This window comes from Pelophylax lessonae (assembly GCF_965119305.1).
Source record: "Pelophylax lessonae genome assembly, chromosome: 4".
Taxonomy (NCBI): domain Eukaryota; kingdom Metazoa; phylum Chordata; class Amphibia; order Anura; family Ranidae; genus Pelophylax; species Pelophylax lessonae.
In genome coordinates, this window is record NC_138771.1 from 333,755,890 (window position 1) to 333,879,971 (window position 124,082).

General features: G+C 44.5%; 1 protein-coding gene across 1 annotated transcript; it reads left to right on the top strand.

Moving 5' to 3' along the window:
• Positions 1-16,981: 16,981 nt before the first annotated feature.
• CREBRF (CREB3 regulatory factor) lies at positions 16,982-93,644 on the top strand. Its single transcript, XM_082254613.1, has 9 exons — positions 16,982-17,108; positions 48,689-48,859; positions 60,613-60,738; positions 64,253-65,381; positions 68,344-68,538; positions 70,246-70,435; positions 89,547-89,620; positions 90,174-90,296; positions 91,735-93,644. Exons 2-9 carry the CDS (start codon positions 48,752-48,754, stop codon positions 91,848-91,850), a joined length of 2,061 nt encoding a protein of 686 aa, XP_082110739.1. The 5' UTR covers positions 16,982-17,108; positions 48,689-48,751; the 3' UTR covers positions 91,851-93,644.
• Positions 93,645-124,082: the final 30,438 nt, after the last annotated feature.

Here is a 124,082-nt window from a genome sequence, read left to right on the forward strand (position 1 = left end):
TTGTCATGCAGCAGCTTGTAGCCGTGTCACACATCCTATTAGGCATGCGCAGAATTGGTAGTGAATTTTGATAACATCGTAAGGGGTCAGGCAAAAGTCCTAGTGTGCATGCGCAGTGGGATCTCTTATAACAAACAAATATCCGTCCGATCTCCAGGCCCACACTGCGCTGACCCGACACTGCGCCGACCTGACACTGCACCGAGCCGACAATCCGATCTCCATCCCAAACACTGCGCCGACCCAACAATGAGACAGTGAGCGTGCGCGTGTGGGTAGGGAATAGGATTGTCCCATTGTCGGCTCAGCGCAGTGTGTGCCATGGAGATCGGATGTATGTTTGTTATAAGAGATGCCCCTGCCTGATTCGTTGGTGCGCCTGCTCATGCCTCACCCCTTACGATGTTATCAAAATTCCCTACCTATTCCGCGCATGCGCAGTAGGACGTGTGACGCTGCTACAGCTGGTGCATGACGACCCCACACCAGAAATGACGTAGATAGGGAAATCTGATAGGGTAGGGTTTTCTGATAGAACACCAGCAACAAGGTATCATGGGATATGTAGTCCTTAGAAACTGAGAGTAAACAGAAGAGAAGATGCAAAGCATGCAGGGAATCTAGGAAGTTATGGTCAGCAAACAGGCAGAACTCCCGAAATGAAAGGAGATTTTTCAAGTAAGCTTATCCTGAACAGTCAAATATAACTATTGTTTGTATTGTTATTGCAATGCTGATGTTATAGAACAGGGATCCTCAACCTACGGCCGTCCAGCAGAACTACACATCCCATGAGGCATTGCAAAACTCTGATACTCACAGACATCACTAGGCATGATGGAAAGTGTCGTTCCTGAACAACTGGAGGGCCATAGTTGAAGACCCCTGTTATAGAATGAAAGTGTAAGCTCTGACATAGATCTTCTGAAATAAGCATATTGAAATATCTTAGTCTAGCCCAGTGGTTCTCAACTCCAGGCCTCAGGACCCACTAACAGGCCAGGTTTGCAAGATAACTGAAATACATCACAGGTGATATATTTTGCTTTTCAGTGATTGCAGTATTCTAGTCTGCATCTCCCTAAGGTGATACTTAAAATCTGGCCTGTTAGTGGGTCCTGAGGACCAGAGTTGAGAACCACTGGTCTAGCCCCAGCCTGGGCAATTAATTGTACATACTCTCATAACTAAGCATCCCACTTAAAAATATCTGTCCAGACCGAATATGGTGGCGACCATTATTGACCTCTACTGAAAATGGGCTGGAAAAATGCCTGGCTATCATGCATATTTATTAGCTATAGTAGTTTCTAAGTCCCTGATTCAGAGATAGCATCCCAGATTAGGATCTCTGCCTTCACTGTCATTTTAGTGATTTAGTGTACCCTTTCCAAATTAGTGACTGGGAAAGTGTTGAAGTCACCAAGTCAGCATGACTGCTAGGCAACTTCCTAGCTTTTACAGAAAATTGTCAATGGTAGCTACCAGATTCCCTCAGGACGGGTTAACCAACTAAATGGTCATGCAAAGTGCTTGTGGCAATGGCATCAGTTTAAAGTATAATTCCCCTGCACCAGCGATCAGCAGATGCCATGCGGGTCTCCTGCACACTGTCAGTGTATCTTTGTTCCCGTACGGGTAAGCTCATACTGCCTGACAGGTAGACTCAATGAACTACCTCAGCCTCATTGTAATTCATTGAGAACTACAAGCTGACAGTCACTAAGGATGTTGGGGCTTGTAGTTTAGATATTCCTCAATTCAGAACAGAGAGAAGGAGCAAATAGTGAAGTACTGTAGGTTGAAATTTTATTGCGCAGGAAAAAAAAACATACTTACAAAATGGGATAAAAACAAGAGTGTAAAATACAAGGATACTTCCGCGAACTCAGAACCAGGAATTGGGAGTGGGAGGGTGAAACGCGTTTACGTAATTGCCATTTCCGAGTTTTAACAATGCCACTTCCAAACGCCGTGGAACGCATGCTGGTTACGGTGTTCGTGGGAGTAACCTTGCATTGTACACGCTTGTTTTTATCCTCTGTTTCGTAAGTATGTTTTTACTGCACAATAAAACTTCAACCTACGGCACTTCACTATTGGCTCCTTCCTTCTCTCTGTTCTGAACTTGAGGAATATCTGTATTATCTGAGAGGTATATTGGGGAGTTCTTGACTTAATCCTTGTGACCCATTGGTTTATTAACTACTTTAAGACCGGAAGGATTTGCCCCCTACCTGACCAGGCCCTATTTTGAGATTTCGGCACTGCGTTACTTTAACGGACAATTGCGCGGTCGTGCGACACTGTACCCAAACAAAATTGATGTCCTTTTTTTTCCCCACAAATAGAGCTTTACTTTGGCAGTATTTGATCACCTGTGCGATTTTTATTTTTTTCGCTATAAACAAAAAAACAGCGACAATTTTGAAAAAAAAAACAATATTTTTCACATTCTGCTATATGACATAATCAAAAAAAAAATTAAAAATCAAAATTTTTTTAACATTTTAGGCCAATTTGTTTTCTGCTACATATTTTTGGTAAAAAAATTGCAATAAGTGTATTTTGATTGGTTTGCGCAAAAGTTATTGCGTCTGCTAACTACGGGAAAGATTTGTCATTTTTATTGTTTTCTTTTTTTTTTTTTTACTAGTAATGGCAGCGATCTGCGATTTTTTGCGGGACTGGGACATTGCGGTGGACAGATCAGACCCCTAACTGACATTTTTGACACTTTTGGGGGTACCAGTGACATTACTACAGTAATCAGTGCTAAAAATATGCACTGTTACTGTAATAATGCCATTGGCAGGGAAGGGGTTAACCCTGTGGGGGTGATCAAGGGGTTAAATGTGAGCCTAGGGAGTGATTATAACTGTGGGGGGGCGTGGCTTCTGAAATGACCATAGAGAAATGTGATCCTATATAGCAGGATCACATGGGCTCTATGATCATTCCAGGGAGAAGAACGGTCAGCTGTGTTTACAACAGCTGACCGTTGTTCTCTCTCAGTGGGGAACGATCGTGGGTGTCAGACGGCAATTGGAGCCGCCTGACCCGTGCATCGGCTTCCCCACTGCCGAGTGGGGGCGCTCGCCCCCTAGCTTCTTGCACGCGACCGACGTAGGTCTACGTCGGTTTGAGCAGGAGAGCCACCCGGCCGCAGTAAAAAGGCGGTCGGTGGTCGGGAAGCGGTTAAAGCCAAGCCTGTTTGAGTCCCAGACTAAAAGCTGGGGAGTACATTGGCTTTAGTAAGTAGGGACACAGAGGGGGGTGTGTGTCACATCACGGAGTGAATTTCTGTGGAGTACTTCAGCACTTTTAAGAAGATTGGAGCACAAGAGCAATTTTGGTTATTGATGTTATTTGATATCGGACTTTTGAATTTTATTTATTTACATGATGCAAGCGCTGTATTTCCATTGAGCCAACTCTGTATGGCTATACACACTGAAAGGTAGAGCTAATTTCTGTTTGAAAAAAATATTTTATTGGCAGAATTACCAGGTGAACATTACGGAAGAAAACCTAAAATAAAAAAAGTAGCCACCACCTCTAAGAATTGTTAAAGAGGTTTTAAACCCAAAATTTTATTTTTATTTTTTTCAAAGAGAAACACATAATGAGCTAGTATGCATCGCATACTAGCTCATTATGAAATACTTACCTTAGAACGAGCCCCCGCCGTGCCGTCCGCTTACCTCTATGACGGGCGACATGTTCAGTCGCCCGTCTTCCGGGATCGCGACATCCGGCCATCTGATTGGCTGGAGCCGCAGTGACGTCACTCCCGCGCACGCGCGCGGGAGCCGACGGTCACGGCACGGGGCTCTGAAGGATGTCACTAGCTGCATGAAAGGTAAATATCTCCTAAACGGTGCATGTTTAGGAGATATTTAGGTACCTATAGGTAAAAGTTGCAGAGGAGGGTTTACTTCCTCTTTAAGCTGCAATATATACAGCGGGTAAAATAAGCACTGAACATGTCACCATTTTTCTAGGTAAATACAGTGGGTATAGAAAAGAATCCAAAATAAATACTTCTATGTGCCCTGCGCTACTCTATTTAACACCAGTATATAAAAACAAAAAACTAAAAAAAAGCAGTTACTACCTACAACGTGTTATCACAACACTGTCACATGCAGTATATTATATCCAATGGTGAAGTGCTTCCTATAAACCTTATCAAGGGTCCTTTCACATGAGCTTTCCGTCCAGCGGACTCCGTTTCGCTCAGCGGGGATTGGTCCCCAAAAAGTGTCATTTAGTATCAGATTTGTCTGCCACAATGTCGCAGTCCTGCTAGAAATCGCTGATCGCCATTACTAGTAAAAAAAATAATAAAAAGCCCATAAATGTATCCCATAGTTTGTAGACGCTATAACTTTTGCGCAAACCAATCAAGATTTTTTTTAAATTATGAAAAAATGTGATTTTTTAAAAATGTTTTTATAGTTTGGTATGTTTTAAAGCAGAAAGTAAAAAATATTGTTTTTTTTTTTTTTTTTGTATATAGCGCAAAAAATAAAAGCTACAGAGGTGATCAAATACTACCAAAAGAAAGCTCTATTTGTGGGTAAAAAAGGACATCAATTTTATATGGGTACATCATTGCAGTGCCGTATCGCAAACAAATAGCCTGGTCAGGAAGGGGGCAAACCTTCCGGAGCTGAAGTGGTTAAAGCGAGTCAAACGCCCATACTAACGCTAAGCATTAGAAATGTAGTCAAGTGTGAACAAGCCCCTAGTCAGAGCCCAGGCTTAAACCCCATTGAAAATCTGTGGAATGACTTGAAGATTGCAGTCCACAAATGGTCACCATCAAATTTAACTGAACTTGAGCAGTTCTGCAAAGAAGAGTGGGCAAATATTGCAAAGACTAGATGTGCAAAGTTAGTAGAGACATATCCCAACAGACTAAAGGCTGGAATTAAAGCAAAAGGTGGTTAAACTGCCATTGGTGTTATATTTTTCACTTGGATGTTATAAATTGCACTAGTAATACAGCTGGATAAAACAAAAACTGTGTCTGTCTTCATTTCAGGCTGCAAAGCAACAAAATGTGATTTATTTTAAGGGGGTGATTCTTTTCTATACTTACTGTGTATTTCTAAAGGTGCTGTTGACATGAAGGCACCTGGTCGAGGCCAGTTTATGGTGGAATTATGTTTTTTCCACTTCCGGATTATGGCCCCAACAGTGCTCACTGGAACATGCAGAAGTTTAGAAATCCTTCTGTAACCAATGCCATCAGTATATTTTGCAACAATAAGGTAGTAAAGGTCTTGAGAGAGTTCTTTGCTTTTACCCATCATGAGATGTTTCTTGTGTGCCGTCTTGGTAATCAGACACCTTTTTAAAATAGGCCATCATTTGAGACTGAACCAGCTGATATTAATTTGCACTGACATGAAGCAGTATTGCTTTGTAATTACGGATAGATTTCAGCTGGTGTCTTGGCTTTCCATGCCTTTTTGCACCTCCTTTTCTTCATGTGTTCACTACATTTTCCCTGTGTCATTCCATTTTATTACAGATAACTTAAAGTGGTTGTTAAGCCACTTATATAAAATTATAATAGAAAAAATATGCAGATTGGTACCTAAATCTGAACGTTTCCCGGCGCTCAGCTGACTCCTCAGATCTTTCCTCTGTCCGACTGACAGCTCCAGTGGGTGGGGCCGAGCACTGCCGCTGACGTCAGTCGGGGAGAAGGGGAAGAGAGGAGAGAGAGCTGATCGGTCACGTGATCGCCAGGAGCCGCTCGGATTTAGGTACAGATAGCATATTTTTTTTCATAACACAGACACATGAGCAGTTATTGTTTTATTAGAAAAGGGATTAGACAATTTTAAAATAAATATGAGAGCAGCAGGAGGGGAGGGGGCAGGCACTGATGAGCAGACAGGCAGGGAGGGGAACACAGAGGAGGACGGGAGAGCTGCTGATGACAGAGGCACGTACACTGACCACAGTGTCAGGACTCAGCAGCCATAATACCCTGTGGTCAGTGTACAGGGAAGAGGATAGAAACTGGCAGGATCTGACAGGTTTTTTAGGTGATATAGGGGGGGCCAAATGACACAGCACAAGCACTGTGCTGTATAACATGCTTTAAGGGAACAGGATATTTTTTCTTTTTTTTTGGGTAACAAAGGCTTTAATTTCTGAACTTATTTATTTTGTATGTGTGGATTGCATGGGTTGTTACAGGTGTGGTGACAATTTCATGTCAATAGCAACATTAGAAATATATTTACCTAGAAAAATGGTTACTTGTTCAATACTTATTTTACCTGCTGTACAGTATATTTACTGTATATCTTAATATACATACACTATATTACCAAAAGCATTGGGGCGCCTGCATTTAAATGCACATGAACATTATTAGCATCCCAGTCTTAGTCTGTAGGGTTCAGTATTGAAATTGGCCAACCCTTTGCAGCTATAACGGCTTCAACACTTCTGGGAAGGCTGTCCACAAGGTTTAGGAGTGTGGCTATAGGAATGTTTAACCATTCTTCCAGAAGCGCAGTTGTGAGCTCAGGCTAATGTTAGACGAAAAGGCCTGGCTCACAGTCTGCGCTCTAATTAATCCCAAAGGTGTTCTGTTGGGTTGAGGTCAGGACTCTGTGCAGGCCAGTCTACTTCCTCCACCCCAAAACTCGCTCATCCATGTCTTTATGGACCTTTGTTTGTGCACTGGTCCAAATCATTTGGTGGAGGGAGGATTATGGTGTGGGGTTGTTTTTCAGGGATTGTGCTTGGACCCTTGATTCCATTGAAGGGAACTTTTAAGGCATCAGCATTCCAAGACATTTTGAACAATTTCATGCTCAAAACTTTGTGGGAACAGTTTGAGGATGGCCCCTTTCTGTTTAAACATGACTGTGCACCAGTGCACAAAGCCAGGTCCATAAAGACATGGATGAACGAGTTTGGTGTAGAGAAACTTGACTGGCCTGCACAGAGTCCTGACCTCAACCTGATAGCTTTCTGAATATTTGCTATTTGCACTACTGTGGGCAAGACAGAAAATGTGAGTCCATTTGGCCATTTAAACTGTAGTTACATGAAACAATATAATTCTCCAAAACTATTCCATACACATCCATTTATTAATGGTCCTGTAATCAATTTTTCATTAAATCGCTTCTTACTGTATTTTCCTGTCTCCCTGCAATGTCCTCTGTGAGCTCTCCATCCTCTCCTTCTCCCTTCTATTTTTGTTTGTTTGGGGTGAGCAGGACATGTTCAGCACGCTGATGTGTACTACTCTATGCACACTACAAATCCCATGGGCCCTTTTGTGACCGAGCAAGAGATGGATGGCTACATTCCTGCCTACAGTGGGACCATGGAGAACAAATGTAGTCACTTTCTAACAGGAAGTCAGATTACTGCAGAAAAAAGAAGGAAATTGGAGGAGGCTGAGAACATAGTATGTATTATTTATTTATTTTTTTTTTTTTTAATTAACCACTTGCCGACCGCCGCACGACTATATATTGCGGCAGTCAGCCCCTACAGGCAAAACGACTTAGGGCTACGTCGCTCGCCCACGAGCCTCTAGGGGGCGAGCGCGCGCCGCCGGAGGCGCGCTCCCGCCCCCGCTCGTTCACTAACATCCGATGTCCGCCAGTCACTCGCGATCTTCTGCTGGAGAGGGAGAAAGGCAGGCGGCTAATGTAAACAAAGCCGCCTGTCATTCTCCCTGGTGTAACTGCAGAGATCATACGATCCTGCTATGTAGGATCGTATGTCTCTGTGATTACATCACAAGCCACACCCCCCCATAGTTAGAATCACGCCCCTAGGGATACATTTAACCCACTGATCACCAATAAAGTTAACCCCTTCCATGCCAGTGTCATTTTTACAGTAACAGTGCATATTTATAGCACTGATTACTGTAGTGATGTCACTGGTACCCCCAAAAGTGTCAAAAATGTCAGTCAAGGGTCCGATCTTTCCGCCGCAATGTCGCAGTCCCGCAAAAAAAAAAAACGCAGATCGCCGCCATTACTAGTAAAAAAAAAAAACATAAAATGACATAAATCTTTCCCGTAGTTAGTAAACACAATAACTTATGCGCAAACCAATCAAAATATGCTTATTGCGATTTTTTTTTACCAAACATATGTAGCAGAAAACAAATTGGCCTAAAATGTTAAAACATTTTGATTATTACATTTTTCTTTTTGGGAATTTCATATAAAAAAAATTTGAAAAATATTGTTATTTTTTCAAAATGGTCGCTCTTTTTTTGTTTATAGCGCAAAAAGTAAAAATTGCACAGGTGATCAAATACCACCAAAAGAAAGCTCTATTTGTGGGAAAAAAAGGACGTCAATTTCATTTGCGCACGGCCGCGCAATTGTCTGTTAAAGTCATGCAGTGCTGAATCGCAAAATAGGCCCTAGTCTTTGAGCAGCCAAATCCTCCGGGGCTTAAGTGGTTAAAAACTGAACTTCACTCAAAAGGGGAAGCTCCACTTGTTTGCATCCTCTCCCCTTCCACTGCCACATCTGGCACTTTTTGGGAGGGATCTGTGCAGCCCCCTCCTCCTTTCCCCTGCAGCCTTCTGGGACACGACACAGATCCCAGAAGACTGGGGGACCATTCACAAAGTGCAGCATGGTTTGTGCATGCACAGTGGGAAACCGGCTGTGAAGCTGGAAAGCTTTACTACCAGTTTCCTTTACCTAAGATGCCGACACCTGCACCAGAAGCTGATTGAAGAATTGGATTGGGGGAGGACCTTGCAGGATCGCTGAATAGGTAAGTGTCCTTCTATTAAAAGTCAGCAGCTACAGTATGTAGCACTGCCCACTACAGGGCTGCTGGATATTACACTTTAGGGATTCACCTGGGTTACCCGTAGCAACTATTTGCAGAAACGTAACACTTTAAGTTCTTGACTCAGTCAAAGATCAGTCCAGGGGATGTTTTTTTTGTGGTTTTATTGAAATTGGGATGGGAGAAGGGATGAGTGGGATACTCCAACTGTTAACTATTCACAATGCTGAGGACTTCTAATCTGAGAATGCGGCAAGGCCACTACTTCATCCTGCCACTTGAATGAAGATAGGATAAGTGTTCCTAAAGCATTCCTCTTCAGTGTTCTCCCCTAGTACCCCCTTTCTCTCTGGGCTAGTTGACACCCATCCACTGACTGTACTACCAGGAGTGGTTCCCTTCCTGGGCAGACCCCTGGGCAAGATCCTCATTACTCACGATACTGTTTTTCCAGAGTCTCGCAGTGCCCCAACTCCTCAGTCAGCTTGCCTGGACCTCTGGGTTCAGCCTCACACCACCAGGCCAACTGCCTGTGACCACCATCAACTGCTGCACAAGAGGAGGCAGCCACCACCCTTCTTCTGTGACTCTGCTTCCCGCCAAAGACCTCTACCTTATGTGCCCGTGGCTTTTTTTACCCTGTCCCATAATGCACCACTCTCTGTGCCAACCCCATGGACAGTACCAAAAGCCTGTGTGTAATTGGTCAGGTTTCCTCCAGCATCCAACGTGCCTCCCCATTGGATCATCTGGGGACACTCCCTGAGACCAGATGAATTACACACTGGGCACACTGAGTAGACCTAACTACAAATCCTGCTCCCTAAAAAAGCAGAGTGCATAAACATTTTGCAATGCTGCTCTTCTGGTAAGCAGAGAGAGCAGAAACTACACTCTCTTACCTAGCACCTGACTAGGATATTGCTACATCCACCCCCCACCAAAGGAGCCATGTCCCTACTGGCTTTTGGGCAGCTGCCCCCTACAAAAATTCCTTACCAAAAATCCTAACTGAGTATCCCACTAACTTGGAGAAGGGGGAAAAGGTAAAAGAATGAATTTACAATCAATAAATTACGTGAAAAATATATATATCTCTGTACAACATATCATACACATTAGGTGCATTAACGTAATGCACTTCCCACCAAACAAAACTCTGTTAGGTGGGTAAACATGGCATCCTAACTAGCTACAATGTTACTTTTCTATACAACCTGCAAAGGAAACAAAATTAGGCACTTCTGTACATTATACATTTGAACAATCTATCTTAAAAAGTGAGAAGGCCCTCTCCACAGAGGCGACCTTCTCACCCAACATCCTTGACTATAGGGTCCGGTAGATGACCCTTCCTATAGTCTTGACCCGGCCTTCAGTTTCACTCCTCCAAGGTGATGACTAAACCCTGTCGACTAACTAACTACCGCAGCCACTTCCCACGAGGTCACGGAGACATGTGGAGTCCATCAGACTAGTGCAACTAGGCAACATGTCTTCTCCTAACAGGATTTTTATTTGCTGGAGCCTGAGCAACCTGTTCTGACCTGCGGGGATCAACAGTCTCTCTTCAGGGGCACCTTGCACTAGGGCACCCCCCACCAAAGAGACTTTGGGCCACTACCCATTTCTCCAAGGTAGCGACCCAACAAAGTTCAGTTTCTGGCCCGTTTGCCCAGTAGGATCTCCACAAGGCATCTTTATGAAAAGAGTCTCTTTGCAAAGATTCCTCTTCTTCAGCCCGATGGCCCAAATGACTTCATAGAGTGTACTTTCAACTTGATGTGATACATGATCCTGGCCCGATGGCCCAAATGATCTCCTTATTAGCACAGTTGTAGTCTTTCTAGAGTCCTCCCTTAACAAAGGTCTTTTTTTCTTGGAAGGTTGGAGGGTCAGCCCTCTTTAGTGGAACCACTTAGTAGTGGTGATTGTAGATTTTCCAACCCCTCTGGCAAGGATATAAGGGGAAGGGATATTAGGAAGAGGGCTTGGGCCCTAGCAACAAGATGAACTGGAACTTCCTTGTCCGCTTTACATTGGGGCTTTCCAGCCCTTCTTTTTTTCAGCAAATAAGCACACTCAGGCTAGCCAGCCTCACTAAATTCAGCATATTGTGTCTTTAGCAGTAATAGTCAGGGTGGGGAACTTGCACAACATTCCCCTCTGGATCTCTCACACGGATTGATCAGATCTATCTGGGCGGCGGACCTCTACTCGGTCTATATAGATAGCCCGCCCAAAGTTCCAATTTGCCTTTACAGACTGGAAGGTCTTCCACAACTCTGGCCTTGACTGGTTGCGGTGGGGTTTCGGGACATAGAGAAAGCCCCACACAGCCTCGTCACACCAGGCTCTCTCTTGGCCTTAATCTCTAACATAATCTCCCTTGAAGCAGAGGGGTAATCGTACCCGTATAGCCGTTGCATCCGGGAGAACCTGGGGAGGGTTTGTCTGTCGCCTCTCCCAGGCAGGAAATACAGGGTCTCCTTCTTGATGATGAGTGTTGCATAGGCCTCATTTTGGTCCCGAGCCGGGCATAGTTTCGAGGCGGGATAGATCTGGGACCCGATTAGAGTAGGTCTCACAGAACCCCAGATTATTGGCGCACTGTCCACACACCACAGAATCCTTAGTCTTCTCATCAGGAACACAGTGCCAGTCTTCCATCGGGCACTAATCGCACGCCCGTATCCCACAGGGTCGATGTCGGCTTTCTGGTCTGGTCAGGATCTTCGCCAACACGCGGGATAGCCTCCGCGCTCTGGCTTACTCTGGCACTCGCCATCTTGCTGCTCCACAAACGTGTCTCCCTTTCAGCTCCACCCCAAAGCAGAAGTTATTTATAGGCTCCCTTCCTCTTTCTGGATTGGCTGTGCGTGAGCAGCGTCTCCGCCGACGACCTGAGATTAGCTGATTCTCTTGCGGTGGCTCCTCCTGCTAGGCAGATTTCTCCAGTGCGCGCTTTCCCGCGCGGTACAGTAACCTTTTCAGTGCTGCTCCATCTCAGCTCAGCTAGCATGAAAGTCACTGTAAAATGGATCATGCTCTTCAATCCGCACGAATCCGCCATCCTGTCTGTACCAGGGCCCCAGCTGCACCTCCATCTCTCCAGCCCAGTTGACCCTCTTTGCTATTTAGTAGAATTGTCCCGCTGTCAAACATTGCACGGCTGACATTTCTCTTCAAATCACTTGTACAGGCAATAACCACCATACTGTCTTGGAAAAATGTCCCGCTGTCAGTTGCACGGTCAACAATTTTCTCCACAGCATCCTCCTGGCCACTATCTTGGAAAAGTGTCCCCCTGTCATTAGTTGCACGGTCAACATTTTTCTGTATAGTACTGACCCACACATGGCCCCCGGCACACCGATCCAAGTGCCCTGGGCCCTCATGTTCTCCGTCCACACTTTCACCATCCACTGTTAAGCAGACGCAGACGATTTCTGTTTTTTACAGAATCATACTTACTTAGGTGGATGCAGCATCGGTCTGATGCTGCATCTGTCCCCCGGCGCCTCTGCACTGAGAACCGAGCGATTGAACACGCCGATTGCTCGGTACTCACAGTTCCCCGTGCAGAGAGCTGCTGACTGTCAGACACAGCTCTCTGATCTGTCCCCTCCTCGTTCACTGGAGAACTGGACTGTGGAGGGGGCAGAGTGGCCGGCTCAGGCTCTCAGTGACTCGCTGAGAGGCAGAGCCAAGTATCAGTCCAGGGATCTGGCGGGTCCCGACTCCGTGGTCGTGATGACATGGTGCCTGGACTGACTTCTATGACGTCTCCGTCAGCAGAGAGCGGACTTCAGAACAAACTGCACTCCTGTGATCCATAGGAGATGTACAGCCAAACGAGCTTTGGCTGTACATCTCCTTTAAATTTTTTGGGGAGCCTAAAACTCCTCTTTAGCCGTTTCAGCCCCACTTCATGACCAGGCCATTTTTTCCGATATGGCACAGCGTTACTTTAACTGACAATTACATGGTTGTGCAACACTCTACCCAAATAAAATTGATGCCCTTTTTTCCCACAAATTTCCTTTTGGTGGTATTTGATTAGCACTGCGGTTTCTATTTTGTGCGCTCTAAACAAAAAAAGATAGACAATTTTAAAAAAAACAAAAAAAAAACAATATTTTTTACTCTCTGCTATAAAACATATCCAATAAAAATTCTAAAAAAAAAATGTAATTTCTTATTACATTAATACATACGCCAATATGTATTCTGCTACGTTGTTGTTAAAAAAAATTCCAATAAGTGTATATTGATTGGTTTGCACAAAAGTTATAGTGTCTACAAACTATGGGATAGATTTATGGAATTTAATTTTTTTGTACTAGTAATGGCGGCGATCAATGATTTTTAGTGGGACTGCGACATTGCAGCGGACAAATCTGACACTAAGTGACACCAATACAGTGATCAGTGTTAAAAAATACAAACTGTCACTGTACTAATGACACTGGCAAAAAAGGGGTAACATCAGGGGGCGATCAAAGGATAAATGTGTTCCCAGGGAGTGCTTGCTAACTGTGTGGGGGTGCTTTGACTGGAGGAAGACAGAGATCTGTGTTCCTGTTTAGAAGAAACACAAGATCTCCATTTTCCCTTCTGACAGAACGGCGGTCTATCTTGTTTACATAGGCAGACTTCCGTTCTGCCTCTCTCGGAAACTATCGCTGGGTGCCAGCAAACATCTAGTCTGCCTGACCCACTGATTGACACCCGCTCCCAATCACAGCACGAGCAGGCCACCGGAGACGCGCATGCGTGCCCCAGACCCAAAGAAAAAAAAAGGTCTACAGGCACGTGATTTTGCGCTAAAGGGCCACCCTGCCGCAGTATATATGCATGGGGCAGTCCGGAAGCAGGTAAAGAGTAACTCCAATTTTGTTAAAAAAATGAAAAAATATTCCCCTCTGGGTGATCTATGTACATTGCAGGGAATTTACCAAACTTTGTAGATTCCTACCTTTTGTTATTCTGAAGAAATAGCTGATTGTCTGTATCCATGTGCAAAGTGACTCTGTATGAGAGTGATTTTATAATTATCAGTTATTTTGAGGAGACAGCAAATTTATACTGTTATACAAGCTGTACACTCACTACTTTACATTGTAGCAAATGGTCATTTCTTCAGAGTTGTCACATGAAAAGATATAATAAAATATTTACAAAAATTTGAGGGGTGTACTCACTTTTGTGAGAAACTGTATATACACTGAGCAAAATTATAAACGCAAAATGTTTGTTTTTGTCCCAATTTTTCATGAGCTGAACTCAAAGATCTAAAACTTTTCTATGTATACAAAAGGCCTATTTCTCTCAAATATTGTTCACAAATCTGTGTTAGTGAGCCCTTCTCCTTTGCTGAGATAATCCATCCACCTCACAGGTGTGGCATATGAAGATGCTGATTAGATAGCATGATTATTGCACAGGTGTGCCTAAGGCTGGCCACAATAAAAGGGAACTCTAAAATGTGCAGTTTTATCACACAGCACATTGCCACAAGTTTTAAAGGAGTGTGCAATTGGCATGCTGACTGCAGGAATGTCCACCAGAGCTGTTGCCGGTGAATTGAATGTTCATTTCTCTACCATAAGTCGTCTCCAAAGGCGTTTCAGAGAATTTGGCAGTAAATCCAACCGGCCTCACAACCGCAGACCACGTGTAACCACACCAGCCCAGGACCTCCACATCCAGCATCTTCACCTCCAACATCGTCAGAGACCAGTTACCTGGACAGCTGTGGCAACAATCGGTTTGTATAACCAAAGAATCTCTGCACAAACTGTCAGAAACCGTCTCAGGGAAGCTCATCTTCATGCTCGTCATCCTCATCGGGGTCTCGACCTGACTGCAGTTCGTTGTCATAACCAACATGAGTGGGCAAATGCTCACATTCTATGGCGTCTGGCACTTTGGAGAGGTGTTCTCCCCTAATGGATGAATCCCGGGTTTTCACTGTACAGGGCAGATGGCAGACAGCGTGTATGGCGTTGTGTGAATGAACGGTTTGCTGATGTCAACGTTGTGGATTGAGTGGCCCATGGTGGCGGTGGGGTTATGGTTTGGGCAGGCGTATGGTATGGACAACGAACACAGGTGCATTTTATTGATGGCATTTTGAATGCACAGAGTGCACACCGTGACGAGATCCTGAGACCCATTGTTGTGCCATTCACCCACGACCATCACCTCATGTTGCAGCATGATAATGCAGGGCCCCATGTTACAAGGATATGTGCACAATTCCTGGAAGCTGAAAACATCCCAGTTCTTGCATGGCCAGCATACTCACCGCACATGTCACCCATTCAGCATGTTTGGGATGCTCTGGATTGGCGTATATGACAGAGTGTTCAAGGACCTGCCAATATCCAGCAACTTCCAGGCCAATATCCAGCAATATGCAGGCGGCTGAGTGAGTGGCGTACCCCTACGTCACTTTGCCCAACAACGGCTGCCTGCCGCAGTATATCTGCGGTGGGCGGTCGTTATGTGGTTAAATGTAGGAAAATAGCGGCCGATACCGATATGCATTGGCCAAAATATCGGTATCGGCAACGAAAAACTGATATCGGTCAATTATTAATTACTATTCATAGGCATGCACATGGGGTGTGCCAAGTATGCCTTGACCCACCCTATGTGGCACATATACCCCTGTTTAGACCACTGATATTTCACCAAATAAAAAAAAAAATTTCAGCTAAAAAAAAATAAGCTTATAAAAAATAATAAAAATAAAAACTACTGACACCATCCACTGCTTTACTGACATTGTCAGTATAAATACACATGTGCTCACACACATACAGTTTGTCTCTGAGTTTTGGGGTGCACGTCCTAATGCCATAGTCTATGCACAAGGCCGCTGATAGGGGTAGACCACCAGTCCTTCTGTAGAGGGCCTGGGCACACGAGGGCCCCAACAACATGGGGAATCAGTGCAGTCAGGCAATTACAAAGGATGCGCTATGCGGCTCTCTGCAGCAGCTGAAAAAGTTTCTCCCTCTCCTACCAGCTTTCAGCTGCTGCAGGGAGAGACACAGACACAGGGCATCTTTCCTGTAATTGCCTCTCTGACACCAATCCCCGTCCCTGTTCTGCCTGCTTCTGATCCCCTCCCCCCCTGTATGCCCCCTTTAACTTTGCCCCCCTTCCCCACAGCGCTGCAGGCTTCCCTGTCCTGTAGAAAAATAACAAATTGTAAAAAAAAAATAATAATTATAATTAAACATTGTAATGAATTATGTTAGAAATTGTAAATTAAAATTGTAAAACATTTTTTAAAAAAATTATGATTTTTTTTAATGTAAAAAACAATTAAAAAGGGCTAATCCACACAGGTTCTCTGTTATGTTTGTGTCCGCTAATAATGATTTTAGTGTATTTTTTGTGAAAATATTGTTTTGATATATTCGGGGGCCCGTGATTTCCAACAGCAGCCCTGTCTGTGCACATCTGCTTTTATTCACAAAAATAACACAAATTAATGTCTCTGCATTTTTCCAAACCAGCAGCGAGGATTGTGATTGGTGGAGGTGACGTTCCTATGATGACAGGAGGGTTGCTGGCTGCAGGTATTGGGCAGCACGTGTTGTCAGCCCTATTCTTATTATTGTCAGCTGACACTAGGATGATCGCAGTGTTCCTGGGCTGATCGCAGCGATCGGGATAGTGATTGGAGGATGTCTATGAACGCTGAATCCGATCATCAGTCCAGCAGCTTTTCTAGAGATATCTCCTTCTCTCTGGAATCCCCCCCTCTATATGGAAATGAATGAGCTGTGAGCCCTCCCACTAAGGGAATCCCCTTCTCATATTAGACAGATCAGGTGTGTTATGCACTCCGCTAATTACCCCCATCACCCCAATAATGAGCAGCACTCCTATCTCTAGTGCCTGCCATGGTGACCCCAGGAAGGATGGAGATGGATCTGCTCCTGGGTAGTAGTCAGTCTATGGAGGAGTAGATGTGTCCGAACAGTATGAGCCATCCCCGGGCTCTCTGCTGCCCCTCTCCTCCTGATCGGGACTCGCCCCCCCTCCTCCTTTTTCCACCCTTGACAGGTGAGCGCCTATTGGCTGGGCTCGGGTACCAGGCGGATCGGATTGGTGCAGTGGCAGGTCACATGGGTGGGGAGTCACGCGCTTTCCGGGAACCCGTCAGGAAGGAAATAAACAAAACAAAGCAGAAAGCATGGAGACTGTCCGGGGGGGTGATCGGTGGCGGCGGAGCGGCTGACCCCACACATCGAGCGCCTACTTCTAACTACTAGTGACAGGTGAGGGGGACGGGGCACGCCTGCCAGGGACATGCTGATCTATTCCAAAGGGGGGTGGGGGGCAGAGCAGAGGATTGCTCATCATATGGCATCTGGCACTGCCACGATTGCCAGCGCTGTGTGTGTGTGCGCTGGGGGAGAAGACTGCTGTCAGGTGTAGGGGGCGTGGTGCACCATTGACAGAAAGCTGCCAGTGACTGTGTGGGTGTGTGGGTGGCATGGCCTCTGCACCCTCCATGCACCCTCCATGCACTCATTGATACTGCTCCAGGTTCAGCCATTTACACGACTAAATATTGCTGGATCAATGGGAAATAATACGATTAGGGTATTTATTATTGGTTTATTATAAAGATGGTAGTGTGCTAGAGTGATACAATCTACAAGGAGCCTGATCATTTAGGAAGAGCTGAGTATAGGGGGCCCCCTGCTGAGTATGGAAAGATTGGGGTACCACTAGATTATAGAAGTGATGGGGTGTCACTAGCTGAATATTGAAGTGATGGGGGAACCTCAGCTGAATATAGAAAGGGATGGGATACCCCAAGCTGAGGTTAGAACTGATAGGGTACTCCCAAGTTTACTACAGAAGCGATGGGGGTCATTTCAGTATATTATAGAAGTGATAGGGTACCCCAAGTTTACTACAGAAGCGATGGGGGTCATTTCAGTATATTATAGAAGTGATAGGGTACCCCAAGTTTACTACAGAAGCGATGGGGGTCATTTCAGTATATTATAGAAGTGATAGGGTACCCCACGTTTACTACAGAAGCGATGGGGGTCATTTCAGTATATTATAGAAGTGATAGGGTACCCCACGTTTACTACAGAAGCGATGGGGGTCATTTCAGTATATTATAGAAGTGATAGGGTACCCCCAGTTTACTATAGAAGAGATGTGCGTATTTTCAGTATATTATAGAAGTGATAGGGTACCCCAAGTTTGCTATAGAAGAGATGGGTGTATTCTCAGTATATTATAGAAGTGATAGGGTACCCCCAGTTTACTATTTAAGAGATGGGGTATTTTCAGTATATTATAGAAGTGATAGGGTACCTCCAGTTTACTATTTAAGAGATGGGGTACCTCCAAGTGATGGGGTACCCCCAGCTGACTATAAAAGTGATGGGGTACCTTCAGTATATTATAGAAGTGATAGGGTGCCCCCAGTTTACTATAGAAGAGATGGGGTTATTTTCAGTATAATATAGAAGTGATAGGGTACCCCCAGCTGACTACAGAAGTGGTGGGGTACCTTCAGTATATTATAGAATGGGTGAGATGCCCCCAGCTAAATATAGAGGGGATTGGATTGGGGGCCCCGAGCAGAGTATAGAAAGGATGGGGTTCTTCCAACTGAGTAAAGATGGGAATGAGTGCCTCAATCAGACTATAGGGGGACGGGGTGCTTCTGGTAGACTTTGGGGGGATAGGGTGTTGCAAGCAAATAATAGGAATAATGGGGTGCCTCCAGCAGAGGGTTGGGGCACCTGCAGCAGATAATAGGGGGTGGGGTGCCTTCAGCAGACCAAATGAAGGAATTAAATGCCTACAGCAGACTGTAAAGGTGGGATAGGGTGCCTGCAGCAGACTATATGGGGGATAGGGTACCTCCAGTAGACTATATGGGGGATAAGGTGCCTGCAGCAGACTGTATGGGGGATAGGGCACCTCCAGTAGACTATAAAGGTGGGATAGGGTGCCTGCAGCAGACTATATGGGGGATAGGGTACCTCCAGTAGACTATAAAGGGAGGATAGGGTACCTCCAGTAGACGATAAAGGGAGGATAGGGTACCCCAAGAAGACTATAAGTGTGGGATGGGGTTCCCCCAGTAGATAATGGAAGGGGTGGGGTGGAGAAGCTGTGACCTCTGTATGGCAGAGTGTTACTGCTGTGATCTCTTCTAGGACAGGGACTTCCCTGCGTGGTGAAGCTGCAGCCCAGTATATTGATATGACAGCAGTGTTGTACTACAAGTCCCATGCAGGCCAGTATATTTTATATGACAGCAGTGTTGCACTACAAGTCCCATGTACTGGGCGCTGGTGGGTGTGTAGAGGATGCTCCTAGAGGTGTCTGGGCCTGTTGTTTACATGCAGCGATGGCAGAGAAGGGGGTGTGTTGCTGAATAGAGGACTCTGCATGTCCAGGGGGTGTGAGCACATGAGGGGAGGAGCCTCGTGTTTTACATAACCATTCTAATGCCCCCACCGTCAGTCAGCTCCTATCGTCGGCCCTGTGCTTCTTCTACAATGCTGGGGGGGGGGGGAGGAGGAGGAAGCTGGGCCCCCGCTCTCCCGCCCGCCCCTCACATTGAATGGAGCTAGGGATTGTTTATGTGTTAAGTCACAGCACCTTTGCAGGGAGGAGGTAGGCGGGAGCTTAGCTCTGAGCGACAGCACCCGCGACGAATGGTAACCGGAGCTCCAGCCGTTGTAGCCAATGAGCGGCGTCCTTGTGGCTCTGTCACGAGGTTAGGCTGCCTCGGAGCAGGAGCTGAGGCCATGTTGGCTGTATTAGAGTAGGAAAGGGGTGTGAGTGGAGGGGGCAGTTCTAGCACGGCTGGCTTTACCTATGGCTGCAAGTGTGTTGTGTCTGCACTCTTTAATGTAAGCAGAGTTTCTCATTTCCCCAACTAGAGACACTTATATGTCTGTTACTGGTTATGGATTTTAATGATCACATCCTTCATGACTACAGAGGATATGAAAACAACTAGTAAACGGTAACTAATGTGGATGATCTGTTTTCCCTCTGCTAAAAAAGAAACTTTATAGAGAAAGCCAAAACTTTCCTGTTTTTGTTTTGGATGAAGTGGGGAAGCGCTAACCCACCCATCAGGTTTTTATTTATGGGGAGATTCACCCTCTCTTGTTGTCATGGTGACCATTGCCTTCAGGAGATGAGCAGGAATCAGACAGGAGGGGAGATCTACCTATGGGAGACACCTGTTCAGAGTAAGAACTGTCTAAAGCAGGCATGTCCAACCTGCGGCCCAGGGGCCGCATGTGGCCCAAAACCGCAGGCAATGCGCCCACTGCCCCATGACAATTTTTTTTGCTGGGGAGGAAGGAAGTCGAGTCGGGGGCACGGCCACAGAGGCAGCCTCGGAGGGGATCATCCACTAGTTGTGTGAAATTAGTGCTGGGGGAGGGCTTTAGCACGGGAAGGGCGAAGCTGCGTTTTAGTATTTATATACTGTAACTATAGTATATATTTTATATGCGGCCCGAGAAAATTTCGCTACACTCAATGTGGCCCAGAGAAGCCAAAAGGTTGGACACCCATGGTCTAAAGCTAACCATACAAGGCGCTAATTTTGTCCGATTCCTGTGAATCTTCCAAAATTCAGGCCATGCCGACCCCCACCCAGCTCAAAAAACGTATTGACAAATCAAAGGAGCCTGTCGGGAAGAAAGTCAGCTGAAGAGTGACTGCAATCTGTCAGAAGCCCTCGCTGTTCTAGTGTTATGACAGCTGCAGGAGAAGCCAATAGCCAGCAGGGGGGGCCGCACCATCCCTGCTGGAATTTTTTTATTTCAGCCCTGCAAAATCTTTACACGTAAAGATTTAAGCTTAAGGCCCTATGCAAACTGAGCATAAAAACACTGCTTTTAGGGGCAGCTGGCATTTTTGTTTTTTTCTTCCTCTAAAACAGTGGTCCTCAACCCTGGCCTACAGGGCCCACTAACAGGCCAGATTTGCAAGATAACTGAAATACATCCCAGGTGATATCATTTGCTGCTCAGTGATTGCAGTACTCTAGTCTGCATCTCCCCAAGGTAATACTTAAAATCTGGCCTGTTAGTGGGCCCTGAGGACCGGAGTTGAGGACCACTGCTCTAAACGACCCTCCATGCAAACCTAGGCATTTAGAGGCAGAAAAAAAATAAACCCATTGCCAGCGCATCTATAAGCAGCAGAGTTTTTGCCAAAAAAAACACTTGACAAGTGTAAACGCGCGTTAATTGATTTCAATGGCCAAAGTAAATTCCTATTCTGGCCAATAAAATGAATTAACGCTCAAGCACTTAAAGCGCCTGGACACATCAAGTATTCTTTCCGCCAAAGCACTGCTGCCAGGAGGAAAGGCGTTTGGGAGGGCTGGGCAAATGCCCTGGGTGCATGGGACCGGGTGTGTTCACACTAGCACTTTTGGTGCGCACTCGGGTTCGATTGAAGTCAGAATTCGGTTCTTTTTGATGATGTGAACACTGTCTTTGAACTCGGGGTGTGCACCCGCGAACCGTACCCGAGCCCACTTAGGGTGTTTTCACACTAGCACTTTTGGTGCGCTCCCGGGTTCGATTGACGTCAGAATTCGGTTCTTTTTGATGATGTTAACACGGTCTTTGAACTCGGGTGCGCACCTGCGAACTGTACCCAAGTCCACTTAAAAAGGGTGGTCTGGGGTACGGTTCATGTGAACTCCAGTATGGTTCGCTTCTGATAACGCAATTGTACCAAAGCAAGCAATTCTATCTATTTTGGCACCTTCTTGTTTACAGCGGTTGCCAAGCAACCTGAGTACGCGTCGGCTGCAGTTTGATAAAACAAATGTACCGCGGTTCGGATACAAAAATCAAATGTGAACACAGTCCATGCGGGGAGGGGGGAGCAATCGAACACGGGTTCGGACCAGGCAAGCGCACCAAGTGTGAAAACACCTTTAGAGGAGCTTCAGCCTTGCTTAGAGAGATATCCTTTCCTTTTGTGTAGCATCTTTTGGACAAGGAGTGGAATCTCCTCAATGGGGTTAGAACAACAAAAAACCTGACAGATGTCCTAACTCCCTGCTGCCCAACCTGTGTCCTTGGACCCCAGCAGTTTGTAGTGAGAACATTGATTATGGTGATAGCATTGAGCACTACTAGTCTCATGTAACACATTCCCAGTTTTGTATTGTCTTCTGCAGAATATCCCCAGTTAAAAGTAGCATGCCCACGCTCTCTGACCCTCATTTCCTCTTTTATGTCTGCAGTTCATGACAGTCCTCAGAAGCATTATATTACTGCTCATTTTTGTCTATGGGTGAGAAGAGCGGAGATATACTTGCCTAATCCGCTGATCCTCAGAGTGCAAGACTGGTCCCTGCCTCCCCCCCCCCCCCCTCATGCTAGTAGTCTTGTGCAGTGGACAGTTCTTCCTGATATCATCACGCCCATAGATCGGCTCTGGATGTGAGGACAGCAAGAGCAGCCCACCTTTGGACGTGGGGGAGCACTGTTTTCCAGATGATCGAAGGATCGGGTAAGTATAGTCTTTCTATGTGTTTCTGGACAAAGCAAGCAGTTAACCAATGCAGTGCAAGCACAGCCCGACTGCATGGGACATTTTTCCCAGAGTTCTGCTTTAAAAAACAAAGCATACTTTGGGATGTATAGATAGATAAAATTTCAGCCCAAACGGTTCCTTTTAAAATGATAGTAACCCCCTCTCCTTTTTTTGGGCTAACTAGAGAAGCTGATAAATTGTGTTCTGCTTTTTCTAATGTTTCTGCATTTCTGATCTCTCATTAAAACAGGTCTCCCTATCACTGGCCTTCCATTGTAAGGGTGGCTCCTTAGAGCAGTGTTTCTCAACTCCGGTCCTCAGGGCCCACTAACAGGCCAGGTTTTCAAGAAAACCGAAATACATCACAGGTGATATAATTTGCTGCTCAGTGATTGCAGTATTCTAGTCTGCATCTCCCCAAGGTAATACTTAAAATCTGGCCTGTTAGTGTGCCCCGAGGACCGAAGTTGAGAAACACTGCCCTAGAGTGTAGGGTCCCTTGGAGCCCTGTTGTAGCCACCTTTGGATGCACACTCATAGTATCCCTGCCACCACTGCCTGTGCTGGACACAAACCAGTATCATGGCATCATTGTACCGGTGGATTGGTTGAGGGTGAACATGTATTGTTACCAGTGTGATATCGGACACGGATCTCCTCAGTAGCTGGTTTACCAGGCTACTAAACCAGCTGCTTACTTTAGGCTGCGTTTCCACTAGTGCGATTTTCATGTGACTACACTCTCTCAAGTCAAAAGAAAGTTGCCTTAAAGTAGTGCAGGAACCTTTTCCATGTAGTTGCAACTTTAAGTGGCATAGATTGGAAAGGGTGCCATTGAAATCAATGGGCTGCGACTTGTCCTGCAACTTTGTCGAAAATCACATGACAAGTTGCACTAGTGGGAACGGGGCCTTACTCTCAATCAAACCTTCGGCGTTGTTTGCAATTTCAAGCCCTGAAGAGGGCTTGAATAGGCAAACACACTGGTTCCCCATTTTTAAACTTTCTGACCTTATACTGGAATGAAATTGTATCTGGACTGTTAACATGTGGTGCTTCAATCTTAGATCTGCTGTTCTGTATTGCAAACGAAGGAAGCGATTGGAATTCTCTGGGCAGTAGTAACTGCCAACCTGGTAACCAGGCAACTACTACTACTACTACTGGATAGTAATAGGAGAACCCTAGGGTCCAGAGCTATCTATCCACTTTCCCAGGTTTTTAGTGTAGAAGCTGCAAGCCTGGTAACCAGGTAACTTGTACTCCCACCAATGTAATACTACTGGATAGTAATACTAATAGAACACTAGGGTCCAGCCCTATCTATCCACTTTCACAGGTTTTTAGTGTAGAAGCTGCCAGCCTGGTAACCAGGTAACTTGTACCCATACCAAGGTAATACTACTGGATAGTAATACTAATAGGAAAACACTAGGGTCCAGTGCTATCTATCCACTTTCCCAGGTTTTTAGTGTAGAAGCTGCCAGCCTGGTAACCAGGCAACTTGTAATCAACTTGTACCGATACCAAGGTAATACTACTGGATAGTAAACTAATTAGGGGATTGGAGGACCTTAATTATGAAGAGCGTCTGCAATCGCTTGATTTATTCTCCCTGGAGAAGAGACGCCTGAGGGGGGACATGATAGCAATTTTTAAATATCTCAATGGGGATCTCAGCTTAGAAAAAAAGCTGTTCAGTCGAAGGGATTGCATGAGGACTCGGGGGCATACAATGCGATTAGAGGAGAAGCGTTTTAACCTCAGGCAACTTGGGGGGTTCTTTACTGTTAGGGCTACAAGATTGTGGAATTCTCTACCACAAGAGGTGGTTTCTGCGGGAAGTATGGTGGCTTTCAAAAGACTCTTAGACGTACATCTCAAGGATCAGAACATACAGGGGTATGTGAGATGATTACAGCCACACACACCTACACAGGTTGAACTGGATGGACTGTTGTCTTTATTCAACCTCACCTACTATGTAACTATGTCCAGTGCTATCTATCCACTTTTCCAGGTTTTTAGTGTAGAAGCTGCCAGCCTGGTAACCAGGTAACTTGTACCCATACCAAGGTAATACTACTGGATAGTAATAGGAAAACACTAGGGCCCAGTGCTATCTATCCACTTTCCCAGGTTTTTATTGCGGTCTGTGTCACCAATGGGGACAGGAAGTGAGGGAAATCGCCCAAGTAAGGACACAAAAAAGAAATACAAACCTGAAAGGATTCTAACTCTCCCTGCTAGGGAAACTTTACTAACAAGATTAGATGGCAGCACTCCAGAATCGGATTTTTAAATGCGGTTTAGTGAAAAGGGAATAGTAGACCAAATCCATCAGGACTGATGTTTCGAGCAAGTCCTCTTTTTCTAGACAAAGTGAGAAGGGACTGGTGTTTTTCCGAAATGTTTGTCCTGATGTATTTTTGTCCACTATTTTCTTTTCAGTAAATGTCCTTGAGCACCAAATTCCTAGTGTTCCGGTTTCTCCTAGTCTGCTCACTACAGTACCACCACCTGCTATTTGCATGCTGTACTGTGCTGTAAATGTTCAGCATAGACCTTATATGTTCTGATACAGTCACAGACTCTAGTAATAGGAAAAGAAATGCGTAGCTATAGCTATCTTTTTAAAAACAAATGTGTGTGTAAAAGAAAACCCTGGTTACTATAGAAACTTTCACCCTTGCGATGTCTTGTGCCTCAAGCAGTTTCTTTCCTTGTAGTGGTGATCACACATAGCTCTCTCACTCTACAATACAAAGAGGTTTATTTACTAAAACTGGAGAGTGTACAATCTGGTGCAACTGTGCATGGTAGCCAATCCGCATCTAACTTCAACTTGTTCGATTTAAAGTGTTACTAAACCCACAACAGTAAAATGAATCTGTATATGCATTAAACAATGCTTGTTATACTCCCTGTGGAACCTAAGGGGTTATTCCTCTACATTGTTTAAAGAGGCTGTTTGATCCTGTCTTCTCTGCCCCCCCCCCTCTTCTACCACTGTCCCCAATCCATCTCCTGATAAGACAGAGCCTTGGAGTCACTCTGCATATACTCAATTTGGTGTGTATTACTAGAGTTTTTTTATCTTTTCTTGGAAGGGTGAATGTGATTAGCACAGGGCCAATCAGCAGTGCCCAAATAAAGGGTCAGGGGTCATACAGCCTCATAGGACAGTCAGAGTAGAATGAAAACTCCTCCTACAAGCTTTAACCAGACATTGATAGAAGCCGCAAGACTGCTATATACTGCTGATGAAAAAAGGTATTTAGCAGTTTATATTTACTAAAATAATTGCATTTCCACTGTCTGTGTACTGTGGGAGATCAGATATAGTGAATGCAGGCTCCTGGGTTTAGTAACACTTTGAACTCAAAAAAATAACTGGAAGATGATTGGTTTCTATGCAGTGCTGCACTAGATTTTGCTCTCTCCAGTTTTAGTAAATCAATCCCTATGTATGGTACCAGAGCTACTTATTAGCAGAAAGGACAAAAAAGAAAAAGAGGGGCGCACCGACCTAGTGCATTACCATAAAAACATTTATTAAAATATTAAAAAGTGTACAAAGTACTCACAAGACTGGTGTGATACATCCCACATCAAGAATAGCATATACAGTCTCCAAGGTAGCCAGGTCCCAATTGTAACAAATGAGCATGCAAATAGTCGCATGGGGCTGCTGTGGCTAAGCTGACGCGTTTCAGGGGCGAACCCCCTTCCTCAGAGCCAGAAAAAGTGCTGCTAGATCGCAAGCCAGACGGCCGAAGACTAAATGGGAGCTGGCCACACCTCTTCCTGCTCCGCCCCAGACCCAAGGGTGGGGCAAAGGGGAGGGGGAAAAAGAAGAAAGGGGAAGGGGAAGGAAAAAAATAAATAAATGAAAAATTGGGACCGGAAGGAAGGGAAGGGAAAAAGTGGGGATGCTGGGACAGGGAAGGAACATGAAAGAGGGGGGGGGCAAGGACACTTGCCCCACCCTTGGGTCTGGGGCGGAGCAGGAAGAGGTGTGACCAGCTCCCATTTAGTCTTCGGCCGTCTGGCTTGCGATCTAGCAGCACTTTTTCTGGCTCTGAGGAAAGGGGTTCGCCCCTGAAACGCGTCAGACTAGCCACAGCAGCCCCATGCGACTATTTGCATGCTCATTCGTCACAATTGGGACCTGGCTACTTTGGAGACTGTATATGCTATTCTTGATGTGTGATGTATCACACCAGTCTTGTGAGTACTTTGTACACTTTTTAATATTTTAATAAATGTTTTTATGGTAATGCACTAGGTCGGTGCGCCCCTCTTTTTCTTTTTTTGTCCTTTCTACCAGTGGTTCTGGATACCCTTGATCCTGAAGGGGGCAGCAAGACCAAACAGCTCTCTTTACATCCGAGTTTGTAGTGCACCTCTTTCTACTCCATCAGACAGCACTTGAGCGCAGGAGGTTTTGTTTTTACTTGAATATCTACTTATTAGCAGGCCTGGGCATTCTCACCTAGTGGTGAAGGGGTATGTAGTATAACTCTTCTTAGGTCTTTTTTTCCCTTCAGATAATGGGTACAAGAACTTGACCACGTCCCCCTAAAATCCTCCTCCCCCACACAAATGCACCCTCCAAACTGCATCAAAAAGTGAGTGTGGCCAAATTTCACTAACGGAGGGAGGGTCTCAAAGGGGCATTTAATACCAGGAGTGCACTAAGCATGCGGGGGCAGAGTTCGTATGCACTAAGCACGGAGCGCAGAGTTCGTATGCACTAAGCACGGAGCGCAGAGTTCGTATGCACTAAGCACGGAGCGCAGAGTTCAGCCTTCTACCACAGCTGCTTACTTCTGCACTCCTCATCCACATCTCACTTTCACCCCTCTTCAGCTCTGACCTTTGCATGCAACCCCCGCCCCCCCCCCCCCCCCCCTCCACTCACCCATCTTTTCCTCACGCCCCTAAAGGCTCCACCATCTTTTACATGTCATACGTTTGATGCTGTATTAAGCTGAAGCACTCAGTCTCTTGTACCTCCTCGCACACTGTAGCGGCCTCTTTCACTTTAAGGGAGATCATCTAGTGGGGATGTTGACATCTGCACTGCACCCCAGGAACCTGCATCTCTTGTCCCCATTCTGCTCTCAGCTGTTGGGAGACAAGCTGTCATTTGTAAACACAGAAGCCGAACTTCTGTGTTTACAAGTGATAGTGGTGAGTAGGGAGCAGAGGGCCTGAGCCAAAGGTGGTGGAACTGAGTTCCACCAAGTTCTAGCTGGAAAAAAAAGCCCTGCCTCTTCTTATGTAAATAGTGACTTTTTATTTGAATAGCTTCAAGGGGTTGTAAAGGTTCGATTTTATTTTTTTTTTAAATAAAAATAACAAACATGTCATACTTGCCTGCTCTGTGTAAAGGTTTTACACAGAGCAGCCCCAATCCTCTTCTAGGGTGCCTCGCTGGTGCTCCTGGCTTCTCCTGTTCATTGGGTGCCCCGACGGAGAGCCGCTTTCCATGGGGGCACCCGAGCGGGCACGCTCCCGAGTACTGCTGCGGCGTCCATTGACACAACCTGCAAGACTCCTCCCCACCCCCCGCTCCTGTGTCACTGGATTTGACTGACAGCAGCGGGAGCCAATGGCTCCCACTGCTATCAATCTATCTAATGAGGACAGAGAAAGCGGCTGGAACTGATAGGCTCAGGTAAGAAAAAAGTGGGGGCTCTGGGGGCAGCTGCAACACAGAAGGTTTTTCCTAAGGTAAAAAACCATGAGACTTTACAATCCCTGTAAGTCAGTGGCGTTCGGTACCACAAAGCAAAGAGTTAACTCTGTCAGCTAGCTACCTGCTGCTTCTGTCCGTTTTTATTATCTTGCTTTAGGTGTAGTTTTACTTTATTAATGCAAAGTACAATGTAAATGTATTTAAAAGCATAGTTTACCTTAGCCAAAAAACTGCCTATGCAGATAAGTGTGGGCCATCCATCCCAGGATGTTTCAAAGAGAGGTTCAGCTGTTACTGTTTACCTCCGCCATCACAGGAGCGAGCTCTTTCTCTAATTCAAACCCACTCGCATGCTCTTTCCCACCCCTGACCGAGTAGGTGGGAGTTCAGTATTTGAGAGCTCACTGCTGTGATGGTGAAGGTGAACTGTAACAGCTGGGCCTATCTTGGCAACATCCCTAGTAGTATCCAGGGAGTTTTCCAGTCATGAGGTAGGTAAATGGCCCACACCTCTAGCAAGGGCATTAGTTTGCTTTAGAGTTGCATAGTTAAGATTGATCTACAGATGCCCCTTTTGTGCCTAGGCAGTTTTTTGGTAAAGGTGAACCAACCCTTTAAGTATTTCTCAAAGCAGTTAAAGTGGACCGTCAGGCTACGTTTACACTTGTGCATTGCGGGAACCCCCACAAAATCATGCTTTTTCCAGCAATGCACAAAAACATGCTGCCCTTTTGCAGACGCGCAGTTTTGCCATTTATTCCTTAACCACTTAAGCCCCGGAAGATTTTACCCCCTTTCTGACCAGGGGGTATTTTGCGATTCGGCACTGCGTGACTTTAACGGACAATTGCGCGGTCCTGCGATGCTGTACCTAAACAAATTTGACTTCCTTTTTTTCCCACAAACAGAGCTTTCTTTTGGTGGTATTTGATCACCTGTGCGATTTTTGATCATGCGCTATAATCAAAAAAAGAGAGACAATTTTGCAAAAATATCAATATTTTTCACATTTTTTTTTTTTATATGAAATTCCCCCCAAAAAAAATGTAACAGCACAGATCAACGGTCCTACATAGCAGGACCGTTAGATCAGTGCTTTTACACAGGGAAGAATGACAGGCGGCTTTGTTTACACTAACCGCCTGCCTTTCTCCCTTCACAGCGGACGATCGCGAGTGACCGGCGGACCCGATGTCCGCCAGTCACACGCACGGAGGTGTCTGTGAACGAGCCGAGGCGGGTGCGCGCCTCCGGCGGCGCACGCTCCCGCCCGCTATTGGCTCCCAGGCTAGTGACGTACCGGTACGTCACTTTGCCTGGCCGGGGCTGACCGCCGCAGTATATGTACTTGCGGCGATCGGCAACCGGTTAATAGCACCCCCACGCGACTTCTAATGCATGTTTTCCATGTATGTTCAAATGCATGGTGTGCTGTGATTTGGCAAAAGGGTCGTCTTTTGCATGTTCCTCACACATTGGGCAGTCCATTGAAATTAATGGGCTTCCCCACACACAACACGCAGAACCGCATGAGCATTCCGATGGTATGATTGGGGCCTCGCTCTCCTTTTGTTGTACTTCTAAATAATATTACCCCCCCCCCCCCCTTCTTGCAGATTTCTTTTAGAAATAATATATTTTTTTAGATCCAGCCATCGCTTTCACCTTTCTTGCCTAGGCGAGAATGATGTAGCCCCCCAGCTGCCCACAGTCTCCTGGGATATCTGTCGCTCATCCCTGAAGGCTTTGGGGCAATCTACAATAGATATCCATGTGCAGCGGCACATCATCGGGAGACAAGCTGCAAGGATTCTTGAAAAGACATCTTGTAAACAAATAGGATGGTAATTGTGGTTCTCAGATGTAGTGTAGATTCCCTTAAAAGAAGGAGGTATTGTAGTCCACATTATAGGTAGCGTGAGCATGCCAAAGTTGTAAAGATAATTCTTATTTACCTAAAGTGATTGTGAAGTCAGAAGTTGTTTTTTTTAACTTAATGCGTTCTATGCATTAGGATAAAATATACCTTTTGTGTGCAGCAGCCTCCCTAATACTTACCTGTGCCCCCTCTCTATCCAGTGACGTTCACGAGTGCCTCAGCCGTTCGTGACTCTCTCTTGCTGCTGTCAGTCACACACAGCAGCGGCATCATTGGCTCCCACTGCTGTCAATCAAACTCATTTAATCAGGAGTGTCGGCTGAATGGCAACACCATATCTGAATGGACACAGAGGGCTGTGACTTGGCTTGGGTGCCCCCATAGCAAGCTGCTTGCTGTGGGGGCACTCAACAGAAGGGAGGGGCTAGGAGCAGCAAAGAGGGACCCGAGAAGAGGGTGATCTGAGCTGCTCTGTGCAAATCCACCGCAACAGAGCATGTAAGTACATGTTTTTTATTTTAATAGGGGAAAAAAACGGACTTTACAATTACTTTACATGAAGGCAAGAGAGGTCACCTTGAGAAAAGGGTCGTATCTGGCTCTGTAATGTCAGTCCCTTGCCTTGAACTTTTTTATTCTATGTAAAAGAACATTATCTTTACCATGTTGGCCTGCTGGCTTCCCATGTAATGAGAAGAGTTGTCCCTGGAAATTTCTTATGATAAGCTGCCAGAGACATACAAAGCTGAATATATTAAGCCATCCACATCATTATTTTACACTTTATTAAACATGTAGCAGAGGCAAGGCAGCTATAAAACATACCCGGAGCACTGAAAAATGGTATTGTTTCAGCATTTTACAGTAGTGTGCTGGTCTTGTGGCAACATTTCAGCTGAATAAGAAAAGCAAACGTATCCTTTCAGGTTAGCTGCACAGTCAGGGTCCTTCATTTAAGAAGAAGCTGTGGCCTGTAGCTGAACCATGCGAATCCAGAGTTGTCACTTACTGTATACATGCTGCGGGTCAGTGGCCCAGAAAATACTGAAGCCAGGGGATTTCCATTAGAACCAAGAAAATGGCACTTTCAAATGGAATGTGACAATGCAACCTATCCAGTTTCTTGGCTTAAACCCCAAATTGTGTACATAATTTTATGTTTTAAACATTAGGAAATGCTATTTATTCAAGCTTGTATAGGCTTGTATTGCACAAACCTGACTACTATGAGCTGGAATGTGACTGCTTGTCATGTCTATAGGCGTTGCTGGTGCTAACTAACCAGCAATTGAAAATGGACAGATTTTGCATCTTGGTTTGTTAATGACTGCATAGACATGTGGGGTTGATTTACTAAAGTTGGAGCATGCAAAATCTTGTGCAGCTGTGCATGGTAGCCAATCAGCTTCTAACTTCAGCTTGTTAAAGTGTTACTAAACTCACAACAGTAAAATCAGTCTGTATATGCAGTAAAGCATGCTTGTTATACTTACTGTGGAACCTAAGGGGTTAATCGTCTGCATTGTGTAAAAAGACTATTTTATCCTCTTCTCTGATCCTTCTATTCTTCCACTGTCCTCTATCCACCTGCTGATAGTACAGGGTTGTGGGGGCACTCTGCCCAGTATGGTATGTATTGCTAGAGAGTTTTTTCTTTTTTTTTTGGGAGGGGGTGCATGTGATCATCTGGGGGCCAATCAGCACTGTCCAGACAGAGGGTCAGGAGTCATGCAGCTTCATAGGACAGTTAGAGGAGAATGGAAAAAATTCTCCTACAAGCGTTAACAAGACACTGATAAAAGGTTAATAAACCTAAACTTCTAAGCTTTGACCTTGAAGCTAATTGGTTTTTATGTACAGCTGTACCAGATTTTGCACTCTCCAGTTTTAGTAAATCAACCTCATGGGGTCACGCCCTGGACATTTAAAGGGTATCTATGGTGAAAATGTAAAATCCTATACTTTTCCTGACAGAGAAATCTCAGAAAGTCTGAGGATAAATGAAAGCAGTAGTGAGATGTAAAACTATATATATATATATATATATGTGTGTGTATGTATATAAGGTTGGCCGCGCTTATAAACAAACAGTAATAATAAACCAAAGATTATAAAAAAAACACTAATGTGACAAAAACACAGTTCTCATGAAGTCCCATTACATGAATTCCTTGATCCTAGACACCTGCGTTTCACACAGCGGAAGCGACGTGTTGCATATCTGTATCCCAACGCGTTTCATCAGCAAACGTATGCGGTCACGTGAAAAATAAACCTTGAAGCTTTAATAGAGACAAGCTGTCTGTTCCTCCAGGATTTGACCCCCTATTTGAGATCAAGCGCCTCATATGATGAATCCGGTACCCATATGGATTTAGCTTCATGCCGTTTTTAGACTACCTGTAGTGGGAGTCAAATGCATCTGTTGAGTGGCTTGTGCATGTGAGTGTCGGTGGAGGAAAGAAATCCTACTTTCAATTTTTTCTGAGTGAAGTGTATTGGAGAAGATTGTCTAGTATTACTTTCACTATCTAGGATCAAGGAATTAATGTAATGAGACTTTATGAGCACTGTGTTTTTGTCACATAGTGTTTTTTTAAATTCTTTAGTTTAATATCACTGGTTGTTTATAAGCGCGGTCAACCTTATATACATATATATCCTATTTCATTTTTGGCAAAATTATTTGCTTCATGATGGGGTGCTTGTAATTCTCAAATATATACAGTATCTCACAAAAGTGAGTACACCCCTCACGTTTTTGTAAATATTTTATTAAGACTTTTCATGTGACAACCCTGAAGAAATTACACTTTGCTACAATTTAAATTAGTGAGTGTAAAGCTTGTTTTTTGTGTGGCCACCCTTATTTTCCAGCACTGCCTTAACCCTCTTGGGCATGGAGTTCACCAGAGCTTCATAGGTTGTCACAGGAGTCCACTTCCACTCCTCCTTGACGACATCACCAAGCTGGTGGATGTTAGAGACCTTGCTCTCCTCCACCTTCTGTTTGAGGATGCCCCACAGATGCTCAATAGGGTTTAGGTCTGGAGACATGCTTGGCCAGTCCATTACCTTTACCCTCAACTTCTTTAGCAAGGCATGGGTCATCTTGGAGGTGTGTTTGGGGTCATTATCATGTTTGAATACTGCTCTGTGGCCCAGCCTCCGAAGGGGATCATGCTCTGCTTCAGTATGTCACAATACATGTTGGCATTCATGGTTCCCTCAATAAACTGTAGCTCCCCAGTGCTGATGGCACTCATGCAACCCCAGACCATGACACTCCCACCACCTTGCTTGGCTGTAGGCAAGACACACTTGTCTTTGTACTCCTCACCTGGTTGCCGCCACACGCTTGACACCATCTGAGTCAAATAAGTTTATCTTGGTCTCAGCAGACCACAGGACATGGTTCCGGTAATCCATGTCCTTAGTCTGCTTGTCTTCAGCAAACTGTTTGCGGGCTTTCTTGGTCCTCATCTTTAGAAGAGGCTTCCTTTTGGGACGACAGCAATGCAGACCTATTTGATGCAGTGTGCGATGTATAGTCTGATCACTGACAGGCTGACCCCTCACCCCTTCAACCTCTGCAGCAATGCTGGCAGCACTCATATGTCTATTTCCCAAAGACAACCTCTGGATATGACGCTGAGCAAGTGCACTCAACTTCTTTGGTCAACCAGGGCGAGGCCTGCTCTAAATGGAACCTGTCCTGGTAATCCGCTGTATGGTCTTGGCCACCGTGCGGCAGCTCAGTTTCAGGGTCTTGGCAATCTTCTTATAGCCTAGGTTAGGGCTGCACGATATTGGGGAAAAAAGTATATTGCGATATTTCGTTTTTAACGATATATATCGCGATATTTCTCCAGACAGTCTCCGGAGGAGGGATCAGTTAGCAGAGCTCAGCTTTCTGCCAGGGGATCCACCACACTCCTAGAACTTGTTCCGCCCGAGCCTTGTGTCGGAGCCAGAGTGTAGAGGAAGCGGGCTATCGGTAGCAGCCTTTGTCCCGCAGTGCTCCTCCGCCATGCTCCGGACGTCTCCCCCCTTCTCCTGCTGCAAACACTGTTCTGCCGCCATGCAATCCGCCCCATACTCCAGCCCTCCCTCTTAGTCAACAGCCGACCATTACTCCGCCCTGCTCCGCCCATTGTCTCTCCATTGAAAAACATTACAGCCTGATCCCGCCCCCGATGCAGCCAGGAGAGACAATGGGCGGAGCAGGGCGGAGTAATGGTCGGCTGGATACTAGAGGCAGAGCTGGGAGGGAAGTGTGGGACGGACGCAGTCACTGTAAGTCCTCCTCCTCCCCCCGAGTCCCGACTTCTCCCTGCTCTGCCTAATGCCTGAATATCGTGGCTTTGGCGATATGAATATCGCCCGTGCCTGCAGAACGATAGTCGATATCACATCAACTATCGTTCAGCCATAGCCTAGGTCATCTTTATGTAGAGCAACAATTCTTTTTTCCAGATCCCCAGAGAGTTCTTTGTCATGAGGTGCCATGTTGAACTTCCAATGACCAGTATGAGAGAGTGAGAGCAATAACACCAAATTTAACACACCTGCTCCCCATTCACACCTGAGACTTTACCTTGTAACACTAACACTTCACATGATACCGGGGAGGGAAAATGGCTTATTGGGCCCACTAAGGGACATTGTCACTTAGGGGTGTACTCACTTTTGTTGCCAGCGGTTTAGGCATTAATGGCTGTGTGTTGAGTTATTTTGAGGGGACAACAAATTCACACTGTTATACAAGCTGTACACTCACTACTTTACATTGTAGCAAAGTGTCATTTCTTCAGTGTTGTCACATGAAAAGATAACAAAAAAATTTGAAAACTGTCGGGTATACTCACTTTTGTGAGATACTGTATATTATAATTTTTCATTTTTTACATTAATGTTTTAAATCCTGTGTGTAGGTGCAGGGGTGTGTATGCTCTAGGGCTGCATGATATTGGGGGGAAAAAAATCACATTGCGATATTTTTTCCCCAACGATATATATTGCGATACCCGCCTCTTCCTGGTGTACATGGTACAGTCGCCTCCCCTCCGTATTTGGTACCTTCTTGGCAGCCTCGGCCCATGTGCGATCCCTCCGCCTCTTCTTTCTGTTTGTCCCTCATGATTGGGCTGTGAAGTCGGTTCTCCCGGAGGGAGGGGGAATCTCTCTGGATGGGGGCAGTCGGAAACGCTGGAAGTGGGGTTAACGTTGGGAGTTGTAGTCCTCTCCACCAGGCAGCTCCTTCGCACCGGAAGCACACTCCCAGTCCCCACAATACACTTCCGCCCCACAGCACAGCGAACCAATCACGTCGTGAGTAGCGGCACAGCGAACCAATCAGGTGTGCAGGCACGCAGGATTGATTCCCTGTGCCGCTGCTCACGGCGCGCTGCTCACTGCTCAGTCAGGAGAGCTGCAGGACGGACTTAACATGCGGGACGGTCTGGCTGTATTCTTCTACCTTCCTTCACTGTGAGTCCCCAATATCGGCTGATCCGGCGATGTGACTATCGCCCATGCCCACATCATAAAGTGCTTGTATGCAGCATTATAGCATAAACCTACAGTGGTCTTGCCCTAAAACGCCTTTCAGTGTAACACTTTGACAGAGCTTGTATTTAAATCTAACTTACAAGAATTCTGTATTAGGATGTCTGTATACACTTTGGAAATGTATAAAAAAAAGTTTGCTACAGTTTATATGGAAATGTTCAGAATTTCAAGTATGTGTAATGGGAAGAGGCCGGAAGATGTGCTAAATATGTGCTTGCTTTAAACGCTACAGGTCAGGATGACTTGGCAAAGTAAAAGATGAGAAAAAAACTACCAGTAATTAAGTTCCTGGAAACTGCTAAATTCCAGCATATAACACATAGAAATAAAAATTTGACCAGAACTTTATGTTGAGTTGTTTTTTTTTTTTTTTTTAGATTATAAGAAACCTGATGAAATCATAAAATATATTTATAACCTTCACCTACTATCTTTCTGTGGAAAAACGGCAAACATTCCAATGATCTGATGCGCGTTCTTTATATGCTCGACCCCTGCATTATACCAGCAATGTATTCCTTTCCAGAGCATGAAAATTTGGGCTGCTCCTGCCCTCTGTCAAGATCTCTTGTGCCCTCCCTCCTTCAGCCATGCTGCGAGGATGACAGTGACAGCAGCTGGAGGGAGACCCAAGTGCAGGGTGGACAGAGACACCCAGGCTGTTGAGTGGCTTAAACATGGCGGTTCGAAAGGGACTGTCACTTGGCTCAAATCCGAACCATGGTCCTCCATTTAGCGATGCCTGATTTATAGGAGCAAACACACAGAGATACAGAATGATATACTATTTTTATTTTAAAAAGGCGGGAGGAACAGATTTTGGTGTGACGCACTCCTAATATGTGACTATGGAGTCTAATCTCTAAGTGGCCGGTGAAAAGTTTAGCATTTGTATTAAAGGCCGACGATTTGCTAGCTACTGTACAATCTTTTATCTTCTCTGTTACCCTGAGGCATCCAATTTAAATTCTAGTTTGTGCCTGTGGGTGGCTGGCTGGCTGGTACAGGGCCTGTGGGTGGCTGGCTGGCTCGCTGGTACAGTGCCTGTGGCTGGCTGGTACTGGGCCTGTGGGTGTGAGTGGCTGGCTGGCACCGGGCTGCTGTGGGTGGGTGTATGGCTGTGATACACTCCCACGAGACTAGTCCCGACTCCAGACGAGGCTGTCCATGGCTGTGGTGGGTGGCTGGCTGTCTGGCACCCTGTGGTGGCTGGCTGGCACCCCGTGCTGGGTGGGTGGCTGGCACAGGGCCTGTGGGTGGCTGGCTGGTACAGGGCCTGTGGGTGGTTGGCTGGCACAGGGCTTGTGGGTGTGGGTGGCTGGCTGGCACCAGGCTGCTGTGGGTGGGTGTATGGCTGTGATACACTCCCACAAGACTAGTCCCAAGTCCCGACTCCAGACGAGGTTGTCCAAGGCGAGGGAGGCGACCTAAGAAGGCGGCCAGTTCCTTGGCTGGTACCGATTTATATCGGGTAAAGCTTTGCCCATAATCGGTAGATCCCTAATTTACTTTTTGAAGTCTACTGCCTGGGCTAAGTGCACCACAATGCATAAAGTCAACCCAATGAGTCCCAACCTCAAAGCACAATAATTAGAAAGCCAGAACTGATCTACACACTGACTCTTGATTAAAGCGGGCCTTCACTGTATCTGAGCACCACAAACCAAAAACACTATATCATTCATTTTTAATATTCAAAGCACACTCCCCATTCATCCATGTCTCCATGCTTTATTTTGATGAGAAATCACTTTGCAAAACACCTCCTAGCATATCTGGTCATGGCCATCTTGAGTAAGGGCAAATGATTCATGTGGCATTTACTTCCTGCCCTTAGCTCAAGTATGCATGCCAGAGATTGTGCTTAGCTGAGAAAGTTCCTCCTCCTCCCCTCCCCTCCTGGGATGTATAATTTGCCTAGGCAGGAAACTAGGAGGTAACTGAAGAATTGTAAAAAGCAGCATGAGGATTAAAAATGTTGATTTGGAGAGAGAAGTTCCACTTTAAGGCGTCAGTACTGAAGCTAGAGGATCAGCATAACAGTCATGTTACTAGTATCTTCAGAATAGGTCAGCAGCGTCAGCCTACATAAATCTCTCAGTACAGCTTTGGTAATATGCTTTCCAGAACAGCGGTTTTCAGACTATTATGAGCTGTCTGAGCTGCTACCTCACTGACCACAAACTTCTCGTCCCCTTAGGGCTAATTTACACTTGCGTTGATTAGTAACGCACATTAGAAAGCTTACCGCTTTACCATGCATTGTTAATTTGATTTTGATGCATTTTTGATGCAACAATGAAGCTTGGAAATTATCCTGTGTGTGCGTATTTTCTGTTTGTTTTAAGGCTGGGTTTACACTGGATTCGGATGCAGCCTTCAGCAGGGTTCGGGTGCGTCCCTGTTCTCTGTTGTCAGGGACAAATCGGGCCTGAATTTTTGCCTGAATTCGGATTTGAAACTGAGCCAAAGACGCACAGGACCCTTGTGCAATCTGTTCCACAGCCGCCCGGGAAATGTGTGAACTGGCTTCATTGAGAGGCGGTCACAGTCTCCTGTCATACAAATTGGATGCGGGGAAAACCCGCGTCCAATTTGCATAAGTGTGAACCCAGCCTAAAGGGGCACAGTAGAACACAGGCTCAGTAGTATCCCCAGCTCATTCAGCAAATCCCCTATTTAGTAGCACCCCCAGCTCTGCTGATCCCCCCCCCCACCCCACGCCAAATCTGACACATTCCACGCAAAACTCCAAAAATGGACTGAACAAAATTATTGGCACCCTCAATTTGATAGCACACCCCATGGAAAAAATAACTAAAATCAATTGCTTCCTGTAACCATCAGGGAGTTTCTTACACCTCTCTACTAGAAATTTGGACCACTCTTCTTTGGCCAACTGCTCCAGGGCTCTCAGATTGGAAGGTTTCCTTTTCCCAACTGCTGTTTTGAGATCTCTTCACAGATGTTCTGTAGTTTTAGATCTGGACTCATTGCTGGCCAGTTCAGTGCTCTCCAGTGCTTTGTCAAACGATTTATGGGTGTTTTTTGACGTGTGTTTTGGGTCATTGCCCTGCTGTAAGACCCTTGACCTCTGATGGAGAACCAACTTTCTGACGCTTGGCTCTACATTGCACCCCAGAATTCTTTGGTAGTCTTCAGAATGCCATGCACATGGTCAAGACATCCAGTACCTGAAGCAGCAAAGCAACCTCAAAACATCCTTGAACCTCCACCATTTTTGTCTGTAGGGATTGTATTCTTTTCTTTAAAGGCCTCCTTTCTTTTTCTGAAAACCGTAGAATGAGCGTTACCAAAACTTCTTTTTGTTTGTGATTTTGTTTCGTCTGTCCACAGCACATTCATCCAAAAGGATTTTGGCTTCCTTAGGTACGTTATGGCAATCTTTGTTTTGGCCTTTTTATGTTTCTGTGTCAGTAGTGGGGTCCTCCTAGGTCTCCTACCATAGCGCTCCATTTCATTCAGATGGCGACGTAGTGTGAGCTTACACAGTTGTACCCTGTGCCTGAAGGTTAGCTTGAATTTGTCTGGAAGTTGATCAAGGTTCTTTATCCATCATTTGAACAATCCTTTGTTGAAATCTTCGACAATTTTTCTCTTTCGTCCATGTCCAGGGAGATTGGCTACAGTGCCATGGGCTGTAAACTTCTTGACAATGTAGCGCACAGTGGACACAGGAACATTTTAGGATCTCTGGAGATGGTCTTGTAACCTTGAGATTGTCCATGCTTTTTCACAATTTTTCTTTTTTTCCTCAAATCCTCAGACAATTCTTTTCTGCTCTTTCTTTTCTCCAAGCAAGCTCTGTGAGACACACAACAGAAAAGTTGTGTACGTTTTTCACCATTTTAACGTTTGCCGGTCTGATTTCTATATTGCCAGCACCTGTTCATTTATACATTTGTAATTGCAATACTTTTCTGGGCAACATGGGGCAGTATCTGACAGAAATGCAGGGGTGCCAATATTTTGGCCATAATTCTATGTGTATTTGGATGCAATTACCGATAAAGGCACATGCGCCATTACAAACCTATTCAGTACGTTGCCAAGCCATGTCATATTGAGCTTTGTAATGCCATTGTGATGTGAATGAGTCCTTAAAGCGGAGTTCCACCCTGGGAAAGTTTTTTTTTTTTTTTTTTTTTGTTTTTTTTTTTTTTTTTTTAATAAAAATACCCCCGGGACAGTCAGGGCTAGTACATTCCACAATGGATAGCCTCTGATCTGTCCCGGGTTGCACTTGCCTTTTAGAAGAAATATTTACTTTGAAAATGTATTGTCCAGGGCTGCCATCTCAGGTGTGGGCAGCTTGAAGCCAGCGCGATCCTCTTCTGCGTCCTCTTCTGTCTTCTTCGGTCCCACGATGCACTGCACCGACCCCGCCGTCACTTCCGGTGCCGCAGCGTCATCCCTGCACAGCTTCTGGGCATGCCCAGAAGCTGTTTAGCAAGGTATGACGGCGCCTGCACCGGAACTGACGTCGGGGCCGGTGCAGGCGCATTGATTCCTGGGAGCGATGACATTCAGCTCTCAGGAATCATTGCAAGCCAGGAAGTGACGAATCGCCGTGGCCGCAGAGGGGAGGAAGAGGAAGTAAGGTGAGTATATTTTCTTCTAAACAAGGTAAGTAAAAAAAAAAAAAAAGAAAATTGCGATTATCCATTTGTTTTTTCAGGTGACCCGGAGCAAGAAGATGGAGGTAAGTATAATTTTAGGGTGGAACTCCACTTTAAAGTTTAAACATTCTTCATATCATTCAACTTAACCGGTTAGCGCTTCTATGTACATTCCTTGCAGTAAGGGAGGGTAGGAACCAAATATACCCACGGCAATATCATATGTGATTACTAACAATGCTCAGAAAGCAGACATTAATAGTAGTAGTTTGATTATAATAAATAAAACAGTGTGAATATAGAGGGAGCATGCTGTGAGACTCCCTCGGGCTCCACTACAGGAAGTAGCATTGTGCAAACATAGTACACAACCACTTCCTCAGTTTACGCAAGCTGTTATCTAATGCCAAGTTGTATGGAAGTGCTTACTTTTCCCTTTATGTCTGTGATATTATTGTGTGTACCCATCCATCCTTCTAGTAATCAAGCTTGTATTAGGGATTCCACAATGTCTGGATGACCCAGAGAGTCAGAGGCCCTCTAAAATAAATAAAAAATGCTGTGCCAGCTTTGATCGTACCAGCATGATGGAGAATGTGGGCACAGTTCATTCATAAAAATGCCTAGCTCTAGGTTTGCATTTAGCAGCAGTCTCATTTCAAGTAGATAAAATTAGTTCCTTTAAAGCCATGTCTTCCTTGTAACTAGACTGCCTGTCTATCCTTACATTTCCCCATGTAAAGTCAAAAGGCTGTAAGAATTTGAGTTTGCACATTTTTCTTTCCACAACTTTTGTGTCTTACTGGTAGTGACAAGTTTAATAATGCCATTAAAGATTTTTGAATGTATGCTTCGCGAGGAGCATTTGACAATCTGTGATAAACAAGGCGAGTTATGCCATCTCCATCTGTTTACATTCATGTTTTAGGGGAAACCTTAATAATGATATTTTGTGTGCTGTCAGAGCTGGCAATGGAAAATATAGGTAATTTTTACAGGAATGAAGTCTAGCGTGACTACGGAGACCCAGAAGCACCAATTGGGTCTGAATTGGAACTCTAGACTGAAAAGCAGGGTATTGTTTCAGAACAAAGTGCCTGAAATGTTTCTTTTAAAGCTGAACTCCAGGCAGGTATAGAACCCATGAAAGACAAAAACAGAGAAAATTCCCAGCTCAACCCACCAACCAGTCTGCTTACCAACCAAATTAACTTGTCCAACATTATGCGTTAAAAACAGATTTAGTTAGCGCACATTTACAAACGCATGCGTAAGCTGCAAGGCCCCTTCACGGCACCCTGTATTACTTGCAGTCGTCCTAACAACAATGTGCTTCCATTGTGGAGACTCTCATAAATTAGTAGGGTTACGACTGCAAGTAATATAGGGTGCTGTGAAGGGGTCTTGTGTGCAAATGTGTGCTAACTAAACCCCTGTTTTTAACGCATACTGTTTGGCAGGTTAATTAGGTTGGTAAGTAGATGTACAGTAGGTTGGTGAGTTGAGCTGGGAATTTTCTCTGTTTTTGTCTTTCATGCGTTTGCCCTTCCATGTGCTCCTTGTTGTAGATTAGGGCAGGGGCCATTTCTTTGTTACAGGTATAGGACCAAGCATAAAGTGATACTTGCCTCCCCCTGCTCTCCCTATGTTTTTCCCCCACTTATCTGTAGTGCTCTTCAAAGCACATACTCAGTGTTGTCTCCCTATGATTGGCTGTTCTGGTGCCACACAGTCCTTTTCAGCTGGCTGCCTCTTCCCCAGCTGCTCTGTGTGCTGATACCGCAGTCTCCTGGGAGATGTGATGTGAGTATCCCAGGAAGCTGCAGGACAAGGTACATGTCATTGTTGCTTAGGCCAGAATGGGGATGGAGGTACCAAACCTTTCCTGCAATTCTGCCTGTGGAAGGGGATAGTATTAGTAAAACAAACTCCCTTTAGGGAGTTTAGTTCCGCTTTAACCACTTCCCGCAGGCCGTTTGCATATATGCGGCCTTTCGACGGATGGGCTTTAACGGCGAGTGGCCACATATTTGTGGCCCTTTGTAAACAAGCTACTGTGCTTAGAATGCGTGGCTACTGGAAAGCTCCTGATTCATACTTGCGATTGGGAGCTTTCCAAACATGTGATAGCCAATCACAGCACTGAAGTGTGCAAGGAAGGAGCAGAACAAGAAGCATGCTGATAGGAAGGAAAAGAGTGAAAGATGAACTCCTCGCTGTGCTGCTTCTCTTTTCACTGTCTATTTACAGGTAGGGTGGGTCCGGAATGGCCAGGCCTCAGAGGAAGTGGGTTGAAAGATGCTGATCATCAGACTGAGGACTTCTAATAGCAAAAAAGTACTGTGGGGGGGGGGGGGGGGATCTATGGGATAAAGGTGAATATTTAAAAAAAAAAAAAAAAAAAAAATGCTGGCTTTGTACATTTTATCATTTTCATGAATTATTCATTTTATCTTGATGTTTGTCTGGAGTTCTGCTTTAACAACTGTTACTTTTTTTTACATTTTTATCTATATCTCTTGTAGTAGGTTAAGAACATAGTATATCCCCTTGACACATTTAGAAGTAATGCATTTTAAGTATGCTACCTAATTCACTTAAAGCGGAGTTCCAGCCTCGGACATGATTTTTTAATAAAAATACCCCAGGGACAGTCAGGGCTAGTACATTCCACAATGGATAACCTCTGAACTGTCCCAGGTCGCACTTACCTTTTAGAAGAAATACTTGCCTTGAACATTTCTTCTCCAGCGCTGCCATCTCCGGTGTGGGCAGCTGAAGCCAGCGCGTCCTCTTCTGCGTCCTCTTCGGTCCCACAATGCACTGCACCGGCCCCGCTGTCATTTCCGGGGCAGGCGCGTCATCCCTGCACAGCTTCTGGGCATGCCCAGAAGCTGTTTAGCAGGGAATGACGCGCCTGCACTGGAAGTGATGAGCAGGGGCCGGCGCAGGCGATTTGATTGATGATGTTCAGCTCCCAGGAATCAATGCAAGGAGGAAGTGACGGCGCGGGCCGCGGCCCCAGAGGGTGGAAGAGGAAGAATGGTGAGTATATTTTCATCAATAACAAGGTAAGTAAACAAAAATCGTGATTATCCATTTCTTTTTCAGGTGACCAAAAGCAAGCGGATGGCCCAAAGTCGATTTTGAGGCCGGAACTCCGCTTTAAGGTGAATACTACAAGCAGTATATAAATTGCATTTTGCATGTTTCAAACCGAGTTGGAGGTGAATGGGCTCAGAAGTGATGTGAGCACCTTTATGTATTATTGGGAAAGCCTCTTTCTCATTTTTTTTTCGACATTGCTGTTCCATATTTCCCATATTGTACTACATGTACAGAATTCTGTGTCTAGTGGTGTTTTATATACCATGAGGTGTGATCTGTGTTAATGCTAAACAGCTGGAGGCATAAAAGCAATTATTTACATAGAGTGATTATATAGATCTGGTACAGAAATAGACTTATAGTAGAGCACATTCACCGAATGCCTCTTGCAGTGATGATTTTGCCTCTTACAAGGAAAAGTTGATGAGTTTACCCTTCAGAAGTGGTGTGGTGTTTTAGAACCGGAGTCTCCAAACTTTCTAAACAAAGGGCTGGTTTACTGTCCTTCAGAATTTAGGTGGGCCAGAGTGGACAGTAGAAGTATAAAGTGCCCCAGTGTCATTGGGAGTAAAAAATGACATGGTGGCCGTAGTCGGTAAGATTAGAGCCCCATGATTGGTATTAGTGTCTAATGGTTTATATCAGTGGGATGAATTATGCCCCATTGCTGGTGTCAGTAGGAGGGAAAATGCCCCATTATTGGTGTCAGTGAGAGGAATTGTTTCCCACTGTTGGTGTCAGTGGAAGGAATGGTTCCCCTCTTGTTGGAGTTAGTGGGAGGAAAAATGCCACATTAATAGTGTCAGTGAGAGGAGTGGTTCCCCACTGTTGATATCAGTGGAAAGAATGGTGGCTCCTTGTTGGTGTCAGTGGGAGAAACATTGTCCCAAGGGCGGGATAAAGGCAAACAGAGGGCCGCAGTTAAGGCTCCATGTACACGGGACGCTGGAAATGGCCGTTTAGGAGCAGTTGGGCGTTTTTTTTTTTTTTTTTAGAAGCCCCTGAACCCATCTACATTTTATCTTATCTGTCCATGTACACCAGGTCGTTTGCGGGCAGTTGCGTTCAGGGACTTTTTTTAGAACGCAATTATTTGCGTTCGAACGTGTGTTTCCCGGTGTTTCAAACGCAAATACGCGACCGAACGCGTCCGAACCCAACGGAACGCGGTGACCCGCGTTTGGCGTTCGCGTTTTTCCATTTTAAAGGGGAATAATTTTTTTGACCTCTAGGAACGGTTCTAAACGCAAACGCCCGCTAAACGCGGGTACAAACGCGACCGAACTGACGTTTCAAACGTCCTAAAAATTCCAGCATTCAAAGGGACTTTTAACAACGTCCCGTGTACATGGACCCTAAGAGACCACTGCTCTATTACCTTGCTGGATTGTGTGTGTGGGAGGAACAGACCCCAAAGGAGTAAGCTGGAGCTGAGGATGGCAGAGGTCTTAGGAGCAGCATCATAATTTGTTCCCGGGGAACAGAGCTCCTAACACTACTTGCGATAACACTGTAGAGCGTACAGGACCGCACTGGATTTCGGGCAGAATCAACAGATCTTTTTTGCACTTATGGAACAGATAAAAGACTTTTTAGTGTTTATATTAAGTAGACCAAAAGGAGAGAAAATGGTTTGTTAGGAGTTACATCCACAGTAAAGTGGTTCTAAAGGCAGATGTTTGATCCAGCTCTGTGCATTGACTCCTGCTGCTGTCAATCACAGCCATTGAGGAGGGAGTGGGGAGCGGGGCCGAGCTACACTGTGTGTCTCAGTGGACACACAGAGCGTGGCTCGGGAGGGAGCCTGCATGAGTGCCCCCCATAGAAAGCAGCTTGCTGTGAGGGCACTCAGCAGGAGGGAAAAGCCAGAGGTGGATCAGGGCTGCACAGAGCAGGTAAATATAACATATTTAGAAAAAAAAAAATTCCTTTATGATTGCTTTAAGCACAATATTATATCTGATGAACAAGCTGTTTTACTGCGGCAGGCACCCCCGTAGGTCTACGTCGGTTGCAAGCATTGCTCGTGGGCGTGCAGGAGCGCGGAGCCCGCTATGGCCAGCCACCTTTTTTTAAAGTAATTAATGTGAAGTTGTTATACAGGATGTATATAGCAACAATAGTTTTCACAGATCTTTTAGAAAGTGAAGGTAGACAGCACAATTACAATATATTTCAAGACCAAAAGATCAGTAGTGCCCTGCTCGTCAGAGCTTTAAGACGTTTTTAAAGCATTACCATTGATGAGATTTTTTTTTTTCATTTACGCAGCCCTTTAATCACAGTACATTGACACCGGTCCTTGCTCTGAAGGAGCTTTCATACTATAGTCGCTATACCACACGGATGCATACATATAGCTATTATCATCAGTTAGGCCCCTTTCACACTTGTGCGACTTTGCAGTCCCAAGTCGCAGGCTAAGTCATACCCCATGATTTCCAATGAGTACCATTCGTATCTGTGTGACTTCAAAGTAGTCCCTGCACTACTTTGGTCCTACTTGAAGATTACATAGCCATTGCTTCAAGTCATGCGACTTTCAGATCATACAAGTGTTAAAGGTGCCTTTCCTGCCAACATGTCTTTGTTGGGCTGACTTATAAGAACTTGGTCACATGTTCAGGATACCGCTGTTTAAAAATGGCAATACTACTGTTTCCTGTAATAAAATGATGGCACTTTTTCCTGTACAGGAATTTTTGCTCACAAATACTAGTTCTTTTATTTGAAAAAACAAGAAATGCAGAAAAATCTTAGTAGGCAAAATGGTTTGTTGTTTCTGTGTGTAGAAAACAGTTTACCTTTTGCTCCCTGCTGTGTAGTAATGTCCAGCTTCCACCATGGCTGATCATATGGATGGAACTTGCTTCCCCGAAGTGCTCAGTTAATTGGTTTTCTTCACAGAGAAAAAAAACCAACAGCTGCCTTGAAAACTCATTTGCTTTATTATACTAATTCTGGGGCCTGAGATGTCTGCTTTCATCTCTTGTTCTCCTGCATATATTTCTTGAAATGCGTAAGCAAGTACTAGAAAATCGTGAGTGACCTTTCAGCACTCAGCAAATATAAACATGGGGTCCTTGCCAGGTTTGGTGAACTGACATCTAAAGGTGTGACTCTTACCAACTAAGACGTCAGAGGTGGACTGTGTGTGCGAGTATGATCCAGCTGTCAGAAACTTGTTTGTTTTACGAAAACAATACTTGGATTGCAGAATATGGAAAGAGGAAGAGGCCATACCCATCGATACCCTCTTGCATGGGCAAGAGATACTATTAAACAAGGGCAGTCTCTCTTTTTCTCAAAGTGGTTGATCAGGAATGCTAGGAGCAGTTTGCTGGGTCAGATAAATATGGGGATCATCACCCTCTTCAGGCTGAGTTCAGTCTGATTCTTACAGGTACATATGTGGCTGAATGGTGGTCTATTTTTTTTTAAAACAAGGAAGAATTTATTTTTTCGAAAGAGACATTTTGGAAGCGAGATATGTTCGCAGAATTTTATGATGTGAATGCAAGATCTTGTACAGCATTGGATATGAAGTTCTAATCCTAGGGTTCCAGTACTAATCTTACATTTTTCCCAAGACTTCGTTATTCCATGATTTCTAGAAGTGATTGGATAAGGTATCTGGAATCTGCTTCTCCATGTCAGAAGATGCTTCTCCATGTCAGAAGTTTACCAGTTTCCTTGGTTTGTAGCCAGGCAAATCTAAGATTGAAGCGTTGAAGAGTTTATTATCTAAGCATAAATTCTTTATCAAAGACTTTGTTCCTCAGTGAGAACGTTTTGGGGGTCAGAAAAGGTTCCTCTCATTAGGGCTTGAAGTAAGATGATGATAAATACTGGACTGTATGTAAAGTACTGTATATGCTGGATAAACAAGGCAGACGTAATACAGAGTTAAGCCCCGTACACACGTACCGATCGTCGGCCGAACGATCGACCGTCTTTTGTCCAGGGCTGTCGTGTCTGTTGAAAACTGCAAAAGACTGCACACGAATTTTGTCGGCCAACAACAGCCGACTGCAGAAGTGATGTCATGTGATGGTTAACTTTCCTTGTCTTTTTTTCTTCTCTGAGCATGCCCAGTCTTGCAAATCTGCTGATTGTCGGCCAAATTCTGTACTGACTGGCGAACAATCGGCCGTTCTGGTGTCGGCCTACAAAAATTTTAATGCCTGCACAACAGATTCTGTTCGGCCGAAAATGCGCTGTCGGCTGTCGGAAGCATCATACTAACAAGCCTACAATCGGCCGATCGGTCGTCGGCCAAATCTTTGCGGCCGACGATCAGTACGTGTGTACGAGGCATAAGTCAGCAGCTGGTTTGAGTAGCTGCGCCTTAAAACCTGCCTGGTTTAAACACCATGTACTTAATGGCCGGAATACACGAGTAGAATATTGCCCGATCATTCGACCACCGACTTATGAAAAAGTGTTCGTTGGTCAAAAACGTTGCCAACATACAAGGGCCGAATATCGCCCGACCGTTGACCGCCGACCATCGAAACAGTGTTCAGCGTGATGATGTTCTACAGATTTCAAATGAACGACCTTAATACCAATGTATAGAATATCGTTCATTCGCAAACCAGACGACAGAATTTTTCGTTTTTTTTCTAACGCCTTTTTCTGTTCACAATATCGATATCAGTCATTGATGGCTGGGCATTAATGAGTAGAATATCGGCCGATCGTTCGCTGAACGGAAATTTTCGGCCGATTTTCTTATCGTGTATTCCGGCCATTACTTCCAGTCCATTATTTACTTACGACAAGCCCTGATTAAAGGGGTGTTTTATGACCCCCTGAAACATGTTGGTTTCAGGATAAGGTCTCTGATAAATTTTATATCTGGACGATTAACTCCTAGTGTCAGATTTTCAGGCAGACCCGATCGGACCATCCATAGCGCTCTATGGAGTGGCAGATGTCGGGGGACATGTGTCTGCTGACACCCGCTTATCTCTGATCCTGTCCCCTAAAAACAGACAGATTGGGATCCGTCCCACATCCGCCTGGTGGATCGGATCAGATGACAGTCAGATGGAAACAGACAGGCGTTCTGTTTCCATCCGACTTCCTCATAGAGAACAGCTGGTTTTGTCCGTGTCTGCTCTGCATAGAGGAGTGGACATGGACCTGTCATTCACCTCCTCAGCAGGGATCAGCAGACTGATCCACTGCTGAGCAGGCAGATCCGCTTTATTGAGTCTGCTCCACCTAAAAGGGGCCTTAAAAAATGGGCACTGACCATAAAAATGTATTTCGGGGATTGTCTAATTTTGCATATTGAGAGTCCTAACTTCAAAGAATAAACAAACTCTAGAAAGGTGTTTTTTATCTGCACTGTAGTAATTGTAGTCTTTTTATTTCTTTTCTGTGAAATAGGCTCTGAATGGTGTGCCTGTGATTCCCTGATCTTCTACTCGGAAAACCGTTCCTCATCTTTGTATGTATAACTTTTTTGCTGCTGACAAGAAGGAAAAGTCAGAAAGAAGGCCACTGGGTAATACACAATTTGGTGTGAGTTTGGAAGAACTGGGCTTTGAGATGCCTCAGGTGAGTTTCACTTCTATTTTAGGGTGTAGTTAAGTTTTAAATGTATGCAGAGTGGCTTTCTCTAGTTCTGTGTGGTATCACCAGTAGCCTTGTCACTGCACTGGCCAATGGGAAATTAGCTAGGGGGAGACACGGTGCATGTAGTAACATGCATTTCTCCTCTTCTGTGATATCCAAGAGGGCACCCTGCAGCACTTCCTCCTGATGCAACAACCCTTGTTTGATGCCAATCCTGTGCTGAATTCTTGGCGTAAGCAAGAACACCGCTGCACAAATGACAGCACTGCAGGGAATGCATTGCAGGTTACCTAGTGTTGACACCTTGTGGGAGGAAGTGCTGTGGACACTGGTAGGGTCACAAGGTAGTTATATATTAAAGGAAATGCTTTGACTAACCTAACATGGTATTTCTCTCTTAAAGGCCGTACACACTTGACGAAAATCAGACGAAATATCCTCCGATTTTTCTCTTGTCTTCTCAGCGTTCATAACCATTTTTAGTTGACAGTGCATAAATGTTCACAAAATTTCTCGTCCGATTTTTTTTTTCTTTTTTTTTGGCACATTTGTTCCTAGACTTTCGGGTTGTCAGCAACTTCAGATCATGCGCGGTCTTTCGTATCCGATTTTTCACGGACGTACTGCATACACATTGAATGAAAATCGGTCGTCTGGAGATGGACGAAAAAAAAATTTTGGTGCTTGTCCCTCCGTTTTTTTTTCTTTGAAAATGTCGGCATCGGCTGCTGAAAGTTGTGTACACACTAGGCGAAAATCGTACAATTTTACCTCGGACAGGAATTTTCGGCATATTTTCTACTAGTGTGTACCCCACTTTAGAAATAATGATACTACAGGGTTATTTGTAATTCTAACTTACAGGCAGTTATTTTCCTTTAGGGCTTGTTCACACCATGTCCGATGAGCTGTATTTTTCTGAATACCACCTCACATGTATTGCGAGAAAGGGGCATATAAAAAAGCATTGTTTTCTATGTGCCGTATTCATACCATACAAGTATGATGGTGTGCAGAAGAATGCAGCTGAACAGACATGATATGAACAAGCCCTAAGTAGGTGCATTTTTCCAATGTGGAAGTCCTAGTGTATAGTAAAACACTTTTTACACTGTAGTATATGTTAGACTTTTTTTTTTTTTTTTTTTTTTTTTTTAGGGCCAAGCCTTGCAGAAAAAGAGTGTATTAGGAACCTTGGTAAACAGTCACTAATAGTTTCACCTTGTATTCTGGGAAGAAAGCTGGGGACTGACTTGAGGAGTCTGACTGGTAAACCCTGGTCTACTGTAACTGAAATGATGGAGAATTGGAAACTGCTTTTGATGTCACTGCTTTGAATCTTCTTTTTTTTAATAGCTACTCTTCTTACTCGTGGTGGAATTGTTTACACCATGACCATAACATTGAGGAAGTTATTTACTACTACTGCACAATAGATGTGTTGTCTCCATGAAGAGAGGTTGCTCTTTGAAATTTCCAAAGAATATTTCTTTTAACCACTTGCCTACTGCTTACATGGACAGTACTGCGGCAAAGTGGCTTGTTAAGGTCTGGCGACGTAGACCTACGTCACCAGACTCTCCCCTCTCTCGGCGGCGCGCTCCCGCTGTATTCAGACACACCGGGAGTCGGGCCAGGGGAGGAGAGGCGGTGATCACCGCCGCTCTTCCCTGATCGTCGGGGATCGAGTGAGGAAATCCGCCCACTTGTGTAAACAAAGCGGGTGGATCTCCTATGTGACAGACAGTGACAGATTACAGGATTCGGCATAGCTAAACCTGCTATCTGTGTCTGTCACACAACCCACTCCCCCCACACACGTCAGTAAGCATGAGGCATACATTCAACCCCTTGATCACCAACAGTGTTAACCCCTTCCCTGCCAGTGTCATTATTACAGGAACAGTGCATATTTATAGCACTGATTACTGTAGTAATGTCACTGGTCCCCCCAAAAGTGTCAAAAATGTCAGGGGTCCGATCTGTCCTCCTAAAAATCGCAGATCGCCGCCATTACTAGTAAAAAAAAAAAATAAACAATAAAAATGACAAATCTTTCCCGTAGTTAGTAAACACAATAACTTTTGCGCAAACCAATCAAAATCACTCATTTTTTTTCAAAAATTAAAAATCGCACAGGTGATCACATACCATCAATAGAAAGCTCTATTTGTGGGGAAAAAAATACACAAATTGAATTTGGGTACAGCGTTGCATGGCCGCGCAATTGTCCGTTAAAGTAACGCAGTGCCGAATCGCAAAATATAGGCTGGTCAGGAATGGGGTAAAATCTTCCGGTCTTAAAGCGGTTAAAAATACGCTCATTGAGAATTTATTTGTCAAAAACATGTAGCTAAATACATTTTGGCCTAAATATATGACAAAAATTGAATATATTGGATATTTTTTAACTGTCGAAGTAGAAAATGTCAATTTCTCTTACGTCCTCTGACAGTCGCCGCCAACTCATTCATTCTGCACGTCTGGGTATTGGCCTTCTCCACAGGAGTAAGCTAGGCAGAAGATTTTGTTAAAAATAATCACAAAACCTTTGTATAGACACACCTACAGGGGGCTGTCCTTCTGGTCAATACCCCCAGCTAGCCTCATTCCCAGATTTCTGCTGCCTGGATTAGGAGTAGGCTGTGGTTTCCCAGGCTGAGACTTTTGGTCTCAGCTTTTTTCTTCTTTTTATGTTTTCTCTCTAAAAAATAGTTTTTTCTTTCAAAAGATAGCTTTTTATTTTCTCCTGCGCTTAGTTAGTCGGACTTTAGAAGACTACAGTGATTGCAGAGCTGGGCCTCGCACTGGTTATCCTAGAACCTTACGGACTCCTAGCCTGCCATCGAGCGTTAGCAGGTTATTGGTACGCCCAGGCCTCGCAAACGACAGTGTCCCTGGAGGGATGAGCCTGTGAAGTCGCTATCTTCGCTGGGATGTCTCAACTGCGGTACGCCCGCGTGTTGCTAGCGTCCCCTTCGGCTGACGGCACCCCCCACTCGGGGTGGGAGGTTTCCTGTCGCAGAGCGGTGCTCTCGTTTTCTGGACCGGTGAGTACCATGACTACCCCTCTGTCTTTGAACATGTTTGTCGGGGTGTGTATGTGGGCCCTCTGTTTGGGGATGACAGTTCAGGTAAGGGTTCTTCCCCCTCATGGCTGTAGGTGCGGCTCCTGTGTGTTCCTTCCCGGTCCCTGCGGGGGCGCTGTCGCGGTTTGACCGCGGTGTGTGGGGGATGCGGGGGTCTCCTACGTGCCAGGGGTGCTTGCGGTGCTCTGTGGGGGCCAGTGCATGTTGTTTTGGGGCCGCAAATAGCGCTATTCCGCGCGGCCGCCATTTTGGGTGTGGGCAGGCTGTTCGGCCTCAGAGTGTGGGCAGCAGCCATTTTCTCTCATCCTTTTGGCACCAATCGGGCGCCATCTTTAGTGTGGGCTTGATGTCATTGGTGGACAGCGGCCATTTTCCCAGGGCTTTTCTCCCATAGACTTCTATTGGCAACTATTTTCTTGTGGCTCAGGGCTGGCTTTGCCTCTAGGGGCGTGAGGTCACTTCCTCCTTCTTCCCTTCAGATCCTCAGCAGCATGGGCAAGTATAACACACTGTGGGGGGCATTTCACTGTTTTCTCTGGCCTAGATTCCTACTAGCACTCATTTTTACATTCCTGTAGCAAGGGGCAAGGTCTCCATTTGCGGTGCAGGTTGTGGTGGGGTGGAGCGTCACTAAAATTGTGTATTGCTATTATGGAGTCCCAGGATAGCAAATTCCCCACAGACCTGGTGGTTGGTTCAGGTACCCCTGAATCCACTTCTATAGCCTCTCTATCTGCTGCACTTGTGACTTTAGCATCAAAAGTGGGTTTGCTGATGTCTGACCGGGTTTCTAAAAAATGGCCTATGCCCTCTCAGTCTTCTGATTCAGAGCCAGATATGGTTGCCACAGACAACGCCCCTCCTGAGGGGTCCCTGTCCTCTCAGTCGCATGTGGAGGAGGAGGATTCGTCCTCTGGGTCGGCGCGGGACCCCGCTGCGGTGGACGCGCTTATCAGCTCTGTTAAGGAGGCGTTAAATTTGGATGATGACCCCCCCCTGTCGGGTAAGAAGGTTTCCTTTGGGACCCGCAAAGCCCAGAAATCGGGTCAGGTTTTTCCTTGTCCCGGGGAATTTCATGAAACAGTGAAAGATCAATGGCGCCGTATCAAACATAATTTTGTGGTGCCCAAGAGATTTCAGTACCGTTATCACTTTGCGGATCCGGTGGACTCTCGCTGGACTGTGGCTCCTAAGGTGGACCACACTGTGTCCAGATTAAATAAAGCCACTTTAATGCCCATGGATGATTCTCCGGTGTTTAAAGACCCAGCGGACAGGCGGGTAGAGACACTTTCCCCCCACATTTATCTGGTTGCAGGTTCCTTGCTGAAGCCCGTGTTCGCTTCGGTAATGGTCTCTCAGGCGGTTGTAGAATGGGCCAAGACACTTAGGCGCACTCTAATTTCTGACTCCGCCTCTCCTCTCCTCCTTGTACACAGCAACTCAGTCCACCTCGTCCTGAAGGGACGCCTTCACCCGTCTCAGGTGTGGGGGACATCTGCGTTGTTTTCCCTAGCCCTGGCTGTCCAACATTCAGGACAGGTGGGTTCAAGCACTCATTCGTTCAGGGTACAAGATCGAATTTCGGTCTCCCCCCGCAGACAGGTTCTTTCCCTCAAATCTTCATTTCTCCCGATCGGTTCCGGGATCTCCAACGGGCGGTTCAGTATCTCCTCGCTCAAGGAGTGGTCCACGGTAGGACAGGTTTCGGGGTTTATACTCCAATCTGTTCACAGTGCCCAGAAAGGAGGGCAAGGTGCGTCCGATTCTGAACTTGAAGTTCCTAAACCGCTTTGTGCGGGTTCAGATGTTTCGGATGGAGTCCCTCCGGTCGGTGGTGGCATCCCTGAGTCCAGGGGATTTCTTGGCTTCCATCGACCTCAAGGATGCGTATCTACACATCCTTATCTACGAGGGTCATCGGAGGTACCGCCGCTTCTCAATCGCGGAGGAGCATTATCAGTTTGTGGCGTTGCCTTTCGTCCTCGCTTCGTCTCCAAGGGTTTTTACCAAAGTGTTGGCTCCTGTTCCAGCCCTGTTACGGGTGCGGGGGATTGCCATCCTCGGTTACCTGGACGATCTCCTATTAAGGTCGAGTTCCAGTGACACTCTGTTGCGTGATCTGTCGATCACGGTTCGGACGCTCCAGGCATCCTTGTCCCCTTCTGTTCGTCTCCCTTACCTGGGGATGATTCTGGACTCTGCACAGGCAAAAGTCTTTCTTCCGGAGGACAAGCTCCGGATCCTGCAGGACGAGGTCCGGTCCCTCAAGGACAACGAGTGCTCCTTGCTTCGGACCTGCATGCGGTCCCTGGGCTTGATGGTGTCGGCTTTCGAGGCGATCCCATTTGCACAGTTTCACACGCAATCTCTTCAAGCGGAGATTCTGGTCCAGTGGGACAGACATCCTCAGTCCTTGGAAAGGCGGATTTCTTTGAGCCCCCAGGTGAGATCGGATCTCATGTGGTGGCTCCAGTCTCCGACTCTGACAGAAGGCAAGTCCTTCCGACCGTTGCTGTGGACTGTGGTCACCACGGATGCCAGTCTGTCGGGCTGGGGTGGAGTCCTGGGCAAGTTTTGTGCCCAGGGCACTTGGTCGGAGGGGGAATCCTCCCTGCCGATCAATGTCTTGGAACTGCGGGCAATCAGGCTCTGTTTGCTCCGTTGGTCGGATCGACTTCGGGGCTGCCCAGTGTGTGTACAGACGGACAACGCAACTGCGGTGGCTTACATCAATCACCAAGGGGGCACCAGGAGTGCCCAGGCGGCCAAGGAAGTGGCCGAGATTCTGTCCTGGGCTATTTCGGCAGTTCACCTTCCAGGTGTGAAGAATTGGCAGGCAGACTATCTGAGTCGCCAGGTCCTAGACCAGGGGGAATGGTCCCTTCACCCGGAGGTGTTTCAGATGCTGTGTGCGCGGTGGGGATCCCCGGATGTGGATCTGTTCGCGTCTCGTCTCATCTCAACAACAAGGTGGAAAGGTTCGTGGCACGAACGCGCGACCCTCTGACGGACGCCTCGGACGCGTTAGTGGTGCCTTGGGATCCGTATCGACTGATTTATGCCTTTCCCCCAATTCAGTTGTTGTCCAGATTCCTCCGCAGGTTGGTCTCGGAACCGAGGTTGGTGATTCTGGTGACCCCAGACTGGCCACGTCAGTCTTGGTATGGGGACATCATGCAAATGGTCGTCGAGCTTCCCTGGCGGCTTCTGCTAAGAGACGATCTTCTGTCTCAAGGGCCGATCTTCCATCCTGCTTTACAGTCGCTGGCTTTGACGGCGTGGCTGTTGAAAGCCAAGTCTTGAGAGACAGAGGTCTCTCGTCGGCGGTCATTCCTACCTTGCTCAAGGCCAGGAAGGCCTCCTCGGGTAAGATTTATTATCGTACCTGGAAGGCTTATTTCGCCTGGTGTGAGTTGCAGGGGTTCCATCCCTGCTCCTTTTCGGTGGCAAGGGTGTTGGCTTTCCTGCAAACAGGGGTGGATCAGCGTCTTGCGCTGACCACGATTAAAGGCCAGTTTTCTGCACTGGCCATTCTGTTTCAGGTGCGGATCAAGGAATTTGAAGCCAGGGGGCGCTGAAACAGAATGGCCAGTGCAGACAAGAAGTCTGCTCTGATTCAATCCAGAAAATTGGATTGTCTGGATTCAGCTCTTGCCAGAGTGTTTCTTCCTCTGGATAAACTCCAGAAGTTGCATGCTGCGATTCATCTACTGCTGTCCAGCAGATGGTCCTCCCTCCGGACTTACATGCAGGTGCTGGACCTGATGGTATCTACCTTCGCGGAGGTCTCTTCAAAAGGAGACCCTGGTGAAATTGGACAATTGTCCGAGGTCTCTGGACAATCCGAATCGGCTGAGCCGGGAAACCAGGGTTGACTTCGCTCTCCGTCTCTGCAGCAGGGCAAATACTCTCTCCCTTTTGTATTGGACAGTGATCACCACAGATGCCAGTCTGTCCGGGTGGGGAAGTGTCCACGGACTGAGATCTGTTTAGGGTTGTTGGACGCTGAAAGAGTCCAGACTACGGATCAATGTCTTGGAAATTCGGGCAATCATGCTGTGCCTGGATCACTGGATAAATCGACTTCGGGGGCTCTTGGTATGGATCCAGGCAGGCAATGCCACGGCAGTGGCCTATGTCAATCACCAGTGTGGAACAAAGAGTGTGTTGGCAGCCCTGGAAGTAGCCAGCATCCTCTGGTGGGCAGAACGCCGTGTGTTGACCCCCCCCCCTCCCCGTACACATTCCAGAAATGGAAAACAAGTCATTCGGTCTGGCTACAGGATCGAGTTTCGCTCTTGTGCCCCAGCAAGGTTTTATCTTTCCAACTTGCCCCTGTCCCCAGACCATTTACAGGGTTTTTTTGGGGTGGTACAAGACCTGTTTCTTCAGGGGGTGATTGTCCCGGTTCCGACTTCAGAACGTTTTCAGGGTTTTAATACTCAAACCTGTTCACAGTCCCCAGGAATGAAGGCAAAGTGCTTTCAATCCTGGACCTCAAGGCACCAGACTGCTTTGTGCGGGTTCAGAAGTTCAGAATGGAGTCCATTAGAATGGTGGTGGCATCCCTTTGTCAGGGGGATTTCCTCGTCTCTATTGATATCAAGGATGCCTACCTTCACATTCCAATATGTACCAGTCACCAGCGTTTTCTCCACTTTGCTGTGGGAGAGGAGCATTATCAGTTTGTGGTGTTACTCTTTTGGTCTCTGCTCCTCGGGTCTTCACAAAAGTGTTAGCCCGGTGCTAGCCTTGCTACGCCAATGGTACTGGGCTACTTGGACGATCCTCTGCGAGCAGAATCTCCCTCTGCTCTGGTGGACAATCTGAAGGTCACAATCCGAGCTCTGCGGGAGTTCAGCTGGATTCTGAACTTTCAGAGGTCTGCTCTGGTTTCAACCAGGAAGCTGGACTATCTGGGCCTGACTCTGGACTGGCCTTAGCCAGAGTGCTTCTTCCTCTGGACAAACTCCAGAGATTGCAGGCTGCAATTTGTCTCTTGCTGTCCATCAGACTGTGTCTGGATCATTGGACAGATTGTCTTCAGGATTGCAAGAAAACAACAAGAGAAGGGCGCACCGACCTTGTGCATTACCACTTAAATGTTTATTAAAATCAAAGAAGGGTAGCGTACAATATACTCACAAACGTAACATATGAACAAGCATATAGGAAATGGGCACCGCTCGCATCCAGGACACTTCCCTACAGCTGGATAGCGTGATGGCGTCCTCAAAACCTGATGTGGCTTACGTGTTTCGAGGGAGGACCCTCTTCCTCAGAGCCAAAATCGCCACTTGTCTTCAGGATTGTCCAGTGCGCATTCAATCAGACAATGCCACGGCCGTGGCTTATGTCAATCAGCAAGGGGGCACAATAAGTGTCCTGGCGGCTCTGGAGGTAGCAGGCATTGTAAGGTAGGCAGAACGGTTCGTTCCAGCCCTCTCCACCGTACATATACCCGGGGTGGAATATTGGCAGGCGGATTATCTCAGTCGGCAGGTATTGGACTACTAGGAGTGGTCCCTTCATCTGGAGCTGTTTTCATTGGCTGTGTCTCCCGTGCGGCACTCCCGTGGTGGATCTGTTGGCGTCTTGGCTCAACAGGTGCAGAGTTTTGTGGCTCGGTCAAGGGATCCTCTGGTGGATGCCACAGACGCGCTGGTGGTCTGTGGGGTCCGTATCGGCTGATTTACGCCTTCCCTCCTCTCAGGCTTCTGCCCAGACTTCTGCGCAGGATCGAGTCAGAAGAGATTCCGGTCATCTTAGTGGCTCTGGACTGGCCTCGCCGGGCTTGGTATGTCGATCTGGTGCGGCTGGTCACCGATGTTCTTGGAAGCTTCCTCTCAGGGGAGGATCTTCTGTCCCAAAGACCAATCTTCCATCCTGCTTTACAGTCGCTGCCTTTGACGGCTTGACTGATGACACCAGGTGCTGAAGGAGATGGGTGTTTATCTGAGTCGGTAAATCCTACCGTGTTGAAAGCTAGAAAATCTACTTCTAGGGAGATCTACCATCGTACATGAAAGAAGTACATTGCATAGTGTGAGTCTCTTGGGGTTCCCCCTTGCTCTTTCTCGGTTGCTCGGATCTTAACCTTCCTTCAACGGGGAATTTGGGATCTTAATTTGGTGCTTTCAGCTCTGCAGAAGCCTCCTTTTCAGAATATTCGGGAGATTCCCCTGTTTACGTTGTCTCAGAAGGTGGCCTTTTTAGTGGCTATCACTTCTGCACGCAGGGTGTCAGAACTGGCGGCATTATTCTGTCGATCACCTTACCTGGTGATTCACAGGGATGAGGTGGTTCTTTCCTTCCAAAGGTTGTCTCTGCTTTTCATTTGAATGAAGACATTGTGTTGCCTTCCCTGTGCCCCAGGCTTAAACATCTGAAGGAAATTGCTTTGCATGCCTTGGATGTGGTCCGGGCAATAGGGGTGTACCTGGCAGCTAAGAAGTCTTTCAGGAAGTCAGACTCTATTACTGCTCACTGTTGGATCTCGAAAAGGGTTGTCCGCTTCCTCTCTGACCATTTCCAGATGGATCAGACAGACGGTGGTTCAGGCCTATTCCATCAGGGGTCAGGTTCCTCCTTTCCCTTTCAAGGCGCACTCTACTAGGGCGCTTAGTGCCTCCTGGGCCTTCCGTCATCAGGTGTCAGTGACGCAGGTGTGCAGGGCGGCTACCTGGTTGTCGGTGCATACTTTTACAAAGTTTTATAAAGTGGATGTGTTGGCATCTGCGGATGCTTCCCTTAGCCACAAGGTTTTGCAGGCTGCTGTTTAAGAGGACCTGATCCTCTTTGAGGGTGTATTGTTTTTTTTTTTAAGATGGGCTCCGGTTGTTTGGATGAGCCCCTGTTGCCTGGCTGGCTAATATTTAGCCTTGGGAATTTTTTGGTTGTTCTCACCCTTCATGTTTAACACTGCTTTGAGACGTCCTAATGGTTATGAATACCAGGAGCTGTGTCCGTCAATGAACGAAAGAGAAAATGGGATTTTTGACTTACCGCAAAATACATTTCTCTGATGTTCATTGACAGGACACAGCACCAACATCTCTGCAGAGTTATTATTCTCCTGACACTGCTTGTTACAAAGCTGAGTGGCTATAGCAAAGAGAGGGAGTATAACCCCTGAGACTGCCCATACTCCTGTAAGGAGTGTCCTACTCCTATAGGGGGAAGTAAAACGCAATGGTTATGAATACCAATAGCTGTGACCGTCAATGAACATCAGAGAAATGGATTTTACGGTAAGTCAAAAAAAACATTTTTTTGTACTTGCCATAAAATCCATTTCTCTGAGTTCATTGACAGACACAGCACCCAACCCTCTATGGAGTTTTAATACTTCTGACACTGCTTGTTACTAAACTGAAGGCCTATAGCAGAGAAGGGGATGTATACCACCTAGGACTGCCCATCTGCGTAGCCAAGTTTTTTTTCTGCCTAGTGTCCTGTAAGGGGCAGTATAACCCTGTGGTTCTGAATAATGGAGAGCTGTGTCCGTCACTGAACTCAGAGAAATTGATTGGAAATTGTTTAATTTTCCATCCCTCTCTGCTGACCAATTGGCGACAAGACAATGTGGTACTACCATGCTGATAAACTAGAACTGCATGAAACCGCTTCAAAGACAGTAATGTGGAGATCACCTAACATACACTGAATAGTAAATGTGCATCTCCAATAAACCGTGAGTTGTTTATTTCCAGACCAGTAGACCCTTTCTTGGCTGCCCGATCACTGTGAACAGTAATAGGTTAAAGGTTCTACTGTTGCTTGTGAGGTAGGTATAGTTTGAGAACCCTTCTCTGTTCTCGCTTGAAGGGGTGTGATGTCCAATACTCCCCCCTTTTAACATGGTCATAAACAGCCTTGTTTGAGTCCATTTAGTTGAGAAATAATGTAACTTATGTACTTTGCTAAATAAAACAAGTAACTTGGTGACTTATTTAAAATTCATAAAACTATAGCAGACTGTGCTGAAACTGGTTGAAATACCTTTTTATAAAGGGCTTTCCTGCACAAACTTGGAGAACAATGTAAAGAGGAGGTGCACTGTGCACCAACAATTATAGGTTGGTTTATGTGTAAGATTAGCACAGCAAGGTGTTCAATAATGTTGATGTTTAAAACAAACAACTAATGCCTCGTACACACACATCGATAGTTGGCCGTGAATTTTCGGCCAACGTCCGATCGGCCGATTTTCGGCTTGTTAGTATGATGCTTTCGACAACCGACTCCGACTTTTCGGCCGAACAAAATCTGGTGTGCAGGCTATAAAATTTTTGTTGGCCGTCAACAGAACGGCCGATTTTCCGTCAGTCAGTACAGATTTCGGCAGACAAAAATCTGATGAGCAAGACTGGGCATGCTCAGAGAAGAAAAAACACGGAAAGTAAACCAGCACATGACATCACTTCTGAAGTTGTTTTTTGTTGGCTGAGAAAATTAGTGTGCAGTCTAGAGCACATTTCAACCAACACGACAGCACTGGACAAAAGTCGACCAATCGTTCGGCCGATAATCGTTGCGTGTGTACGAGGCTTAAGCAATTTATTTCATATAAACTTTATGCATTATGATACATGACACCGCTAGTTTATGTTGTCTAATTTTACTTTCTGACTTTTTACACAGCCAAATGTCAGCGGAATGGAGCCTCCATTTGGGGATACTTTTTGCAGCCCAGCCTTTGCTGAGCAGACATTAATGAGCACAGACCTCCTAGCAAGCAGCTCAGATCCAGACTTCATGTATGAAATGGTAAGTCATCACAGTAGAGAGAACTTGAGACTTCTTTAAATCTTTGTAGACTTTGCACTCATGATTTTGTATGTTTTTTTACCAGGGTTAAATCATTCATAGAGCCATGTATATTTGCCAGTGAAACTAGGTGGAACCCAGGGTAGCTGTTCCCCACCCATTTTGTCTACAGCAGGGGTGTCCAACCCACGGGCCATGAATGCAGCTCAACAAAAAATCCTAAACTTTCCTAAAAATATTGTTTGCAGATGAATAACAATTTGGCAGTCTCCCTTTACTAGACTTTTATAAAATATTTTCTTCAGGCGCATGTGCTCGCTAAGTGTAAATGCATTTTTACAAAAAATTTCCCCCCAAAAAAATCAACATTTGTAAGTTTGCAATTTTTTGCTTGGCCGCATTATCTTCCCAAAAATATACATCCCACTCTTCACTATCACGCCTCATTCATGTCATTATCATTATCATGCCTATATTTGTGAGCAACTATTTTCAAGGATGAAGCACACGAAGGGTAAACATAGAACCAAAATATCTGATGAGCACATTGATAATTCATTAAGAATTGTTACTACATCCATCCAACCAGATATTGATCTGTTAGTTTATCATAAACAGTATCCAATATCTCTAGTTTTTTTATGTTGCCCTCTCTTACATTTTTGATTAAAACAATTAAGTTTTACTACTCAGCTATATTATCTGTATCAGTGATCATTACCTTGTGATCTGCTTGACTTTTTGTGCCCATCAGCTATCCTTATTGTTAGTGTATGTAGCACTGCCCCCTGGAGGTCTGCTGGATATAACACTTTCTGGATCTCCCTGGGGTACCCGTAGCAACAACTTGCAGACACTTAACGATTTAGGTACTTGGCTCAGTCAATGATCAGTCCAGGGGATGTTGTTTTGTGATTTTTTTATTTAGAGCTTGGATAGGAGAAGGGATGAGTGGGATACTCCAACTGATAACTATTCACAGTATTGAGGACAACTGACTTTAGGATACGGCAAGGTCGCTACTTCTCTCGGCCACTGAAGTGAAGATACTTTAGGTGTTCCTGCTTGTAATTCTCTTCAGGGTTCTAAACTCAGCACCCCATTTCTCTCTCACTGTGTGTGATGACACCCGTCCACTGACTCAATCCTCTGGAGTCGTCCCCTTCCTAGGCAGACCCCCGGGCAAGTTCCTCTGTACTCACGGACACCGGTTTTTCCAGAGTCACTGTTGCCTCCAACTCCACCAGTCAGCATTCCTGGACCTCTGGATTCAGCCCCACACTCTGGTTCACCAGGCCGACTGCCTGTGACCACCATACACACCTACAGAAGGAGAGACAGCTGTCACCCTCCTTCTGGGACCTGGCTTCCCGCCCAAAGACCCCTTGCCACATGTGCTCTTAGCTTTTATACCCTATCCCATAATGCGCCTCTTCTGTTCCAAACCCATGGGATAGATATTAAAGCCTCTGTGTCACTGGCTGGATTTCCTCCACTGTCCAACGTGCCTCACTATTGGACACAGTGGGGACACTCCCTCAGCCCAGATGAATCACACACAGGACACATGGAACAGGCCTAACTGTAAATCCTGCTCTATGATAAGCAGAAAGCACATAACTTTGACCTGTTGCTCTGCTGATAAGCAGCCATAGCCAAAACTATACTGCCTGTCTAGCACCTGACTAGGATGGTGCTATATGTATATTATGTGTAGTCCAAGACAATTTTTCTTCTTCAAATGTGGCCCAGGAAGGTCAATAGGTTTGACACCCCTGGTCTACTATAAAAAATATATATAACGACCCTTTTTTTTCTGTGTTCCAGATACTTCTGATGACTAAAATACACTGTAAGTGGTCATTAGAAGCCTTTCCATGCTCAGAAATATCCATAGAACCCGAGGCCTGTTTCCCTTGGGTGTGTGTGCCTCTCCATGTAAAAGGGCCTTTTGCATCAGCTTTAAATGTGAGACAAGGGCATGGAAAGCTTTCATAATTATGTTTAATAACGCATCACTGCAATAACCTCCTCAATGCTGTAGCCAGAAGGACTTGTTTGAATGTTTGTGAACACCTCTCTAGGTCAGTCTCCCATCTCCGTTTCCACTAACACACTAACCAAGTGCTGGCCCCGTCTATCACAGATTCCAATGGGCAAAAAGAAATCTGGTTAGCCACAGGTCCAGTAAAATCACCTTTTTTTCAGCAAGTCCATAAAAATAATTCCAAAAACACAAATGGAGGGGAAAAGCATCACCAGCTAATGCATTTCACGCTCACTTAGCGCTTAGTCATAGCTCACTCAGCGCTAAGGGAGCGTGAATCATATTAGCTGGTGATGCTGTTTCCCCTCTATTTGTGTTTTTGGAGTTGTTTTTATGGGCTTGCTGAAATAAAGGTGATTTTACTGGATGTGCAGCCAACCAGATTTCTTTTTGCCATTTTGGAAATGCTTGACAGATGAGTCTGACCCCTTCCAAGCACCTAGCAAACCCCAGGTTTTAAAGAGTTACTTTTCACTTTGACGGGATGGAGGAGGAATGTGGCACAGCTGAATGTCATTTTGTTTTTCTGCTGTTCAGTATAAAAGACAAAGTCTACTATTTTCGATTACAGTCTCAACATATGCATGTCACTTTAAGTACTGCTGTTCGTTCTTTCATATTTATTATTATAATTCTCTCACTATACTTTCGAATCGGAGACATGAAAGTTGTGGTTCTCATACACTGAAACTGCACTGTTTGTCCATCCCTCTTCTCCCTTTGTCCATTCACAGAACATTTTGTATACGGTGGACCACTCTTGTTCTGTGAATGCGCAAGGGGAGGGAGGCATGGACAAATGACAGTGAAGCTTACACTTCCTGAGACTTAAGGGATAAGTTCATCTTTTTAAACAAAATATTAAATGCACATCTTTTTTGCAGGTAACAGATATATATATATATATATATATATATATATATATATATATATATAATATAGTTTTGTTTTTTTTTTACTATCCTGTTAAGCATTGCACCCACCTAGTACGAATAGGCAATTACACAATGACAGGAGGCCTCAATGAACTACCAGAGTGATCAACAGCAACCTGGTAGTTCATTGGGAACTTCAAGCTGACAGCTACAAAGGATGTGACGGTACTTGTAGTTTCCCATTCCCAGAACTCGCGTGTTTTTTTTTTTTTTTGAATTGTGACAGCAAGATCAGGGAGAAGATCCCGGCTTGCTGCCGCTACAGGCAGCAGACACATGTTCCACCCTAAAAATGAGTGGAACATGTAACCTGTTCCCAAAGGTGAACTTATCCTTTTATTATCCTTTAACTAGTCTTTACGCTGCAGATGAAAAAAAAAAAAAAAAAAGAACTTGCCTGGAATTCAATAAAGGTACAACCTTTTACTTTTTATTTCTGATTTGTCATTAGGCACATTTCTGAATTAAAGTGTAAATGTATAAAAAAAAAAGTTATATTGATGCACTTTAATATATTGTTTCTTCTGAACAGGACAGAGAACTTGGATACCAACAAAGCCCAGCAGAGAATTTTCTGTTGTTAGAGGAGTGCAGAGACTTTGAAATATTTGACTCATTTACTGGTATCCTTGGAAACAGTCCACCCATAACATCTCACTGGGAGCAGTGGGACACATATTGTGAGGATCTGACCAAGTACACAAAGCTAACTAGTTGTGATATATGGGGAACGAAAGAGGTGGATTATCTTGGTCTTGATGACTTTTCAAGTCCCTATCAGGATGAAGAGGTTATCAGTAAAACCCCCACTCTTGCTCAGCTAAACAGTGAGGACTCTCAGTCAGTTGTAGACTCTCTTTGCTACACGGAAAGCTTCTTTGGAGGTAAAGCCACATTTTTTCCAGGAAAGAAGGTGGCACCAGGAAGGGTGGCTGCTCCGGTTTGTTCATCTAAGACTGCCCCTGTCGTCGAAGTGCCATCCCCTGACTGCTCCCAAAAAGCTGCCAAGACAGCAGCAAGTACCCAGATGGTAGCAAAGACTAATATTTCTTGTGATGAGAAAATTAATATCCATGTAGAGTGCAAGGACTATGTAAAAAAGGCTAAGGTAAAGATCAGCTCAGCACTTCCAAGCCGACCAACAAGCACTGTGGTTGCCATAGATGCAGCCAAGGAAAATACTTGTTTTTGTGGTGCTGTAGCCAAAAAGCAGGAAAAAACAATTGAAGAGCCCTCCATAGGCCGAAGAAGCTGTGCCATTTTGCCTTTCAGAGAGACTCAAAAGCTTTTCTGTCCTCCGCAGAATGTGGCCACAATTGGGGTTGTGGAAGCTAGTGTTACTGTTTCAGCTTCTGTGTCCGATCCCTCACAAAAGAAAGAGGAGCACAACTATTCACTTTTCATCTCAGAGGGGCTTACTGAATCAGCCATCAAGACTGATAGCCAGCAGGACAACGAGGAGGATGAGGAAATTGATTTGGATGAAGAAGAGCACGATGAAGGATTTGGTAGTGAACATGAGCTTTCTGAGAATGAAGAGGAAGAGGAGGAGGAGGAGGAAGAAGAAGAAGAGGAGGAGGAGGAGGAGGAAGAGGAGGAGGAAGAAGAAGAGGACAATGAAGATGACAAAGATGATATCAGTGATACCTTCTCAGAGCCAGGTATGTTTTCTCTATCAACTGTCAGGCAAATATCGCCACACATCCCGCATAATTAAAGTGAACCTGTGCTGAGAGAAATAAAGAAGCTACCACTGTACCCTTGAGACCCCCCCCCCCTTTCTGAAAACATTTGTTTCCTGGCTGCCATACTGATAAAATGCTTCAGTGCGTTTCTAAATTACTCACTCAGAATGAGTTTGCGAACAAGAAGTTCCAGTTTCACTGTCTGAATGATTGCACTAGGCCTCTGGGATTGGCGGTATGTATGTTAGATAGTATCGGCATGACAGCCAGATGACCAGCAGTAGCAGCCGCTATTTTACTCAGCACTGGAAAACTTTGAAGGGCTTCTATCTAGTAATATTTTGCAGTATTTTATTTATGTTCTTTTAGATGAAGGTGTATAAAAAAGACTGATATAAATTGTGAAGGGACACTTACAGCTCTTTCTTGGATTAACTTAAAAGGCTGTGCTTAAAACACTATTAATACTCACCTACCTTTATCTTTTCATTTGGCTGTCCGGTTGCCTCTTCCTGGCCACTCTGGTCATATTCTGATAGCGCCACTTTATACTTATTGAAATGATTAAAATATAGTACAAGTCCTTACATTGATTCCTAACCTCATATAATTGTCCATGCTACTTGTTTTGTCTTGTTTTATGGTGGGTTACACAAAGTCTGACCTTAAAGAGGAAGTAAACCCTCCTCTGACACTTTTACCTATAGGTAAGCCTATGATAAGGCTTACCTATAGGTACTGTAAATATCTCCAAAACATGCACCGTTTAGGAGATATTTACCTTTCATGCAGCCAGTGACGTCACTGGCGCATGCTCTCTGAAGGAACGGCCGCTGGTGCCGTTTCTTCAGAGTCCCGTGCCGTGACCATCGGCTCCCGCGGCTCCGGCCAATCAGATGGCCGGATGCCGCGATCCCGGAAGACGGGCAACCGTCATAGAAGTAAGCAGACTACACGGCGGGGGGCTCGTACTAAGGCAAGTATTGCATAATGAGCTAGTATGCAATGCATACTAGCTCATTATGTGTTTCTCTTTCAGGTCAAAAAAAAAAAAAGTGTGTATGTGTTTACAACCTCTTTAAGTTTCAAGTTGTCATCTGTACCATGTAAAATTGAAAGTGGTATTAAACCCAAAAGCAAACCTTTTATTATGTTACAGCTTACCTTACTGATCCTTAGATATTGTGGCTGCATTCGTTTTCTTTTTAAGGTTTTCTTTCTTTTTTTCTTCACCTGGTGATCTACCCAGTAAGTCTGTTGTTTTTCAACAGAAACAAGCTGTCCTAAAAAATAAAAAATGAAAATCTGTCAGTTAACCGTATTGAGACCATTTACCACTGACAAGGATTCTTACAATGATCAACTTTTATTTATTTTAGCAAAACCTTTATCCCAAAAGGAAAAAAAATGTTTTCTGTAACTGCAGTGTGGGCTGGAGTTTGGCTTGTTAGTGTATCTAAATCTGCTAGTCCATTTAACACTTTTATTTATGTAAAACCTGTATCCCAAAATGGGGGGAAAAAAAACGGTTTGCTGTAACTGATTTTAAAGTGTGAGCTGAAGTTGGCTTCAATTGGATAGTGTATTTAAATCTGGTGCCCCTGTGCTCCTTTATCCTAAAGTGGGGGCACTCTAATACAGGAGGTGTGTTACTGGCAGATCACTAGGGGAAAACGGAGGGAAAAAGCCTAAAAAAAAACAAAAAAAAACGGATACAGCCACCTAATCTAATGATTGGTAAGCTGCAATATTACATTTTATTGGTTTTAATACTGCTTTCCTGTAGACGGCACAGAAAATAAAAAAATCCATACTGTATTTGCGAATATTAACATATGTTTTTTTTTCTTCTATAACCTATTTTAAATTTAGTTTTGTAATTAATGTACTTCTGTTACACTGCTCAGCTAGGCAAGTGATTTTCCTCTGGGTGCTAAAGTAATTAAATATAAAAGCGCCTGCTCTCCAGTGACTATAGACCATAAAGCTGCCCTTCTTATAGGAAAAATGATATACACATGAAACCAAAAAAGGATACGGCGCTAATGCAACCGTAATAACATATATTATAAGGTGTTATGTAAATCAACTAAAAAGTCCATAAACAAGTGTGATAAATAACACCCCATGTGGTGTATTCTTCTATATTCTGGTGAATAATCCACCAACAAGACACCAAATGCCATGGGAAGTGTGCACTCACTGTCACTCCAGTGATGTCAAAATGAATAAAGGTCAATAACACCTTGGGGATTTTTTAATAGCTCAACCAAATCTATAAAGGGGGGGGCGGGGGCAATAATCGCAAGTAAAAATCTGACATGCTGGTTGTACCCACGGCAATCGATGTATTGACTTGGGTACAATCAGCCTGCCCATAGATTAATCGATTCTTGGCCGGTCCCTGCTAAACTATCCAAAATTGGAACCATCTGTGGCCAGCTTACACCATCTATGAAAGCTTGCACCTTAAAAATATATTCAGTTAGCCAAACAAAGGCTATTGAGGGTGTTCAACTACAATGTTTATTGGAAATTGGAAGTTTCAGATCTTTGCCTGTTCAAAAGTATTCAACATTTGTGCATAGCAGAGGTTCATGAAAGCTGCACTTGGGTAAATGCAGGCACTTCTGGGTGCCTAGACTTTGTTTGCTAGCACCTTTTTTTTTTTTTTTTTTTTTTTTTTTAAAGGTGACAGGGTTTCGGTCTTTAACCCTACCCATTCTGTATTTGTCTAAAGGCCTTTCCAAACAGCCAGTTATATGAAGAATGTTGATCACTGTAACCTGTGGTTATTGTGTCTTTTAAGCTTGCACTAGAAAATCAGTTGGAGTGATTTTCACGAACAATACTTTTGCATTTTCTAATTCCTAATATTTATTAATCTGCTTCATGTTGTTTTTAAGTTCTTTTTATGAATATGAACTTAACATTTTAGGCTATGAAAATGATTCTGTTGAAGATTTGAAAGGAATAACTGCCGTGTCTTCGAGGAAAAGGGGAAAACGAAGGTACTTCTGGGAATATAGCGAGCAATTAATGCCTTCTCAACAGGAAGGGATGCTGAGACCGTCTGAATGGAACAGAGACACGCTTCCCAGTAATATGTACCAGAAGAATGGCCTGCATCACGGTACTTAAAATATTGCTACCTTTGTACCTTTCTGCTACCTTTGCCAGTTTCCCAATTTAATGGGCAGTAGTGAAAAATACTAATGTTTTATATTACTTATAATAACTGTACAGAGTCGGATATTGAAGGGGGGGATCCAGTGAAAATCCAGCTATTTCAGGTACAGGTTAGATAATTAACACTGATTGTTTACTGTGAAAGTTAAATCTATTTTAATTTTCACATCTGCTTCAAAATAAAACATTTTTTGCTTTAAGGCTCGGTTCACACTTGTGCGATGCGGGAAGGCTGCGAATTTGCAGCCTGTTCCCGCATCGCATCCGCACATCTGGCAGTTCACACTGCCATATGCGTATCGATACGCAGGGGGTGTCAATTAAATGTTAACGACACCCCCAGTTTGATCGCATATCGCAGTGCGATCTGACAGTTCGCACAGAATCGTATCGCACAAGTGTGGACCACTATGCAATCCGATCCTGATGCAGCTGAAAAAAGGGTCCTGTGTGTGTTTGGTGCGGATACAGTGCGAATTCAGCCATACCAAGTGTATGGCTGAATTTGCATCCGCATATCAGATCGCATGTAATGAAGGAGCAGTGCACTCCGAATTACATGCGATCTCCGCAGCCGCAATAATGTGAACCGGCACTAAGAGGACTCTTTTCTTTCTATCATCTTAAAGTGATATTCAAGTCCCGCTTTTTTTTTTTTTTAAATAGTAAACATACTTACTGCTTTGTGCAGTGGTTTTGCATGGAGCAGCCCAGATCTTCCTCTTCTTGGGTTCCTCGCCCACACCTCTGGCCCCTCCGTTCTGCCGAGTGCCCCCATAACAAGCAGCTTGCTTTGAAGGCACCCAAGCCAAGCCGCTGCTCTGTGTGCCCATTCAGACACATTGCCATGATCCGGCCCCACCGCCTCTTCCGCTGCTGTGTCTCAGCCAATTAGGAGGGAGAATCTCGAACATCTTAGGCTCTTGTGCAACATCGCTGGATTGAGATGGGGTTCAGGTAGGTATTAGGGGGGCTGCTGCACTCAGAAGGTCTTTTAGCTTAATGCATAGAATGTATTAAGATAAACGATAAAAAGAAACTTCTGCCTTTAGAACCACTTTAAGGCCTCACGCACACGGGCATACAAAACCACCGCTTTTACAGGTGTACAGAATATATGTAGGCCTATGTATCCATGCACATCAGCTGTTTAGATCATGATTTTAGGAGCCGCGTTTGAAGCATAAACAAAAAAAAAACGCACCAGAGCTGCATTGAGAGGAGCTTATGAACAGAATTGATGCACATAATTGAATGTAAATGTATTCCAATGGCCAAAATTATTATTCTGGCCAGGGGAACTCATTTATGCGCACCGCCATACATGCATAAATGTTCATACGTACACGACATGGAAGCCATTTTTTCTGCCAGGTTCTGTCAGGAAAAATCCAGCATATTTGGAGCTTAAATTTCAATGCCTGTGTGCATGAAGCCTTAAAGTAAAATCTAAAGAATGACATTGCTCCATTTTCCCAAGCAGACGCCTCCAGTATAATCCAGGCAGAAATTTCTGGATTTGTTCCTGGGACAGTGTGTGCCGCATTGTTATTGTGACTATAGAGTTTTGTACATTTCCACTGGAGGAATTAAGGTATTTTATTTAGCAGCATAGTATTCATTACTAATGAGTGCATTATTGTGTGTGCAGGCAAGTACACTGTGAAGAAGTCTCGCAGGACAGATGTGGAAGACCTGACTCCTAATCCAAGAAAACTTCTGCAGATTGGTGGTGAACTACGTAAACTGAATAAAGTAATCAGTGACCTAACACCGGTATCGGAGCTTCCCGTCACTGCCAGGCCACGATCTCGTAAAGAGAAAAATAAGCTGGCTTCAAGGTAATTTCGCTATTAGTAATAAATGGGAATTATCCGAAATAAAAATTTACTGTACACCTGCAGAACATAACAAAAGCTCCACGACCTGCTCGGTGGTTTGCAGGCAGAATATAACATTGGTCTCTGGAGATTTCTAAGGGCTAACAAAATTGTCCTTGGTTTGTTTACTCAATCGAAGCACATTTTGACACTGTTATCACAGATCTTGACACCTATCAACAACCAAACTCCTATTCTGCAGCTATTCAGTTAAAGTATAAATAAAGGCAAAGCTTTTTATTTAAGTTTTTGGATAGAGTTTAGAGGGATTAGAATTTTTTGTCAGTTTTATATTGCGGTTTGTACCCCTGTTCAAGAGATTCCCCCCTCTACAGTGCCTTGAAAAGGTATTCACACCCCTTGAAATTTTCCACATTTTGTCATGTTAACAACCAAAAACGTAAATGTATTTTATTGGGATTTTATGTGATTGACCAACACAAAGTGGCACATAATTGTGAAGTGGAAGGAAAATTATAAATGTTTTTTTAAATGTTTTACAAATATCTGAAAAGTGTGGCGTGCATTTGTATTCAGCCCCCTTTTCTCTGATACCCCTAACTATAATCTAGTGGAACTAATTTCCTTCATAAGTCCCCTTATTAGTAATTAGAGTCCACCTGTGTGTAACTTAATCTCAGTAGAAATACAGCTGTTCTGTGAAGCCCTAAGAGGTTTGATAGAGAACCTCAGTGAACAAACGATGCCAAGGAACACACCAGACAGGTCAAGGATAAAGTTGTGAAGAAATTTAAAACAGGGTTAGGTTTTAAAAAAATATCCCAAGCTTTGAACATCTCACAGGGCACTGTTAAATCCATCATCCGAAAATGGAAAGAGTATGGCACAACTGCAAACCTACCAAGACATGGCCGTCCACCTAAACTGACAGGCTAGGCAAGGAGAGCATTATTCAGAGTAGTAACCAAGAGGCCCATGGTAACTCTGGAGGAGCTGCAGAGATCAACAGCTCAGGTGGTAAAATCTGTCCACAGGACAAATATTAGTCTTGCACTCCACAGATCTAGCCTTCATGGAAGAGTGACAAGAAGAAAGCCATTGTTGAAAGAAAGCCATAGGAACTCCTGTTTGCAGTTTGCGAGAAGCCATCTGGGGGACACAGCAAACGTGTAAGAAGGTGCTCTGGTGAGATGAGACCCAAATTGAACTTTCTCCTTTCATTTATTGACAGACACAGCTTCTCCACTATTCAGAACCATAGGGTTATATCGCCCTCTACAGGAGTAGGACACTAGACAGAAAAAAGACTTGGCTATGCCTATGGGCAGTCCCAGGTGGTATACTCCCTCTCTCTGCTATAGGTCTTTAGTTTTTCTCTTTTGTTCATTGACGGACACAGCTCCTAATTCTTCTTAACCATTGGGTTATACTGCCCCCTACAGGAGTAGGACTCTAGGCAGGAAAAAGCTTGACTACGCCTATGGGCAATCCCAGGGGGTATACACCCACACTCAGCTATAGCCACTTTTTTATGCCTAGTCAGGAGTAAGGACCTAGTTGCTTTCTGGGATCTCTGGTTCTGGTAATTTTTTTTCCTTTTTAAATAGATTTTTCCTATCTTTGTTATTTTGTTTCTGTGAGAATCTACTATCAACTGACTGACTGGATAATCTAGATCCAGAGGGTCGCCCGCGCGTACGCCTCAGCTTCGTGCTAGGTTGGCCAAGACGTAGCCCCACTGGATGGGGGCTGGCCTGCGAGTTTAATGTCTCGCGAGGGCGCATATGACCTGGCCTCGGCCTAAGTCGCAGCGTTCCTCCTGGCCGCCAGCCATCCACATCCCGATGGAGTGGTGGTCTGCCAGAAGCGGTGCCCACACCTGTTCCTGGTATACTTAGCAGCTGTCCCCCCTCCTACCCCTGGAAGATTTTGGGTGGAAATGGGCCCCTCCCTGGGACAGTGGGACCCCTAAGTTCCCCCCCCCCCTCCCCAGCCCTCTAGATATTCAGTGGTAATGGTAAATTCAATCGGTGTGGTAAATAAACAGTGGTCACTGAGGGTCTGTAGGCCCCACCCCACCCCCCCTGCCCCCGCGTGAGGTTATGAGCTGGCTTTTGCCACATGCTCCTAAGGGGGGCTTGTTTGGAGTTGCTGTGCTGACTGGGTTTTTCCTGGTGCACAACATGGGGGGGGGGTTGAGCAGTTTCCCTGCTACCCTTGGGGGGTTGGTGACTAGGGCAGGGATGTCCTCTGGTTTCCCTGCTGCAGTTGTTAGGCTGGGAGAGCAGGTTTGGCATCCGCGGGTCTGCGCCTCACACGGCCAGATCCGGCCCCAAATTTAGACCACGGCTTTGCAGCCTACTGGTCGGAAGTTATGTGGGGCAGCCCCAGTGAGGATGGCTGAAGCTACTACCCTCCGTTTGGGCATCTGCCCTCCCTTCCGCTGCCCCTGAGTGGTTGGCTCTGCTAAGGCTCGCACCCAGGTGCCTCGGTCGGCATCCACAAAAATTTGGGCTGCGGCTTGCGGCCGAGTTAGCCTCCGTTGGGGGGGAAGCCCCAGTAAACCTGGCTGTGATAAGTGCACATAAGGCTGGTTAGATCGCAACCATGCCGCCATTATTGTGGAGGACACCTACCCCTTTTAGCGCTGCGGGACTATCAGGATACCCTACCTGTGCATCACGGCGGACGGCCCCTATTTAAGGGGGCTATTTCTTATTATGTGAGCCTCTGTGGAGGGCGACCCCCTTGTTTTTTGCGGAGTCCAGTAGGTGGTCCATTCGTGGACCCTGGGTCGGCGTCCCCCTTGCGGGATCACAGTCGGTGTCCCTCGCCTGATTGTTATGTTTTTTCCAGGTGACCTTAGTATATAGCGTCCACCGCCCTCCCTGCCTCATCTGTCCATCAGATCCTGAATCGGTTTTGGCTGCCGCGGGCGCGAGTCCCCTACTGGGTCTGCGTCCAGTGCTCAGACAGTGAGGCTGTTTCCTCTGCTCCTCTAGCCGTGCATGAAAAGGCGCTGGTGGATGCACTGATTGTGTCAGAGCGAAAGATTTTAAACATGGCGGGGATGCTGCGTCAGAGGCGCCGGTCCTTTTTGGCACCACAGATCCTCCACTGAGGCGGGGGTGTTCCCCTTTCCCGCTTTGACATCATTGTCCCATGACAGTGTGGTTGTCCAAAACGCACCAAAGTGTTTTGCTATGCAGTATCCTTATGAGGATTACCCACTTAAAAAGTGGATGGTCCCACCTGTAGTGGACTCGCCTGTTTCCAGGTTAAATAAAGTTACCTTTCTTCTGGTTGTGGATTCCTTGGCCTTTAAAGAGCCAATTGATAGTAAAGCCGAGGCTCTGGCCCGCAATATGTTTAACTTCAGCTGGTTCGACTTAGGCCAGTATTTACTATTGCGCTGGTGTTGCAAACTCTTTGGGCTAAACTTATGCCAGGACCTGGAGGGGAAACGGCTTCCCCCTGCCTTTTCGGAGCTGGTGGATAATTTGATCCAGATGCTACAGTTTCTGTAAAAAGAAAAGAGAAGGCGCCTGGCCCTTTAAATAAAAGATTGTTGAACCTGCTGCCCTTTTAATTGTAATAAAACAATAAATAGGTATATATCATAGGTAAAAAGGCGCTGGTAATCTTAATATATCACGTGTTATAAAAATTAATAAGTGATTTAAAGTGTAATATATGTGATTAAAAATTGCTACAAATATATATATGATATACTATTGGTGCAATTAGCAAAGAAAAGTGCATACCAGTGCAATTTCAATTCAGAAGTGTTTGTGCTTCTCAAAGTAAATTAATCCACAAAGGTGTCGATCAGTGAACCAATAAATAGATTATATAAAGAATTCCATACAAAAATCACATAAGGATATATAAAAAAAATCACATAAGAATATATAAAAAAGTATAAATATATAAATGTGCTCCAAGTAGTGTTTAAAAGTCCAAGCAATAGCATGCAATCAAAATTGTGCTTGGTGAATTCTTATTAATCCATTCACAGTGCTCCAGGTGCTGGGATGTGACAACCGTGGCCTCTTACCAGCTAGCAGCAGGTCACAAGGACCCCCAACGCCTGTGATCCCTTTATTGGGTGAATCAAACCTCTCCTCGATTGCTTGGATCTCTGGCTCCTATATTACTCGAGTTGGACCATGTAGTCCCCCCATACACATAAAGATATAGAAGAACAAATAGCCTCCAATAGTGAAATACTGTTTTATTCTCCAAAAAACATACACTATAAGGTGACAATTAGCCTCTTACTATTTGTTGTGCCCTCCTGGCACTGGGCAATTCGGCAGTACAAAATCGTTTTTTTTGGGTCTTAGGAAGATATTCTCCGGGGATCTGCAGCACCCTGTATCTCCTTTCCCCCTTCTTTGTATTGCGGCGGTGGATGTGTATCCCAGCCTCTGTTCCGAATGTCTCTGTGTGTTACTTCCGGGTTAGCATTGACCACAATGCATTTCGCTTAACGAGCGTCCTCAGGTTTGGAGCTTCCTTAGATGACATTATTAGTAGACATGGGTCATTCTTCTCAGCTCATAAGGGGCCTTTTTTCATCCCTCAAGGGATAAAAGTCTCTTTGGGCCTCCCCCAAACCTGGTCTGGCACGCCACGAGGGGCTCTTTCAGACCTGCGGACAAGGCTTCCTCTGAATAAAAGGGGAGCTCTCACCCGTATCTGGGGTGGGGGGACATCTTCGCTGATTTCCGTATCTGTGGACAGGTCTGGTAGGTCCACCAAGTCTTTCGGACCAGCTACAAGATCAAGTTTTGGTCTTTTCCTCTGGAAAGGTCCTTCCCTTCCAACCTGCACTTGTCCCCAGAGCGCTTACGGGGTCATTTTGGGCAGTGCGAGACTTGTTACTTCATGGGGTGCTGGTTTCGGCTTCGGAATGTTTTCAGGGGTTTTACAGTTCCCTGGAAGGAAGGCAAAGTAGGTCCAATTCTAGACCTCAAGGAATTAACTGCCTTGTGCGGGTACAGAAGTTCCGAATTGAGTCCATCCGCGTGGTATTGGCGTCCCTACTTCTGGGGGATGCTCTCGCTTCTATCGACATCAAGGATGCCTACCTTCACAATCCAATACGTGCCGGTCACCAGCGCTTCCTCCGCTTTGCTGTGGGCGAGAAGCATTATCAGTTTTGTGGCGTTTAGTCTCGCTTCGGGTCTTCAGAAAAGTGTTGGCCCCGCTCTAGCATTGTTGCATCAGCGGGGGATCGTGGTACTGGGGTACCTGGACGATCTTCTGTGAGCAGAGTCTCCGACTGCTGATGGACGCCTTGGAGATTACTCTGCGCTCTCTGAAGGAGTTTGGCTGGATTCTGAACCTTCAGAAGTCTTATCTGGTTCCGTCCACAAAACTGGACTATCTTGGTGAATTCATCCTCAGCCAGAGTGTTGCTTCCTCTGGAAAAACTCCAGAAATTGCAGGAGGCAATTCAGCTTCTGTTGTCCCTGGGCTTGCATGCAGGTGCTGGGCCTGATGGTGTGTACGTTCGAGGCGGTCCCTTTTTGCACAGTTCCACACAAGATCTCTGCAAAAAGAGATTCTGGTGAAATGGGACAATAATCCAGTCTCTAGAAGGTGGCTTTGTTCTCCGGCACTTTGACAGGGAAATACTTCTCCCCCAGTACTGGGCGGTTGTCACCACGGATGCCAGCCTGTCCGGGTGGGGAGGCCTCCTCGGCACGGTTTGTGCTTATGGAGTCTGGACTTGGGAAGAGTCCAGACTGCCGATCAATGTAGTGGAACTCCGAGCGATCAGTCTTTGTCTGGATCATTGGACAATATGTCTTCAGGGGTGTCCTGTATTAATTCAATCAGACAATGCCATGGCCTTGACCTACAGTATGTCAATCACCATGGGGGCACAAGAAGTGTCCTAGCGGATCAGGAAGTAGCCAGCATTCTAAAATGGGCGGAACTATTGTTCCAGCCCTCTCTGCTGTACACATTCCATGGAAGGTACAGGGGTTTGTGGCTTGGTCTCGGGATCCTCAGGCCGATGCCACAGACGCATTAGTGGGTCCTTGGCGTCACTATTGTCTGATTTATGTCTTTCCCCCTCTCGAACTTCTGCAAAGACGCCTGTGCAGGATCGAGGCAGCAAGGGATTCCGGTCTTCCTAGTGGCTCCAGACTGGCCTTGCCAGTCTTGGTACGCCACTCTGGTATTGCTGGTCGCCGATGCTCTTTGGAGACTTCATCTCAGGGAAAATCTTCTGTCCCAAGGGCCAATCTTCCATCCTGCTTTACAGTCGCTGGTTTTAAAGCCAGGTCCTCAAGGATAGAGGTTTGTCTGAACCAGTGATTCCTATGCTGTTAAAGGTTAGAAAATCTACCTCTTGGAAGACGTATATTGCGTGGTGTGAGTCTTTTGGGCTTCTCCCTCGCTCCTTTTTGGTGGCTCGGATCTTGACTTTTCTCCAAAGGGGTGTTGAGCAGTCCCTGGCCTGGAGTACCATCAAGGGCCAGGTTTCGGCCTTGGCGGTTTTCTTTCCTTGGTGTGTATCTTTATCCAGGGAGCTCGAAACTTGGTTCCTCCAGTGCGATCTCCATTTCTGCCATTGGTCCTCAAATTGGTGTTGTCAGTTATCCAAGAAATTTCCTTTCAAAAATATCGGGAGGTTCCACTGCTTACATTGTTCCAGAAGGTGGCCTTTTTGGTGGCTATTACTTCAGCGTGCAGGATGTCAGAGCTGGCAGCGTTGTCTTGTCATTCACCTTACCCGTTGGTCTACAGAGCTAAGGTGGTTCTTCGTCCTTGTCTGTTGTTCCTTCCAAAGGTCGTCTCTGATTTCCATTTGAATGAAGACATTGTGTTGCCTTCTCTATGTCCCAGGCCTAACCATCCTAAGGAAATTGCTCTGCATTTCCTTGATGTGGTTCAGGCAATCAGGGTGTACCTGGCAGCTACGGAGTCTTTTAGGGAGTCAGGCTCACTATTTGTACTCGCGGTTGGACCTCAAAAAGGGTTGGCCGTTTCTGCTGCGACCATTTCCAGATGGATCAGACAGACAGTGATTCAGGCCTATTCAGTTAGGGGTCAGGTTCACTCTACTCAAGTGCTTAGTGCCTCCTGGGCCTTCCATCATCAGGCATCAGTGATGCAGGTTTGCAGGCAGCCATCTGGTCGTCTGTGCACACTTTACAAAGTTTTATAAAATAGATGTGTTGGCATTTGCAGATGCTTCCTTTGGCCACAAGGTTTTGCAGTCTGCTTTTTAGAGGACCTGGCCCTCTTTGAGGGTGTATTGTTTTTTTTTTTTTTTTTTTTTGTTTTTTTTTTTGGTGAGCCCAAGTTGTTATGGTTGAGCTCCATGTTACCTGGTTGACTATGGTTAGCCTTGGGAATTTTTTTCTGCTGTTTTTCCACCCCTCATGTTTGACACTGCTTTGGGACTTCCTAATGGTTAAGAAGAATCAGGAGCTGTGTCGTCAATGAATGAAAGAGAAATCTGGATTTTTGACTTACCGTAAAATCCGTTTCTCTGATGTTCATTGATGGACACAGCACCCACCCCTCTGTGTATTTGGCTTTCTTCTGACACTGCTTGTAATAAAACTGAGTGCCTATAGCTGAGGGTGGGTGTATACCCCCTGGGACTGCCCATAGGCGTAGTCAAGTTTTTTTTTTACTGCCTAGTGCCCTACTCCTGTAGGGGGCAGTATAACCCAATGGTTAAGAAGAATCAGGAGCTGTGTCAGTCAATGAACATCAGAGAAATAGATTTTTCGGTAAGTCAAAAATCCCATTTTTTTTTTTTCTGGAGTCAGGACCTAGTTCTCTGCTGGGATCTCTGGTCCTGGCAATTTCTTCCTTTTTCTACTTTTTTTTTTTTCACTGCGAGATCTACAATCAACTGCTGGAGTGGGCGACAGGCTTCATAATCTGGGTCCAGTTGTCACCCCAGTCTGGCCAGCGAGCAGGCGCAGACCACAGCTCTGCGCCAGGTGAGGCACGACATAGCCACACTGGACGGGGGCTGGCCTGCAAGTTTGCATATGACCATGTCTCGGCCTGAGTCGCAGCATACCTCCTGGCCTACAGCCCCCCCATTTCAATTGCGAGGAAGTGCCGTCTGGTTCCTGGTATGGTGAGTAACTATCCCCCCTCTCCCCTGCAGGGTTTTACGGTGGATGCGGGCCCCTCCCTGGGACGGTCAGATATTGGGTTCCCCTTCTTTCCCTCAGAACCCCCCTGGTTGTTGGTGGGCCATTTGGTACCCCTCCCATCTGGGGAAGAGTGGTGGGTTGAGATAGTGACTGGAGCTGGTGTGCTGCAGTGTACCGGTGGGGGATGGGGGGGGGGGGGTGGGTGCGCGCCGCCGGTGGCTTGGCTTCTCAGCTGGGCTTCTAGGCTGGGGGGTGCACTGGCTGTTACTGAGGTCCTGTGCCATGTCTCCCTCTCTTTTGTTGGGTATATTCCAGGGCTCAAGGGATATGCAATATGTTCACCAGGAGCCTTGTGGAGCTGTGTGTGGAGGCCATTTTGTTATAGCTTATGACTTTTATTGGCCGGTGGCCATGTTTGTGGTTTGGCAGCCATTTTTCATTGGTCCAGTGTGCGGCGACCATGACAGGGGAGCCTCTGGGGCTCCTCCTTTCCCCTGGTGTTGACTCCTGGGTTTTTTCCTTCCCCCCTGGACGACACAAGTGGAGCAGTGCTTCCTGGTGCAGACTGGTGCTACTCTGGTGGGGTGGGGAGTCTGGTGGAGTCCCTCCCTCTCTTTGGTGCAGGTTGTGGGGTGCTATGCTTGCTGGTGACCCGATAGTGCTACCGGCGCAGTGGGGGTGGCCCAAAGCGGTGCTAGACACTTTTTGTGGGGGTCCCCCATTGTTATTTATGGAGACTTGGGAGCACTTTTCCCACCTGACCCCCTCTCAGAGGCTACAGGTCTCTAGTGGTCCCAGCCCTTCATGGGTGCACTGACGGCGGTCCTGGAGTCCTTTCTTTCCCGGGTCGAGGTGGCCTTTGGGCAGCGGGCTAGCGAAAAGCGTCCCTTCCCGTGCCTCCGTCTCTCATCAGATCCTGAATCTGACTCCGCCGCCGCAAACGTGGTCCACCCTGCGGGGTCTGTGGCCACGCTCCCAGATTATCAGGTATTGAGGATTCCTTCAAACCTGTAGCCGGGCAAGAAAAGGTGCTAGTTGACGCACTGATTACATTTGTGCGCAAAACTTTAGGCATGGAGAATGCAGCTGAGACTGCGGCGGAGGTGCCGTTCCCTTTTGGCACCCACATGCCGTCTTCAATGGCAAATGTGTTTCCTTATCCCTCCTGTTTTGACAAAATTGTCTCTAAAGATCTAAAGAGTGGGAGCGTCCGATACATAACGTCCCTTTGTGGTTCCTACACGCTTTTGCAGTGCGGTACCCTTTTGAGGAGTCTTTCCTTAAGAAGTGGACTGTTCCATCAGTGGTGGACCCCCCCCCCCCCGTCTCCAGGTTAAACAAGGCAACCATGATTCCAGTAGCGGAATCTCTAGCTTTTAAAGATCCAGCTGCTAGGAAGGCGGAGTCTGTGGCCTGCAATATGGTCACTATTGCTGGGTCGGCACTGAGGCCAGTCCTGGCCGTTGACCTGTTGTCGCAAACACTAACTGAGTGGGCTACATTTTTGCGCCGTGAGCTATGTCTTGGAACTTCGAGTGCTCAGGCTGTGCCTGGATCACTGGATGAATCTCCTTCGGGGGCCTACAGTGTGGATTCAGTCAGACAATACCACATTGGTGGCTTATGTCAATCACCGGGGTGGAACAAAGAGTGTGTTGGCAGCCCTGGAAGTAGCTGGCATTCTACGGTGGGCAGATCGCTCACCACCGTACACATTCCAGGACTGGAAAACTGTCAGGCAGACTATCTCAGTCGGGCATTGGTCCAGAAGTCTCTTCATCCTGACGTGTTTCATCAGATATGTATCCGATGGGACACCCCCGAAGTGGATCTGTTGGCATCCTGGCTCAATAGAAAGGTGCCGAGGCTTGTGGCAAGGTCACAGGGTCCTCTGGTGGAGGCCTTGGCTGCTCTGGTGGCCCCGTGAGGCCAGTATAATCTGATCTATGCCTTTAAAGCTTCTGCTGCGGCTTTTGTGCAGAATAGGGTTTCCGGATGCTGAGGGAATTCCGGTCATTCTAGTGGTACTGAATTGGCCTTGTCGGTCTTGGTACGCCGACTCTGTGCGGCTGGTTGCTGACGTTCTTGGAAGCTTCCTGTCAGGGAGGATCTACTGTCCCAAGGGCTGATCTTCCATCCTGCTTTACAGTCGCTGGCCTGACAGCCTGGCTGTTGAAAGCCAGGTGCTGGGGGATAGAGGTTTGCCTGGGTCAGTGATTCCGATGCTGCTGAAGGCTAGGTCTACCTCTGGGAAGATCTACCGTTGTACGTGGAAAGTGTGGTGAAAGTCGCCTGGAGTTCACCCTCGTTCTTTTTCGGTGGCTCGGTTTGACTTTCTTCGACGAGGTACTGAGCAAAAATTGGCCTGGAGTACCATCAAGAGCAAGGTGTTGGCCTTGGCAGTCTTCTTTCAGTGACCCCCCCGGTCTTCTTTCAGTGACCCCCTGGCCACACAATCCCTGGTGCGTACCAGGGGTTCAACATCTGACTCCACCAGTGTGTTCTCCTCTACTGCCTTGGGATCTGAACTTGATGCTTTTAGTTCCCTAGAAGCCTCTCTTTGAGGATATTTGGGAGATTCCCTTGCTTACGTTGTCCGAGAAGGTGGCTTTTTTAGTGGCTTTCTCTTCTGCTCACAGGGTGTCGGAGCTGGTGGCATTATCTTGTCTTACCCCCTATGGTGGTCCACAAAGATAAGGTGGTTCTTCGCTCATGTCAGTCATTCTTTCCTAAGGTAGTCTCTGATTTCCATATGAATGAAGACATTGTGTTACCCTCCCTGTGTCCCAAGCCTAAGTCATCCTAAGGAATTTGCTTTGCTTGCCTTGGATGTGGTTCGGGTGATTAATGTGTATTTGGCAGCCACAAAGTATTTTCGGAAGTCGGACTCCCTAATTGTGATCACGGATGGGCTAAAAAAAGGGCTGTTCGCTTCTTCTGCAACCATTTCCAGATGGATCAAACAGACAGTGACTCAAGCCTATTCTATCAGGGGTCAGATTCCTCCTTTCCCTATAACTGCACAATCTACTCGGGCACTTAGTGCTTTTTGGGTCTTTCCTCGTCCGGCGTCAGTGGCGCAGGTTTGCCACTTGGCCGTTGATGCACACTTTCACAAAATTCTACAAGGTGAATGTGTTGGCATTTGCGAATGCTTCCTTTGGCCGCAAAGTTTTGCTGGCTGTGGTTTAGAGGGTCCGTTCCCTCTTTGTATTGTTCAGGTTGGGCTCCAGTTGTTTTTTGTTGAGCTCCTGTATACCGAGTTTGCTATTGTGTTTAGCCTTGGGATTTTTTGTTGTCCAAGCCCTCATGTTTGGCACTGCTTGTGGCCGTCACTTACGGTTCTGAATATTGGAGAAGCTGTGTCTATCAATGAACAAAAGAGAAAATAGAATTTTTGACTTACTGTAAAATCCATTTAATTGACACACACAGCACCCACCTCTCTGTGGAGTATAATACTTCTAACACTGCTTGTTACTAAACTGAAGACCTATAGCAGAGAGGGGGGGTTTACCACCTGGGACTGCCCATAGCCAAGTCTTTTTTTCTGCCTAGTGTTCTACTCCTGTAGGGGGCAATATAACCCTATGGTTCTGAATAATGGAGAAGCTGTGTCCGTCAATGAACTCAGAGAAATGGATTTTACATAAAGTCAAAAATCCAATTTTGTTTGGCCAAAAAGCAAAATGCTATGTGCGACGGAAAACTAACACTGTATATCACCCTGAGCACACCATACCCACCGTGAAACATGATGGCGGCAGCATCATGTTGTGGGGATGCTTTTAATTCAGCAGCGACAGAGAAGCTAGTCAGAGTTAATAGGAAGATAAATATAGCCAAATACAGGGCAATCTTAGAAGAAAACCTGTTAGGGTCTGCAAAAGACTTGAGATTGGGGCAGAGGGTCACCTTCCAGCAGGAAAACGACCCTAAACAATACAGCTACAATGGAATGGTTTAGATCAAATCATAGTGAGAATCTGTGGCAAGACTTGAAAATTGCTGTTCAGACGTTCCCCCATCCAATCTGACAGAGCTTGAGCTATTTTGCAAAGAAGAATGGGCAGAAATTTCACTCTCTAGATGTGCAGAGCTGGTAGAGACATACCCAAAAAAACTTGCAGCTGTAATTGCAGTGAGAGGTGGTTCTACAAAGTATTGACTCAGGGGGGCTGAATACAAATGCACGCCACACTTTTCAGATATTTGTTTGCAAAAACGTTTGAAAACGATTTATCATTTTCCTTCCACTTTACAATTATGTGCCACTTTGTGTTGATCTATCACATAAAATCTTTTCTCTATCGCTCATTGACAGACGTAGTCTTCTTGATTCTCAAGAGCTGGGTTATGTTGTCTCCGCAGGAGTAGGACTAGGCAGAATGACAAAACGTTCTGGCTCCACCCTAGGGGGCAGTCCCTGAGGGTATATCCTCCCTCTCTCTGCTACAGGGAATCAGTTTTTTTCTGTCTAGTCAGGAGTAAGGACCTAAGTTCCTTGCTGGGATCTTTTGGTCCTGGCAAGACTTTTTTTCTTTAAGAAAAAGACATTTTTTAGGTAGTTTTCTCCAGTGTTTTTTTCCTGTGAGATCTTCAAGCAAAAATGCCGGACTGGGCGACACTTGTGGTCACCCCAGCCGGCCTACGAGCGCGTGCAGACCAGGCATTGCGCTTGGTCGGCCGCGACATATTCAAGTAAGTATGCGGGGCCGGGCGACGGGCTGGATGTGAGATCCAGTGGTCACCCCGGTTTCTGCCTAAAAGCGCGTGCAGACCAGTGCGCTGAGTCGGCCGCGACGGAGTCCCAGTAAAGGGACTGACTTTGCGAGTTAAAAGCTCGCTTGGACGCCAGGACCAGAGAGTCGAGGCGTCCACAAACCCCCACCTCGGTGGAGAGGGTATTATGAAGAGAGGGTGCCTGTCGGTTCGGTATGGTGAGTAAAACGTTCCCTTTTTTCCTCATTTATGAGGCAGTATATATTATGGGCCCCTCCATATATGGTCAGTATATATCTGACACTTACAAGTCCCCCTTGTAATACAGCATGTGTTTGTGGGAAGTGGACTTGGTTCAAGAGCTAACACTCTACCCAGCAGACTGTAACATTACAGCAAACATAGGAGGTATAATCCTACCTTATGTGCAGTGTATCTCTGTAGATCCATATGTCACCTCTCAGCAGAGTGCAGGTGGATGTGCTGGGAAGACGATATCGGCGGTCCGCCGCCATTTTGCCGTAGACCGTATGCATGTATGTCCTCAGGTCACGCCGGCCGCCATGTTTTTGGAGTCTTATGTCTCTTCTATGGGGGCGGCCATGTTTTGTGAGCCCAGCTTCCTCGTGGAGGGCTGGGAACGCCGGAAGGCGTACACAGGGGGCGGAGCCACGCCTTCTGCCCGGGAAAAAGCAAACAGCTCCTTCCAGTCTGTGTAAGACAGACGCTGGCTGCAGTTTGTTGGAAACTGCACTGCATCGGTTGGTGAGCCTTGGGGGTCCCTCTCTCTCTCTCTGGGATCGAGAAGCAGGTACTCTGAGGGGCGCTATTGCGCTAGGGGGAGACACACAAAAAAAAAAAAAAAAGTTTTTTTTTTTTTTGCTTATTGCTGGCAAAGTGTCCTGTATTAACATGGACCCTGCCACTCATGTATCTCCTCCGGATCCCCTCGAGGGGTCTGCGGGATCCTCCAGCACCCCATTGACAATTGAATCTTTGTCAGCCATTATGGAAACTTTTGTGTCCCGGGTGGAAGTGGCTTGTCAGGGACAGGGCGCAAGAAAGCGACCCCCGCCTAACCCCTTATTATCTGAAACCTCGGATTCAGACTCTGAGCCTATTTCTGCAATTGCAGGTACTTCATCTGGTATTGGTGTCTCGGGTCCTGTCTCTTCAGACAGTGAGGAGGATGTTTCGGCATCTGCCATAGCACGAGAGGAAGCGTTGGTAAACGCACTCATTGTATCTGTTCAAGAGACTTTAAGGTTACAGGGTATTCCATCAGAAATAGCTGAAACTGAGATCCCTTTTGGGACTAAAAAGCGCATCAAAGTGGCAAAGGTTTTTCCATTGCCCAAATGTTTTGGCAATCCAATCGATGAAGAATGGCGTCTGCCAAAACGCACTTTTAATATTTCCATACGCATTGACAGGCGTTATCCGTTTGAGGAAACCCTTATTAAGAAATGGACAGAACCACCTGTGGTGGATTCACCAATTGCTAGATTGAATAAAGCCACGGTTATTCCTTTAGAAGACGCTCCGTCTTTTAAAGATCCAGTGGATCGCAAGATAGAAGCTATGTCTCGCACCATGTTTTCCTTGATTGGATCAGCTTTCAGGCCAATAATTGCTATTGGTCTGGTTTCGCAGGCTGTAACTGAATGGACCAAGTGGTTACGCCGGGACTTAGAAGAAGTCCCTCAGGCGGTATCAGATTTGTTGGAACAAATGATACAGGGGTTACAGTTTGTATGTGATGCGGCGTTAGACGCCACTCCATTAATGGCGCGAGCATCAGTCTCAGCAGTGGTTCTCAGGCGTACACTGTGGCTAAAAGGTTGGATAGCCGACCAAGGTTCCAAAAAAACATTGGCTAATATCCCCTTTTCAGGAGAACGTCTATTTGGAGCCAACTTAGATGAGATCATTAAGGATCTCACCGGTGGAAAAAGCACCTTTTTACCGCAAAATTTTAAAGGTAGAGGAACTCGTCAAAGACGAGGGCCTTCTTTTTCTGCTCACAAGAGGTTTTTTCGTCCAGCGGGTGAAAAAACTAAGTCCTCCAAGGTTCCTACAGGAGGCGTCAGGGGTCGTTGGTCGGGCAAGCAAAAGCCCGCCCCCTCCAGACCTGAAGATAAACCATCCAAAGCCTGAAGGTGCGCCCCCACCCATAACTGGGGTGGGGGGACGTCTTCGCCGGTTCCCGGATCCATGGCTTTCCAGAATCCCGGACAAATGGGTTTGCGAAGTCATAAAGTCAGGGTACAAGATCGAGTTTCGATCTCTCCCACCGGCGCGATTCTTCCCTTCCAATATCCGACTATCTCCGGATCGTCTAGAAGATCTGCGGAGAGCAGTCACAGATCTACTACAACAAGGAGTGGTAGTCCACGTTCCTTGGACAGAACGGTTTCAAGGGTTTTATTCAAACCTGTTTACAATACCCAGGAAAGAGGGCAAAGTGCGTCCAATTCTGGACTTAAGAGCACTCAATTCTTTCGTCAACATAAGAAGATTCAGAATGGAGTCCATTCGCACGGTAGCAGCCTTCCTGCATCCAGGGGATGTCCTAGCGTCCATAGACATCAAGGACGCCTATCTTCACATTCCCATTTTCGCAGGACATCAGCGTTTTCTACGCTTTTCCGTAGAGGATAACCACTATCAGTTTGTGGCGTTACCTTTCGGTCTCGCCACGGCTCCGCGGGTCTTCACAAAAGTGTTGGCCCCAATGTTGGCACTTCTGCGCCAAAGAGGTATATCGATTCTAGGTTACCTAGACGATCTTCTGCTTCATGCAGAGTCTCCTCAGACCTTGCTACAAAACATAGAAATTACTATGATTTCTTTACAGGAATTCGGGTGGCTGGTGAACCAGCAAAAGTCTTTTCTGGTTCCCACCCAGAGGCTCGAATATCTGGGTCTAATTCTAGACACAGTCAGGACAAGAGTGTTTCTTCCGGTAGGGAAACTTCGAAAGATTCAATCAGCAGTCCAGTTGTTACTGTCCAACAGCTGGTCTTCCCTTCGGACTTGCATGAGGGTTCTGGGGTTGATGGTGGCTTCATTCGAAGCAGTCCCATTTGCCCAGTCCCATACCCGAATTCTTCAGCAAGAGATTCTTCTCAGATGGAATCGGAATCCGGAATCCCTGGACAATCAGATACGATTGAGCAAACAGACCAGAGAGTCTCTGGTTTGGTGGCTTCGGTCTCCAATGCTCAGCCAGGGAAAGTCATTTCTGCCAATATATTGGACGATAGTGACCACGGATGCCAGTCTATCCGGATGGGGAGGAATTCTTGGTCAGTTATCTGTCCAGGGACTTTGGTCCCCGGAAGAATCCAGATTACCGATAAATGCTGAGAGCGATCAGACTTTGTCTGATTCACTGGACCGAGCAGCTTCAGGGCAGCCCGGTTCGGATCCAGTCGGACAATGCCACGGCTGTGGCTTATGTCAATCATCAAGGGGGGCACCAAGAGTGTCCGAGCGGCCAAAGAAGTGGCTTGCATTCTTCGCTGGGCGGAACGATTTGTTCCAGCAATCTCTGCGGTGTTCATTCCGGGGGTGGAGAATTGGCAGGCAGATTATCTCAGCCGTCAGACCCTGGATCAGGGGGAATGGTCCCTCCATCCAGACGTTTTCCACCAGTTGTGCCTACGGTGGGGCACCCCGGATGTGGATCTGTTGGCATCACGATTCAACAGGAAAGTTCAGAGATTCGTGGCTCGCTCCCGCGATCCTATAGCAGAAACCGCAGACGCACTGATCGCCCCGTGGGGGCAATACCAGCTAATATATGCCTTCCCTCCTCTCGCGTTACTGCCAAGACTTCTTCGCAGGGTAGAGGAGGAAGGAATCCCAGTAATCCTGGTAGCTCCGGACTGGCCTCGTCGAGCTTGGTACGCCGACATGGTCAGACTGGTGGCGGACGTCCCATGGAGACTTCCTCTCAGAGAGGATCTACTGTCTCAGGGACCGATCTTCCATCCTGCTTTACGATCGCTGGCTTTAACGGCCTGGCTATTGAGACCCAGGTGCTGAAGGACAAAGGTTTGTCAGCTTCAGTTATTCCTACTCTAGTTGAAGCAAGGAAAGCGACTTCCAGAAAGATTTATCATCGCACATGGAAGTCCTACATTGCATGGTGTGAACCTTTGGGGTTCCGTCCTCGGTCTTATTCGATTAGTCGAATATTGGCTTTTCTGCAACAAGGGGTTGAGCAGAAACTGGCCTTGAGTACTATCAAGGGTCAGGTCTCAGCATTAGCCATCTTCTTTCAGAAGCCTTTGGCTACTCATTCCTTGGTGCGGAATTTCATCCAGGGGGTGCGACATCTGGCTCCGCCAGTGCACGCGCCGTTACCCCCCTGGGATCTTAATTTAGTGTTGTCGGTTCTTCAGAAACCTCCCTTTGAAGATATTAGGGAGATTCCTCTACCCACGTTGTCCCAGAAGGTGGCCTTCTTGGTGGCTATTACTTCTGCACGCAGGGTGTCAGAACTGGCCGCATTATCTTGTCGTTCACCATATCTGGTGGTTCATAGAGATAAGGTGGTTCTTCGTCCAAATCCATCCTTCCTACCAAAAGTAGTTTCAGAATTTCATCTGAATGAAGAAATTGTATTACCTTCCCTGTGTCCTAAGCCCAGTCATCCTCGGGAATTTGCTTTGCACTCCTTGGATGTGGTCCGGGCGATCAGGGTATACTTGAAAACGACAGACTCGTTTCGCAAGACGGATTCACTTTTTGTGATCCCAGATGGACCCAAAAAGGGGTTGCCTGCATCTGCCGCGACCATTTCCAGATGGATCTGACAGACGGTAGTGCAGGCTTATTCTATTAAGGGTCGGGAGCCCCCGTTCCCTGTTAAGGCGCACTCCACTCGGGCACTTAGTGCGTCATGGGCCTTTCGCCATCAGGCGTCAGTGGTCCAGGTGTGCAAGGCGGCTACCTGGTCGTCGGTGCATACCTTCTCTAAACATTATAAAGTTGATGTAATGGCATCGTCTGATGCCTCATTTGGCCGCAAGGTTTTGCAGGCCGCAATTTGAGGAGACCAGTGGTCTACCTCGAGGGTTTTTTCCGTTGGAAAATTTTTCTTTAGTCTCATTCTTTGTTTATAATGAGCCTTTAAAACTTCTAGTTTGGCACCGGTTGGGCCTACTAGATTGGATTTGATTTTGTCAATCCCACCCCTCATTTGTGGCACTGCTTCTGGATGTCCCAGCTCTTGAGAATCAAGAAGACTACGTCTGTCAATGAGCGATAGAGAAAAATGGATTTTTGTAAGAACTTACCGTAAAATCCTTTTCTCTTAAGCTCATTGACAGACGTAGTACCCGCCCCTCTATCATTGAGTTGGGTTGGGTTAAATTCTCTGTACTGCTTTAAACAGAACTGATTCCCTGTAGCAGAGAGAGGGAGGATATACCCTCAGGGACTGCCCCCTAGGGTGGAGCCAGAACGTTTTGTCATTCTGCCTAGTCCTACTCCTGCGGAGACAACATAACCCAGCTCTTGAGAATCAAGAAGACTACGTCTGTCAATGAGCTTAAGAGAAAAGGATTTTACGGTAAGTTCTTACAAAAATCCATTTATTAAAATAAATTTACGTTTTTGGCTGTAACATGACAAAATGTGGAAAATTTCAAGAGGTATGAATACTTTTTTAAAAAATAAAAATACAAACCATTTATCGGTCAGCTTTACACTGGTAAATACTGAAAGTTTGATGCACTAAAGTGGCCAATGAGGAGTATGATGCTTGTCTTTTTCTACACCAGTAATAAAATAGAGGACATCCGGAATGCTGCTTTCCCACCAGAACTGTGTAGAGTGTGTGAAACAGCCTCAGCCAGTACTTCTTCACTGATGCATTTCGCTCTTCTCACCGGGGCTTAGTCATAAGCCTCTATGACGAAGCCTTGGTGGTTGGGGCGAAACGCGTTAGCAGGGGTGGTCAGTAGAGAAGCACTGGATGAGGCCTTGCAACACACTCTTACTTGATTGCTGGCACTCCTAGAACTGAGGACCAAGGGGAAAGAGGATATATGCCTGCTTGGAGCAGCGCTGCAAAGCTCTTTAAGGTCAAAATAAAACATAGATGTTACAAATGTCGGCAGGGTCTCTTAAGTGCATTTCTACTGTGTTTTCTTGGTTATCCCTCACTTTTACACTGCCCTTTGTTGATTCTTTTCCATTAGCATGTGTTCTTCATAAGCTTGTTTATCTTTCTTTCACAGAGCTTGCCGACTAAAAAAGAAAGCCCAGTATGAAGCCAATAAAGTAAAGTTGTGGGGCCTGAATACTGAATATGGTAAGAAATTGAATGTTTTTATATAGTGAAACTAAATTCTGGAGATTCTGATATGAGCCATGACTTTGTTTAAGAACATGAAGTGTGGCTTCTTGACCTGTCTCTGTGGCTCCGACTTCTTTTTGGCATCACACACACATAAGAAATGATAGTGGAGCACATGAAGTTCCCAAGCGGCTTACTTTAATCTCTCTCAAGTGTAGGGTATATTCTATATGCTGCATATAGGAGTAAGCACCTTTCATGTATGCAATGTACTCCTCCTTTTACTAAAACTACTCTACATTTGGGAAGTTGACTTCAAGGGCCAGTGCATATCAAACCGATAAGGGAGGATTTGGTAAATATCTGCAAGTTTAATTAAACGCTTGCGTTTCATATTGTTTGTGAAAAAACTTCTCTACATATAGTTTTATGTCTGCTCAAAAAGGGTTTAGCATTTTGTGTAAATGCCCAGCTAAGCTGCAAAACTGTAATCAGAATATTTATTTTACTGAGGTTCTTTTATTGCATAAATAAAACATTTAATTTTTTACTTTACATTTGTCTGCAGATAATTTGTTGTTTGTGATCAATTCAATAAAACAAGAGATAATGACACGAATACAAATCCCATGGGAGGAATGGTCATCAAGCATGGAGCAGAAACTGGATACTCTTATCAAAGAGACTTTGGGTATGGATCTGTGTGAAGGATAAGGCTGAGTAGGCAAACTATAATTACGGTATGCTTATATAAATAGCCCACCCACTGGCTAAGTATATGTTAAATATTGGTTGGCCATCTCTATCATCTCTGCTGTTTTATATCAATCGAAAAATTTAAGTTTTCTTTTAACAATGTATCTGCCATGATAATTAGTCAATGTACCTTTAATTAAAATAATTAAGGGACCATTGGCTCTCTATTCGTTGTGTATGGCTATGTGTACAGTAGATATTGGTAGGTAGATAATTCTACATTGACCTTCATTTTTCAAGCATTAATGGGGGCTCCTTCATCCCCAATTATGCCAACGATCGGTCTGGGTATTACAGCTAAGAATTTGTTCACAGTATATGCCTGTTAATGAATCCAAAGGGGAAGGGACCTCAACATTATGCTGTCTGCATTCCTCCAACAGAGGGAAATGGAGGGTTCAACTGACAGCTGGGCATTGATGGGCTAGATATTTCCACCTGGTCATGGACAGCTCAAAAATCTCTTTCCCAATTACAGTAAATCAATGTCTCACTATGCCCATAATTTAAATGGAGTCAATATATAAAGTAGTAAATGCGAATTCACCAAACATTTACTGGCAGAAAACCAATGAATGTTTGGTAAATGTCCAATTCACTGCTTTCAAAATATGACCTAAAATGTATCTACAGCCTATTTTTTTTTTTTTGTAGTAATGAAATTGTTAAAAAGAGTAGTGCCACATTTATCTATACTATCAAACAAAAGAAAAAATTTGCTGAAATGGGACATTTGAAGCACAACATATACCATATCTAAAAACACAATTTATTTGATATCAATAGTGGATTTGGGATTTTCCACATTATTCCACAAAATATCGTAGAATATCCAAATATGGGACAAATGCTAAAACATCTTTGTGATAAAGCAAGACATTATATGAAAAAACAATTGATTCCTTATGGCCCTATGCTTTTCATTCTAATCTAAGCAGAAACAACCAAAATTAACCAACTGGGATGATAAATTATGAATATTTTGGTTGTTTCTGTTTAGATTATGTGAATCAGTGCTTTGACTACTCCTGAGGAAGTGAATCAAGTTCATGAAACGTGTCTATCCATTAGGAATCAACTGTTTTTTAATGCAATGTCTTGCTTTGTCACATTGATGTTTTAGTATTTGTCCTTTATTTGGATATTCTATGATATTTGTGGACAATCCATTTTATGACTACTGATATCAAATGGTGTTTTTAGATATATATGTTGTGCTTCAAAAGTCCTATTTTAGCCCCTTTTTTTTTTTTTTGTTTTTGACCCATTTTTGTTCTGGCATGAGACCATACCACAAAGGACCGTTTATCAGGAAGCAGATTCTGATTATGTTGGTGAAATGTTTTAAAGAAGCTTTTTATTTTGTTTTTCAGTATCCCCAGTGGCTGGTCAGACCTCCGACTTTGTTAATCAAGTTCTGGAGAAAACATCTGATGGAGATCCCACTGGTGGCCTAGTGGGGTTACGCATACCCACTTCAAAGGTGTGATGGTCTCCCAACTACGATGAGCGCTGATGTGTCATTCTTGTCTTCTCCAGTCTGCACTGTAAATTCCATTTAGGTTTTGCATGTAAATTCCATCATCTGCTAGAATTCTATTTTAAACAAGATTTGTTGGGCTAGAGAAGCAAACTTGTAACAAACTTGTCTGCAAGTGGCAAGTACCCTTTGCATGGAGCTCTGTTTTATCACAACTTCTGGTTGTTTGTAATTCTTTGTTATTAGCATACAAGCAGCAACAACCTTATCATTGCCATAGAATTCTAAATACTGAACCTAAATGTGCAAAAGAAATAGTCAAAACGTATTGTAAGTTTAATGTCTGTCTTAGTCAGACTTTTATTGTTTTTTCTTTTTTTTTCTTTTACGTTCCCATAGTTTTGAGCTAATGCCAAAATTATTCAGAATAAGCTTCAAACACAAGTGATAAGAAGACTTACTCTTTTGGATTGTTAGAATTGTGGATTCTCTTCCTAATATAGAATCCTTATGCCAGGCTTATATGTCTATGCCCGTGTGTGCCGTGCTCATGTTATAGTAGCAAAGCCGCGGTCACCAAAACTGGCTACAGTCACAATCTGGCTGACGCAGAGAAAACAGATTTTGCGATAGCAAAAAGTTTGTAAGAAGCGGGACTACAATTATAAAAAAAATTATCTTTGTGCCTTGTAATTTGCGAAGTGAGAAGATACTTCTACTGCTTAGTTGCTTTTTTGGTATGCTTTAAACCGTTACAAAATATATAAAAAAAATGTTAGTGTAGTGGGCTTAATTGCATAGTTTGATACATATTTATTGGGTTGAGCTTACATGTTTAAGATAAAAAAAAATCCTTGTGACTTCCTTTTTTTCTCCGAATGTATATAGGAATATGTTGAAAATGTAGATATGTGCCACAGAGTCTGTGAATTGTATAGACATTTAAAAAAAAAAACCCAACAAAAAGGTTTAAAAAAAAAAAAAAAAAAAACATAAAAGGCAACAAAAGAGAAAAAAAAAACGGTAAACGGTGGCTCTTGAACTAAAAGCCGCACTTTTTTTGTTTTGTGTTCTTTTTATTTTCTCTTTGGTACTTTCAGTTTGAAAAGGAAGAAAAATTGCACATTACTTTTGATTGTTTTCCTTTTTTATTTTTATTTTGTACCAAAGACAAAACACGTTGAGGTGGCGAACTGCCAGTCAAAGTAAAGATTTGCACAGCTTAAAAGATACTGTAATGAATGTAAACATTTTAAAAAGTAAAATATATATATATTTAAAAGTTTAGGTCAGCAGAATTTTGGGATTAGTAGGGGTTATAATAAACTGTGAATTTTTTTTTTTTTTTTGGTTTTTGTAGTGGTCCAATATTCTGAGTCTGTATGTAAACTCTGAGGGTTTATTCACAGTCTGCTGTCTACAGTAACATGAGTGATTCCCCTGTAGATAAATATAGACTTTATATATGTAGTTGTGTTTTTTTTTTTTTTTTTTTTTTTTTGTATTTAGCTTTATATTTTTTTTTCAGATTTTTGGAGGGTAGGTGGTGCTGCTACATTTCATTCATATAGATAAACTTCCAGAATCTGATATTTTCCCTAGCCAGAGACATGTTGTAGGCCTATATGTTGTAAAAGAAAATATATATAAATATATCTATTTTTGCTATTGTAATATGCACCCAAATATAATGAGCGAAAAAGGAGAGCTTTAGAAATTCTAATACTTTGCCAATATTTTTGTTAATGTTGTTGATCATACAGAGCATGACCTGATATAAAAGAAACAAACATAAGATGTTAAGAGGAAAAAAAAAAAAAAAAGAAAAAAAAAAAAAGGAAAAAATATATATTTTTGTACCTTTTCTGCAAGATATGCTTATTTGGTTGATAGGGACTTGGTTTTCATTTTTGTCTTTTTGGTGGATTTGGATTCATCCTGCATGTAGGTACTTTGTGGCTACAGAAAGTGTTGAGATATTCTTTCTTACATTAGAGAAGATAGTCTAAAAGCAGACCTAAAAGTTACGTCCACTTTAAACGATTTCCCAGCTTTTAGGAGGCTAGCTAGGGGGTTAAAGAAGTCAGGAGATGCATGGGAGATGTAAAAGCAGATTATGCAGCCCTTTTGGCTTTGGATCACATGACTTGAAGCCAGCATGTTGGTTGACATGACTTGAAGCAGCTCTGTATTGTGGGTTTCAGCCTCAGCAGAGTCTTTTTCACTGAAGACTACTGACATTTGTGCTACAGTGCAGGCCATTGTGGTTCAAGGACGTATGACCCCCAAATTGGGATACCTACCACAAGAGTGCATCTCACGGGTATGTGTTTGAAGACTTTGCTCCCCTAGCTTGCCTCTCCCTATTGCCTGAGTAATCTATTGAATTAGACCTAACGCTAGAATGTTCAAAAAGTTAACCCAGCAACCTAATTTAGCCATCTGTCTTGATCAGCTCTTTAGCTGTCTGTAATTCATTTATTTGTAGAAGTTCCCACAATCTGGTAAAAAGTGTTCAATATTGAACCAATAAAGAGTCATTCCAGCCACCTCTGGTGAAAATCCAGTATTTGGTTCAACTGTTTCATCACATAGCAAGGTTTCATTCTCTGTGGGTCCTCACAGGAGATTACCTGCTGCTAAAGACCCAGTAGCCTCCTGATTCATGCTGATTCGCACAGAACACATTTGTTCTGACTATTCTGTTTATTCATAAGGTGACCTAGATGGGTGAGGATGGTATCCCTTGCTTTGCCCAAACCAGTTTGTGGGTTACGTAGGCAGCAGAAAAACAGAACAGCATGGGACCTTGAGCAGCACTTCATCTTTTGTCAGGACATGAAGAGGTATATTAAATGAATGCTTCTATGTATAACTCACAATGCTTCGCCAAATGATGGCTGGAATTTATTCTTTAATCTGGTTCAGTCCTAGAATATATTTTCTTTAATACATATATTCTTGAAATATACATAGGTTTAAAAATGTTAGTTTTGATATACAGAGTTTTTTTTTTTCTTGCTGTAAAGAAAGAAATTTGCAGCACTTTTGGTAGTTGTAATGCCAAAAAAAATAGAAAAAAAAAGAAAAAAAAAAAGATTGCTCCCTTAGACGTGCCTTATGTTTTTAAAATCTGGGGGTTGAATCTGTTTTTAGGTCTCAAAGTCTTAAACAGTATACAGAATCAGAGAATTACAACGTGCTTCAGAAATGTCATTATTGTTTCTTTTAGTTTTGTTAGGCACCAGCAGTTTGTGCAGTTATGGTAAAGGAATTGTCCCTAAGAAAATAAAGTATTACTATATCACGATTGGTTTTATAGTAATCTGGTGCGTACTCACACACTGGCCTGTAACATGTCAGTCTGCTTTTCTTGGGCTGTGGAAGCAAGTTAAAACCTAAAGTTACATTTTTGTATTTACAATTAGCTCTTTCTTTCCACACACCTGTATAAACCCATGCCTGTGCGGGTATTGAGATGTTAGACTGCCATTTTTGCACTGCTTGTTATTCCATATTAGCAGCTACTTTTTTTTAACTTAAAGCTCAACTGGTAGATGTTTATCAAGTGCGCTTGGTATTAATCAGCTTGTCTCTAGCACCCTCTACAATGTGTAAAGTATGCCCAATAGATATATACATGTTTAACAAGCAATCCTTCATTTTTTCTAAAAGATAAAAAAAATACCTGGTAATGTGGCACATTTAGTTGGCATTTTTATTTGAAGATTATTTGAACAGGCAGATCTACTACATGAACCTGTCAAATGTACTCTGGTAGGTACACCTGCTCCACCCTGTGGATTATTGGACAGATTACCAGTATGTAGGCATTTGCACTCCCCCAAATACCTCAGTTCTGCTAAAATTCGGAAAATGTGAGCGTTTATCTTGGTAATCTACATATTGGTAATATTAATGCTGCCCAGATGTTTTTTTACCACCCAGGAAAAACACAGCAGTGTGTTACAAGTCTGTGAAAATGTGAGAAGGCACCTTTTAGGACTAAATTACACTGGCGATTCTGAATACACTAGAAAATCTCTAGCGGTGAGATCTGTTGCTTTTGTGTTTTTAGCTTTAAGTGCTGTGTGTAAGTGGATCTGGGTGTCAGTAATATGTATTGCTTAGCACCACAGGTCCTGAAAATGTGCATTACGCTGAATGCAGTGTGTATCCAGCAAAGCGTCCATGAGCATTAACATTTGTCTGCTCCACAGAGAATAATTGTTTCTTGGACACATTAATACAGCACCAAATCTTTAACATGGGGCGGGCAGCATTTTCCATTGGTTCTAAGAAATCCCTTGGAAGTGTTGAGCAATGGTAGAAAGAGTGCCCAACAGTCTTTTAAACCTGTCCCTAACCTTCAGGATCTGCTTTAAATGATCAGAGATGATTGAAAGAGAATTCTAGACCACATAAGATATCGTCTGTAAGCTATTTCTTATGGGTGCGTGTGTATTTTCAGCCAGCCTATTTACTGATTCAGAAGGGTCCATTGAAGCACTAAAGTTATTATTTGTAATGGATTGTTTGTATCCATACCATTTAGAACTAACGTTCTGAGACATGATTATTCTGTGTCTTCAGCAGGCCCAGAATGAAAGTGAAAGATTTTGTTTGCACCTCTAAATGGTGCATCCAGTACAAAAAAATGAACAGTAAACAGTCATTGATGTTGCCCATTCATTACTGAGATTTGACTTGTCTGGAGACACTTTCTGCCTTATTAGTTAAGACAAGAGGTAATATTCAAAGTGCAGTTATCCATAGCAACTGGTAAGGTTTCATCAATGCTTTAATCTGATTGGTTGCTATTGATTTTTGCACTCTTTAATACATTGGTGCTCAACCTGTGGCACTCCAGCTGTTGCAGAACTACAAGTCACATGATGCAATGCAAGGCAGACAGTTACAAGCATGACTCCCATAGGCAGAAGCATGATGGGGCTTGTAGTTCTGCAACAGCTGGAGGGCCACAGGTTGAGCAACCATGCTTTAATACATAATTGATTTTCATCAATTTACTAAATAGGGCTATATGAGCACAGCTGAACAGTGACTGCGTATCAGCAGAGTCTACTCAATTTGCTCACTGCATGATTGATCCTAAATCTGTTGTTGTTTTACATATGGCCCTGTATCCCATTTAGAAGAATATTTGATGTGGGTTACATGACTGTACCCCTTGTCAGTTGGCTGAGCCATGTTTTGTTAGATGCAGAAAAAAAAAAAGTATATAGACATTGGTGCTTAGGTGACTATAGACTAACATTTCCTTTTTACCCCAAGTTTCTTTTGTTAAGTGTACAAATTGTACCTAAAAGTAGACATTCTACATGAGACAGCGCTATATCATTTTTAGGAAATGTATATTGAGCTACCACTTTTTTTTTAGTGAAGATGAACATTCTTTTTCATGGACCATCTAATGTGAAGCTGGCTGTTCAATAGAAACATGGCTAGACCCGGAAACCCAGTGCTTTGCCTTTTCTCGATGCTGCCCTCTATTTCCCATTAATGTACATGGCAAACACTGACAATCCCAGCCAAAGTCCCAACAGTCTCGCAATGATATGATGTGTTCTATGTCTACGCCTTTGGCCCACACACTGAAGGGTCATCCTTCAGTAGCTGCTATGTTCATGCCCAAGTGCGTTTTTTGAAAGGTGCTCTTCATTCATCTATATTTTGCACTTTGTCCAATAGAAGACCAGACCGTTCCGTATAACATTTCTGTTTTACCTTATCGGTAATGATATTTAGTAGTTGGCATACATTTCGGAGTGCCTTATTAACAACCGTTGTTGCTTCCTAGTCTGCTTCCTTCCTGCCTTTTCGAGGAACTTATACTGACTTTTACTTCTCAGTTGATAAGCTTTGTTCAATTCAGTGGTGTCCTCTTCTACAGGTATTTCCACAACTTAGTCAAAGAAAGAATAATTGCTCACTGGAATTTGCCAGCTGAGAGTCGGGCTTGGCTAATAAGAGTACAAAGCGCAGTGATATTTAAATTGCAGAAATTTATAGCAGCCAACCAAATTCACTATAGTCAGATCACAAAGGAGTTCTGATTGCCAGCTCTAGGCTACTGCACTTTGTTCCTTGTTAAGAGTCCCACATGTTTTTCAACGCACAGCTATAATGTCCTTTACCACTTTCAGCTGTTAGAGGGCAATCCAATGTACTGTATGTATCAATCCCTCATTGCTGTAATGACATCCCAAGCCATTTCTACAGTAGACACACAACTTCCGGAAATCCTTTTTCCTCTGGCAATACACTTGCTTATCTTTAATACAGGGCTATATATAACACTCCAAACACCTAACAGATAATCTTAGCCTACCTATGCTTGAGTCCATATAAACATGCCCCAGTATCTGTAAAGCACAAAAGACTCAGGTAACTTGCTAAAACAATTTCAAACTTTTTTTCTGACCAGATGTGACTTTAAAGAATACATTTTGTGTTAAGGGAAGCCTGTATAATCTAGCATTATTCAGACATGTAGGATGTGTTGTATCGCAGATGGAAGACTTTAGGCAGCAGTACTACGTTGTTTTTCTATATGATGACCATCTATTCAAATTGGCTGTTATGGCATTACAATAAATATTAAGGCAGCAAAGATGGCGGTATTTATCTGCAGTTGCCTTGTGGAATTTTCTCATCAGTTTTGTATGGAGAATGATTGTCGTTCTATTAAAAACATAGCATACAGACATAGCATTTACTCCTTTTGCACTGTTATGTTAGGGGTGCCTTTTCTATGGTAGACTCTTGAGTTTAGTAAGTTAAGTAATTCAGATCTACAGTATGTTCCAGACAATCTACCATTGTACCTCTCAGTTTTATCTACATCTACAAGGCACTCTGTAAATAGTTTTTTCCCATTGACATGAAAATTCAGTTTTTATGGGTGCTCATGCAAAAATGTAAGGGGGGGTGATATATTGATAAACTCAAGCAAAGAAGAGGAATGTTGTCCATAGCAGCCAATCTAAATGCAGTTTGCCATTTTCCAAGGAAAGGTAAAAAAGGGAGAGGTTTACATATGATATGTTGACACAACAGTCATATTTTTTCATTCGATTACATTTTTTCTCTAATATGTTCCACTGTTTTTTTTAGCTACATTCAACCTTTAAACTGAACTCAAATGTTACCTCACCTATGGTTCTTTGAATCACATGAAATATTGTTAACTATACCTATGAATGTCCAGGTTGAATGGCATGCAAAAGATTATAGGATGTGCCCTTTTCCCTCTATGTGGTGAGCCCATCCAGAGGTCAGTGTAAACTCTTACCTGTATAGCACATCCTGCTTAGATTTCTATGGAACCTAAGGTGTGGTGGCTCTTGAATTCCATTGCCTAAGCTATGAACGCTACATAAAGCAAACATCGCATGGACAAAGCTAAAGTGCCCATGGGTGCAACCTCTCAACTATTTTACTCTTGGTAAAATGAGGGCCATGTTTTGGCTTCGTATGGCACAAAGTTATATCCTTTGCCATAATTCTACACCCACTGCTTTTCTCTTCCTGACACTTCATGTCATTCCTTCTCACCCCTTATCAGTGACATCGAACATGGTCACTCCAGTCTCTAGGTGGCCACACAGTGTTATTGCTAGTTTGTATAGTGAGCAGATGTTGAGAGATTTTAGACTTAACTTTTTTTTTTTTCCAACTGACACTTTATTTTATAAGTATTTATGTATATGTACAAAAAGCACTTTGTTAAAAGAGGAAATAGTTTTGTTTTACAAAAATACATATATATATATATGTCATTTCCTGCCATTTGCTGCTAACTCTGGACTGCTCTGTATGCTGCAGCAATACTTGATGTAAACTAATTACAGCTGGCAGTTATGATACAGAGGAAATTTATGCCTCAGGTTAGGTTGAATTTGCATGGTTTGACCATTTGGACCTTGTCATTGAGGACATGGTAAGACAGTCCTGAATTTAGATATTTTATTACAGGTCCTGAACTGGTGTTGACCTTTAAGTGTTTTCTGTTTTGCATGAATTGATATGTATCAAAGCTCTCCTAGCAATCAGATAAATTGGTAAATTGGACAGAGAGCCCCAATGAAACAGCACCTAAGTGCTTTTCTGAGGCCTAGCTAGTTTACAGTAATGAACCAAGTGTGCGGAATGTTCTAACTAAGGACCAATGTGACTATAATTAGTGACTGTCTGAGCTTGGCCCAGACCACCAGGAGCCACCATGCACCCTCCACACAATGACACAGTTTTAGAAGAAAAAGCTGTGCGGCGTTACTCTTAAACCAGGAGACTCTGTGGTATTTAAAAACAGTCTAGACATGGTTGTACTTCGATGCCAGTAATATTCTGCTTCCTCTATTGTCATAATATATATATATATAGTATACATTTATATATTATAATGTAAATCCTTAGTGTATAGTTCTTGCTCTTATGAAGAAAAGTTGCATTGTAAAACATCATTATGTATATATGTTAATTTCTGCATTTGTATGTAGTTTAAGAACAGCCAGATTCTACACAGGACACAACCAGTTGTGCACTTGGGTTTCTTGCAGGTTGAATATGATCATCTGACATAAATTTTTATGTGTGTTGTAATCCCCCTTGGAAAAATTCATTTTTATGTTATCATTTTTCAAGGCATGCACACGTCACGCAAGGATGGGATGATTAATAATCAGAATAACTACGTTGGTTTTCTTAGGGAGATTGTCTGATCTCATGAGCATATGGTAGCTACCAGGAGGGAAGGTGAGATTCCCATTTCCAGAAGCTCCTTTCCATGGTAAATAGAAAAGAGATTTGTCTCCTTTCCTCTCAGTACCCAGTATCCTCCTTCTAACATTGCCTGTATTAGTAATTGGATGAAAGCATACATTTGCACTCCTTCCTGCATTCCCGAATATGGTGAATGATGAAAAAGTTCATGAGAGCTTGAGTGACAATTTCACTTCTAACAGCCAGTTGGCAGAGTTAGTGGTTGCTTTATAAAGTAGATCTGTGTCCATTAAACTGTTTAGATATTCTAAATGGTTATCTAAACATTAAATAAACTTTTAAAGGAAGCCCTCACTGGCCTCTGTAGCTGCAGGTGTTGTGGAGTCACTCATTCTTTGAATATACAACAAAGTACTTACAGTTTCATTTAACCAGTTCAGGTCATCCTGTTCCTCCTTCCAGTATTGACAGGTTGCCAACCTTTTGTTGTAAACACAGATCAGGTGCACTAGAAGTGAGGAGAGAGTGTGAATGGCTTACATTAGTATTCTCTTGTAAAACTAAAGAATAAATTCTACAGTGCCTGCAACTACAGAGGGGTTGTTCTTAAGCCTGGTACACACTTAAGGTTTTTTTTTTTTTTTCGTTCCACCCAGCGGACTGAACGAATACAAAAACTGAGGAGCTCGCTGTACTATGTGATATTGGTATAGCGATCTCCCCTCTGAGCTATTTTGTTTAGACGGGTACTGTCCCCCAGGCCACCCCCGGACCACACTGGTCACCGCTCCCAGCCATTGGATGCTAGCGCTGATTGGATGCTGATAGGCTATTGGTTTTCCAGCATGCACAACCATTTAGCTGGCTTCTGTCAGACAGGCTGATGTACACACTGGCTAAATGCAGGCCGGTTTCTGTTGATGTTAGGCCCGTGTGTACCAGGCTTTCAGCTCATTTACTGCTTGATAAGATTATGTAAATATTTGAATGTCCATAGCTTGGTCACGGTTCTGCTTTAAGGTTCAGTCACACTTGACTGGGTAGTTCCTTCACAAAAGTCCTTGGAAAGGGCTGTCTAAATTATAAAAACTAGTCACTTTAGAGAACACCACCAAATGTCTGTTTTTGTTATGGTACTTCTGGTCATATATATCGCATAGATTATGGTGGTCTCTCATTTCACTTTCCTTCACATCTAATATTCCAGTATTACTTTGAAGTACTCATCAGTTTTCCGTCTACTGCTAAAGATCCTTTACTTTGTTGTAAAAGAGGTTTCAAAACCTACTATGGGTCAGGCAGTACACTTATCAGACCCAACTGTCTGTTTTGTTTCCCTTGCCTGTCGTGTGTGTGATGTGTTCTAATAATTGTGCCTTACTTGTACATTCAGATAGAAGATGGCCTTTTTCTAGGCCCTTTTTGTGTGGACCATTTGGAAAGAAATGTGTTAATGTGTGTGATACTGACTAAAATAAAGAGATGTACCTTATATAAGGAGACAAATTTTGAGTGCCTCTCTCCTGTTTTGAGCAATGGGGCTAGCTTGTAGATTCTCTCAGTGATCATGTTATCTGCTGAACAAGGTGTAAATGATATAGTGCTACAGCAGTTTTCCATGCTAAAGATCATTTTGCCGCACTTGACAGAATGCGGTCATATGCATCTCCTTTTTTTGGTTTTCTCCACAGCTATCTTACTTTCTTGACATCTAGACTCGGTTCACACTACGGCGATCCGACTTAGGGGGCGACCTGTGAAGTCGCGTGCACCGCGACTTCGGCACGACTTGCACGGACTTCATAAAATGAATGTCTATGCAAGTTGCTCCAGGTTGCCCCATAGTAGTACAGGACCCTTTTTCTAAGTCGGAGGGACTTGTGTCGCTCCTATTAGAACCGGTCCTGTACTACTCAATGGGACGCGACGGTGCGTGACTTGTCAGGCTGACCAAGTCACCTGACAAGTCGTACCAGTGTGAATGGAGACTTAAGTCAAAGTTACGCTGTGTATCGATCTAATGAGTGTTAATAAACGGTCCGACTTGCAGCCACAGTGGCGCCAAAAGTTGCATTTTAAAACCCTTGTTTAGATGTTACCAGCCAAAATAAATAATATCTCAATCTTGTGGTCCTTATCTGGATTTCCAGGGTCTGATGCACCAGACACTCAGTACTCACTGGCACTTGTAACTGAAATCCTGGACTAAATCTACTTTGGAAGCTCTGGTTAATGCTGCTATGAGTCATTGTGGAGATGCATATGAGAAGCTACTCCTCATTAGTAATTACTAATAATATTTTGCACATGATTTATCAGCAGATGGCACTTTATTATATTAGAAAAATGTTCTTGCTGATTCTTACTATTTGGGGTGGTCCCAAAACAAAAAAAAAAACCAGACCGAAACGTTGTATTACATTGTTCATGCTGAACGATCTATTTACAGTCTGCTAGGTGTTGTCATCTATTTCCCTGTAACCTGATTGATTGTAGAGGCATGTTGATGTCAAAAGAAAGTGAACCCATTTAACTCCTCCCCCCACTGTGTGCTTATTATGTATGTTTGATTCAGCAAAGTAGTAAAGGTGTTGGCTATGATCCATACATGCACACAGTTCTCTGCCTCTGTTGCAGCCCTCCATTCCGCAACATCGTCAGGGTTCCTGTAGTGAACAAATGCTTTCTTACAAAATTAGCATGTCAAGTCATTTTACCACCATGTTTACCACTGTATAACAGATGTTTGCCCCTTGTATAATAAATGCACAGGAAGAGGCTTAGTGGCTGGAATAGAATCTGGAGTATGTAATGCAAAAGTAAAAAATACTGTAAAAAGAAAAAAAAAAAGAAAAAAGTGTTTCCAAAATGTCTTTTATTTCTGTCTTTCTGTTTTGCCTTTTATTTAATAAAGCTATTTTGTCTCTTCACAAAGAAAGTGTACGTTTTTCTTTGCTTGCGTAGCCATTGAATGCTGATGGCTTGTTACACTTCTGACTTCTAGTCCATACAACAAAAACTGCTCCTGGTCTGACTGAGTGCGGCTTTTTTTTTTTTTTTTTTCCTTCTACAGTAGAAGTTGGCGTGAATTGCCCAATGGACCTTACATGGATTGTAGACACCCATAGTGGTCACAATTGCAGCATTGTGTGGTCTTTGCCAATTGGTTAATGCAACTATATGCGAGAAATATGGGGCTGCCATTGACCTCCTGAAAATACTTCTTATCCGGGTGTTGCATTTACTTACGTGCTACAGTCACCTACCAAAGACCAAGTATAAAGACCAGCAAAGTCATAAGTTCTTTCATCCATACTGTATGTTCCGGCTCTGTGAAAGTACTGAAGCAAGAAGGCCAACAATAGCAGCGTCATGTATTCTTACAATACATTTTGTTGTGATCTGGTGCACCTAGTAATGTAAAACAGAACCAAAGAAAATTCCCAGCTCAACTCACCAACTGGTCCGCTTACTAACTGAATTAACATTTTGCATTAAAAACAGGGGTTTAGTTGGCACACATTTGCAAATACATGCGTAAGCTGCAGAGCCATTTCACGGCACCCCAGTATTATCTTCAGTCTTCACTTCTGTAATTTATGAGAGCCTCCACAGTGGAAGCACATGCATTCTGATGGAAAGATTGAGGGCAGATGAGTCTGGAGGTAACCCCATCCCTCCCTAAAGTCACAGGGGCTCACTGGACATCCAGCACATAGCGCAAAGGTGTCCAGTGTGTCCCCTCACCAATATTTTTATTTTTTTATTCAATTCATCTTTATTTTCATTGTTTAATTACCCGTATACAAACTTTTCATACATTACATAAAAAGAAAATTATAACATATTTAACAATATGACACATCCACATCACCCCCCCCCCCCCTCCCACCACACCAATCATTAATACTATAACCACATCACAGATTTACGATGCATTTTCAACTTCAGGTAATGGTCCAATGGTATCAATCCATACTCTCCATAGTCTTTCAAAAACTTTTATGTTGCCCTGTCTTTTATAAAATATTTTTTCCCTCACAACTGTATTATTTATTCTTCTCTGCCATTCCATTCCTATTGAGGGGGGTTTAGGTCTTATCCTCACCAATATTACATCAGTAACAAACAAATGACCCCTGCTCACACCTATAACTGGCCTTCACAGCAAGGAGCACATGGAAGGGCAACGCATGCAAAACAAAACCAGAGAAAATTCCTCCAACATATCCATAAAAAAAAAAAAGACATTCGCCCTGGGACTTTAAATTAGATGCATCACAGACAACTAATAATATATATGTGAAGTGCTGCGTAAATTGACTGCGCTACATAAGTACCTGTAATAAAGAAAATAACTAATATACTCACACTTTAGTGATTAGTGGATGCACATATTACATAAAAATGCAGTTAAAATTAGTAGTAAGCTGATTAGTAGTTTATTCCTTGTCAGTATACATTATTCACATTTTAAAATGTTACTACCCTTGTACATTCTAGGTGTCAATACATAATTAAATTAAAAAGTGCATCCAAAAACTAGAGTTTCGTGAATCTCTGTTCACTTCTTCAGGAGTAGATGCAAATATAGATATAACAGAACATCAGATGTAGAATATATAGTAAGCTTAATAGTATCTCATTATAAAATGAAGCTGTGCCAACCCAAAGGGCCACCAAAAGGGACCCAATATTTACAAATCTGCTAAAAATTAAACATGTCCATATTTCTAAATGGTGATTTTCAGGGATGTGTGCCCTTGGAGCTCTCTGGGTATGACCCGCAAGGACCATAGAGACATACACAGGGCAGATTCAACATAGGTAAAGACCCATATAGTCCATGATCTGACCCAAAGTCGTTTTTTAAAAAGTTTTTGCGTGTGCATTGTTCTAATGAATAACTATCAAAATTAGTGATATCAACAAAGATGAAGTAGAACAATATATAGCTGCAGTGTAATATTTGATCTGACAAGAGCTGCTATAAATTCCCCCTAAATGCACAAAATAAGATAGAAGTAAAATAGGCAAAAACTCTGTATCCAGCCCAAAAAGATTAAATAAATGTAGATCTACCTGAGAAAAGAAAGCATCAGCCAAGTCCCCAAAGCAATGCAAGTAGTCGGAGTGAACAGACACTGAAAGCGTAAACAAAAACAAAGGCCACCATGAGTCTTGCTCAGTGTCCCAGTGAGAAGAATAACTCCCACTTCTCTCCACTATTTATCCCAAAGGGTTCATCATGGGTCCCTCCCAAAGCCATGTGAGTGCAACCAATAGGGGGAGGGGCTTTCCAAAAGCAGTTGGCAGCATTGAGAATCACCTACTGCTGGTGAAGAGAGAGCAGAAAAGGATCCAACATCGCATGTGACTATCGGCCTAGACATACACGGAAAGTCACAGACCCAAAAATAACTAAAGTTCTCAAAAAATTCAGAAGTACCTGGTCAAAGAGTAACAAGCCCCCAATGAAAGCATTCTCCTCCACTGTACACAAATCAAAGGTCGGGGGGGATAACTTTCAATAAAGACTGGTACACACTACTAGTTTTTTTTTTTTTTTCGTTCAAACCCGTAGGGCTGAATGAAAAAAACTGACCACTCAGGAGGAGCCACTGTACTAACTATCCATCCTTACTACAGCGATCTCCCCTCATATGCTATTATGTTGCCTGCCAGAACACTCCGGTCAGCGACCTAAGCCATTGGCTGAGAGCACTGATCGGCAGACCTTTTTTGGTCACGCTCCTTCGACAAAAGTTGGTCGAAAAAACAGTTTCTCTCTGACCAGCTACAGCACACATGGTTGATGCCGCCTGACATTCGGCCTGTGTTTACTAGACGTAAAACCTAGAAGCTGATTGGTTACTATGCACAGCTGCACCAGATTCTTTGTGTACCAGTTTTAGTAAATCTCCCCCAAAGTAACTTCTTAAGGGACATAGCCCCACCATGTGTATAGTATATAGACAGTTTTGGGCCTTTGCCTTTCAGTATACAGTGTGTCTAGTCTGAGGAATTCTTTGAAATAGTATACATTTTGTTTACATTTTCTGGACATTTACATTTTCTGGACAGGTAGTTGTGGGTTTGTAGGGCTCTTTTTTTTTTTTTTTTTTTTATATGTACTGGAAAAAAATGACATGGAAAATTGGCCTGGAGTTTTGCTTTAAAGAGGAACTTCACCCAGCTAGCCAAAACTAAAATGCAGTGGGTACAAGTACTGTAACAAAACATACCTACAAGCGCAAGAGCTACAGTATCTCACAAAAGTGAGTACACCCCTCACATTTTTGTAAATATTTTATTATCTTTTCAGTTGACAACACTGAAGAAATTACACTTTGCTGCAATGTAAAGTAGTGAGTGTACAGCTTATATAACAGTGTAAATTTGCTGTCCCCTCAAAATAACTCAACACGCAGCCATTAATGTCTAAACCAATGGCAACAAAAGCGAGTACACTCCTAAGTGAAAATGTCCAAATTGGGTCCAATTAGCCATTTTCCCTCCCTGGTGTCATGTGACTCATTAGTGTTACAAGGTCTGTGGTGTGAATGGGGAGCAGGTGTGTTAAATTTGGTATTATCGCTCTCCCTCTCTCATAGTGGTCTCTAGAAGTTCAACATGGCACCTCATTGAAAATAACTCTCTGAGGATCTGAAAAAAAAAAAGAATTGTTGCTCTTTATAAAGATGGCTAAGGCTATAAGAAGATCTCCAAGACCCTGAAACTGAGTTACAGCACGGTGGCCAAGACCATACAGCGATTTAACAGGACAGATTCCACTCAGAACAGGCCTCGCCATGGTCGACCAAAGAAGTTGAGTGCACATGCTTAGCGTCATATCCAGAGGTTGTCTTTGGGAAGTACATGTAGGAGTGCTGCCAGCATTGCTGCAGAGTTTGAAGGGGTTGGGGGTCAGTCTGTCAGTGCTCAGACCATACACTGCACACTGCATCAAATTGGTCTGCATGGCTGTCATCCCAGAGGAAAGCCTCTTCTAAAGATGATGCACAAGAAAGCCTACAAACAGTTTGCTGAAGACAAGCAGACTAAGGACATGGATTACTGGAACCATGTCCTGTGTTCTGATGAGACCAAGATAAACTTATTTGGTTCAGTTGGTGTCAAGCATGTGTGGCAGCAACCAGATGAGGAGTACAAAGACAAGTGTGTCTTGCAGGTAACAGAAAAAAGCCGCTCAGGTGAGATAAAGTGTTCCGGTACAGGTAGGATCCGTCATCCAATAGTCCAATAATCAACAGAAAAAATGTGACCGCACTCAGGAGAAGATGAAGATGGAAGTGTTTAATTCCCCATACACTTGAATATACACAATGCTTCACACAGACACAGGACAGGTAAACGCGTTTCACAATTCCACAGATCGCTTATTCATTACCTACAGTCAAGCATGGTTGTGGGAGTATCATGGTCTTGGGCTGCATGAGTGCTGCTGGCACTGGGGAGCTAAAGTTTATTGAGGGAACCATAATTATCAACATGTACTGTGACATACTGAAGCAGAGCATGATCCCCTCCCTTCAGAGACTGGACGGCAGGGCAGTATTCCAACATAACGACCCAAAACACCTCCAAGACGACCACTGCCTAGCTAAAGAAGCTGAGGGTAAAGGTGATGGACTGGCCAAGCATGTCTCCAGACCTAAACCCTATTGGGCATCTGTGGGGCTTCCTCGAACAGAAGGCAGAGGAGCGTAAGGTCTCTAACATCTTCCAGCTCCGTGATGTCATCATGGAGGAGTGAAAGAGGACTCCAGTGGCAACCTGTGAAGCTCTGGTGAGCTCCATGCCCAAGAGGGTTAAGGCAGTGCTGAAAAATAATGGTGGCCACACAAAATATTGACACTTTGGACCCAATTTGGACATTTCCAATTAGGTGTAAACTCACTGTGTGTTGTTATTTTGAGGGGACAGCAAATTTACACTGTTATACAAGCTGTACACTCACTACTTTACATTGTAGCAAAGTGTAATTTCTTCAGTGTTGTCACATGAAAAGATATAATAAAATATTTACATAAATGTGAGGGGTGTACTCACTTCTGTGAGATACTGTATGCTTATGGGATGTGTGATGTGATATCCCAAAAGACTGAAGGCAGCAAAGGGGTACATAGACAATGTGGGCTATGTGGGACTTTAAGTGAGACACCAGCAGGTATGCCCAGCGTCTCCATCTCTGTATCGGAAAAAACTAATTGAAAAGGATTAAGAGAGGTGCATGGAAGCCAGCCAGCCCCCAGTCTGATGTACTCACCCTCCAGTCTGCCACCAACAAAGTAGACCTGTCTCATGATATAAATAAAGAACAGGGGTTTAGTTGACACGCATTTGCAAACGCATGTGTAAGCTGCAGAGCCACGACACGGCACCCTGTTTTATCTGCAGTCCTAACACTTTTAATTTGAGTGTCTCCACTCTGGGAGCACATGGCTGCTAATGGATGGATAGGAGGCAGGTGAGAGGGAGCAGCCCAAACTTCCCCCAACCCACCTCTATCCATGACTGGTCTAGTATCTCAAAACTCTAATAGCAATGTTCTTAAGATGGTACAAACTGAAAACGACCAGCTGAGAAGCATACACCTCCAACCCCTTGGCGGATGCAGTGTAAAACACAGATTGGGACTTTATATGAGGCAATTTGCCTGTATAGCACAGGGGTACATAATCCTCACCTAGGCAAGGAAAAGGTATTTGCTTTAAAAAAATAAAAATAAAACGACATGTAATTGTGTAGAATGATGCTGCTGGGTTTTATTTTTGTGTGAAAATCTGCTTTACTCACTTGCTGCCCATAGACCGGCAACTGGCTTTCTAGTAATAGTGAACTGAGCTGCTTTTCAGGTGCCTGATTATCTTTACAGCACCAGGAAGGTCCTAGTTGCTATGGGAAACTGACCGCTGGTGAGGGAGCCAGATCACCGACAACTGACTGCAATGTACCTTGCACTAGTTCTTGGTTACCCATGGCAACTGCATTCCACCTTTGACTTGTCCAGCCGTGTTAACCTTGTAGTAGTGGTTTAACTTCATGCCCCACATGGGCTTTACTGACCCTTGTTCTTTCATATGCCAGGAACCATTATGCACCCCTTTAAATGACTTCAGACCAGGCTCAGGACAGTTGATGCAACTTTTACCTAAAGCATAATAATGATACAGTTTAACGTGTACATATGAAATATAGAAAGTCCTTAACTATCTCTATTAGGCTGCCTAGGCATACCTCCGATAAGTAGTAGTCCATGCTTGGTGTTCTCCAGGGACTGGTGGATCTCTTGACTCCCGGTGCCTTCCGACGGACTGCAAGGTACTGCAGCTCTCCTCCGGACTCTGCAGCAGTTACAGCATTTCTTCTTGTGTGGGCTGAAGAAGCCACCGTAAACTCAGCCTTCCCCCTTATTTATATTACGGGGCATATAGGCTGGATCTAAAAAGCCCGGGGACAGCGGTGCAGCACATTGACCCCTTCCATAGCCTAGGCCTAGCTAACAAACCATAAGCAACCTGCCTACACTTTTCCTCCCCTTTTTGTAAGCCGTCCTGGCTATGACTACCCCACAATAAATAATAACAATAACAGCACAAAAAAATAACAATGAGAGCGCCCTTACAAAGGCATAGAAAACGGTGCAATGACAAACTGCAACTGGTAAAACAGGCTTTGCACATAGTATGCTGGGTTCAGGTAGGAGACCCTTTCTCCCATTACAGGGTGGACTCCCTTTACTTGGTGGACCACTGAATATATATATCTGAGCTTCACCAGTTCTACATGGTCAAGATATGTTGATCGGTAGCTATGTCTACTGATATTACAGTTCTGATACAACCAGAGGGGCTGGGTTTCAATATACTCGTTACTCCCAGAGGTGTTCTGGTATTCGGAGCTTCTCTCATATGGCCCTTCTGTATATTTTGGGCCTCCCCTTAAGCTGCTGAAACAGGGTCTCAGGCACATAGGGGAAAGTGTACTCAAACTTCTTCAGTACATAAATGTCAAAGTACCTCTGCAGACAGGAGAGGGTAGACTGATCCAGATGTTCCTCCAAAATGAGGTAGGAACTGAAAAAACTTAGGGGGAGGATGGTGGTTGTTCCTCAACTGCTCTGGAACATGATATCCCTCAGGATACCTGTATGCATTTCTCTTGGGAGGTAATAACAAGTCTTAATGGTCCATCCGGTATAGGTATAGGGGCAGCAGTAGCAGACAACGTGCAAGGCTGCAGGGAGACTTGCTCTGAAAGTTTGGCATCGGGTGAGTTCAACAATGAAGGGCTGATACTGTCTGGTATATCTTCTGAATGCTCAAGCAGTGTGGCTACTGCTTGGACAGAAGGGTCCTGAGAACAGGCAAGTAGTAATGCGGAATCCCTTGCACAGTTCTCCTGAGGCAGGCTTCTCAGTCGGCAGCTCGATTCCTGGTCCCTTGGGGGGAGGCTGACCTAGATGGCTCCAGTGGTGGCTGGTGCTCAAAATTTTTTTTTTTGGGGGGGGGGGGGCGAAAACAGAAAAATGTAATAGGCATTGCTTTGCGGCAAAAAACGCTGTAAAAAATTGCGTGACTTTGAGGTCGCAAAAGTGTGAAAGGGGCCTTCAGTAATTAAGGTATAGTGTGCCCCCTTTCAATGCAGAGAGACCAGCGTGCCCCCTTTCAATGCAGAGAGACCAGCGTGACCCCTTTCAATGCAGTGACCAGTGTACATGCCCCCTTTCAATGCAGTGACCAGTGTACATGCCCCCTTCAATGCAGTGACCAGCGTCATGCCCCCTTCAATGCAGTGACCAGCGTACATGCCCCCAATGCAGTGACCAGCGTACGTGCCCCCAATGCAGTGACCAGCTTGCGTGCCCCCTTCAATGCAGTGACCAGCATACATGCCCCTAATGCAGTGACCAGTATACATGCCCCCAATGCAGTGACCAGTATACATGCCCCCAATGCAGAGATCAGCGTGCGTGCCTCCAATGCAGTGACCAGTATACATGCCCCCAATGCAGTGACCAGTATACATGTCCCCAATGCAGAGATCAGCGTGCGTGCCTCCAATGCAGTGACCAGTATACATGTCCCCAATGCAGAGATCAGCCTGCGTGCCTCCAATGCAGTGACCAGCATACATGCCTCCAATGCAGTGACCAGTATACATGCCCCCAATGCAGTGACCAGTATACAGTCAGGTCCATAAATATTTGGACATTGACACAATTCTAATCGTTTTGGCTCTATACACCACCACAATGGATTTGAAATAAAACAAACAAGATGTGCTTTACCTGCAGACTTTCATCTTTAATTTGAGGGTATTTACATCCAAATCAGACGAAAGGTTTAGGAAGTACAACAGTTTGTATATGTGCCTCCCACTTTTTAAGGGACCAAAAGTAATGGAACAATTGGCTGCTCAGCTGTTGCATGGCCAGGTGTGTTTTTCCCTCATTATCCCATTTACAAGGAGCAGATAAAAGGTCCAGAGTTAATTTCAAGTGAGCTATTTGCATTTGGAATCTGTTGCTATCAACTCTCTAAATGAGATCCAAAGAGCTGTCACTATCAGTGAAGCAAGCCATCGTAAGGCTGAAAAAACAAAACAAACCCATCAGAGAGATAGCAAAATCATTAGGGGTGGCCAAATCAACTGTTTGGAACATCTTTAAAAAGAAAGAATGCACCGGTGAGCTCAGCAATACCAAAAGACCCGGAAGACCACCGAAAACAACTGTGGTGGATGACCGAAGAATTCTTTCCCTGGTGAAGAAAACACCCTTCACAACAGTTGGCCAGATCAAGAGCACTCTCCAGGAGGTAGGTGTATGTGTGTCAAAGTCAACAATCAAGAGAAGACTTCACCAGAGTGAATACAGAGGGTTCACCACAAGATATAAGCCATTGAAGATCCTCAAAAACAGGAAGGCCAGATTAGAGCTTGCCAAACAACATCTAAAAAAGCCTTCACAGTTCTGGAACAACATCCTATGGACAGATGAGACCAAGGTCAACTTGTACCAGAGTGATAGGAAGAGAAGTGTATAGAGAAGGAAAGGAACTGCTCATGATCCAAAGCATACCACCTCATCAGTGAAGCATGGTGGTGGTAGTGTCATGGCGTGGGCATGTATGGCTGCCAATGGAACTGGTTCTCTTGTATTTATTGATGATGTGACTGCTGACAAAAGCAGCAGGATGAATTCTGAAGTGTTTCAGGCAATATTATCTGCTCATATTAAGCCAAATGCTTCAGAACCCATTGGACGGCGCTTCACAGTGCAGATGGACAATGACCCGAAGCATACTGCGAAAGCAACCAAAGAGTTTTTTAAGGAAAAGAAGTGGAATGTTATGCAATGGCCAAGTCAATCACCTGACCTGAATCTGATTGAGCATGCATTTCACTTGCTGAAGACAAAACTGAAGGGAAAATCCCCCAAGAACAAGCAGGAACTGAAGACAGTTGCAGTAGAGGCCTGGCAGAGCATCACCAGGGATGAAACCCAGCGTCTGGTGATGTCTATGCGTTCCAGACTTCAGGCTGTAATTGACTGCAAAGGATTTGCAACCAAGTATTAAAAAGTGAAAGTTTGATTTATTTTTGTTAATCTGTCCCATTACTTTTGGTCTCTTAAAAAGTGGGAGGCACATATACAAACTGTTGTAATTCCTACACCGTTCACCTGATTTGGATGTAAATACCCTCAAATTAAAGCTGAAAGTCTGCAGTTAAAGCACATCGTGTTTGTTTCATTTCAAATCCATTGTCGTGCATAGAACCAAAAAGATTAGAATTGTGTCAATGTCCCAATATTTATGGACCTGACTGTACATGCCCCCAATGCAGTGACCAGTATACATGTCCCCAATGCAGAGATCAGCATGCGTGCCTCCAATGCAGTGACCAGTATACATGCCCCCAATGCAGTGACCAGTGTACATGCCCCCAATGCAGTGACCAACGTGTGTGCCTCCAAAGCAGTGACCAGTATACATGCCCCCAATGCAGTGACCAGTATACATGCCCCCAATGCAGTTACCAGTATACATGTCCAAAATGCAGAGATCAGCGTGCGTGCCTCCAATGCAGTGACCAGTATACATGTCCCCAATGCAGAGATCAGCGTGCATGCCTCCAATGCAGTGACCAGTATACATGTCCCCAATGCAGAGATCAGCGTGCATGCCTCCAATGCAGTGACCAGTATACATGCCCCCAATGCAGAGATCAGCGTGCGTGCCTCCAATGCAGTGACCAGTATACATGTCCCCAATGCAGAGATCAGCGTGCATGCCTCCAATGCAGTGACCAGTATACATGCCCCCAATGCAGAGATCAGCGTGCGTGCCTCCAATGCAGTGACCAGTATACATGTCCCCAATGCAGAGATCAGCGTGCGTGCCCCCTTACTTACCTGGAGCAGCAGCGGCGGCAATCGGCTTCTCCTCAGTCCCCCGAACTGCTTCTTTCTTCGGCGTGTCTCCTCCAGTCCTTCCGGTCCCGCCTCCTCCTCAGCCAATGGCATGGGGTTTGTCTTGCGGCCAATCAGGAAGCGCGTATCGGACGCGCTTCCTGATTGGCCAGGAGGAGGATCGGTGTGACAATAGCGAATTTTCATTCGCTATTGTCACACAATGGGTGGGCTCGGGACGCACTGCTCTGCGCCCCGGGTCCACCCTTTGCATCGACCTAATAGAGCCTCTGGCTCTATTCAGGTGATGAAAAAAAAAAAATTCCCATTGAACTCCATGCGTCCGGTGCCCCTGCATGTAGATTAGGGGGGCGGACGCATGGATGGGGGGCGGTGCCCCTGCGCCCCTAACGAGCCGGCCGCCACTGGATGGCTCCCTGCTGCAAACCCCAGATCCAGGTGAAGGTGGAGGAGGTGAGTTAACCTTAGTAGTGGTTTTGCTTCACACTCCTTATGTGCTTTACTGACCCTAGTTTTTTTTATATGCCAGGAACCATCATGCACCCCTTTAAATGACTTCAGACCAGGCTCAGGACACTTGATGCAACTTTTACTTAAAACATATTGACAATACAATTCAATGTGAACATATAAAATAGAACATCCCTATCTTTATTAGACTGCCTCCACAAGGTAGTAATCCATGCTTGCGTTCTCCAGGGGCTGGTGGATCTCTGGATTCCTGGTGAGATTACATCTCACATGTGAGGTATCTCTGAAAACATCACAGTGAGAGCAATAATTCTGGAACCATAGCTCATGTTTAAAGGCTTGTACTCACAGGCTGAAAATCGGCAGGTTTAACAGGAACTGGCTGACTTTTGGCCCATGTGTACAGCTGTCTCTTCTACAGAGGCCTCATGGCTGGCTTCTGTTTAACGGGCATGCTGAAAAACCATAATTTGACCAGCATCCAATCACGGCTTGCATTCCAATGGCTGTGAGAACTGATCAGTGTGTTCTGGCGGGGGCAGTCCTATAGCTTACAACTGACCTTGATTTCGAGGGACTGTCCCTAGTTTGGAACAAAAACCCTCTATCCCTCTTTCCTCCTCATTTTTCCCTCATTTTGGTCTGATCCTTTATAGTTGTTATAAAATGCAGTAAATGCAATGTCATAAAATGCACTTTTTATCTTTTAAAAAGTGTTTCCCAGTGCTAAATCTTTCATCCAAATTCGAAATTGCTGCATTTTGTAAACTTCAAAAGCCAATATAAAGAAATAGTAGTGGTAAAAAAAAAACACTTGTGGGTTTAACTAATAATTTTTTTTGTATAATTCTCCTTTTAGGGGGTGTGTCATATGCCTACATACTTTTGCTAATATGTGTCCCTCATTCCTATCTCAAAACGTTGGGAGGTATGTAGTTCCCCTCTCAGAACACAAAAGCACAGCGGGGAAGATTGCTGTACTAACATCACTTGTGTTAGTACACCAATCTTTTTTTTTTTTTTTTTTTTCTCAGGCCTCTGAGTTAAACTAAAAAAAAAAACTGTGTGTGTGTGTTTGCCCAGCTTAACGCTAAACTTTTAACCTGTAACTGTAAAGGCTTTTAAAGCATCGCCTATGGGCAATATCAGATGCCATAATTTGTTGCTAGGGATTGGCTCAGATGTGTTTGGATCGTAGTCCCAACCCACCTGAGCAATCCCCCCAGAAAGCCCTCCCTGCACATGGTCAATCATAGGCAGTGAGGCATTTCCCAGCCTGCAGCTGCACATACACACACCCTGACTAGGCTGCCTATGATTGGTGGTGTGCAGCGCTGGCTTCCTGGTGGGATTGCTCAGGTAGGTTGGGACTATGATCCGAACACAAAAATTCAGCCCAGCGCTCACTCCGAATGGGAAGACTGGCCTGCTGCTCTCCTCAAGCAGGGAACTCCAATACGGGTACATAGAAAAGAAAGAAAGAGGAGGCGCAAACACCTAGTGCATTACCCGTGGTCAATTTGCAAATTGTTTAATAAAAAATGCCAAATGCATAGTCACAGACGTAGAGATAAAAACATGTTATAAGAATCCACCATGTGTGAACTGGGACACGTCCTTCAGTCAGGACCGCTAACGCGTTTCGGGGGTCAGCAGCTCTGAGGAAGGGGGCCTGACCCCCGAAACGCGTTAGCGGTCCTGACCGAAGGACGTGTCCCAGTTCACACATGGTGGATTCTTATAACATGTTTTTATCTCTACGTCTGTGAGTATGCATTTGGCATTTTTTATTAAACAATTTGCAAATTGACCACGGGTAATGCACTAGGTGTTTGCGCCTCCTCTTTCTTTCTTTTCTATGATCCGAACACGCCTGAGCCCATCCCTATTTGTTACCATATCAAAAGCATGCACAATTTTAAATCTTGATGTGTTTGGTATCTATTTACTCAATGCAACATCATCTATTATATTTAGAAAAAAAAAAATGGGTGTGATATTGTGTTTGCGCGTGTTTATTTCAGTGTATTTTTGCCTGAAAATTTCATAAACAGTTGGGCGGTGACTGCTGTTAGTTACTGGGATCCCTGATCCCAATGATAGTCCCGGACCATCATTAACTTCTTTTGCTCGCTTTGTGTCTGACAGGCCTGGGAGAGTGGTTTCTGGAAATAACACAGACGGAGACAGATGTATAGTGAAACCAAGCTCTCAGTTTATTATAGGCTCGTTGCGGCTTATATAGTAAAGATAAAGGCATATAATCATAGGTATAGGGCACTTGTTACGTTCTTATTGGTTAAACAGCTTCAGGAGACAAAAGGTCACCTTGGGGAGTAATACCATATAAGACATATCTCGCGTGTGACTAGAATCACCTGACACAGCCTTATCGCGAACTGCAGAAACTTTCCATGGTACGTAGGCACTTTTCATATCTTGTGTAACTAAGGTCACATACACACACAAACACACAGCTTATAAGACATTAATGCATACAAAATGGGGTAGGGACATACAAAATGGAGGACACATAGAATTTGATATCTCCCCATCTCCCACAATCCCCTCTTAAAATCATTAACCCCTTAATTGATTTTCCCTTGTCACCCTGTATATCATTGGAATATATAATTCTTAGGGATATTATCAGGAGTCCTAAACCTCCTAGGAATATAGTACCACGATTGGCAGATTAATTTTCTATATCCCTGCTGCTTGAAAGACCAGATCATATATCATCCTTTAAACAATAAGGTTCTTTTTTTCTTTCTGTTTATACCTCTTAATGTACTCAGTATATTCTTTAGGGTTATTAGTCGAGGAGGTCTGGTAGCCTGGGACTTGGTGGGATAGCATAGAGACATTTTTCACCTTTGGTCGGGAAACTCTAGCAATAATACACATTACGAGTTTGAAGCATGCATATAGGAATAATAAAAAAAGCAAAACCATTACAACAGTCATAGCGATATTTTTCAACCATGAGAATATTCCTCCAAATTCAAAATTCCCACTACCAAAAGGACTCCATGTCTTAGCAATATTCCTAGCTTCCTGTTGCAACTTGTCTACTTCTTTCCGGTGCTGTGCAATAATATCATAATAATCGGGTATCTCAACAGATGTATTGTGTATCCATGTGCAACATTCATAATCCTCCGTAACTTCACATAACCCAGTAAGAGCAGCACTCATGCTTTCTATGGCTAGGTCATGGAGCTCAAGTTGTTTCTTAATTGCCCTCACTTCTATATTTAATTTGGTAATGTCCCCTGAGTTCTTATCTAGGATGTCATCGAGAATTTTAGAGTAATTATTCAACCTTTTCATCATGTCTATTCCCCATCCGGTCCATGAGGGGAACCAGGCCCATACCATATCCTTTTCAAGGAATAATTCCCTTTTATTGCGGTGTTTGAGGGGGTACCTAGGATACATACTAGCTTCGAGGAGATGTCCTCCTTCGTTGTCTCCCACTACACCCATGATGGGAACTAGGGATGCGAGGTAACACCACCCTTGGGGTTCAATGGGGATCCAAGGGTGACAAATCTTTCCACAACAAATATAAGTACTGTTTCCCAAAACCAGGGGACGTTTGTGAAGTAGTGCCATTAATTGATCATCATAACTGGACCAAGCTAAATTTGACAACAACTGTCCTACTGGGGAAGAGGAAGTGGAACTGGAGTTAAGAAAGTTCATTAGAGTGGCGTTTAGGGCTGGTTCTGAGGTGTGCCAGAAGGAGCTGTCCATCGAGGTCATTGAGAAATTAATCTTAGTTTGCTGGCACACTTCAGCTCCCTTGGTGGAGTTTCCCAACCTAAAACACCAGTCTGGGGAATGACTCCTACCAATAATTTGGAAAGTGAGGGTATCATTTGAGAGTGTTCTCGTGACATTGGTGAGGACAACAGGAGGTGTACCATTTAGGAAAGGGGTGAAGTTTAAAGGTATCGCTATTAGGGGGATTCTAGCGGTGCTAGGATGGAGTTTACTACATATCCAACATTTTTCATATCCGGACTTCTGGGCATATGCATATTTAAATTGCAACAATGACATTTTATCTGTAAGACTTTTTGAGCTTTCATCTCTCTTTTGTCTGTTATGTGCATTACTCTGTGTTGGGGTGTTGGAAGCTCTGCAAATGGCCTGTAGCCCTACCAGGTCTTCTGGATAATAAATACAGCTAGTGGTAACCCATACTACAGAGAAGACTGAAAATGATACGAGTCCCATAAGTAGCCAAAGTTTTCCAGAATCTGGTGCTATTAGGAATGTCATTCTTCTACAGGGTCAGGGCCGCCTGCCTCTGAATCCCCCTTTTCTTGACTATCCTGTTCGAGGTCAGGGCCGTCCGCCCCCGTTAGTACCTCTCTTGGGTCTGGATCTGGACTTGCTTCTGGGGGTGGAGCCTCCTTCACCAATTTCACTCGAGTAGCATGGATCCAGGCTTGTTGGTTCTCCACAAGGACAGCGATTCTGGTCACTGCGACTACCTTTGTCTTTTGGTCCAAAACGAAATCCAGCCTTGGTCTTGTGATGCTACTTCATCTCCTTCCCTCAAGTGATGGGTTGATACCTGTGAAAAGAAAAGAAAGGTGCGAGCAACTTTTTCGTTCCACTTGATTCAAAATTCCAATTTACTTTTTCTCAACTCGTCTTTGATTGTCCTATTTATCCTTTCCACTGTACCTGAATTCTGGGCAATGCAAATAGGAGCACTATTACGGGGTATACACGGTTTCCCCTCTTTGCAAATCAATCCTGTTTCAGGATTCCTTTGCAAAACAGGATAACACCAGTCCTCCAATTCTAGATGTTCATGTTTGGCCTTATGTGTTTGTTTGTGTTGTTCCTAATACAGGTGATGCACCTAGCAACATATGCTTTCACTAATTTAGGCCTGTAAATGCAAAAAAAACTTCAGTAATACTTCATATGTTCTTTCCCACCCCCTGTGTCCTATTCCATCATACTAGGCAATAGACAGTGGGGCGCTAGCTGCGGGGATACAAGATCTCCCCTCTTTTAGAAAAAGGCCACTCTCAACTTTTTCTAAACCATCACCTAATTCCTTAAACCTGTTCTGTAGCATGCGTTTGTAGCTCTAATAATGTGTGATCTTTCGGCCTGACTTTCAGCTCTACAACCAGGAACCATCTACAAAAACATCCTCTGCTCCCTCTATGGCTGTCTAGATATATTATGTCTATACAATCATGTTGTTGTGTAACACACCCTTTAATCCCAGTACCCATTTAAAACTGGGGCCTACCTAGGGCAAAAGATGTGGCCATCCCTATTACCATCTCACAAGATGCTATGTTTGGAGTCACCTCAGGCATGCCTTAGACCTGGACTGTGACCATCTTTGGACAAAAACTATAGGGCAAAGTCCACCACCATACTCTGGGCAAGTACACCTGTCATGGTCTTACAATTGTCCCTTGCATTAACACAAAACATTTTTCCATAATTTGGGAGGCCCAGTGCAGGCGCTACAACCATAGCATTTTTCAGATACATAAACGCATTCAACATTACTTGTGACATTTCTGGACCTGTGGCTTGTCTCAAAATGTTGTCATAAAATAGGAGCAGTCGGATCCATTGCAATCAATGATCCTGGTTTTGTGGGCGGGCAAGACCCACTGTGGGCTGGCAAGACCCACGTGACTGACTCTCCTTTTCCCCCTCTGTGAGAACAAAACCAAGGTAAACAACACTTTCCTGACACCATTGTCATTATTCCTGTGACACTTTGTGTCCACATACATGTACATTTCTCAATGAACTCACTCGCTCTGACTGGCCTCCACAGAGTGACTACATATGTTATCCACATATTGTAGCGGGACTGACTCATGAGCAGGTGTCCATCCCCTCTTGCGTGGTCTGGAGAACTATAGAGCAGACAACTAAAACTGTCTATTTAGCCCTGAGGCATTTCTACACCAGGTCAGTTACCTGGACTGATTATCAAAACAAGAAACAAAGATGGCTGTGTCTCCTCGTCCATTAGGACGGTAAAAAAAATGCATTACTTCAACCAATCACTGTAAAGTGGGTAGCATCGGATGGTATGGCTATCAGTAGAGATGGCACATCAGATACCACTTGCATACTACATACTTCAGTCAGATAAAACTAAAACTTTTTGGCTCTGTGCCAATCTTACTAAAAAAAACTTTTTTATTTTTTTTTTTTTTCTTCTGCCAATCTAACAAAAACCTGTCCAGGGGTTCCCCTCCCTCAATAGAGGACTCCCCTAAAATATCACCCAAAAACTGAAATCAGATAAAAAGTTAATCTGATTTGAAACTTTTGGCTCGGTGCCAATAGGGTCCAATGGTCACACTAATTGCGGTAACCCTTTCTGTCCCAAAATAAATTTCATAACTTATAACAGGAATGAAAATATTTAAGTTTGAACCCTTTCTTGGCAAGTAGCCAATTTTCAAAATTTTGCACCAGAGCTCCCTTTTACATTTAGGGACACAAGGGACCCATTTGTAAAATGTAATTTCTCATTATCTATAATTCTATAAAAAATAACCTCAAAATATCTTGCCGACTACGGCGAACTATGTTTTGCCTGATAAAAACTGTATTTGTTCACTATTATTACTCTTCCCAGAGGTTCCTATGCTTTATGCACAAATGTATAAATGGCAAAACTCCAAAAATTCCATAAAAAGGTAATTGCATATGTTTGGCAATGCTGGTGGCCGTGAGAAAACCAGGTGCTGCTGTACTGTCTAATGTTTGCCTGACTTCATACATTTTTAAACCTTGATTAAATCTCCAGGACAGTTTCACCTTCTGCTTACAAGCAATTGGACTTTACTCTTAAAAGCCCTAGTTAACTCTTTATTATTCTTATTACTTTTCAGCCTTCTAGTCTTTTCAACTGTTTTATTATTCTACAAGGGGGCATAGGTTAACCATTTTTCATCTCCCCTTATCCCATTGTGGATTACCCGGGAAATATGGGAAAGCTTGTCTATCTTCTAAGCATAATCCTTTAATCATAATACACTTAAAATCTTCAGTATAACTCACATATACAATATACATTAATTCTTAACACTTTAACTTTAGGTAGACAGTTCTTCTACCTTAATTTACTTCCAGGAATATTACTCACCAAATATTCCCGGCCATTTACATAACAAGACAATAAACAAATACCAATATTCTCTCACTCAATAGGACATGTCTCTATGATTTACACATTCACATAATCACTTGTTACCATGGTAACCTTTTATGGTTTCAAAACCCTCCTTCAAGCCACTGATGTATATAAATTAAACCCATATACTTTTGGACTCGGGTGTCCCTTTTAGGACAAAGAGAAAAAAAAAAACCCTTTCCGAGTCTTGACCAATACCTCCCGGGTACAGTGGCTATCAAGAAAGTTTTCCTACCATTATAGACAAACAATACAAATTATCTTATACTTCTATGCGACAGAGAAGGAAAGCTTAAAGATTTTTCAGACACAATACGAGCAAATTGCTAACACTTCTTAAGTCTCCCTGAGACTAGCAAATTTCTAACACTTCTTAAGTCTCCCTGAGACTAAATATTTCCCTGAAATATTTCAATTATAGGTATGTTGCGTGTGTTCCCGGAACACACCAACCCCTGTGGTTCAATTGGATATGAGTCTAGCCAGTGTCCCCCCCGGAGCCGCACTACAATCGGTTACATAGAAAGGAGTTTTCTACTTACCGGGTGAGTGTGGGTGTCCGCGGAGAGTGACTCTCATATCCCGGCATACGAGCCCCCAGCTGTTAGTTACTGGGATCCCTGATCCCAATGATAGTCCCGGACCATCATTAACTTCTTTTGCTCGCTTTGTGTCTGACAGGCCTGGGAGAGTGGTTTCTGGAAATAACACAGACGGAGACAGATGTATAGTGAAACCAAGCTCTCAGTTTATTATAGGCTCGTTGCGGCTTATATAGTAAAGATAAAGGCATATAATCATAGGTATAGGGCACTTGTTACGTTCTTATTGGTTAAACAGCTTCAGGAGACAAAAGGTCACCTTGGGGAGTAATACCATATAAGACATATCTCGCGTGTGACTAGAATCACCTGACACAGCCTTATCGCGAACTGCAGAAACTTTCCATGGTACGTAGGCACTTTTCATATCTTGTGTAACTAAGGTCACATACACACACAAACACACAGCTTATAAGACATTAATGCATACAAAATGGGGTAGGGACATACAAAATGGAGGACACATAGAATTTGATATCTCCCCATCTCCCACAACTGCATGACATAAAACTGCTACAGTCACCATTTTATTCTCTAGGGCCTTTGCTTCCAGAAAATATATTGTAGCACTGTCCTCATAGGGCTTGCTGTGTGATGACTCGTTGGGCCTTCTCTGATTACCTGTAGACAGTCACTTAGAGACAGTTCACTCATCCATCCTTACTCCCAGTTGCTCATTACTCAATAAACAGTCCAGGGGTTTTGGTTTTATTTTCATTGTGGAACATGGAGGGGAGAAGAGAATAGTGGGATACTCCAACTTGAACTATTCACAGTAGATAAGGACAACTCTCACTTGGCCTCACCAGGTTTTTTTGTGGAAGCAGACACACTGCTTTGACCATACTGCTATGGAAGAATTAAGTCCTGTTGCTCTCTCTAGCAGCAGACTTGTTGCAACTACTTTATCCTCAGGACAGTCTCTAGCTACCCTTTGACTGACACCCGTCCACTGACTCTTCTAGCAGAAAGGGTGGCCCTCTCAGGACAGGTCTCACGACACAGATCTGTACTCACTGTAGGCAGTCAGATCCTCTCCAGTGTCTCCCTTCTAGTCAGCTCTGCAGGACATTCAGGTTCAGCTCCTCTCTGGCTCTCCAGGCCCTCAGGTCGACCACCTTAGGCTGCATGGCAACTTCTACAGAGGAGGGGCAGCTTCCCCTCTCTCCGGGACTCCAGTCTCCAGCCAAAAGACCCAGAGCACATGTGCCCTTGGTATTTATACAGTATCCCAGCATGCACCGAGGCACTTTCCTCTGCCAATCATCAGGGCTGTACTAAATGCCTGTGTACTCATTTTTCAGGTTTCCTCCCACTGTCCAATATGCCTCCCTATTGGACCAATGTGAAATACTGCAGACAAACTGAGCTGCACCTGAGCACCATGGGTAGACCTCACTAGCAGATCCTGCTCTCTGGTAGGTAGAGAACAACATTGATTTACCTGCAATCTCTCTGATAAGGAGTGATGATCCAAAAATGATATTCTCTCTTCTAGCACCTACCTAGGAGAATGCTACATCATAATGCTTAAGGAGGCTCAAAGTAATTTTCTAGAAACAAAATGCTGATTTTAAAATGTACTCTATGCGAAAAATTGCTCAGACGGCAAGTGGTGAACCAGTCATTTTGTACATGGCTAGTGGTTTGGGAAGAGGAACAGTTAAAGGATAAGTCCACCCTAACCCTAAAATCACTACATCTATGGATCTCCATGATCTAAAACGAACTTATCTAGCCCTGTAAAGAAGAAAACAGTA

Coding starts and splice junctions, on each gene's coding strand:
- CREBRF (XM_082254613.1), top strand. CDS start 48,752: ATGTATAACTTTTTTGCTGCTGACAAGAAGGAAAAGTCAGAAAGAAGG. Junction 60,739..64,252: donor CAGACTTCATGTATGAAATG/GTAAGTCATCAC, acceptor TCTTCTGAACAG/GACAGAGAACTTGGATACCA. Junction 70,436..89,546: donor AAAAATAAGCTGGCTTCAAG/GTAATTTCGCTA, acceptor TTTCTTTCACAG/AGCTTGCCGACTAAAAAAGA.